The 144,179-nt window shown below is 39.3% G+C and overlaps 7 protein-coding genes across 8 annotated transcripts in view; 4 read left to right on the forward strand and 3 right to left on the reverse strand.

Annotated features, from left to right (window-relative positions):
• Positions 1–18,793: 18,793 nt before the first annotated feature.
• On the reverse strand, positions 18,794–19,664 carry LOC121737624. The gene has a single exon (XM_042129287.1). It carries the CDS (start codon positions 19,571–19,573, stop codon positions 18,863–18,865), a length of 711 nt encoding a protein of 236 aa, XP_041985221.1. The 5' UTR covers positions 19,574–19,664; the 3' UTR covers positions 18,794–18,862.
• A 4,635-nt stretch (positions 19,665–24,299) lies between these two features.
• LOC121737623 lies at positions 24,300–25,586 on the forward strand. Its single transcript, XM_042129286.1, has 3 exons — positions 24,300–24,519; positions 24,658–25,065; positions 25,452–25,586. Exons 1-3 carry the CDS (start codon positions 24,310–24,312, stop codon positions 25,584–25,586), a joined length of 753 nt encoding a protein of 250 aa, XP_041985220.1. The 5' UTR covers positions 24,300–24,309.
• Positions 25,587–34,789: 9,203 nt separating this feature from the next.
• Positions 34,790–36,490, forward strand: LOC121737694. The gene is made up of 3 exons (XM_042129367.1): positions 34,790–35,215; positions 35,409–35,597; positions 36,239–36,490. Exons 1-3 carry the CDS (start codon positions 34,828–34,830, stop codon positions 36,487–36,489), a joined length of 828 nt encoding a protein of 275 aa, XP_041985301.1. The 5' UTR covers positions 34,790–34,827; the 3' UTR covers position 36,490.
• A 6,291-nt stretch (positions 36,491–42,781) lies between these two features.
• On the forward strand, positions 42,782–59,044 carry LOC121737884. The gene is made up of 18 exons (XM_042129616.1): positions 42,782–42,836; positions 43,878–44,109; positions 44,742–44,916; positions 47,021–47,133; positions 47,483–47,659; positions 49,254–49,421; positions 49,893–50,155; positions 51,579–51,713; positions 52,054–52,198; positions 53,404–53,450; positions 53,899–54,130; positions 54,620–54,794; positions 55,127–55,242; positions 55,635–55,811; positions 55,958–56,125; positions 56,962–57,227; positions 58,201–58,332; positions 58,846–59,044. Exons 1-18 carry the CDS (start codon positions 42,802–42,804, stop codon positions 58,991–58,993), a joined length of 2,904 nt encoding a protein of 967 aa, XP_041985550.1. The 5' UTR covers positions 42,782–42,801; the 3' UTR covers positions 58,994–59,044.
• Positions 59,045–67,395: 8,351 nt separating this feature from the next.
• LOC121737913 (equilibrative nucleoside transporter 3) lies at positions 67,396–115,790 on the reverse strand. 2 transcript variants are annotated; one of them, XM_042129645.1, is made up of 10 exons: positions 115,595–115,790; positions 111,235–111,327; positions 83,343–83,453; positions 74,440–74,680; positions 72,539–72,684; positions 71,627–71,859; positions 70,675–70,864; positions 69,994–70,133; positions 68,518–68,720; positions 67,396–67,656 (listed from the first exon to the last, which is right to left on the reverse strand). In XM_042129645.1, the coding sequence occupies exons 2-10, from the start codon at positions 111,305–111,307 to the stop codon at positions 67,521–67,523; spliced, it is 1,473 nt and encodes a 490-aa protein (XP_041985579.1). In that variant the 5' UTR covers positions 111,308–111,327; positions 115,595–115,790; the 3' UTR covers positions 67,396–67,520. The 2 variants fall into 2 exon arrangements, with proteins under 2 accessions (XP_041985579.1, XP_041985580.1); XM_042129646.1 differs by lacking the exons at positions 111,235–111,327; positions 115,595–115,790 and adding an exon at positions 84,196–84,246.
• Positions 115,791–128,308: 12,518 nt separating this feature from the next.
• On the forward strand, positions 128,309–129,924 carry LOC121737912 (telomerase reverse transcriptase-like). The gene is made up of 2 exons (XM_042129644.1): positions 128,309–128,331; positions 128,565–129,924. Coding segments are annotated over exons 1-2 (1,314 nt in total). The 5' UTR covers positions 128,309–128,329; the 3' UTR covers positions 129,877–129,924.
• Positions 129,925–131,334: 1,410 nt separating this feature from the next.
• Positions 131,335–144,179, reverse strand: part of LOC121737910 (melanotransferrin) — a 14,993-nt gene continuing 2,148 nt past the window's right edge. Inside the window, exons 5-16 of the mRNA XM_042129643.1 lie at positions 143,482–143,615; positions 142,860–143,026; positions 142,011–142,155; positions 141,092–141,292; positions 140,433–140,532; positions 139,454–139,636; positions 136,558–136,728; positions 135,982–136,151; positions 135,540–135,683; positions 135,196–135,383; positions 134,716–134,875; positions 131,335–132,022 (exon numbers count right to left, since the gene is read on the reverse strand). Coding sequence (XP_041985577.1) covers positions 131,764–132,022; positions 134,716–134,875; positions 135,196–135,383; positions 135,540–135,683; positions 135,982–136,151; positions 136,558–136,728; positions 139,454–139,636; positions 140,433–140,532; positions 141,092–141,292; positions 142,011–142,155; positions 142,860–143,026; positions 143,482–143,615 — 2,022 coding nt within the window. The 3' untranslated portion in view covers positions 131,335–131,763. The remainder of the gene's footprint in view (positions 132,023–134,715; positions 134,876–135,195; positions 135,384–135,539; positions 135,684–135,981; positions 136,152–136,557; positions 136,729–139,453; positions 139,637–140,432; positions 140,533–141,091; positions 141,293–142,010; positions 142,156–142,859; positions 143,027–143,481; positions 143,616–144,179) is intronic.

The raw sequence follows: 144,179 nt of genomic DNA on the forward strand, positions 1-144,179 counted from the left end.
GATCGGATCTGTCCGCCAAAACTGCATCACGAGGAATCCACGTCATCGCCATATACGGACGTGGCTTAGACAGGAGCAGAGGGGTTGGAAAGTGGTAGACATGACATAATGATTTTTACATTCATGCTGATGATAGAAAAAGGGTTGGCAGATAAACTAGTATTATATGAAATAGTTGATCCACCACGCAGGTACTCACCGGGCACGGATGCTTCGGTGAGTACCTGTGTAAGGTCGCCAGGAGAGAGCCAACGCCAGCCTGCCATGAGTGCGGCGCTGCGGAGGACACGGCCCAGCATACCCTTGAGGTGTGCGATCGTTGGGCCGTGCAGTGCCACGATCTCGTGGCAGTGCTAGGCGGACCTCTCGCTCCCGAGTATGGTGCCGAGGTGCCGCTGCCTGCTCGAGAGCGATGAGGCCTGGCAGGTGGCGGTTTCTTTCTGCGAAATTGTTATGTCGCAGAAAGAGGCCGCGGAGCGGGACAGACAGGACGATCCCACCTCTCTGCCGCTCCGTCGGCGTAGTACGGGAGTGCGGAGGTAACGCTAAGCGAACCTCCTAACTCTCGTCTAACGGGGCTCCGGGAGAGGATGGGAACCTTGGCTTAGCCAGTCCCGGTGCCGAGGGTAACGCATCAGTTTGCCGAAGCGTTCTCTTACTTTGGTGGAAGTCCGGTCCCTTCTGAGGTAGACCGTCCTGTCGTGGAAGGAGTTCTGTGTTTGTTAGATCCAGGACATCCTCCATCCTAGGACATCCCTCCTTTATAGGGCTGAAGGCGAACGACGTCGACAATGTGAAACGGTGCGGTAACGTGGCACGTTACATTGTCGCGACGTGCAAATTTACGTTAACGTAACGTGAAAATGCACGTCACGACGACGCAAAGTTGCACGTCGCCGTGCCTTTTTTTAACGGGCTTTGGCCCACCACACATTCCCACGGCTGTATCTCCTGTGTCGCCAAAATCGACAGCGGGATCCAACCACGAAAACCCTTTGATATGACCTCAGGGAACCCGTCGAGAGACATGCAAAAGCTGTCTTGGGACCCGCATCGAATTTAATCAGAAGAAGATAAACCCTAAACCCTATGCCACTGAACGCTGCCAGCAACACTTTCAAAAGCGTACTTAAATGATAAAATTATGTAGCTTTGTTGTGCACCAAAAGAAAAAAATTATAAAAATATTAAATCGAAGATAAAGGGCGTGTGAAATAGCCGCGACCCGCTTCGAGAAAAATATACTACGGCCGTGCCTTTGCTAAAAAGCTTGGCTGGGGCACTGCCGTGCCCCCAGATAAATGCAATTATTAAATATTATTCAATATCCATAGCGTAAAGCACATTCTTTTTTGGAAGCTTGATTCCTCTTTTTGCATCATCATCAAATTTTGTCATGATTTTAAGATCTATTACCAACTGATATTAAATTATGTAACATTGTATTATGTTTTCAACTGGCAATTTTATGAACGACTTCTGTGTTTTCCTTACTCTATGGCCAGGACGGCCAGGACGAAGGGTTAACGCCTCAGGAGGACTCCCGACTAAATGTTTGGCAGATTTCATCATCATCAACAATTCTACTAGTTCGATGCAGCTTCGCTACTCGGCTCAATTCAGATCCTATTCTATCAGAAAGTGTGTCTGTCTGTCTATCTTTTATCTCTTACGCTAAGGCTGCTTATGAGATTTTAATAACATTCAGTATAAATATACTTTAAGTCCAGGACGAAGGTATAGGCTAGTTTTTGTCCCGCAAAATGAACAAATTCATGAATTTCCGAATACTTTTAAAAATGACGAGTATATTGTAAATAATTGGGCCAGAACGAATGAAAAAATCATACATAGCAATAAATACATTTAATTAAAATAAAAAGGGACATCTATCCCTAAATGGCATATTTTAATGTGTCAATAATGTCTACATAACCCTCGCTAAAAACTAATAAGTCCCGAGACCATAGACAATGCAAAATTTATTGGCGCCAAATATGCATTTGACAGATGTCAGTTTGACAGTTGTCAGGTGAAAGTTGCCGCCAAAATAGTTTAAAGACATCTGCAGAAGTGCATGATACTGGCCGTTAATATTGTTTTATTTTTAAGGTAATTAATGGGCGATAAATTACATTGTAAGCTGCCAGTATTATCGAAAAATCGGTCAAGTACCATTTATGGGACTGAAAAATGTGCGTACTTCTCATTAAAATGCTCCTGAAATAACAAATTTTATATATTAATAAAAAATTGACGTCAAATTTTCTACCCTAAAAGTACCGTAAATAAATCAGTACAATCTGAAAAATCTGAGGGCATGGAAGTACCTACGCCAAGATGAATTAAATATTAATATTTATTTGATTAAATGATGATATTATAATAATATTATATACAGGGAGTAACAAAAATAAGTGATAATACTTTAGGGTGTGTACGTGTTCCTTGTAGAGAGCGCTGAAAGACGAATATTTTTTTTTTAATTTTGTATGGGCAAGGGCCCGAGCATTACGACTTTCCCCATACAAAAGTGAAAAAAAAATTTGGTCTTTCAGCGCTGCTACTTTCACAGTGAACTCTCTACAAGGAACACGTACACACCCTAAAGTATTATCAATTATTTTTGTTACACCCTGTACAAATGAAATTGGTCATGGATGTTATTACCTATTTCTCTTCTTTATTAAGGCGAGCGAAGCGAGCCCTAGTATATCCCACAACCTGAGTATTTTGTGGTACACTTAACGGAAATACTGTCACGTCTATTGATTTGTGCTTTAACATAGTAATTTTTATTTATATGTAGATGTGTTATCATCAGTCAGTCAAGTTGTGACGACGCGAGACCTCACAAAGCTCGGCTTTTAGCTAGTAACATTATATTTCAATAATTTATTATTATTTTTATGATTATCTTTAATCAAAGAGACCGAAATTGCGATATTTTTTTTAAAACGAGACTCTCCGATCATAAAGTAGCAAACACGTAAATCTTTACGTCAATAAACTTGTAAAAGTCAATAAGTGCACAATTTACAGCATGTTTACAGCCAATAAAATCATTTACAACCATTACACACCGCTGAAAGGAACTTTCAACTTTATTACCACTGAATAAAGAATATAAGCTTATGGACTTAGTTCTCAAACTCTTTCACGACAATAACTTTCATAATTTATAAATTACTAATTTAGGTACAATACTTTGTACCTAAATTAGTAATTTATAATTATGTTGTAAGTTGGATAACATTAAAACCTTATTAGGTTTTAATGTTATCCAACTTTAGTAACACTTACTAATATTTTAAATTCGAAAGTGTGTCTGTCTGTCTGTCACCTCTTCACGCCTGAAACACTCAACCGACTTTAATGAAATATGGTATGATCTTGAAGACAATTAGTCCCGGAAAAGGACATAGAATACTTTTTATCCCGGAAAAAGGTACATAAATTAATAAATATGCACTGTTTTTAACCATATTGTATTAAATAAATTATTAATTAAGAACAGGATAATTATGGACTTCAAAACATCGTTTACAAGACGTGACACATCAGAAATTTCTAATTTACAAGTTTCCTGTGCATTTAGCAAGGTATCAATCAAAACTCTTTAACTTATAATAGCAAATTTTGACGGGCCCTTAACGGTAGAGAGTCGCTTTGTTTGAGAGTTTTTTACAAAATACCCCTTCTATTTGTGGACATCTGCCCAAAATCGATTTCGCATTTTTTCGTACAAAAAACCGCGGGTGCAAAAAGGTACGGTTTTTGTAATGCAATGTTTGATAAGTCTAACCCTTTTGTCAAATATGGTAGATCAGATTCGGCATGTGCTGTCTTTTTTTCTGGCAGAAATTCGATAGTTCTGCCATTGTGGCTGTATGTATTTGCTTTCGCCTATTCCGTCTTCCGTGAAAAAAAAATAGCACGCGCCTTTTGTATGGTCGAGTGTTTGATCGCATCTTGGCGCACCTTTGCATTTTTTATTGGAAGAAACCAAGTGTGAATTTAGACGTGTGCTTTATTAGTTGATTGAAACGAAAGTTTTTAACGTGGGAGAGCCATGCTTCGGCACGAATGGGCCGGCTCGACCGGAGAAATACCACGTTCTCACAGAAAACCGGCGTGAAACAACGCTTGCGCTGTGTTTCGCCGAGTGAGTGAGTTTACCGGTTGCCCAATCCCCTACCCTATTCCCTTCTCTACCCTTCCCCTCCCATCCCTACCCTCCCCTATTACCCTAATTCCTCTTAAAAGGCCGGCAACGCACCTGCAGCTCTTTTGATGCTGCGAGTGTCCATGGGCGATGGAAGTTGCTTTCCATCAGGTGGCCCGTTTGCTCGTTTGCCCCCTTATTTCATTAAAAAAAACTTCTATTAAGCCTACCTCTTATAAAAAGGAATTTATTCTAATGAAGATCGAAATTTGTTTTTTTTTATTAGGATGTGCAAACCTAAAGCACCGCAGACTTACAATTTCAAGTTGGCCAACTAAATCGCATAGTCTACCAATAGCTATAGCGACTTATGACTATTTTATTTTCTTATCGGTAATTGAAAGACACTTAAAAAGTAGAAACATCGTTGAAAGAATGACTCTGATAGCTTAAAAATTCACCAAGATATGACAATTCAAATATCTCATAAAAAAGACCTGCCCGAAACGCTCCATACAAAGTGCTACGAAAGTATGACGTCAGTCTTTCGTAGTTTGTACGCATCGGGAGACAACTTTGTTCGACAGGTATATTAAATATTGCGTTTATGAAAGTGGTTTCATAACAAAAGTTGCTTTTAATTGCATAAGTTATCGAATTGTATACAAATATTAAGAAATTTAATTGAAAAAAAAATCGACTTGAATATCGAACAATGAAGGCGCATAACAAAAAAAATACAAATGCTATCAAGCTGAAATTTTGGGAACACTTATTTTTTACCGTGATTTCTTTATTTTATTAACAAAATTCGCTAATCTTTGACCTTGTCATCATCCCTATTGGACACCAATCGTATAAGAACCGCGATTCCTTTCCGATTACCTACAAATTAAAAAGTTGTCCAATTAAATTGTGAAACTACGCAATTTAGTTGTACGATTATCGATATAAATTGTAAGTCTGCGGTCGCTCTGAAGATAATATTATGTATATCTCGCACTTGAAATGCACACAACACTGAAACCTAACGTAAAAGAACGAGCCCTGACTTCTGAATAATTCCTTATTAACAACTTATTTAACTTGAATTAACTTTGTTACAAAAAATGCAGAGAATAAAAAAAAGGCTTTTTCATCTGTAGACTGTAGATGACTCATACAGTATTTTATGTCCATATGGTCCGAGCATACAACGATCTAGTCTAGAGGAACTTGGGACTTGAGAGGGTCTTGGGCCAACCAAGTGCGAGTTTCCTCACAATATTTCCCTTACATCTTACTAATACCTATACAGTTGAAATCTAAAAAACGTCCATTGGAACTTATTTCTAAATATTTATAGCTATTGGTACCACCACCTAGGATTTAATCTGAACACTATCGAGTGTAAATAGCTTGCATCCTTAAAAAAAAAATTAGCACGCCTGCTGCAACTTGGCGGCAATTCGGAGACCGCTGGCCACTCTTTTGTAGTTTTTATGTAAAGTACGTGCCGTCCGTGTGCATTGATGTACAGGCTGGCCGTCAGGTGCCTACCCACCTGTACTATCTTGTTTTGACAGGTGGCTTTTGTCAAAGGATTACAGGGCTTTCAGCCTTATTTTACCTGTAACATAACACTTAAGTACACGCTGTTAGGGTCAAAATCAAACTGTAAGGTGGATCATGGGCTATACTGCCCAGTGCAAATTACACTCTTTGTTTTTCGGATCTATTTAAAGCTTTGCACTTGGCCGTGTGTCGTGTGCTCTTAGCCTATAATTACAATTCTTTTTTTTTTTTAATGCAAATTAAGATAGTTTATCATAGAGCATTGTAGCTATTAGAGAAGTAAGCGAGCATAGAATAATTCAATTAAATATGTAATTGCTTAGATTAATATGTGTTAGTGTGGAATTAGTAGATGAATAAATTAATTGTGATCATTATGGAATGAATAATCACATTTAATACACAAATATAATGTAGAGAAGATATTATTTTAGATTGATATCATAAACTTTAAAATACGTCATATTATTATTATGAAATTATCAGCATAATTATTATTGATTTAGTAAAGGGCATTGAGTAACTTAGTATGAACCTGTGGCGTCATTTTTTTTTCCAGCGGCCAGGGATTAAACCAATACTATTTTGTAGCACTACATTAGAGAAACATATTATATTAATACTAAAAATTGTTCTAAGTAATATCGGAGCTGAGCTACGATTATTTTAGTATATTACAATTCAGCTGTCGTATATATACCGACGCGCTCAGAAAACTTCGATAGGGCGATGCAGGAATGTTAGGCGAATTGTGGGTACCGCCACACCTATATTTTGGAAAAATATATAAACTTCATCATAGTTTTTTTCAATTCTTGTCTCTGGGACTCGGCTGATCTCAGACTGGCCGTTTAAGCATTGTCTAATAGTATCTAAAATTAAATAAAAAAAAAAACAATAATCAATTTTCAATTTGTCAACTTGTTGTCAACAGACTTCAACCATAAATAAAAAGAGTATAATTCGTATGTATAGGCTTGTCACTCAAAAATCTGTCATTTTTCCTAGTAGTAGTGTCGTAGTGTGTGTAACGTTTTATTTGTTAAAAATATATATTATGATAAAAGCATAATTTCAAAATAATATTAGCTCGATGCACTCCTTCACCATATAAACTATAATAACTGTGCGAAATTTCATGCACCTACGTTTCCCGATTTTTCGTAAAAAGGGTTACAAAGTTTTTTCTCTCACGTATTGATATATAGATATAAGAAGATTAGACAAGTTTACTGGTTGCAAGTTGCAAATTATAGGCTTTAGGGAATTTTGAAATAAGACTAACGTTTGAAATAAGAACATAAGATATTAGTTTTTAGCTTTCGTGTACACTCATCTCTCAAACATTCTAATTTTAAAATTGCATTCCAATTTTGAAAGGTTTTTTGTCCGCGGTCTCATTAACATTAACGGCGCAAGCGCTCGCATCCAGGGCTCGCGAAAAAAAAAATAGACGCGGGTATATATCACGACCTATGGACACAATGGATGTCGCTGGATTCCTTCAAAATCTGGACTCATCGATACCGACAAAAAGCCTGACAAAAACCATCCGCCGATTTTTATTTGATGGAATCCAAGCTCATAAGTATGAGAGTCCTCTCGCGAGAAACACTCAAACGCACCGCGTCGGCAAAAATGTGCATAATTGGCCGCCATCTTGAGAAAAAACCCCTCAAAAACTCGACCTCCAAATGTTTCGAAAAAGTGCACCGATACAGGATGCTCCGAAAAAGTTTACCGTAAAATTCCAAAAAAAAATCTAATAAAACAGTTACCCAGGTGGTGGAAAACTGTCGAATCCGATGTTTCAATAAAAACCGTTATCACCTGGTGAAATATTATCCAGGTTAGATGACCATCATGGTGTGCTGTTAAGGTTTTTGTCCCGTGCTTAGGTGACCAGGGTTTTTTAGGGAAACGATTGCTCATCTTACGGCATCGGGAAGCGGCACAAGTGAGAACCCGCTTACACGTTTTTGTTCCTCCATCTTAGGCTGCTGGACCCACTGAGGGTGACAGCAGCTGTAGCAAATATTGCATCCAAAGTTACTTACGGCTACTTGGAATTTTAATTTGACTCACCTGAAAAAAAGAATAAAAATCGCATTTTCTTCTTATCCATACTAAAATTATAAATGCGAAAGTGTGTCTGTCTGTCTGTCTGTTACCTCTTCACGCCCAAACTGCTGAACCGATTTAGCTGAAATTCGGTATGGAGATATGTCTTTGAGTCCCGAGGAAGGACATTGGATACTTTTTATTCCGAAAAAATGTACGGTTCCGGCGCGATCAACGAATTATGAGTTGTGGGCGTCATCTAGTTTATTATTTATTCACTGTGATAGTGAATTTAGCGTTTTTCTTAAATATTGCAGTGCTTACTAGTGGTGTTAAACTACAAAATATTAACAATATACTTAGATTATCTTCAAAAATCCTTATTAATATTCTAAATGTGAAAGCGTGGAAGTTTTTTTACGCTGTCACGCAAAAACTAATTGACGAACCATCATGGAACTTTGTACACATACTCTTGGAGGTATCAGAAGTAACATAGGATACTTTTTATTTAAAAAAAATATTTTTATCGAAAAATAATGTACACGTGGACGCGGACAAAGTCGAGGGTAACACCTAGTAAATTTAATAAAATCATTAAGAAATTCATGACAAAAATTGAGAGTATGATAAAACTTATCAACTTCAATAAGGTACAAATATAATATTTTCATTTTTTTATTATTCCTAAAACCATGAACACAAGTATTTTTAATCAAAAAAAAAATCCAAAAATATCTGTCAAAAAATATAACTCCTGTATATCGATGCATTTCTATAAAGGATTGATTTATTTAAATCGAATAGCTTTCGATCGTGCCCTTGGCCTCGGGCTGCGTTATTTGTTTTTGAATAGCAATTATACTTTATTTTATATTGCATGATCCCTACAAAATACCTAATGTTTCTGCGAAATACGTCTGGTCACCTACGGACCCTTTCCATAAAAATAGTCCAAAATACCTCAATAATGACGTGATTATAATATCCGATATTTTCTTAATTGATCGATCGAATTTCGAAAATGTTTTAATGCTTGTTAAACGAAGGAGTTTGCATAAATTTTTCTGGGACGAACTTTTAAGAGTATGCGTATTGCAACTTTTTTATTATCAGAAAAAATATATTATTATTGTAGAATTCTATATTTAAACTGTCTGAAGTGTTAAAAAAAACTCATTCGGTGTTCTTTTTATGAAATTATAAACATGCAATTGTCCATAATGAAATGGCAAATATTATCAGTTTTACTTGTTAATAATGGAGTATCCGTGCGACATGAAGACATAAAATTAATAGCAAAACTATAAAAAATTCTATATTTGCCGACATGCAAAACATCTGCTCTCAAAAAGCAGAATAAACATAGATATATGCCACTAAAAATCGCACTTCGGAAAAAATGTCATCTGCATACGACAGCTGCCTTATAAAAACTATTTGCTAAAAAGCCTATTGCTTAAATATTTTTTGTTTAATCGTAGCATGTGCCGGCGCTTTGGTAATTTTTTTTTAGTAAAACGCTTTAAATTTTTTTTCGAGATTACTTTTTGATAGCCTTATGTTGCGGTAAATAAAAAAGAAAGTTTGCAATTATAAAATGCTATGTATGTATGTATATTCAGTCATCTCGCTGTTTTGCTTTTATTGACAAAGTACTACATCTATTAATACTGCCAAGATATTCATGAATATCATCAATCGTGGCATAGAGCGTCAACCACGCCATATGACATAATATTTTGTTTGTACCATAAACCTATAATGCCATATATATTATGTCTATGGTTTGTACCCTAATGCTACGGCCCTTAGTTCTGAAAGTTTCGATTTCACTGCTTCTTACAGACGAACGGCACTTATAGTACGTCAAGAAAGTCATGACAGGCGAGAAAATTTTCTAAACGTAATCACGCTTAAAAGGTGTATTTTTTTCTTTGTATTTTCACAGAGAACGCTTATTTCATTTTTATCTCGAATTAATACAGTTCTCATTTTTATTTCATTTAAAAAATTTCCCGCCTGTCATGACTTTCTTGACAGACTATACCAACAGCAGACACAACTGCAGCCGCCTACATCATTCGAACTATTAAATTGTAAATACATCAATTTAATAGTTCGAACATTGTCAAAAATCACTCCAAAAACAACCCCGATTGGAGTTATAAACTGCTCTAGCAACCTCCTCTAACCCATATGCCAGTGAAATTTTCACCCTGTCTTTTTCCTTACATAAGCCTTTACATTAGTTGGGGAGGGGAAGAGGGGAGGGGAAGAGGGGAGAGGGGAGTTCAGGAGTAGCTCCAGCGTGTCAGATTAAGCTTGTATAGGATGGGTGGGTTAATTTTTATTTTACATTGAAATGTCATCAGATCTGTCAGATTAAGATACTGGATGTTTAGTGTACCCCAAAGAAGCTTCCATATAAAGCACTGACGATTCAAAGATTTGGGAAGCCTGTAGGTACATTTTAAAATCGAAAAAAAGTAAAGCTTCATATTTTCCTAACTAAGCTTCGCAGATATATTATTTTGCACTAAACTAAATGATTTAGTCCTTGCTGTCTAAAATATATTTATAATAACTGACTTAAATAACCAATTTTCTGAATATATTTTCTTCTTCAAAACTTTAAAATGGCTGCAGTTTCTGAACCTACCACTAAAATAAAAAACGCTCGTATTTATATTAATCAGTTTTATCTAATGTACAAAACCTACTAAGTCTCCATGACGCTCGAGTGACTACAAAAATAGCACCCTCCCCTCCTTTACTATGTTGTATGTATGTAATTGTAATCTATATTACGTAAGTCACTAATATTATTATTAATGGTTACATCATAATAAGACAATCAGTATCTGATAGTCATTTCTCAAACATACGGCGAGATAAAAAAACTCCATCTGCCAAAACTTTTTTGTCATTAGCCACATGCCAAAATAAAAAAGTTAAAAATGAGAGTTTGGAGGCACGAGCGGATTTTTTCTACACTTTCCTTCATCTCGACGATTATGAACCGAACAATTGTTGATCAAATTAAGAAAAAATCCCCTAAGCACGGCTAGAAATTGTGGATAAGACTTACATAATTGTATTACTATCTGTTCCACACGGCTCCGCCCGCGTAAATGAGTATTAGCAGGAACCGTACATTTTTTTAAGTTTTATATGGAATATTACGCAAAGATTGGAGCAGAGGGCGCTACTAGCACATACAGTAAATAATCCGACATGTTGCACACGTAACACGTCATATTATGTTGACAGAAAAGTAGTCAAACGTTAAACAAAACTTTTTGTTGACTGTCTATGCTGGTGCTGCCTTTCGCGTGAAAACATATACAATAATTATATTATAGTATGTCAAGAAAGTGAAGAAATTAAAAAGTGGCAACATCGTAGTGTCATCCCTTTCAAATCAATCTAAGAAAAAAGGGATAACACTACGATGTTGCCACTTTTTAATTTCTTCACTTTCTTGACGGACTATACATATCTCAAATTATACCAGAATAAACTCATACGGTAGCAACAGAATTAACAAAAATTCCGAACATTACAATCAAGGCGAGCGACATATTGGTTGTGATCTGCAATTAATACAACAAATGTAGTCCAAGGTGTGACATTTGATACAGTTTATCGAGATGATAATTACTTTTAATTCTTGTTGCTTCATTCATATATGGACTAAACATGAGTTCGTGACATACCACGGCTCCTGGTCTTGAAACCTACATCTTATTATACATAATCATATTATAATATTATAAATCCAAGATTGTGTCTGTCTATTTCTATCTATACTAATATTATAATTCGGAAGAGTTTGTTAGTTAATTTGTTTGTATGTTGGAACGCGCTAATCTCAGGAACTACTGGTCCGATTTGAAAAATTATTTTAGTGTTACATAGCCCATTTATGGAGAAAGGCTATAGGCTATATTTTATTACGCTAAGACTAATAGGAGAATATTACTTAAAATTGCTTATTATCACAATAAACTACTGGAGCAATTTTTATGTTATTTAGCACACATGAAGAATAGACCACGTGAAAGGACATAGGTATCTTTTTTTGCGGAAAAATGTACGGTTTCCGTGACATTCCTAAATTACGCGGGCGAAGCCGCGCGAAACATCTAGTTGATAATAATTTAACTGTAATTCTGATTTTGATATAATTTGGTATGTACGCTTGTACTATCAGAGAAGTTAATTCCTAGGCAGATAGGAATTGGCAGACCTAAGTAGTTTGGTCGGGTTACGTCAAATTTTAGTTTGTAAGATTTGTCCTCCCTCCTCATTTTAAAGTATAATGTTAAATTTTTTAAGGCTTGACGTTAGTTTCTCTTTAAAAAAATACAATACATCTCACACAAAACTCCTCTCCAAGTTAAAATCCAAAATTACACAATATTATGTTGTTCGCTATCATGATTAATTTATCGCAACTAAGGTATGTCCACACTGCGCTCGCCGCAAACCGCGGAAGTCCCACAAGCCGCTTCCTGCTGCGTTTTTTGCAAATAATTATTATTTGGCTCGTGTCAGATCAGCTGCGGACTTTTGCTTTTTAGCAATTAATTGTGCAAAAAATGATAGTCTTTGATAGCGTTTGGTGCATCTGGTTTGCATTTTGCTGGAACCGATTATGCTGGGTATGGAGATATTTTGTGACCCGCGACCGCGAAAGGACATAGGATACTTTTTATCCCGGTAAAATGTACGGTTCCCGAGCGATAAACGCATTTTGGTGCAACTTAGTTTCGGGCGTCACGCATCATCTAGTAATGAAATGTTTCTGTTTTGTTAGGGGAAACACAAGACTCGGAACAAATTTTGTTTTTATAAAATAAAACGAGCGAGCAAACGAGCAAACGGGTCACCTGATGGAAAGCAACTTCCGTCGCCCATTGACACTCGCAGCATCAGAAGAGCTGCAGGTGCGTTGCCGGCCTTTTAATAGGGAATAGGATAATAGGGGAGGGTAGGGATGGAAAAGGAAGGGACTAGGGGAGGGGATTGGGCCTCCGGTAAACTCACTCACTCGGTGAAACACAGCGCAAGTGCTGTTTCACGCCGGTTTTCTGTGAGAACGTGGTATTTCTCCGGTCGAGCCGGCCCATTCGTGCCGAAGCATGCCTCTCCTACGCATAAGGTTTGGGCGAGAAGAAGTAACAGACAGACACACTTTGGCATATGTTTAACCGACTTCCAAAAAACGAGGAGGTTATATATTCGGCTGTGGATATTTTTTTTTTATAATACTTATTTGTATGGATTAGTACGGAAAACCTCATTTTCTAGTCGATTAAACATCTAATTGGATCAAATAAATAACAAAATTGACTTAAATGACGTATACAATATACATGGTGTTTCATTTCACTATAAACTATTATGTTTTTTTTTTTAATTTATCGCGAGGGCATTATACGGGATAGCGTTCTGCCAAATGGCGCGGAATGAATAAAAAACTCCGATCTCGTGCTCAGATAATTAAGGATTTTGAGGAATCATTTTATTAGAAAAAAAAAAGTTTCGCTTTACCTGTGTGATATCAAAATTTGAAAAAGATAGGGAGTGTTCCTTTTTATTTATACTAATATTAAATGAGAGAGTTCGTCTGTCTTTATATCTGTGTGTCTGTTTATTATTCCTTCATGTTTACTCTACTAAACTAATTTTTATAAAATTTAACGGGCGTTTTATGCACATCCATACATCCATTATTCCATCTATATATATATAAAACTCAAAGGTGACTGACTGATTGACATCTATCAACGCACAGCCCAAACCACTGGACGGATCGGGCTGAAATTTGGCATGCGCGTAGATGTTATGACGTAGGCATCCGCTAAGAAAGGCTTTTGATAAATTCTAACCCCAAGGGGTTCAAATAGGGGATAAAAGTTTGTATATAATAATACTTCTTAACGCGAGCGAAGCCGCGGGCAAAAGCTCGTACATTATAAATGGGAAAGTGTGTCTGTCTGTCTGTTACCTCTTCACGCCTAAGCCGCTGAACCGCAACCGCAAACCGATTTGCTTGTAGTTCAAAGTTCAAAAAAATTTAATTGTAACAAGTATACTTACATAATTATGAAATTTGGTATGGAGTTAATTTGAGTCCTGAGAAAGGACATAGAATACTTTTTATCCCGAAAAAATGTACGGTTCCCGCGCGATAAACGAATTTTGACGCAACGGAGTTGCGGGCGTCATCTAGCATTTTATGCAAATTACTTTTTAGGTATAATATTATGTACTTTAAAGACCTTAAGAATAGATTGTGTCTTCGTTAACTTACAAGAAAATCATATGTTTGTGTGATATCTAGTGCCCAGATAAATTGTTGCGGTTTGTGGTACGACTAACTATGTATGTTAGGAGGATACACCAGGGGCTAGAGAAATGAAAAAAAAGTACGTGTAATATCTATAGCTGTCTCCCTTACCTCAAGCCTATACCGCAGAACGCGATAGAGACAACTGCAGAAAATCAACGATTCGTTGTCCCCTGATTCCTTCTCCAAAACTTAACCGATTTAAGTACTTTTTTCATTAAACATTAAAGAAAGGCTTGAGCTGTGTTCCTATGTTTTATTTTTTTTGTATAATCTAGCCAAATCTGTTTTCTGGATGTTTTAAGTACAACGGAAAATCTGGCCATTTTTTTGGGATTTTGAACGTTCATATCTTATTTAATAATTAAATTATGAAAAAAAAGAAAACATAGGGATATTGTATTAGTGGCCGTAGATATTCAGGAAAAAAAATATAACTCTACTAGCATTATCCAGGGAGGAAACAGGGGACAACGTTTGTATGGAAAAAAGGGCGGTGTGGACTCCTCTTAATGTAAATGACGTACTTATGTTCAAAAACTAGATTTTTTTTAAATTATTTTAAAAAAAATCTAGATTTTGAACACACAATATGGTCTACAGGAAGAAGTTTTTTCAGTATCCAAATAATCTGGACCATGTGTGAAGCATGATTGAGCGTAATTACACGCAAACAAAAAAAAAACGCAAGATTCAAAAATCTTTTTTTGGAGCACCATGTACATTTTTTTTTCATGCCGGTGCAATGTTACGTCCGTCTAAAAAACCATTCGATCTTCCACTTTTTACGAAACCAAAAGAAATTGGTGTAAAAAATTATTCGCAGATGCTGGCTGTGGAGAACACGCGTGAGTTTTTTGTTGAACCTGTGAGGTCTTGTTGGTTTGTTTAAAACTTTTGTCTACGAAAACTGTTAAAAAAATGTCTAATTAACAATAAATTGTAATGGCTGTCATGATTTTCGAAAATAAGAAAACTATGTTTAGCACCGTGTCGATATTAAGTTATTGGAGTATGTATTTTAATCCAATATTATTATTTATTACATCCAGATAGGAACCTGCCAATAGCGTAGCAGAATACTGACTTTTTAGGGTTTTTAATCAATAATAACAACAGCTGGGTACGGTACCTACTTGATTTTCATTTTCACAAAGTCCTTAATTACTATACAGTAGAGTCCGTTTATAATGACATCGAAAGGAATTGACAAACACGTCCGTCATACAAAGCGTTTTATGAAATGAAATCTTTTTTATGTAAATATGTATGTACTTAAGTATTTTAATACAGAAACATAGTAATTAAATATGTATACATACATATTAAATCAAAATCAAAATTGCACGTAATCAGCACATTATAACACATACAAGTGTATTTTGATTCTCCATTTTCTAATCTGCATATTATTGCACCTTTCTCCTCAATTGTAAATGCTTTACGTCGTTGAGACGACATTTTTTTCACAGTAACAAACGAAAAACAATGCGTGACCTTCAAGCGTCAATTACTTACTGAGATTCAAAACAAAAACGAGCCACTTGCCGAACGTCGTCGGGAATCAACGAACATTACCGGAGGTGTAAAGAATCATGTCGGTCATTATAACCGGACATAATTTATTAAAAATGGGTCATAATAAGCGACATGTCACTGTGAGGGAAGTCATTATATCCGACTTTTTTATAAAGAATTTTATATGAAAACCAAACTTCGTAGTGTAATTACGTCATAATAACCGGTTGGTCAATATAGGCGGAGTCATAATAAACGGATTCTACTGTATTTGTAAGATATTTGTACTTACTTTCATAATTATTAATAAAATTAAAATAAAATAAATATTTACTCCCTCCTCCGGCTCCCATACAAAAAGTGGTTATGGCGTTATGGCGTGGTTAAAGTTAAAGTTAAAGTAATGGTTATAGTTAAATATGGCGTCCTTTAGCTTTAACTTTAACCGTAACTTTTACCGGAGAAATTTACAGATGTCTGTTGCGTTTATTTTCTTTATTGAAGCTACAGGTAACGGGATTGAGGGTATAAAAAATTTAATTATCCGTAAAATCGACAGGAAAAATATAACACTGTAAAACATAGTAAATTTTCAGATATAACGTATGAGCGGAGGTTACTGGTTAGGACGCCATATTTGACTTTAACCAAATATTTAACATTTTGCACTGTAGTTATAGTTAAAGTTACAGTTATAGTTAAAGTTAGTTGGTGCAACCCAACCTTACACTTTTATGTAAGTAAATTAAAAGCACAATGACGTAGATAAAGTTTAATAATAATAAATTAACATACACTGTCAAAATAACTAAAAACTTTATAGTTTTCAACTAACTTATCGTGTTTAAAATTGAAAATATGTATTTATTTAAAAATGCTGCGCGTGCGCATAGCTAGAGCGCCATCTACTAATGCAAGCTTGAACTGATATCATAGATATCAGTTATTTACTTGCCGATCTTGTACTGGTTATCGATTGAATTAGTAATAGCAGAGACCAATAGATGGCGTTATGCGCTATACAGTACACGGTACAGTTTAAAAATTCTTTTAAAAAAATATATTAAAGGATGTTAATAAATCAGTTTACATTAAGGTATTTTTTGGATGGCAATGGTAGTTTTCGAGTTTACTCATTTCGCGTGTACACTTTATTTTGAAATTAGGAACCCCTGATTTAAGTGATGATTTACCGACCTTCTCAAAAATCTTTGAAAAAGCTATGTGCAATAGATTATATAAATTCTTAGAGAAAAATAACATATTGGATGACAGTCAAAATGGTTTCAGGAAAGCTAGATCCACGACTTTAGCTGTATATAAATATGTACAAATGGCACTCCAACATGTTAATGACCAAAAACATGTCATTGGTGTCCTATTGGACATGACAAAAGCTTACGATAAAGTCCAATATGATATATTCTCCTTAAAAAATTACAAGGCTCTGGAATAAGGGGACCGGCATACTCCTGGTTTAAATCATACCTCGAAAATAGAGTTCAAATAGTACAAATAGAGCATTACAACGATAAAACTAACGAAATCACAATAATAAGATCGCGAAAACAGAAAATAAAATGTTCCATCCCACAGGGCAGTGTGCTAGGATGCATATTATTTCTACTATATATAAATGACCTACCTAAAATTTTGAACAGAAAGATAGCTTTACCAATTTTATTTGCAGACGACATATCCATACTTATGACATACGAAAATAATAGTAAATTGAGAACTATACTTCAAGATACGCTAAAAAAATTAATGATTGGCTTCAGGATCACAACTTAGAAATAAACTATAGCAAAACTAAAACTATTCAATTTAGATCATACAAAAAACCCCCTCTCAATATAAATACTACCTTCCAAAATACAAACCTAGAAACAGTAGAAACATTTAATTTACTCGGAATAAACATTGATACACACATAAACTGGAAATCTCACATAGAAAAAACTAAAATAAAACTATCAAAATTTACCTACGCACTATATCATCTAAAACACAGTACGGATACAAAAACAGCTCTTTCAGCATATTATGCATACGCATATTCTTGGTTGAGATACGGAGTTATTTTGTGGGGCAATAGTGTGAATAACAACGAACTATTTATATTACAAAAAAAATGCATCCGAATAATAGCCCAAATAAAAAAACGAGACAGTTGCAGACCATATTTTATAAAATATAACCTTCTAACACTCCCTTCAATATACATCCAGGATATTTGTTTATTTGTTTTTAAAAATAAAGATCATTTCACAAAAATAGAAGAGACTCACAACATCAATACTAGACACAAAAACAAATTACACCTACCCTACTCTAGAATAAAAATGCTTAACGAAAGTCCCTATTATATGTCCGTCAAAATTTACAATAAATTACCAGATTTCCTAAAAAAAGAAAATAAATTACCCTCGTTTAAAAGAAAACTAAACACATATCTAATAAAACACTGCTTCTACTCATTAGAAGAATATTTTAGTATCGATTAGAGTATTTAAAGTTAAGTTCATAAAATATATTAAGTAGGTATTATTAATATTTTATGATAATATAATACCGCTGTAATAATACTAATGTACAAGATAATTTAGTTTAATAATTTAGAATAGCATAAAAATAAGAATATACTTACTTGAATAATAATTATTAAAATTATAATTTTGTAATTGTTTTGCAAACGCCCGAACAAGGCATAAGTTGTATATTTCGGCAATGTATGTTGATTTATATATGTACTTGGTTGCAAATAAAAATTTGAAATTTGAAATTTGAAATTACCGCCATCTATGAGGCATAGGTTGAAGCATGACGCACGTTACTATGGCAACACTGCAGAAGTACATCAGTATATCGCTAGATGGCACTTTAATTGATGACTCAAAAATGACGTCATTTTATGAGTCGAAAAATCTTTTCGAAGTTTAGCCTAATGCTATGAAAAGTTAATTGAAAATACTTGTTGGAATGAATTGTGTTAAACAAGTGCAAAACATTATTTTGCACTTGTTTAACTTCTTATCTGCGCTAAAACCTAAATGCAAGGAAAACTGAAAAGATAAGACGCTAATTATTCAAATTATTTGTTTAACACAGAAATAAAAGTAGTAAAACACGGTTAAAATCATAAAATTTATTAATTACACAGTGATAAGATCTTTGGTTAACAATATTTTAGTATTTCTTATTATTTAATTTTCTTCTTTATCTTTTTCAACCACAGGTAAAGAATCGTAAGTCATCGAATCTTTTAAACTAACTGCACCAGAGTCAGTATTGAAGTTTCTAAACATATCTAACTCACTTTTCAACTGCTGCACTGACTGGACCACCTCATTTTGATAATTCATATTCAGTTTATACAATTGTTCAGAATGCTCTCTTTCTCTCCTTAGTTCATTCTTCAGATGCGTGTCCTTGAATTTTTCGAATTCCGTCATTATTCTCACTTTTGATTCATAAGTGTGCTGCACCATTGAGACTAGCTTGAAGAGTTTTTCAATTACCTTTTCCTTTACCTCCTTAGAGATGTTGGGATCAGACTCCAAGTCAGATTTCGCGTCCAGAGCCAAATCGTTGGCTGACGACGGGAATCCCAAAAGGGACTTTCCGTTCCCATTATTTCTAGCACTTTCAGGTTTCGGCGACTTCTCTTTCTCGACTTTTTTACAAGTGAATGCACCATGTGACACCACTTCCGTAAAGACACCCGAACTTGGTTTATGAGCTTGGTATTCTGCTGTCTTCTTATTCACCTTCTGTTGGAGTTCACTGTTCTTCTCTCTTTTGTCTTCTGTCACGTCAGTCTTTAATACCTCTTCGTGGACAATGCTGGTTTCTTTCGCATCTTTATTGAAGGGGCTTCCCGTACGGTTGGCGAAGTTTGTGATTGCTGGTTTCATTTTATGGATTGTAGAAAGCTTACATAGTCCTCACCTGACAATGCCAGTAACGATACTAACTTAATGAGCGCAGTTATCGCTCCATACTTTTGGCTTCCCGCGTGCCTTTGAATAGTAATGCGTGGGCCATGCAGTTTGCATTGAAAATATTTGTACTAAGCTCATTTAGAAGTATTTTACCTCTGTTAGATTCTTATTCCGTTGATTATTAAGACTATTTATGCCACTTCAAGGTGAGGTTATAACTTATAAGTGAGTAGCGCGGTGGATTTTTGAGGAATGATGTAATACGGACAATCAGCTAATTTAAATAGCACTACGATAACTGTTTTCTGCGTTGTAATTGAAAAGAATGTAGAAAAATTTTTAGTTATTATAATTATGAATTTTATATTTGCTTAGTTGCATAATGCATTTTACTGTACCTTTATTTACGATTTATAAATTTATAATAAAAAAAAATTGAAAAAATTTTGAATTTAGAATTTTCAGTATGAGGATACCAGCGAAAACATGATATTAAGCGAAAAAAAAATGGAAAATAACATAAGTAATTAAGTAATTGTATTTTAATATAATACTGTAGAAAATGATAATTAATTATTTATCTTAAGATAGGTAATTTAGTTTTTTTCGTCTCGTGAAAAATTTAGGTTCCGTGACTTGTTCCACTTCTAAAATAACCGATTCATATTATCTATTTTATTTTTAGCTTGTTTTTGTTCAATTATTTTTGCGATTCTCAAATAACTTCTCAAATAAAACACTACAATAGCGTCTTTCAAACAAGGAAAATACGATTCAAATCGGTGCATTCGTTTAGGAGTTACGATCCCACGGACACACAGACACGTAAAACTTAAAACAATCTATGTTTTTACCAAGAGTTAAAAATATGATATTTATTATTAATAATACCTGCAAACCACCAAAAATCTCTTATTCTGTGTTAAAATACAGAAAACCATAGAAATAATTTACCATGAAGTTTTACGTTTGCTTATTAATTGTACATTTGCTAACAATATAATTTACAAAGCAAAATCTATCTATACAGTGTGTAACAAAAATAAGGTTGGGTTGCACCAACTAACTTTAACTATAACTTGAACCTTAACTACAATGCAAAATGTCAAATCTTTGGTTAAAGTTAAAAATGGACGCCATCAAGACGCCATATTTAACCATAACCATAGAGCTCGACAAGGTTTTGAATGCATGTGGCGAAAAGCGAACTAACGCTGTCATCGTACAAAAATGCCATTTTTGACAGTTCTCCTTTACCAGCAGCGCCGCCACCCACGTTCATTTATAGCCTTGTTGGACTGCTGCTTTGCTGTTGACAGCTGTCATCTGTCAATTTCTGCGGTCAAAGTTAAGGTTAAAGTTAAAGCTAAATTAAGCCTTATCTATAACCATAACTTTATCCATGCCTCTAGTGCAACCCACCCTAAGTGATAATACTTGTGTTCACTGTGAAAGTAGCAATGCTGAAAGACCAATTTTTTTTCACTTTTGTATGGGGAAACTCGTGAGCCGCGACTCGTGACGCTCGGGCTCGTAACTCCCTACCTCCAAAACTACTGAACCGATTTTAATGAAACTTGCACTTCTCCCTAAGTTGAACAATATCTAGTACAACAAAAAAAGAATTACTGAAATCGGAATGGCAGTTCCAGAGATATGCGAACACAAACATAAAAACATACTTACATACATATTAATACATACGTCATACATTCACTTTTGAAAGGCACATTTGTTCAGAAGCTGATATTGATTATAGACTAACATTTACGAAAATTGGGCAGTTCTAAAAATATTACATACATATACTGGTCGAATTGATAACCTCCTTTTTTGATGTTGATTAATAAAAACCGGCCAAGTGCGTGTCGGGCCACGCGCAATATAAAGTTCCGTAGTACCGCTAGTTTTAGATAATTTTTGTATGGTCAATCAATGTACATTGTACATTTATAACGTGTATTTCACTACTAACAACATCATCTCAGTTACTTTCAAAATCAAATGAATTTGCCGACTGTATGGGCGCCGCAGACTCAATCGCACAAAAAGTCTGTCGTCTGCGATCTCCCATAAACTTCGCCGAATACATTTTTTTAGTTGATCGACTATAACTCAAAAACTTATGAAGTTTACTTAGCCGTGATAGTTTTCCTTTTAAATTCAGCATATTTCCTACTCCCGTTAATTTTTTCATATTTCCAGAAGCAACCGTTTAGCTATTAGAAGGGGAGACTGGACACTAACGATTTTTTTAAACTTTAAAACTTAATATTTCACAAAGGGATCCCTAAATCAGAAAATGATTTATGAATACTTACAATATTTTTCAAAAACCTTCCAACGACACCCATGTTTTTTTTTATGAAATAAGGGGGCAAACGAGCAAACGGGTCACCTGATGGAAAGCAACTTCCGTCGCCCATGGACACTAACAGCATCAGAAGAGCTGTAGGTGCGTTGCCGGCCTTTTAAGAGGGAATAGGGTAATAGGGGAGGGTAGGGATGGGAAGGGAAGGGAATAGGGTAGGGGATGTTTCACGCCGGTTTTCTGTGAGAACGTGGTATTTCTCCGGTCGAGCCGGCCCATTCGTGCCGAAGCATGGCTCTCCCACGTGTCCCATGATGAGATGGATGCGAAAAAAATGTGGTAGGAAGTAGAAGAAGTTCATGTTTCGAATTTAGGTCAGAATCTTTGAATTTATAAATGTTATTTAATATATCCTTAAATGTTAACTCAGCTAAGAGAACTTAGCTGAGTTAAAATTTAACGTTAGTAATAAATATTTTTTACAATTTTTAGATTACAATAGGCTTGATGACTATTTTTTTCAGCATATTTCCTACTCCCGTTAATTTTTTCATATTTCCAGAAGCAACCGTTTAGCTATTAGAAGGGGAGACTGGACACTAACGATTTTTTTAAACTTTAAAACTTAATATTTCACAAAGGGATCCCTAAATCAGAAAATGATTTATGAATACTTACAATATTTTTCAAAAACCTTCCAACGACACCCATGTTTTTTTTTATGAAATAAGAGGGCAAGCGAGCAAACGGGTCACCTGATGGAAAGCAAGATTGGGCCTCCGGTAAACTAACTCACTCGGCGAAACACAGCGCAAGCTCTGTTTCACGCCGGTTTTCTGTGAGAACGTGGTATTTATCCGGTCGAGCCGGCCCATTCATGCCGAAGCATGGCTCTCCCACGTATAAAATAAGCCGCCTCCAAAACTTGCTAGCCAAAATTAAAACTAATGTGAGAGAATAGATATTATGCATTTACACACATTTTTCTCGGTCCCACATCTCCCCCCTGCAGCCCACAAGGCGGCGTTATCGCCCAAGTTAGGAAAGGCAGAATGAGAAATTCTCAACGTGGTAGAGCCATGCTTCGGCATGAATTGGTCGGCGCGACCGGATAAATACCACGGTCTCACAGAAAACCGCCGTGAAACAGCGCTTGCGCTGTGTTTCGCCGAGTGAGTGGGTTTACCGGAGGCCCAATCCTCTACCTATTCCCTTCCCTACCCTTCCCTATTCCCTTCCTTACCCTCCCCCTACTCCCTCTTAAAAGGCCGGCAACGGACCTGCAGCTCTTCTGATGCTGCGAGTGTCCATGGGCAACGGAAGTTGCTTTCCATCAGGTGACCCGTTTGCTCGTTTGCCCCCTTATTTCATAAAAAAATGCTGTTCTGTTACTCTCTATTCATTTTTGACATAGAAGCAAACAAAGAAAATTTGAAACATAATTCAGTTAAAGTTACTATTTCAGCGCTGCTACTTTCACAGTGAACTCACTGCAATATGATACTAATATCTCAAAACATAACCATCTTTTTAGAACAGTCGGGTAATAAAGGAACTAGAGTCAATTGCGATGTAGAATACTAAACGTCCTTCGACCTAATATTCGTTTTAATGGAGAAAGTGATTTATGTTCTAACTTCTTCGCGAGTTTGATATGTGAATATCTAAACGGCTCAAACTTATATATCAAATCAAAGTACGGTTCCTGTAGGACATAAATATATTTGGAGTTTCTTTGGTTGATCTTAAGAGATGACTGTTAGTTTTATGGGAAAAAACGAAACATATCACCCATTTTCACGCCAAACATCCATTTAAAGACTTTGACCTTGAAATAAATAACATTGTCTACATCCTAAGATGCATCAAAACAATCAAAAGGTGCAAAGTCAACGGCAACATTATCTCCCAATTGACAAGTTCAAGAACTGCATTAAGCATGCGAGCGACGCGTGCGAGGCGCCTGCTACCCATACCAAATAGATTAGTACGCCATAAAACACCTGTCTCTGCCACACACCAGGAAACGGCCATAAGAGGAACAAGGAAGAACGATCTGGATCACGTCTCCAACGAATTAGGGTATGGTGTCACAAACAACAGAAAAGGCGCTTAGTATGCTCAAGACCAAAACGATCCAAACTCTGCCAATACTGTTCAGACTTAGGACCTTTCGGTACCGATGCTTCTAGGAGGATACGTATCATCAGCTTTCCCTTACACTTAACTCCTCCGCGGCAGAAACGTCGTAACTGCACGATCGGCTCTTACATTCCAAGACAATGCGTACCGGAACCGAAGAGTACGCGCTGAATTTGAAATAGCTGTATATAAGCACAGGGACCTTGTCGAATCTATCACAATTTCGCCAACCGTTGTCCAGTGAGCATCAGAAGACATGGCCGCTTTAAGATTGGTGTTGGCCCTCGCGCTGTTTGGGGCGGCGCTGGCTCAGCCCACGAAAGATGCCTTCTGGAAGGGCACCCCCATGGATGGGATGGTGGAGGAGATGAGGTCAGGATGCGTGGAAGGATCAGACCCGACAGCTTGCATCAAATACAAGGTCATGTCGTTATTGGACAGCATCTTCAAGAAGGACACTTTCCAGGTAATTTTCTGACCAAAATCTTTAATAATATCATCTTTGTGGTTCAGTAGCTGGAGCGTGGCTCTTGGCTTGGAATTTGGGGTTCCGTTTTTATCAAGAAGCATCAATCATTCATTTATTTAACAATTTTTCTTTTAGATCTCAGAAACCGTAGAAGTTACCAAGAACGGCGCCAGCAGCGAAACCGGTCGCTCCTCTGGTGATTTCATGGATTCCATCGAGAATTACATCCAATCCCACGACGTGACGTTCCAGCTGCCTATTGCCGACACCAAGGTGACAGTCAGCCCCAGAAATCTGGAGAACGATGAGTTGAGCCTGAATATTAAGTTCAACAAGGAGGGTGCTCGCTCCGTCGGAGAGGCTCGCAAGGCCAAGCTCAAGAAGATCATTGTACCCATCCTGGTGTTCGTGCTCCTCAAGGCCATGACCCTCATTCCCTTGGCCATCGGTGTCCTTGGACTGAAGGCGTGGAACGCCCTGCAGCTGTCCTTCTTCTCTTTCATCGTGTCGGTCGCTCTGGCCATCTTCCAGCTTTGCAAGAAGGTAAGCTTTCATCCTCATTAGTCCCATATTTACGCAATCATGTCAGCAATGAAATTACTGATTGCTGACTGAATTACATAGCATGAAAAATTTACGTCGATCATAGGTGATATATCCGTCTATACGTTCCTTATCGTTATAGGAACCCATCACCCATTGGTCCATTTTAAGGCACGCTTGCAAAGGCACATGAATTCAGCTGAGCACAAATGCACAACCTTCTAAAACTTTTAGCACAATTTTTTATACAACCCTCTTAAACTAAATCACGTTCGGCACGATTTTTTTAGAAAATTGCACCCTTTTCAGCACCATATAACTTTCCGAAAGGTGATCCTTTCGTACTAACACTAGCTAAGCATCTATTAACGTTGTAGTTTACCCAGATCGCGGCAGATAACAGCCACCCACAAATTGCTGCTCATGGACCCTGGGACGCCGCTTACGCTGCCACCCGCCGCAGGAGAGACGCGGAACCCATGGATCAAGCACAGGAACTCGCTTACAACGCTTACCACTAGAACCTTTAGAACCACTTTAAGTAGATGCTTTAAAAAGGGATTGTCTGGAAATTCTTCTTTATGTTCTGTTAGTATAATATTTGTCTAGAATATTATATTGACTAGGATTTTGTCTTCGAAACTCTTTACTTATGTTGCGTCTCTCTTCAGTGCCCCATCTGATGAGAGATATCTTAGATATTCCTTATAGAGATATCTACTTGATTCCTTAGAACTGCTTTGCGGGTACCAAATAGCTCCTTAACCGGGTGTGTAAATAGTGTGACATTATTTATTGTGTGTGAATGTGAGGATGTTTGTTATTTATTTAATAAATCATTGATCGAAGCGTGCTGTTTGAATTTCAATACCTCATGCATTGTTATAAAAAACAAATTAAAATATTTATAATAATTTAAAGAAACTTTCATTTACCTCAATAATTAAGTCAAAAATGCTACTAAGTATTCATAGTATAACAATATAACTATATTTAAGAAATTAATAGCAAAAATATCTTCCTATTAATTGTTATCTACCTATTATTACATTTTAGATCGAATTTTTATTTAGTTTTGAATTAATGATAATCGAAATACTTCTTGTCATTTTGCTTATAAAAATATTACTGTCTAAGGAATATTTTCCGACATTTACCTCCTGTTACTAGTGGAAATATATCCTCTAGAGATTCAGGATATAGGATCTATGTATATTTATTCAGACAACGTAGTAATGAATACTAAAACGCACTTTTACTTGGCAATGAAAGTGTGTTGAATCGTTGTGGTGAAAATAAATACGTGTGAGTGTTTGAGTGAGATTTTTAGGATATACAAATAATGTCACGACAAATAGGTCGGACGTCATCTTATATATATAAAATTCTCGTGTCACAAATCACAATGTTAGGCCGCGTACTCCTCCGAAACGGCTCTACTGATTTTAACCAAATTTTATATGCATATTCAGTGGGTCTGAGAATCGTCTACTGGGTACTTTTTATGTTGATAAGTGCATTTGTTGAATAAATAATAGTAAATTATTACAACTCGAGACTGACGATGACCATTGTTTATGCGACGGGATAGCGATGAACGTTGCCATGGTGACATACTTATTTAGTCACTTCAATAAAATAATACGGGCGAAATACTTTATATGGCAAAGAAACGTTAGCCGGGACAGCTAGTTAAAATAATAATATCATCCTGTTATTGAAATCAATAGCAAATCCGTGTGCTAAAAATAGCTTTAATACTTATGTGCCTGCCTTTATGTAACGTGCATAATTATTTACCTCTTTAACACTGATGACGACCGAGAATACTTCGTTGCGCCAAAATTAGTTAATGGCGCGGGAACCAAAAAAAGTAGGTTTGGGCGTGAAGAGGTAACAGACAGACAAAAATACATTTTCGCATCATTGTACGGCATTTGTATGGATGCAGTAGGGCTGTCTAAATATATAATACTGTGTGTCTATTCATTTTTATTTAACTGTAAAAAAATGGACCAAAATATTGTGCCATTCCTTAAAAGCGTTGGAATCTTAATTGGTAGCATAACGTCCACACGCATCTATATTTTAATCAGATCAGAAAGAATTGAAACGAATTTCAGGCAAAATTGCCGCTGACCTGCCGCTAGTCTATTTAAATCTAGTATCGTTCTAATTTAGAAGGAGAAATTGTTTTTTTTACGTGTAAAAATTATGAATTAGGCTTCCTTACTCATTACTAAATTGTAGAAGAAAAACTTATTGACACGATTATTAACACTATACCACTGGTTTAAGCGTAAAGAGCTTTCAGACAGATATAACTTTCAAATTTCTAACATTACAATGGATGATATCAATAAAAAAAAAATATTATACAACTAGCGACTCGCCCCGGCGTCGCACGGGTATAAAATATATAGCCACTGAAAAAATGATGGTCTACTTCTTATGTGTGCCAAATAACATAAAAATTGCTCGAGTAGTTCGCGAGATAAGCCCTTTCAAATAATTTCCCCCGTTTTTTTCCACATTCTCCTATTAGTCTTAGTGTGATAAAATATAGCCTATAGCCTTCCTCAATAAATAGGCTATCTAACGCTGAAAGAATTTTTCAAATCGGACCAGCGCGTCCGTTCCTGAGATTAACGCGTTCAGGTTAGCCCTTTCAAATAATTTTCCCCACTTTTTCCACATTTTCCTCTATTTCTTCGCTCCTATTAGTCTTAGCGTGATAAAATTTAGCCTTCCTCGATAAATGGGCTATCTAACACTGAAAGAATTATCAAAATCCGTTGCGTAGTTTTAAAGATTAAAGGGAACAAAGGGGCATGAGGGAAAAAAGCGACTTTGTTTTATAATATTACTAGATGTCCCGCGCGGCTTCGCCCGCGTAAATTAGGAATTTTACAGAAACCGTACATTTTCCCATAAAAAAATATTTTCCCCGTTTTTCCCGCATTTTCCTGAGTTTCTTCGGTCGTATTAGTCTTAGCGTGATAATATATTATATAATATAGCCTATAGTCTTACTCGATAAATGATCAATCTAACACTGAGATAAGTTTTTAAATCGGACCTGTAGTTCCTGAGATTGACGCGTTCAAGCAAACATACTCTTCAATGTTGTTATATTAGTAAGTACCTGATGGACTTGTGTTACAGGTACCAGACAACGGAAATATATTTAATACTTTTATACTATACATATATTTAAGATTTTTATTATATGATACACATATTTAATACACATCCATGACCCAGGAACTTTGAAAACTTTTTGTTCCGTCGGCGGGATTTGAACCCGCAACCTCCGGCTTGAGCTACCAACGCGCTCACCACTGAGCCACAGAGGTCGTCAAACTATTTTTAGACATAAAATAAAGATTTTTTTTAATTATCGCTTGACAAACTCGAGTCTCGATCTAAAAGACTATGAAATGGTATAATATGGTAGTGATGATGATGATGATGATGATGATGATGATGAATGTAATTTGCATAGTAGCATATGGTTCCTGTTCTTAAAACAACGCCGAAACTCCCAAACTTGTATCTATAAAGAATCAAGAGTTCTCTCAGCACCTTCCGAACCACGGTATACCAGGTATATCTCGGTGCAAAATCTTACTTGTTGGTAGCATATGCTTAGAATACTTCTCACGTAACCGAAGTCACCACACGTTTCCCTATAAGTTTTGAGGAGTTCCCTCGATTACTTATGGATCCTTCATCAGATCACCACTTTTGTGAATATAAAAATCGGGTAACATACGGCGGAGTAATCGTTGAATATAAGAAAACGAACATAACACCTCCCCCATTTTGAAAGTCGGTTAAAATTGTAGCCTATGTGTTATTCTGATGTATAAGCCATATTATTGTAAAGTTTCATTAAAATCCGTTCAATAGTTTTTGCGTGAAAGAGTAACAAACATCCATACATCCACACATCCATACATCCAAACAAACTTTCGCCTTTATAATATTAGTAGGATGTAGCCTATAATATATTATCACGCTAAGACCAATAGAAGCGGAGCACCAATGAAGAATGTTTCAAAATCGGGTGATTTTTCCTATTGTGCTGCGTAAACGATAAAAGTTTCGCAAAAATTGGCAGAATTTTCTTTATTTACCCATGAATTAGTTACTCTCTCGGGTCTGTGGCTGTTTGGTTGTTCGTTTTGTTCGGTGTTGCTATGTGTCTGTGCGGATGATTTTCTTGCTCTCTGTATTCGATGCCTATCCCTATTCTGGCTGAGGCGAGCCTCACGCTCTACAGATGATTCTCTTTCTCTCTGTATCCGAATTCTATCATTTTTCCGACTGAGGCGAGCCTCACGCTCTACAGACGATTCTCTTTCTCTCTGTATCCGAATTCTATCATTTTTCCGACTGAGGCGAGCCTCACGCTCTACAGACGATTCTCTTTCTCTCTGTATCCGATTTCTATCACTATTCTGGCTGAGGCGAGTCTCACGTTCCGTTGACGATTCTTCATCTCTTGCTGAACGTGCTCTTTTGGCATTCACTGTACTACGACCTAAGCAACAAATAACCCAATCGCAAAGCAAAAACAAAAGTCCGTTTTTCTAACGCAAGTCAAATATATTTTTATCGACAATTCAGAAACCAAAGAACCAGAAACAATGAATATCTGAAAGAAAGCGCTGTGGTTGCTCCTCTGCGTTACCGTCTGCACAACCACACAATGACGAAATACACTATCTACTACAATAACATAAGCCCGAAGCTTATGAGAGCCCCCGGCCGGTTCTGCCGTAACCGCTATGTCCCTCGGCCGCCGCCGCGCGACATATTTTTTGATTCCGCGTAAGTTTATACGTTTGAAAACTTCTAAAGTATTGATCGAAATTGTATAGTGTAAAAGACAATTATAATCTACATTTAATGTCTTAGCTTCCAAACATGTTTATTTGGATAAGGGTTAATGTTGTAAATTGTTAAAATCGCTTCGTAAATAAGCCATTATTTTTCGTAAAAAGTAAAGAACAAAAATGGCTATTGTGAGTTATCCCTAAGAAATAGACATATACCATCGCGGACTTTTTTGTTTACCTAATTAAGGTGTACAATACTGTAGTACATTATTTTGATCTATCTCGTAGGGTTTAGCCAGCGTTTGCAATATAAACGCAAAAAAATGAATTTATTTACGACATAACATTAGAAACCTCTAAAATTATCAGTGTTTCTCTACCATATTATGCATATGTTATACATATAAACCTTCCTCTTGAAACACTCAATCTATTAAAAAAAACCGCATCAAAATCCGTTGAGTAGTTTTAAAGATCTAAGCATACATACACACATACAGACAGCGGAAAGCGACTTTGTTTTATACTATTTAGAGATGTATAGAGATGCTGCTACGCGCGTAGCAGTAGGCTACGCGGTGCGCTGTACGCGTAGCAACATTTGATTAATATTTAATATTTCAACTATATTATATATCAATCTCAGCAGGCTGTAAATATTATAAGCTAAGGCCGTCCCCCGAGCAAACGACCTTCACCATATATTTGCCGCGTTGCCGAGATCGCACATAAATCCTTTTTTTTTTTACTTATCTTAACGGAAGGTCTAGTTTGATTTGAAGGTGTTGTTCGATTGTTATATGCTAGACCTAAATACATCTATAGTGTTTAGGTCTAGCATATAACTTGTTGCTTATACTTATACTGACGCCCGCATGTCTGTTGCGCTAAGATTATCGCGCGAGAACCGTACATTTTTTCGGGAGTAATAACTCGATCGTGGGAATCGCAGCACAATAGATTCTCAATTGTTATGCGGCAGTCGGGTGCCGCTTGGGGATTGATGGGTTAAAATTATCCTATGTCCTTTCCCGGGTCTCAAAGTATCTTCATACCAATTTTTAGTAAAATCGGTTCAGCAGTTTGGCCGTAAAGAGGTAACAGATCTATGATCAGTTACATAAAAATCGGTTCAGTAGTTTCTGAGATCAGCGCTATTGAACAACCGAAGTAACAAACTATTAACTCTTTAGCTTTTTAATATAAGTATGTAAAGTATGTGATGATTTGCCGTCAAGTAAAGTGGACTCCTATTGTAATGCATCGGACGTTGACGCTTAGCCTGCTAACCCACTGTCGGCGCCCATCACATTCCATGCTACGAGCATGAGGTATGACCTTAATGTTATTGATATATTGATAGAGCTATTTGTAAACTGTTTTTAAGTCCTAAAAAGATTTCTGCCGTCCCATGTACGAAATCTGCCGCCCCCCTAGGACGCTGCCACCCCTAGGCGGCCTAGCGGTGGCAGCATCCATATAGGAGACCATCCATTTCAGCATCCATTTAGAAGTGGGAGAGCCATGCTTCGGCACGAATGGGCCGGGTCGACCGGAGAAATACCACATTCTCACAGAAAACCGGCGTGAAACAGCGCTTGCGCTGTGTTTCGCCGAGTGAATGAGTTTACCGGAGGCCCAATCCCCTACGGCCGACCCTATTTCCTTCCCTTCCTATCCCTACCCTCCCCTATTACCCTATTCCCTCTTAAAAGACCGGCAACGCACCTGCAGCTCTTCTAATGCTGCGAGTGTCCATGGGCGACGGAAGTTGCTTTCCATCAGGTGACCCGTTTGATCGTTTGCCCCCTTATTTCGTAAAAAAAAGGGGTAAGTATACCGCCTATTTATAAATACAGAGCTGCTGATACTTTTTAAAGATAATCTTAAGAAAAAGATTAAAGGATTAATATCAGAATGTGCAGACGTTATAGTTATTCTGGCCCTTGCCAATCAATCTTATTACTTTCATATAACAATAATTGATGAAATTGTCAAAAGCTGCGGTCTAAGCCATGAATCGAGTCACTAACATTCATTATATTATTTAGTCTCAATCTGCTCGGACAACTTTTTAACGCATGGCTTAGACCACCTAAATAAAATATTACTTTAATTTTTATGAAGTAGAAGATTTATTATTCTAATTGATTTTTATTAGCTCCAGAAAAATGCATAACAGTTACATCCAACATGGCGACCGGAAGTGAAACGAGCCGGACGCGGTGCAGATGGCGCGTGACGCGAATACAAAATGGCGGACAAGATGGCCGACCCTTATTGCATAACGCGAGCTTTTGCCAAACGGTTTTCACTTTCCTGGTAAAGTTACATCATGCAAAGCATTACGTGTACTTATGGTAAATTCGATGACTATTTACAATCTTATAGGCTAAATACAATACGAAACGTGGGAGAGCCATGCTTCGGCACGAATGGGCCGGCTCGACCGGAGAAATACCACGTTCTCACAGAAAACCGGCGTGAAACAGCGCTTGCGCTGTGTTTCGCCGAGTGAGTGAGTTTACCGAAGGCCCAATCCCCTACCCTATTCCCTTCCCTACCCTCCCCTATTCCTTTCCCTTCCCATCCCTACCCTCCCCTATTACCCTATTCCCTCTTAAAGGCCGGCAACGCACCTGCAGCTCTTCTGATGCTGCGAGTGTCCATGGGCGACGGAAGTTGCTTTCCATATTCAGGTGACCCGTTTGCTCGTTTGCCCCCTTATTTCATAAAGAAAAAGAAACTAGGGTTGTGCTACATTGCGCCTGCGCTTTGCGGTGAACAGAAAAACTCATTGCTGTTGCGGCAACGCATCCATAGTGATTCCATACTTATAAATGCGAGAGTGTGTCTGTATGTCTGTGTGCGACCTCTTCACGCCCAAACCGCAGAACCGATTTTGCTGGAATTAAGTATGGAAATACTTTGAGTCCCGGGGAAGGATATAGGATACTTTTTATCCCGGAAAAATGCACGGTTCCCGCGCGATAAACTAATTTTGGTGCAACAGAGGTGCAGGCGTCGTCTAGTTCATAAAATAATATTCATGTGCGTGTGTGTGTGTGCATGAATAAAGATTTCACTAATAAACTTAATTAATTAATTGTCTACAAAGAAATTAAAACAAAACTATAGGCATAACCTACTCAAAACTATAATTGCTTTATTAAAATAAGCACCTTTTATTATAAACTAACTATAAGACTATAATAATAGTATTTTATTCATTTAAAAAGATAAAACCGACTTAAAAATTGTACGTAGTTTAGAATTAAAATTCCCTATCTCAAAAACTACTGAACTGATTTTGATTAAACTTGCAGTATTCCGTAAGTTGAAGAGTACCTAGTACAACAAAAAAATTACTTAAATCGGACTTGTAGTTCTGAAGATATGCGAACACAAACATAAAAACTATTAAAAACATACATTCATACACTTTTGAAATACATACATACAAACAAATACAAAAACTGGGCAGTTCTTGAAATATTACATAGATACATATGGGTCAAATTGATCATGTTCTTTTTTGAAGGCGGTTAAAAATTATAAAAATATTTTCAGTGCTACGGCGTAGCTTTTTCGTAGCGCGACTGCTACGTACTCGTAGCGGAGGGCATATAATATTATTTTAACCTACTTTGATAGTATAAATGTTATTTATTGTATAACAAGTATGTTTAAATTCAATTTTAATCTTTGGATGAAGCGTATATTAGTACATTTATTATGGTTGTTTGTAACATGGTTGTTACGTAACATCTATATTTAATGCTGTTATCTGATAGTGAAATTATAGTTCGTTACAACAGTAAATAATAAATATAATAAAAAGAATTGTAATTGTGAAAAACGCGTTTATACCGTAAGCTAAGAAATAAGGCGTATAAAAATCTGATAATATAACTTGTAATGACTTTATCCAATCTGATAATTGCAAAGATAATTGTATAGGCCTACCAGAATCTGATGGCAAAAAGTGAGAAAAAAAAACATTTTGATCCTTTTTTTTCTTATGTGTATGCTGATTATGTGTGTTAAACATGCAAATATAAAAATGTATCCAATATCCTTGATTTTTTTTTAAATCTGCTGTCAAAAATTGCCATCAGATTCTGGTAGACCTATAATAATAACTTGTAATGACGTCCTTATCCATTGCACGGGCCCACGGGGCTATCGTTGACTTTACTCATACAAGCATTATTTCACTTCAGTTTTCTGCTCAGATCAAAACAGTCGAATTAAAGCTTTGGATTCATCAATCGTCGTAAACAACAGTATCAGTTACGTTTAGAATACGTCAAAATTTCGCAACAAAACAAAAATTATACAACACGTTATATAAAGCCCATGCAATGTGGATGTCCGGTGGTTTTTAACTGAATTCTGAATGATTTGTATGTGTGGTGTGTGGGAGAGAGCGTCAACGCGACGCATAACAACATATAGCGTCATACTATGACCGACTAAAGCGGTATAAATTACTACAATCGGTTTTTCATTCAAATTCCTTCGAACATATTGACAGATGGAATTGACAGATTAATTTGAATTCGGAATTACGTTTAACTCTTTTTTAATTAGTCAAAACAGGGTCTAGTTTCATAAGTTACTTGTAGGTATTTAAGACTTTACAAGAAAAATATAAATAGATCGATTTTAATGAAAAGTTCTGATTGTTTTTTAATTGTGGGATATAGAAATATGATATTAATACTCCACTCTCACCGACAGGACTTTCTTTTGACGCCATTTTGTATGCGATCCATGCGCGTGCGTCGCGTGCCTCGCCGTCCAAAGGATCACATATAAATACCAAGCCCATCGAAAAATTAAATCATTGTTGATCCATTAACCGACCGCGTCGAACGTTCAATTAAAAAAATTAATGATACAGTGAGGATCCAAAATGAAGTGTCTTCTTCTGCTTGCTTCTGCGGCCTTGGTGCACGGATATATCGTCAACAATGAGATCGAGACCTCCAGACTGAAGACCAGTGACGATTTGCTCAACAGTGTGATCAGTGATTGTTTCGAAGACGACTCTCCCATGTCCTGTCTTAAAGTGAAAGTCCTGTCTTTCCTGGACACCAAGCTCGGAGTATCCTCGGAGTCTGCGAGGGCTTTCGACGAGAAGAACATAGACAAAGTGATCTACGATCGCGTCGGGAGGATCTTAAACGAAAATGAGTTCAAATTCCAGCTCCCAGAGTTCATTTTCCAAAACGCGGAAGTCACCTATCGTGCCGACAGGGGCTTGGACATCACCGTGCCAGAAAACAATGAGGATGGAGAAGGTAATGTTAAAAAGTAGTCATTCCCCGTACAAAAAAGCAGTGTTGCCAGAACAATCCAGGAGAAATCTCCACCCAGATATGTTGCCAGATGCTAAAATTCCATACTTTTCAGACAGAAAAGACATGAATCTATTCTTTTTATCTAGAAAAACACTCACAAATGTAGCCAGTTAATAAATTCCATATTTTCCAGCTCGTGGTCTACTAAAGAAGAAGTTGCTACTGCCAGTGCTCCTACTCCTCAAGCTCAAGATGAAGGCACTTCTCCCGATCATGGTGTCCATCATCGGCATCAAGGCCATGAAGGCTCTGATTCTCAGCAAGCTAGCCATCACACTGGTTGTTGGATTCTTGGTATACAACCTGATCATGAAGAAAGGAGGTGTGTAAAAAAAATAGGTTTTGCTGATCTTGGTTAGCCCTAATCTCATTAAACGTTTATCTCCTTTTTAACCATAATGCAAAGACGCGAGAAAAATTTTACCAAGAGTTAATTTGAAAGTCTTCGCCACAGACGCTAAATTAAAGTTAGAACAGGAAAACAATATAATAAAAAATTGGAATGCTATAAACTAAGAGCTTTTGGTGGTTAAGCTTAAGTTGATGGGCTGTTAGTAGCTCAAACCGGGGGTCGCGGGTTCGAATCCCGCCGACGGAACAAAAAGTTTTCTAAGTTCCTGGGTCATGGATGTGTATTAAATATGTGTATCATATAATAAAAATCTTAAATATATGTATCGTATAAAAGTATTAAATATATTTCCGTTGTCTGGTAGCCGTAACACAAGTCCTTCAGGAACTTACCACGAGGCCAGACTGACGTGGTGTGAAGCGTCCAATAGATATTATTAGATATTTTTATTAATGTTGTTACGTAACTAATTAATTGGTTATATGCTAAAGCTTCAGGAACTCAGACATTATATTACTAGGTACAACACGTAAAAATTAAATCATATTACCACATAATGATACCAGAATCTACATTACATCCATCTCTCTATTCAAATTACTCTCTTCCAGCCATGCCAATGATGATGACGCCGACCGAGGCCCCGGTCCCACAATACGGCCCCCCGGCTTCTCAATACGGGCCCCCGTCCACCGCGGCCCCTCAAGACAGCTACGGAGCCCCGCAATGGGAGGCCAGCTCAGGCCCCTACGCTCGAGTCTGGGATCCCTCCCAGCTTGCTTATAGCTCCTACTACCCTGACTCCAACCAGTCCGCCAGCTACTCCAACGTCGCCTCATCATCGTCAACACCGACCCACTGAACCGCTGTACCTCCTGTAAATAGTGTAATTTATTAATATTTATACTTATTTATTATACGCAATAAATCGACTGAAGTTATTTTTTGTTTATTTTCCTTGTGCTAAAGGTATGCATATAATGTCGAGTCGCAGTAGAACGGGCTGCATTTCTATGCATTTTTGTAAAAGAAAATGCTACTCGATATAATGTGTTTGTTATATGACACAAATATCAATATTAGGGGCTGTTTTACTATATCCTGATAAATGCCGGATAGGCTATCCACAACTTATCTGACAGATATAGTATGGAGTATCTGTCAGATAATTTGTGGAAAGCCTATATCAGGCACTTATCAGGAAGTGGTGAAACAGTCCGATAAACAATATCCATGAAGTATTTTGGTCTCCTCGGAATCAAAATGTAGAATCATTGTGACCTTTCTAAGCGCTATTAAAATTAAGACGCTCTCAAGTTTCACGTCCTTATTATTCTACTAATCTGTTCCCGTCATTTATGGGCCTTTTAACTTTAATTACCATTAGAGAATAAGAACGTAAGTATGCCATAACTACAATCAAAATGAGACGCACGTCTTTCGCCTCTTTGGATGTTCCTGCTATAAAATTTCCCTCCATATAAGTAAAATCCCTATGTAATTCTCGGCCACATCTATTTAGTATACATGTAGTGCTAGCCAACATATTATAACTGTCATTTTAATTTTTCAGCCAGCCGCATAGCATCATACAAAATATGATATTTTCTTTCTATAGAGGAATAGAAATAGTTACAGATTGAGAACCATGACCACTGAACCGATTTTGCTAAAAAGTTTGGAGACATTTTGAGTGCCTGGAAAGGTTCTAGCAGGGCCCTTGCTACTATATGTGCAATGTGTGCAATGCACACGGGCGCCATCCTCAAGGGGCGCCAAATCGCCATCTTTAGGGGCGCCAAAACCAAGGACCAAAAAAATAGACTAAAGAGGCGTCAAAATCCTTTTTTTGCACACAGGCCCTGGGTTCTAGTATATTTTTATGTTGAAAAATGTACGGTTCCCGCATGATAAACGAATCCGTACGCAACGAGTTGCGGGCACCAACTAGTTTCATTATAATAGCCAATTATTTCTAATCATGTTTGTCGATATAATACAACTTGATATGTTTATCATACAACGAATAATCCGGTTTTACTGTTTATGTGTATTTCATGACTGCCGAGTTTACAGATGGGGTTACACTAAGCCCTAAGGGTTGTAACTACAAATAATATTACAATACGAAATACTTAGATACGTAATACAGCAGCAAGCAAGCAGGAATTCCTAAAATAGGTTCAGTCGACTTATATACCAGGGTTCCGTTGCGCCAAAATTCGTTTATCGTGCGAGAATCGTACCTTTTTCCGGGGTAAAAAGTATCCTATGTCCTTTCCCGGGACTCCGTGTATCTCCATAATAAATTTCAGCCAAATCGGTTCAGCGGTTTGGGCGTGAAGAGGTAACAAACAGACAGACACATTTTCGCATTAATAATATCAGCATGGATTATTATAGTTGGCTATAGTATTACTAAGTTAAATATCGCGTCTTAATCGCCCTATAAAGATATACGAATATTTGGTAAAGTTTAAACTTTCATTACATACAGATCCTTATGAATTGACATGGAGTATAGGGCATGTCCTTCACCCCTAAAAGTAGATGTTTTATGCGCCCTTTAACATAATTTTATTATATCAATATTCTACGAGTATTTGTCCTATATTTATATGGCGAAGTCGGTCACTGGTCAGTTTTCACTTTTGTACCAAATACATCGCTAGTCGTTAGATCCTTTATAACTGTTAGAATTATAGCTAAAGCTATTTGCCCTGGTTTCGTGCGGGTGTAATGTATATTTTTAACCGTCTTCAAAAAGAGGAGGTTATCAATTCGACGCGTATGTACGTAATATTCTCAGAACTGCCTAGTTTTCATATATTATGTTAGTATACAGTGTGTTACAAAAATAAGTGATAATACTTTAGGGTGTGTACGTGTTCCTTGTAAAGAGTTCACTGTGAAAGTAGCAGCGCTGAAAGACGAAATTTTTTTTTCACTTTTGTATGGGCAAGGGCCCGAGCATCACGAGTTTCCCCATACAAAAGTGAAAAAAAATTTTGGTCTTTCAGCGCTGCCACTTTCACAGTGAACTCTCTATAAGGAACACGTACACACCCTAAAGTATTATCACTTATTTTTGTTACACCCTGTATATTATCAGCGTCTAAACAAATGTGGAAATTTCAAAAGTATATATTGATCTACTAGTCCGATTTTACACCATCCATCGTGGGTATCGCAGACACAATAGATTTTCAATTGTTATGCGGCAGTCGGCTGCCGCTTGGGGATTGATGGGTTAATAATTATTTTTTGTTATAATGTTTTCGCTAAGCGAATACTGCAGCAAGTTTCATCAAAATCGGTTCAGCAGCTTAGAGTTAGAGAATCTTAATTCTTAAATCTCAATTACGTACACCTTTGAAGTCAGTTTTATCTATTTAAAATACTATTATTTATATTATTCATCTATTTTCCTTCTTATTTATCTATTTTCCATGACCTTATAATTAGTGTATGTATCAACATAATCATCAGTCATGGAAAAGGAAAGGTTTTTGGGCCCGAGTTTGTGGGTTCATTTATGTACGTTCCTTATGGTCGATTGACACGGGTGACTAACGGGTCGATTTTAGTCACCCGACAAATCACCAGTCGAATCGCCACCCCATTTACACGGGTGACTAACGGGTCGATTTTAGTCACCCGGCAAGTCACCAGTCGACAGTAGTATTCGCATTAAGCGATCGCTTGCGATTGAGCGTTTGCACGGTCGATTTTAGTCACCAGCCGCATGCGGCCGCACGACTTTGGGGCTTGCGACTTTAGCCGCATGCGGCGTAGTCGAATTGCCATTTAGACGGTGATTTTCGCCGTGCGGCGTAAATCGTGCAGCTTTAGTCACCCGTGTAAGTCGAGCATTAGAGCTTTTCTTAAAATGCAGAAACATTTCAGTAACAAGTTAATACATAAAAACCTTTAAATAGAAAACGTAGAAATTTATAAAACTTATTAGTTATTACATTTTTATGCCCGTCACCTATTTTCAACATATTTTGATTAAATTAATAAGGTCATTAATATATTTTAATTACATACTAATAGTTTTGATAAGATTAAGACCCAATTTCACCAACATCTGTTTGTTGAATCCTAAGGTCTGTCAAGTAATGCTACGTTTAACAGACCTTAAATATATATATATATATATATATATATATATATATATATATATATATATATATATATATATATATATATAAGTTAAAAACGATCAGAGTCCGAGGACTTTATATATATATATATATATATATATATATATATATATATAAAGTCCTCGGACTCTGATCGTTTTTAACTTTTACCGCTTAGACTATGATCACTAATAAATTTTATGTGAAAAAATAAAACGTAATTTATCGTGACTTTGTACGTTTATATTCTTTTCATGCTTAGTGACAGGCAAGCTTAGCGTCTTACGAACTAGATGGCGTTATTAACCTCAAAGCAGTTTTAGGGTGACTTTGATCGTTCTTTCCGCTCCGCGAGCACAGCTCTTCAATTAACATTGAATTGACATATTCGACCAAATAACGTTGGTCTGTCAATTGCACAGGAATCAACTTCCTCGATGGTACAAGTTACACGACATATTTGCTGCAATGTGTTATTTTCTTCCTTATTGGTTTAATACGTCAACTGGTAGATAATGCGAGCAAATTAAACTACATAGTTTAATTTGGTCGCATTATTTACCAGATCACTGATTTATACTACAATAGTTCTTTTCAATTTACCAGGTTAATATTTTTTATCTGTCAAAGCGGAAAACACGAATCTTGATACAAACTTTTATTTACTTATTTCGGTTTGGTAATTTTGATACAAGTCAGTTTGATCGTGAAAAATAAAAATAATATTACCTAAGATGTGGCGGAAACTCTCAAAAGTCAAAACAGATTATTTTATTGATATTGTCTTTGACAGTTGTTGTTTTGACTATAACCGTTAAATATTTAACTATACTTAGACCCAATTTCACCAACCTCTGTTTGTTAAATCCTAACAAGGCATTACTTAACGGACCTTGAAAAATTAAACAGACTGTTAAAATACTTATTACTGTTAAAATACTTACTTAACCGACTTCCAACAAACGAGGAGGTTGTATTTTTATTAAGTATCGCAATGACAGTTTGTTTGCTAATGTTGATTGTTGACGCGCGCGGCTGATATTTGGCCAGCCGTAGGGTCGACAAACAAAAACGTTTTTATTTGCGGACATTTCTTTTAAGTTTTTGTTTTATTTTTTTATGATAATAATAGGTAAAATGTGATATTATTATAGTAATTCATTGATAAAATATTACCACAAATCTTTTTATTGAAAATTTTGGATTCGCTCAAAAATAAAAAAATAATGTACTTAACTGAAAGAGTTGAAGCTGCCACGGGGTGTCACGGGGTTGACCAAACACAAGGTAATACCTAAAGGTTGGGTTGCACCAGAGGCGTGGTTAAAGTTAAAGTTATGGTTATAGTTAAGGTCAATTTAACTTTAACCTTAACTTTGATCGGAGAAATTGACAGGTGACAGCTGGTCCAACAAGGTTATAAATGAACGTGGGCGGGGGCGCTGCTGGTAAAGGAGAACTGTCAAAAATGGCGTTTTTTGTATGATGACAGCGTTAGCTCCTTTTTTCGTCACGCGCATTTAAAACCTTGTCGAGCTCTATGGTTATGGTTAAATATGGCGTCTTGATGGCGTCAATTTTTAACTTTAACCAAAGATTTGACATTTTGCATTGTAGTTAAAGTTACACTTAAAGTGAAAGTTAGTTGGTGCAACCCAGTCTTACGGCCGTTCCCAATATTTGATCTATCTCTGGTTTTGCACTACTAGAGATAGGAATAGCTCACAATTGACATAAAATATATGTCAGATAATGTCTAATGTGAGCTATTCCTATCTCTAACGGCCATTCCCAATATTTGATCTATCTCTGGTTTTGCCCTACTAGAGATAGGAATAGCTCACAATTGACATAAAATATATGTCTCTAATGTCTAATGTGAGCTATTCCTATCTCTAGTAGGGCAAAACCAGAGAAAGATCAAATATTGGGAACGGCCGTAATAGGGCAAAACCAGAGATAGATCAAATATTGGGAATGGCCGTTAATGTACAGAATTGGTCGATTACTTACCTATCAATTAATGCTATCAGAAAATTTTGCTAACGCTACTTTTTTAGCAAACAAAACTATCATTGCGATCCCATTCTGATCGAGCGTGGATTATCATCTTTCATGTACTTACCATCGAATAAATTGATTCATAGTCCATAGGCCGCCTTCCCCTCCCCCCCCTATTACCTCTTAAAAGGCCGGCAATGCACCTGTAGCTCTGCTGATGTTGCGAGTGTCCATGGGCGACGGAAGTTGCTTTCTATCACCGGTGGTAGGCATCTTGTAGACGTTCAGAGAATATTTGCAAAAATTTATTCTGAATCAAAAAGTTTGAGTTTATCAGGTGACTTGTTTACTCGTATGTCCCCTTATTTTACACTAAAAAATCGGTCAAAATACTAACCCTTACTTTATTAATTGCACTTATTTAATAATTAATAATATACATTTTTTTAAAGTTCTGAGTACGTCCCATAATATTCAAGAATTTTGACATCTAGTGTAGATAGCTGAACTACGTAGTAACATTAACATCGACCTAAGCTAGTTGTTTTGCTTTTAGCCTAAGGATGAAAGATTGAAAATTGGGCGGAGCTTGACACCCCCTCGCCCCGCAAATTGTCACGCGTCGTTTCTTAAGGAAATTCGATTACGACACCTCCTCTCTATATTAGCTTCATGGGTGGAACGCTCGATAACTCTAACAGGCCGTTAACTGATTTAACAAGCCATTATTTATTTAACATTGCTTGATGAAACTGGGTCTTAGCAAGAATTTTTAACACCGTGTTAGGTGATTTGACATGACATTAGAGCATGGCGGAACGCTCGATAGTTCTAACAGGTCGTTAACTGATTTAACAAGCCATTATTTATTTAACATTGCTTGATGGAACGGGACCTTAAGCTAATAATTGTTAATTATAATGAATAAACACTAATTATAATCGATTTGGACAATAATAATTAACTGTGGTATAAATATGTAAGCTGGAAATATTTTGGTACCAAACCTGGATCGAAAAGGAGTCAACATGAGGCTGAAAATAATATTTGTGTTGAGTCTACAGTAAGTAGTTTCGTTTTTCACTTTTTTTATAACTTAACACACCTTTTAAAAATCCACATCTAAAGTGAGAATATACATAATATAATGTACTTAGTGATACTTACATGTACGTGCGGTGGATCTCTGTTCACATGAACCAGAACAAGAAGTGATTTTATGACTGGACACCCCTTTACAGTGTCAACATTATTTTATTATAATTTTACATAATATTTAATATAATCTGTATGGGTACATTTATGCCTGAAATAAAGACATTTATCTTCATTTATCTGACGACCTCTGTGGCTCAGTGGTGAGCGCGTTGGTAGCTCAAGCCGGGGGTCGCGGGTTCGAATCCCGCCGACGGAACAAAAAGTTTTCAATGTTCCCGGGTCTGGATGTGTACCTATTAAATATGTGTATGATATAATAAAAATCTTAAATATATGTATGGTATAAAAGTATGAAATATATTTCCGTTGTCTGGTACCTGTAACACAAGTCCTTTAGGTACTTAGCACGGGGCCAGACTGACGTGGTGTGAAGCGTCCATAGATATTATTATTATATTATTATTATTATCTTATATCTTTAAACGAGCAATTCTTGTATATATATAATTGGAATCTCGGAATCGGCTCCAACGATTTTCATGAAATTTAGTATATAGGGGGTTTCGGGGGCGATAAATCTATCTAGCTAGGAATCATTTTTAGAAAATGTAATTTAATTCGTGTTTTATCAAATACCGAGCAAAGCGCGGTAAAATAGCTAGTTATTATTACATTACCATGAAAACTACTAGGCACTAGCGAATTTTTAACGCGATTTACTTAGTTTTTAATGCATGTTAAATCGCGCGTAAACCGCAATTTACCTTTCATTCCATTGACTTGAATATAAAAATAATGTTATATAAGGAAACAGTGTGGAACCCTTTGTGCAAAAGTCCGACTTGCATTTGCACCATTAGTTTCAAGAAGTAAATTTGATTGTAAAAGTTCTTCAAGTCTCTATTTTCTAAGTATAATCACTGCCGGAAAACCCGGTACTTTGCAGATGTCTTCTAAACGTAGCTCTATGCGGAACAATACCAAGATCAGACCCGTACCTTCGCTCGTTGGTAAAGCGTTACGGAACAACCGCGAATGCTGGCAACTATTCTGGTTGCGGCGAACCACTGCTGCTAACACCACTTATTGAGGCCAAGAAGCTGGGAGAAGCCAGAAACGCTGCTAAGGTCGACCCAGCACTCTTCATGGGAAGGGAGAGTTACTCTGGATATCTGACGGTAAAATGTTACATCTTGTGTTTATTTGTGAGGTTGCTTGGTGAAAATGAAGGTAATAGACGCTGAATAGAATAAAATAATATTTATTGCATGAAATGTGGTTATAAAGGTGTAACAAAAAAAAAAGTTATTGAATATTAACTTATAGGTATTAGGTACTAACAATTCATAATATAAATTAAATTCATTAAATTATACATCAATCAAAACATATACGTCCTATAATAACACATAAATAAATAATATCGCATCTTATATTAATTTTATACGTGGGAGAGCCATGCTTCGGCACGAATGGGCCGGCTCGACCGGAGAAATACCACGTTCTCACAGAAAACCGGCGTGAAGCAGCGCTTGCGCTGTGTTTCGCTGAGTGAGTGAGTTTACCGGAGGCCCAATCCCCTACCCTATTCCCTTCCCTACCCTCCCCTATTCCCTTCTCTTCCCATCCCCTATTTCCTTCCCTTCCCATCCCTACCCTTCCCTATTACCCTTTTCCCTCTTAAAAGGCCGGCAACGCACCTGCAGCTCCTGATGCTGCGAGTGTCCATGGGCGACGGAAGTTGCTCCAATGACGCCTAGAAAACTGTGCCTTCCTGTTACATGTCTCGTCTTTCTTATGTTTTGCTTAGGTTAACAAGCAATACAACAGCAACCTGTTCTTCTGGTACTTCCCGGCGCCGGGCAGGGCTGCGGGAGAGACGCCCCTCATCCTGTGGCTGCAGGGAGGGCCGGGGGCTTCCTCCCTGTACGGCCTTTTCAATGAAATCGGCCCTTTTAGAGTCAACGGGAGCGGGCAGTTAGAAGGTATCTAAAATGTTACTGCCCAAGCAGCAAAACAGTCGAATAAGGATTTTTTTACTCAGCCTTTAATCGTATAAGAGCCGGGTAACCGTTCATAAAACACCCATTTATCGTATAATAGCGGTTATCTCGACTATTTGGCAATATTTGCTAATGTGTGCTTTAAGGACGTCGAATAAACGTTTACAGCACTATGTTTTAGCCCTTTTACTCCACCTTTTAGCAGATGCTGAATTAATATAGCTAAAATACTCGTTATTCGATTGTTTGATCTATAACAGTCGTATAATAGCTGTAGAATTGATGATTCGCTGAATTGGGTGCTTTTATACAGCCGTTACTCTGCTATCTTTTATGTTTCTATAAAAGCTCTATAAACGCAATCGTATTGCTTATGGCAACATTGCTGCTGTTACTGCGCGCTTATAGACTAACTCTTATAGTAGAATTAAAAACGTTCGTATAGGTGTTGTAGTGTAATTAAGAGCTGTTATACGATATTTACGAAGCGAACCCTAAATCCTGTTATCATGGCGACACCTTGTGCTATAAATGTGGTGACCAGCACTCTTACTCGACTTTTAATGGAATAAGTTAGCTGTAACTGCAACTAGATTATCAATATGGACAATGGCAGTAAAAAAATATATTTTAAGTATATTTAATTATATAAATTAGTCTTCAAATTTAAGAAAATAGGCAGCGCATGAATGTATATGTAAAAATGCCTTTGGGTTTATCAATAAAGCTTGTTGCGCATGATGTTTTGGAGTAGCTACATGAACAGTAAAAATAATTACATATTGATTTCTCAAAAACTTGATAATATAAATAAGGATTGAGATGTAGTTTAATAACTTTAATTGTTTTACATTAAATTTATGTAGCATACAAGCTCGCACTCTTTACAGCACTAATTTGTCGAGTAAAAGCATTCTAGTCTGCTGTTATAGAACTAAAAAGGAGAATAAAAGCAATCTGTCTGCTATAATAGCACACTTTATCTGTCTAATAGCAAATCAATTGCGTTTATTGAACTAAATATCCTATATACGCATTTTGGTTGTTCTTAAAACACACTTAGTGTTTTCTACCACTTTTACTCAAATCTTACAGCATCTTTTTGTTGCTTACTCAGCGCTTATTCCACTTCAATAGGACTTTAGTCTGAATAAAATGCGCCTTTTTCGCGTTGAGTAAACGTTTACAGCACTTTTACTCGACTGTTTTAAGAACTTTTATAGAACTTAAAGCGAAAACAAGAACGTGCTCTCGACCATTATAGCACGTCCATTTGCTGCTTGGGTGTGGGGTGTGCCAAAATCTTTTCGTTTTCGCTTCGTTATAGAATCGCCGATGAAAATGTGTGGAATTGACATATGCGTTCGTTAATATGACGTTGACGTTCGACTCGTCTAATGTCAATTCCATACATTTTGATCGGCGATTCTATAACGAAGCGAAAACGAAAAAGTTTCGGCTAAATGGCCTGGTCGCATTGTACCCAATACTTTGCGACCGCAAGTTCATGAAAGATAAAGTTTCCTGAAAAACATTAATGCTATATAACTATGATTGTTTATTCTAATAGACCACTCCTACAGGGTTGCCTGGAAGTGATCTCTTATTTTATGGCCTATTGCTTAGGTTTGACATAAATGTGGCTAATGGCGAAAGTTTAGTTTTGATAAAATAATTGTACCCACTTAAAGAATCTGTCTTCATTAATTCTGTACATAATAGCGAAGTCATATCGTTCCAAAGCTTTTCCTTGCCACCACAACGGAGCTATATGATACACAGTGTTTCATATTAGGTATACCAAATGACGCCGGCAACTCCGTTGCGCAAGAATTCGTTAACCGTTATTTTTTTCCTTGATAAAAAGTATTCTATATCCTTTCCCGAGACACAAAGCGTCTCCATAGCAAATTTCAGCAAAATTGGTTCAGCGGTTTGTGCGTGAAGATGTTAAACAGACATACTTTCGCATTTATAATGTTAGTATGGATAGCTGCCATCCGGACCATAAAGTTAATATAACTAGCGGTATATTAACTTTATGATCCGGACCGAATGAATAGGGATGTAATAATATTTTTTACAGAGATGCCTCACTCGTGGGGGACGAACCACTCGCTGTTGTTCATCGACAACCCTGTTGGTGCCGGCTTCAGCTTCACCGACCATGACAGCGGATACGCCACCAACCAGACACAGGTATTTTATTTCATAGCACCTCATGCCTTGCCAGCCTGCTAAACCCAAGGCTGGAATTATATTTTTATCAGTATAGGCAGTGGCCTAACTCTCTGCCTAGGATACTTCCGCCTTCATGGTCATGGCCTATATTGCATATACATAAATCCAGAGCTGCCTAAACCCACTGTCCTTTAGAATAATGAAATACTAGGCTCTAAAAATCAATTTTCTTTCCCTTTTGTACTCTACAACATACACTTGAATATCCCTAGATTTTTTACCACTGTTCTGTCGAAAGACGTAGACAAAAATTGATTAGTCTTTAAAACCTTTTAACCCATTTTATTCTTGCAACATCAATTTCTAGATAGGTTCGAGCCTCTACTTTGCACTGCAACAATTCCTGACAGTATTTCCTGAACTGAGGCCAGCTCCCCTCTTCATAGCGGGCGAGTCCTACGCGGGCAAACACATTCCCTCCCTGGGTATCCAGATACACTGGCACCGGAAGACTGACCAGGCTGAGAGGCCTATCAACCTGCAGGTGAGAATTAAGGCAATATATCCGCCCAAGCAGCAAATGGACGTGCTATAATGGTCGAGAGCACGTTCTTGTTTTCGCTTTAAGTTCTATAAAAGTTCTTAAAACAGTCGAGTAAAAGTGCTGTAAACGTTTACTCGACGCGAAAAAGGCGCAAATTATTCAGACTAAAGTCCTATTAAAGTGGAATAAGCGCTGAGTAAGCAACAAAAAGATGCTGTAAGATTTGAGTAAAAGTGGTAGAAAACACTAAAAGAGTTTTAAGAGTAACCAAAATGCGTATATAGGATATTTAGTTCAATAAACGCAATTGATTTGCTATTATACAGATAAAGTGTGCTATAATAGCAGACGAATTGCTTTTATTCTCCTTTTTAGTTCTATAACAGCGAATAGAATGCTTTTACTCGACAAATTAGTGCTGTAAAGAGTGCGAGCTTGTGTGCTACATAAATTTAATGTAAAAAAATTATAGTTATTAAACTACATCTCAATCCTTATTTATATTATCAAGTTTTTGAGAAATCAATATGTGATTATTTTTACTGTTCGTGTAGCTACTCCAAAACATCATGCGCAACAAGCTTTATTGATAAACCCAAAGGCATTTTTACATAAACATTCATGCGCTGCCTATTTTCTTAAATTTGAAGACTAATTAATATAATTAAATTTACTTAAAATATATTTTTTTACTGCCATTGTCCACATTGATAATCTAGTTGCAGTTACAGCTAACTTATTCCATTAAAAGTCGAGTAAGAGTGCTGGTCACCACATTTATAGCACAAGGTGTCGCCATGATAACAGGATTTAGGGTTCGCTTCGTAAATATCGTATAACAGCTCTTAACTACACTACAGCTCCTATACGAACGTTTTTAATTCTACTATAAGAGTTAGTCTGTAAGCGTGCAGTAACAGCAGCAATGTTGCCATAAGCAATTCGATTGCGTTTATAGAGCTTTTATAGAAACATAAAAGATAGCTGAGTAACGGCTGTATAAAAGCACCCAATTCAGCGAATCATCTATTCTACAGCTATTATACGACTGTTAGAGATCAAACGATCGAATAATGAGTATTTTAGCCATATTAATTCAGCATCTGCTAAAAGGTGGAGTAAAAGGGCTAAAACATAGTGCTGTAAACGTTTATTCGACGTCCTTAAAGCACACATTAGCAAATATTGCCAAATAGTCGAGATAACCGCTATTATACGATTAATAGGTGTTTTATGAACGGTTACCCGGCTCTTATACGATTAAAGGCTGAGTAAAAAAATCCTTATTCGACTGTTTTGCTGCTTGGGCGGTACTCTCCGAGCAAAGTTACTAATTCGAGAACTATGTTACCAAGTGGTTATTTTGCGTACAGTTGCCAAAAAACATGCGGCATTTTAACAATACAGTATAGACTCTAGAGAAATAAACTGGTTAATACGTATCCGGATCCGCAATCATTTGTAATGCTCGTACATGTGAAGGGTACGAGCATCATAATTATGTACTCGAGATAAACAAAGGCTCGTTTATACACGCCTAAGATCCCAAAACATGATATTTGGAATTCCTCATTTAAAATGTTCCGTGTTTCAGGGCATGGCAATTGGCAATGGATTTGTTGACCCGGCAACTCTCATGAGGGTCAGTTTTCTGATGCGGGAGATGGGACTCATAGACGATCGCAGAGCGGACATGGTGAGGGGGATGGAGGAGGCGGCTGAAAAGTATTTGAAGGAGGGAGAGACGACTATGGCGTTCTATGTAAGCTGGATACATCATTTTGTTCCATCAGCGTTACTGATTCATCACTCAGATGGCGGAGCTACGTTGTTTGGTCGCGTTTTGTCAAAGTTGATAGATGGCGACACATTGGTACGTTGACATGATCCGACTAAATGAAGTAGGTCTGTCAACTGCCTAAGAATCAACGTTTCTGATGGTACTCTGTGCAACTAAAGTCTCCTTGGCTAACGACCACGGCTTTAATAATGTTAAATAATAAAAAAAATACGACCCCAATTCAAAAGTTTATATTATGTTGTCAGAAATCAGAATACAAAATATTGAACTGATCAAATCACTGGAAGTTCACATCCCAACTTTCCCAGCACTGATCAGGCTGATTAGGATGAACTATTGCTAAGATTAACTATCCCTCAGACAGACAAACATTTCAAACTTACAACACCTTTCTTTTTACGCCGGGGATGAAATACGAACCACTTTTTTCAGACATTCATGTCAGCATTAGGTGTTGCTTTCGGCTCGTCTGGTATATCAAACGAGTACAATGTTTTGAGCGACAAGGAGGGGATGGATCTTCGCTACGTAGAGCTCCTGCAGCAGCATCAAATACGAAAGGCTCTACATGTTGGGAACACGACCTTCGATAATATAAGCATGAAGGTATACAGCAAAGTATCGGAAGATATGATGAACAGCGCCAAACCCTGGATGGAGGAGCTGCTGAACCATTACAGGATCATGACATATAAGTAAGACAGTTCAAATAAAACACGCACTATCAGCAAAGCTGGTTGTTCTACAATATTTGCACTGAATATTTTTAACAGTAAAGCTATAGAAATTAAAAATATCATAAGAGACTCTAGCCAACACGTTTTCTTTATTGATTCGTTATAGAATCGCCGATCAAAATGTATGGAACTGAGTTCACTTTCAAACAACGGTTAAAGAAAACGTATTTGCTAGGGGCTAAGGTATCGCCAGCGCCATGTCACTCAGCAACTTAGCTAATAGCTCATAATTCATAAATAATAAAAATATTATTATTACCTGGCAATTTCGTCTAAGTTCAATCTCTGTAAATTCTGGTGCAACTTATTACTTAAAGCACAACACACACAAGCAACTTAGCTAATAGCTATAGCATAATTCATAAATAATAAAAATATTATTAAGACTACCTGGCAATTTCGTCTAAGTTCAATCTCTATAAAGTCTGGTGCAACTTATTACTTAAAGCACAACACACACAAGCAACTTAGCTAATAGCTATAGCATAATTCATAAATAATAAAAATATTATTAAGACTACCTGGCAATTTCGTCTAAGTTCAATCTCTATAAAGTCTGGTGCAACTTATTACTTAAAGCACAATACCGAAAAAATATATGTTGTAGAGTGGTTTTTAATCTTCAATTGCTGACGAGTACTTTTTTCCAAACTAAATAGGTTTTCAGAAAAAAATGTACCGTGGTCATCGATTTTTCTGCAAATATAGTATAAACTTCCTAACCTTTTTTTGTATTAAATATAAAATTTTTATATTTAATACATTATCAGTTACACTACAGCTGCTCAAGAGGAATTTTTATATCGAATAATCATGTCCATGTGAAAAGTATAATTTTCTCCAATTTCGCCCTATCAAGGACCGTCGTAACCGCCATTGTACTATCAGAGAAGTTGATTCCTATGCAAATCGGGGACCTAAGTAGTTTGGTCGCGTTACGTCAAACCCAGCTGACAGATCACAATTAACATTGAATTGACATATTCGACCAAATAACGTTGGTCTGTCAATTGCATAGGAATCAACTTCCTCGATGGTACAAGGCGCGCTGATATGAATGTTATTTTAATGTCCTTTACGTCGATATTCGAACTGACAGACATCGACCTGCTAATTTCAGGTCGGTATCAGCCTTAAAGAAACATAATCCTACAAATAAGCTACTAGCACATCTGGGTACATTTTTTTGATTATAATATTAAATGACATTATAATTCCGAAATCATGGACCGACGATTTGAAGAAGGTGGCTGGCAGCGGATGGATGAGGGCTGCCCAAGATCGGGATGGTTGGCGCTCATTGGGGGAGGCCTACGTTCAGCAGTGGACGGCAGTAGGCTGATGATGATGATGATAATGATAATTCGTAACGTGGTTTCAGTGGCCATTTGGACGCTATGGTGCCGTATCACGCATCGGTCCACACCTACAACTCGTTGGTATTCGAGGGGGCGGCGGAGTACGCCACCGCCCCGCGCCACGTGTGGCGGTACCCTAACGTAGGGGTCGTTGCTGGGTAAGTACAGGGAAATTACAAGTTGCTGTGCTTAAGGGGTGGAATACGTCATCGCCCCGCGGCTCGTGCGGTTGAGGTCAGTTAATATACTCAACCTGCAGCCGGGGCTTTTTTCTTTTTTTTTCTCAAGCCCACCGCCAAAAAGCGCAAAGTCGTGAAAATTTTTCCACTTCTAAAATCTTGAAAGATCATTATTTTTTAACTCTTAAAATTTTTAACGCCAAGACCCAGACGGTATACTATAGGTTGTGCCTGGTAGTAGTCTCCACCAAAACGACAACTTACTATATTTCCAAGTTCTACGTTGTGGAGATTTCATAGAACATTTTTTTTAATCCAGGTACTACAAGTCTGCCGGACGGTTTCTGGAGGTGATGGTGCGGGGCGCCGGTCACATGGTGCCGGAGGACAAGCCCGCTGAGGCCCTCGCCCTCATCTCGGCCTTCGCCCTTGACCAACCCCTGGACTCCCCGGGACCGAAGCCCTAAACTTTATTAAGCCTTTATCGCTATACTTGACGAAGATAATTTTTCAGTGATAAATTCAGTGTTCGTCATACTTCGGTACTGCGGGTTATTGTGTGTGATAAAATATAATAAAAAATAATGAAATGACCAAATTTTATTTTATCTTATAAACACTTTTCACAATAATATAAGTCAGGGGTCACCAATTAGTTTCGATCGGGGTCCGTTTTAAGAAATAAAATTAACTTCGCGGTCCACACATTAAAAATAAATTAACATATGTTATTACGGAAATTACAAAGGTATTTGTTAGTATTGACAATGAGAAAAGTAACAATTATTGTTGTTAATATAATATTATGTTCATCAGTATGTCGAGACATGGTCGAGACCGAAATCAATTTTTAACGAAGTTCATCTTCGAACATGCTTGGTCCGCACACAATAGGTCGGCGGTCCGAATGCGGTCCGCCATTTGGTGACCCCTAATATAAGTACTTTAATTGTATAAATTTAATACTTATATTATTATGTAATAAAAAGTAAAACACCCAACTAGTCACTACACTAAATTTGACCTTAGATTTAGGATGGTCCCCTGTGACCCCCCCCCCCCCCCCCTTCGGACCACGCCTGAATACTCGTAATATTCTTATTAAAAAACCTATCCAACGACACCCTACACGGTGGGGTGGACGCGAAAAAAAATTCATCCCCGCTTGATGTGTAGGGGAGGTACCTTAAAAAATGTTTTTTTTTTAAAGATCTTATATACTTACCATTTTGTCGGCATCATAAATGTGCATTAATGCCGAATTATAGCTTTGGTCCTATAGTATCTGGGAAAAACCGCGCACAGACAGACGGACGGACGGACAGACTGAAACTACGGAACTTGTTGACTACGGAAACCTAAAAATCGACTTTAAAAAATATTATATTGCGAATTTTCTTATTACAGTGATAAAAGTTGTAAAAACTATCCATAGATTTATTATGCAAAACACATATTTACTAAGGTAAGTACTTACTTAATTAAAATATTAATACCTAATCATTAAAAACATTTTTATGATGTTCTAATAGTTTTGATAAGATTAAAGTTAATAATCATTATACCAAGTAGTAAATCATTAATCATTAGCATTATTAATAATAGAATATAACTAATTGAGTGGGGTATAAAATGTAAATCAAAGATATTTAGATGCAAACCTATTTAGAAAGAAGTCAACATGCTGCTGAAAATATTATTTGTCTTGAGTTTACAGTAAGTTTTCCCATTTTCGCATTGCATTTTTGTTTTGGAAACTGGCATAAAACAATAATTAGTAGAAATATGCAATAACTTATTTTAAATGTTTTTATTAAAATAATTGTTTACTGCATGTTTACTGTTTGTCGTACTTGTAAAACTATATCGCCTATTTTGGAGAGTTCCTCAAACATGATTTACTTTTTTCAAAAATTGTTTTTACCAGAAATTACTGTATTGCTAAGTACTCACATACGGTTTTGCTTGATAGTTTTACTCCAAATCGAGCAATAACCACCGTGTGGACCGCCAAAACTGACAGCTCAAAAGCTCGCTTCGAGCCGGCTCGATGGAATTAATTATGTCATTTATTAAATTATTATGTCATTTCCTTCGATTCGGAAATCTATCGAGCAAAACCGTATGTGAGTACTTAGCATATCAGATACTCAATTTTTTTTAGATGTCTAATAGACAAGGCCCTCTGCGGTACTATACTGAGGTCGGACCCGTACCTCTACTCGTTGGTGAAGCGCTACGAAACAGCCGCGACCGCCGGCGACTGCGCTGGCTGTGGTGATCCACTGCTGCTGTCACCACTGATAGAAGCCAACAAGCTGGTGGAAGCCAGAAACGCTGCTAAGGTCGATTCAGCACTCTTCATGGGTCGGGAGAGCTACTCGGGCTATTTGACGGTAAACTATTACATTATTCTGAAAAGGCACGTCACAATTATTGTAGTTTTTAGCCATAGTTGCTTTTGGGATTTGCTTTTGGCTTTTGACACCACTAATAGAGGCTAATAAGCTTGGAGAAGCCAGAAACGCTGCTAAGATCGATCCAGCACTGTTCATGGGACGGGAGAACTACTTACTCGGGCTATCTGACGGTAAGCTATTACTGAGCAACCACGTTACAGTCATAGTTTTTATCAGGCTACAGCGTATCTGAAAGCAAGGGCCCGATTTATATTTTTTATGAATATTGGGTCACTTTCATTTTGCCGCCCCTATTTACGAACTCTGACGCCATCCTAGGAAACGTCCCCCTAGGATGCTATAGGCCGCTGCCGCCCATAGGCCATGACCTATTCTGTCTATACATAAAAATAAATCTGGAGCTGCTAAAAGTAAGTGCTAAGATTTTGCATAAACATTAGATTCTTAAGATGCTCCTTCGCTTAGGTCAACAAGCAATACAACAGCAACCTGTTCTTCTGGTACTTCCCGGCGCCGGGCAGGGCTGCGGGAGAGACGCCCCTCATCCTGTGGCTGCAGGGAGGGCCGGGGGCTTCGTCCCTGTATGGCCTGTTCGTCGAAATTGGCCCTTTCCACGTCAACGGGAGCGGGCATTTGGAAGGTATGTTTCTTGAACTTGCCTTTACTGTCCATGTCATGTTTTGATATCTCCAGTTTCTTCAGATAAAGAAAAAATCTCAAGAGGTGTCAAACGACATCCGGATGGAACAAAGTGGCTTTCTAAGAGAGAGAGAGAGAGAGACAGGCAGAGAAACACACGCACGCCGCACGGCTCACAACTATTATAGTAAAAAGTGTCGATACAACTTTTGGTCTAAATTTTTTTCGCAACGCGCGATAAGAAACTTCGTTCCAAAATGTATAGTTTTCTTAAATGGAAGACCAATATTGCCTGTATTTAGTTCAACTACTGTACTGACGAGAGTGTTACAGAGAGGGTGCACTCGTGGGGGACGAACCACTCGCTGTTGTTCATCGACAACCCTGTTGGTACCGGATTCAGCTTTGCCGACAACGACGACGACGGTTATGCCACCAACCAGACACAGGTATTCAGAAGATTATTGGTTAGAACCCCTGCAATTAACATAACCAATGTTGCGTTTTAGGCTCAACTTTTTGGATGGGATATTATTTATCATTCTATCATAAGACGAAATTCAGACGACGGCATAAACTCGAAGAGTCTTTAGCAGGGCCGGATTTATATTTTTTATTAATATAGACTATAAATTATTATAGGCCACTTTAATTTTGCCGCCCCCATGTACGACCTCTATCGCCATCCTAGGACGCTGCCGCCCACCTAGGACGCCATTAGACGCTGCCGATAATAGGCCATGGCCTTTACTGCCTGTACATAAATCCAGAGCGTCTTTAGAACTATTAAAATGATCCATTTCATTTTCTGTTTATAGTTATAATAATATACCTTTTATAGATCGGTTCGAGCCTCTACTTCGCCCTGCAACAGTTTCTAACAGTTTTCCCCGAGCTCAGGCCAGCTCCACTCTTCGTAGCGGGCGAGTCCTACGCGGGCAAACACATCCCCTCCCTGGGTATCCAGATACACTGGCACCGGAAGACTGACCAGGCAGAGAGGCCTATAAACCTGCAGGTTAGAAATTATTCTAACAATAAACGGTGGTAATGTAGTTAATTGGTCCGAACGAAAGATTTTTCATTCCCTAATATAACATTAAATTGAAATAAACTGAACGACAAAGTTTATCACTACCAGAATCCATTATAAGCTCTTTTCAGGGCATGTCTATTGGAAACGGCTTCATCGACCCGCCTAGGCTGATGAGGCACAGTTTTCTGCTGCGAGAGCTCGGACTAGTAGACGATGCCACAGCCGCCATCTTGAGGCAGATAGAGGAGACGGCTGGAAAGTATTTGCAGGAGGGAGACACAGAAATGGGACTATTTGTAAGTGAAAGTCAGCGGTCAGCATGTACACGAGATGTTTTTCTAAAAATTCTAGTATATCATCAATGTAAGTTCTGTCAAAATCAATAGTAAGCCATTCGCATAATCGAAGCCTTGAATTTAGAATATCCACTAATGACCAAATTAATATTTTTTCAACTGTCTACAAAATGCTTATTTTTATTTATTTATTAAGCATAAGATACACAAACATTATACCTAGAGACTTAAATTTTTCAGCAGGGGCGGATCTACTTAAAGGCTTTTTGGGCTGCAGCCCAGGGCCCCGCGAATACAGAGGGCCCCCAACCCAGGCGCGGTCCGAAGGGGGAGGGGGGGGGGGGTCACAGGGCACATGACCCCCCCCCCCCCCCCCCCCAAAAAATCTAAGGTCAAATTGAAAAATCTCAAATTCTTGCCAAATAATAAAAGGACATTTCTATCTATCCCCTAACCACCACTGCGTCCGACCTTAGACAGCTGGCAAAACAGAACCGTCCGAGGGCGCAGATAAAAAAAATAGTGTAGTGACTATTGAGTGACGCCCCCCAAAATTTCAGTCTGTGACCGCGCCTGCCCCAACCGAACTGAAACCAATAGACGATATTGTCAAAAATAAAAAATATCTAGAATTTAAAAAAATCCGATCATAAGGTTGGCAACATTGGTTGCGATCAATCAACCCGTGTGCGCATCTATCAAACGGAACGGGGAATGAGGCATTTTCTTATTTTTTTAATCTGATTATCAAAACGGCAATTAGTTGAGTAATTAGGTAGGGCCCCTAAGCAGTACCTATTAGCCCAAGGCCCCACAAATTCAAGGTCCTTTTTCAGACGTTCCTGTCTGGAATGGGCATGTCCCGGGAGGTTTCTGGAATAACAAACCAGTACAACTTCTTGAGCAACACTGAAGGGCTTGCTAACCTACGCTATGTAGAGTTTCTGCAGCAGCATCACATCCGGAAGGCCATACACGTGGGGAACACGACCTTTGACAATTTAAACAAGGTGGTATACATGAAACTCGGGCTCGATATGATGAACAGCGCCAAACCCTGGCTAGAGGAGTTGCTGAATCATTACAGGATCATGACTTACAGGTGAGATGATGTATGTATAGCAATAAAAATGCACCAGGCTCAGCATATGGTTGTACACACAAATAGCCACAATAAGTTTTGTGACTCAAACAATCCAACGAATGCCGCGTCCTGCTCTAACATCGTCATTTTACGTTTGTTAGAGTAGGACGCGGCATTCTCGTACAATTGTTTGAGTCTCAAAACGGTTTTGTGGTACGGCCCTTGCATCGCGCTCTCGAAGTTTCGGAGAACGAAGTTTCGGCAAGATTATAAAGCTTAGGCCAAACCTACGCGAACAGGCGTCTGCGAAGCGGAGCGTCAAGTTGTCAAAATATGTGTGTTTTGTATACAAAAACACATTTGACAACTTGACGCTCCGCTTCGCAGATGCATGTTCGCGTAGGTTTGGCCTAAGCTTTAACATTAGTGGGCTTCGGCCTGACCGAGCATGCTATCTCGCTCGGTCGGAAGATCCTTCTCGGTCTTAAGGTGACGCCGCGTTAAAGTAAAAAACCTTGTTGGATATGTTTTATATTGCTTGTTTTCTATGAGAGGCCGGGACAAGAAATGGAAAGGGCGTACCGCGTAAGCGACAGAATGGTTTTTGTCGCGTAATTTAAAAACCTGCACAAATTTTGGAAGCTTAAATCACTCTCCTCTGTTGGCAAAATTAGAATCCTAGACAGAGACAGACAGAGATTTTTTACAGAGGTCTTTTTGATTGATTATTCTGTGTTATAAAAGTTGACCAATCGTGTTATGCTATGGGTAATTCAAAGACAAAGACATGATAAATACTGACAATGAACTTTAATTTCTTAGCTTTAGTCATTGCTGTGAAAAATCGATATCGCTACAGCCAAATTATCAAGGCTTCGCCTTAACATAAGGACTTGCCACTCAGTGTGCTGTGCATCTTTTGATTATTTATTTCTTGTGAACAATGTTGATAAGTTTAAACTAAATTTTTCCATATTGCTTATTATTTTAGTGGTCACCTGGACGCAATGGTGCCGTACCACGCGTCTGTCTACAGCTACAAGTCACTGGTGTTCAAGGGGGCGGCGGAGTACGCCACCGCCCCGCGGCACGTGTGGCGATACCCTAACATGGAAGTGGCTGGGTAAGTCCTGGCATGCGTATAGCTGACACCCGTTGGTATTCGAGGGGGCAGTGGAATACGCTACCGCCCCGCGGTAAAAAGGCACCCCGATGTCATAGTAAAAGGAGGGGAAGTAAGTTATCTTCATACAAAGGCACCGCGCGCAGCTGCTGATACCGCCGAGATTTTGCTGTGTGCCGTACGTGGCGACGCATTGATACTATGGCGCACACATACAAGCCGCGCGCGGTGCCTTTGTATGAAGATAACTTACTTCCCCTCCTTTTACTATGGCATACCTACTTTGGTAGGAATGGTTACCTTTTATTATGCCGATGTAGAATAATTGGCTGGGGTAATCCTGACACATTTTTAATTCGCTTACTTCATGGTGGAATAAGCCACCGCCCCCTTCGGGACGCCAGTTTAGACCACAGAGTCGCAGACACATATTATATAACTTATTGCGACAGAGGGGGTGGTGTATTAGGCCATCGCCCCGCGGCACGTTGATGCAATTTTTCTTTCATCCAGGTACTACAAGTCTGCCGGTAGATTCCTGGAGGTGATGGTGCGGGGAGCCGGCCACATGGTGCCGGTGGACAAGCCCGCGGAGGCCCTCGCCCTCATCTCGGCCTTCACCCTCGACCAGCCCCTGGACTCCCCGGGACCGAAGCCCTAAACACAAAAACGTATGTTTACCTATGCTTAATTTTTTCTTTAAAAGTACCGATTGAAATAAATACTCGTATGTATGGCTATCGCCTATCGTAAAGATTTTATTTTGATTTATAGTATTTAAATATATTATGTAGTTTAATGTAGCATGTGTGCATAATACTTATACTCATACATTTTTGATTTTATACTACTACAATTAATGATACAAAGAGATAAATAATTGAGTTGTTTTGTTTTAATTTTCATATCTGCATTCTGCATGTATGCAATAAAAACAGCAAGAACGAAGCGACGCGACGGTTAGGGCATAGTTAAAGGAGGGGAAGTAGGTTAACTCCGGCCAATCCGCGATATAATTACTGTCTTAAGTGCCTGATAGACGACCTTAGCTCGCGAAGGGGGTGACAGACGTGCGAGTAATTACGCGGAATTATGGCTCGACGATTTTAATCGCCTGTGTGTCAGCAAAGGTATTAGTTCCGTGAGCAAAGAGCCGCGAGCCGCGAGCCTGGGGGCTTTTTTGTATCTAAATCCAAATCCTCCCACTACCTATTTTGAAAAAAAAACGAGCGATAGGAAACTCACTATTACACCAAATAATATAATCTTCTTTATGTGTTTTAAGGTTCATTTCACGTTGAAAAATAAAGATTATAATATTTATTTTGCAAAAGCCGAGCCGCTCATGGCGCGCCTTGCTTTGCTGTAATACTACAATTAATATAAGAAGAGCTTCGGATATTACACAAAAATGTTTGCAAACTGGAGTTCTTTTTACGTTGGTCAGTTAAGCGTGGGCCGTGGCTGCCGGCCAGCGCGGGCGCGCGCCGAGTGCACCTAAGGGAAAGACGCCCCTGCATGCTAAGTAAAAACTTGTGTTATGACAATCAGACAACTTATGCACGCCGAACAATTTTATCCTAATATAATATTATATTATTTACACATTCACACACACAATCACACTACACTAATATCACGTAAAGTCTCTTTCGGCGACGTGATGGGCGCTTCGTTCGGGAGCCTCCCCCGGAACCTCCGGTAAATACACCGGCGGGCCAGAATTTCTTCACCTCGAAGATGGATAAAACTTGAGTCGGCACTCTTACCACATTATAAAGCGGAAGAGTTAGTTTGTTTCTTTGTTTGTTTGAACGCGCTTATCTCAGGAACTACTGGTCCGATTTGAAAAATTCGTTCAGTGTTAGATAGCCCATTTATCGAGTTAAGACTAATAGAAGCGAAGAAATAGAAGATGTGGAAAAAACGGGGGAAATTATTTGAAATAGCTTATCTCACAAACTGCTGGAGCAATTTTTATGTTATTTGGCACTGTTAAGAAGTAGACCACGTGAAGGATCATAGGCTATTTTTGTGGACTAATTTGTCTGTGAAATATCTAATTTATGAGGGCGAAGCCGCGTGGAACGTCTAGTACTAAATATTACCGCTACCCACGGCGGTAGCCGGTAGCGGATACCGCTCCGGTTTCAATAGGCCCTTAAAGCCCTGTTCCGAAATCAGTTTGGCTTCTTAAAAAAATGTTTATCTAAGGAAAAATAAATTCAACATTGTTTATATATAATTTGTTTATTTCGTATTATCAGAAGAAGAGAAAGATTATTTTCGTATTACAAAACGGCTTTATAAATTGGAAAAGTGAAAAAATACGAATCGGTCGAACGGCTATCGTTAATCGTTATTGTCACTTTCGTTACACAATCCCTATAATTTTCATTCTTACTTGAAATATTTTATCTGTTTCTTTAATTCATGTAAAAACAAAAAGATTACTTAAATTAAATAAAAAATCAAAATATAAAGTAAGTACTTAGTTAATACTTAGTTATAATTCATAAAGAACACTAGAAAGCATACCCATAGTAAAAGGAGGGGAAGTAAGTTATCTTCATACAAAGGCACCGCGCGCGGCTTGTATGTGTGCGCCATAGTATCAATGCGTCGCCACGTACGGCACACAACAAAATCTCGGCGGTACCGGCCGTATAAAACCAGCCGAGATTTTGTTGTGTGCCGTACGTGGCGACGCATTGATACTATGGCGCACACATACAAGCCGCGCGCGGTGCCTTTGTATGAAGATAACTTACTTCCCCTCCTTTTACTATGGCATACCTACTTTGGTAGGAATGGTAGGTAAGTGGCCGTATAACACGCAGTTCCGTATCATTAAGACCCGTCGATGGCTTGATGAATTAAATTAAAAATTAAAAAAAGGCTCGGAACCGGTATTTTTCACCAGGTTAATGTCACTAGTACAGATTAATTACTGTATTACTTGGCAAAAAAATTAAAGCTTTAAAATACGATCTTATTAACCAAAAAAAGTAGATATCTACTTATTTATTTCAAGTAAGAAATTGATGGTTACTTGTTAAAAATGTATACCAATTTCAATGATTTCCTAATTTCTATTAAAATAACACTTATCTGGGTAATTACTAAATACAAAAGTTATTGAGGCGAACATGGAAAAGCCTATATATTTGATTTTCAGTTTTGAATACAGGTTTTTGTGACAGGGAATGGTGTAACATAGTTAATACAATTATACTGGGAGTTGATAACGTTTCATTTTCTTGACTGTATACTACAACCCTACAAGGATACTTTGCTCAATGACGCCATCTTGTAAATTATCATTGCCAATGTCATCCATAAAGTTAATATACCTAGCGGAATAGAGCAACAATCTCAAGATGAGATCATCCAAGTAGGATTTTACATAATATGTAGGTTTATCCCATAGAGTTAATATACCTAGCGGAATAGAGAAACAAAGGCCTGAGCTGTGAGATACATTACAGCAGCACTCTTTTTTTGACTTCCAGTCGGCACGTGCCGCACGTTGACAATTTAATCTCATAGAATTCATGTTCAATCATGCTTGTGTAAGTGTATACGTACACATATTTTTCACACAGACGAAAACCAATTTCGGTTTCGTTTGACAGCCCGAAATTGTTGCTCTATTCCGCTAGATATAACTTTATGGTTTATCCTTAATATTATTAGGTATTACCTATTGTGAGTTTCCTTGTCAAATAGTGCCAAATTGTGTTTTCTATCATTCGAATGTCAATATTCACAAGATCCTTGTATAGATATAAATATTATCAGATTATTTTCCTCATGTATTCTATGAATATTAAATATTTTTTTTTATTTATTCGTTTATTTTCATGAATCATATAGGACGTTTGAGATATACTCTCCATAAACCACGAAGGTCTCGTCGAACGTCTGGAACGTCTCGAACGTCTCCATAAACTTCGCGAGTCATAGACCGTTCAGATGAATCTTTCTTTTAAAGAGACGATGTATTGAAATGTAAACTGCGTTGAGACTTGAGCTATTGGACATTTTAAATTAGTTATATTGATTTTATGAATCGCACATTTACGTTCCGTCTTGTTTCAATGTGAATTACCCTTATACCAAACAATACACGGTCATAAAAACTCTTGGGTAAAATAACTTTACATAATATTATGTGGGTAAGTATATCATACTAATCATACTATACTGTATAATACAATATACATATAATACCAATTTTCGTTACTACTTTAGTTATAACTTATATGTAACATGTTAGAATGACTATAAGGCAAATATACAAGCCTAATAGCGTTTTCACATAACACGAGTCACGACATCGATATCTGATAGTTTAAACGTTCTTATGTCGTAAAAATAGGAGTCTTTTTGCAATATCAAAGGTACTAAGGCCCGTATAAATAGTCAGTACTCAAGATGCATCCCGGTCTCAAGACACGGTTCAAGCTCTGTGATTGGTTGGCTGTCAAAATTTTAACCAATCACAGAGCCAGACCGCGTCTTGAGACTGGGTCGTATCTTAAGTACTGACTATTTATACGAGCCTTAGACAACACACATTCAATAATAATAATTATCTTATCGCGTAAGATAGCGTTTAATGTGAAAACGCTCTAACTCTAAAAGGCCCAATTTTTACATTTGTACTCGAAGGTGTGAAAAGGATGTTTTGAAATAAGTAGGCGTAGAAATAACAAGGTTTCTAGTTTTTCATCTCGGAATATTATGGAAAAAATTGAAATTTAATCGAAATGTATAAACTCTAAATACATATTATGTATCTACTATATAATATAAAAGTCCGACCATGAATTAAAAAAATAAAATAAACTTATAAATGAACATGAATTTAAAGAGCAAATATGGATTCAAATTTCAATCGTACAGTAGTACCAAACATTACGGAGTTGCTCGCAAATAGACATTTTGTCATTGCCCATTGTCATCCAAGTATAATTTTTAACTTGGCCTATTCATTTCATAGAGCAAAGTTTTTCCAACCACTCTGACATTGGCAACTCACTGAGTCGGCCATTTGTAAAGAAGAAGAAGAACACGTTAGGCTGTTTACACACGGCGCCGCAGCGGCAGCGTTTTTCGCCGGATGTGTATGCAGCGGAGCCGCCGCGGTGGCGGTGCCGCTGCCGCTGCGGCGCGTGTCACGCTTACAGTGTCACTTTGGCAACTGTTTCACGTCCACGCGCCAAAATATCTGTTATCGTTTTCGGCATCTGAACTGCCCCGGGGCAGGGTGGGGCGACTGGATACGGATACAACCGAAATTTAAATTAAGAACATAAACTACGTATAACGTAAACGCAGACGCAAACGTTGTCTTACAGTTCGACAACGCTTTATTTGAACGAGGCGAGAAAAGGATCTTCATCATACAAAAACGTCATTGTTGACATGTGTTTGACAGTTCTCCTTTACGAGCAGCGCTAACGTCAATGTCACCTACGTTCAAATAAAGCCTTATCGAACTGTAACACCTTTTGATGTTGCCACATTAGTCGCATTTTTTTCTTGGTCAGACTTTACTTTGCTAAGGACTGAAAATGACTGAAATATGAACTCTTTATATGGGATTTTGAATAAAAGTTTTTGCATTATAATAATAATTATTGATGAGGTAATGTAAAGTGGTTCTCTAGTGAGGAGAGGTTAAAGCTAAGTTCACAGCCTTCGGCACTAAAGGAGTGCTTAATAGTGGTGATATTTACTCGACTTAAGTAAGATTGCTCTATTCCAAACCACGGGACAAACCACAAATAGTAATAGGGTGGGTTGCACCAACTTACTTTAACTATAACTTTAACTACAATGCAAAATGTCAAATATTTTGTTAAAGTCAAAAATGGACGCCATATTTAACCATAAGGGAGATCGCAAACTCGATCACACAAAAAGTGTGCCATCTGCGATCTCCTTATAGAGGCTAGAGCTCGACAAGGCTTTGAATGCACGTGGCAAAAAAAGGAACTAACGCTGTTATCATACAAAAACGCCATTTTTGACATGCGGCGACCCGACCCTGTACGTTTTTGTCACCATTAATTTCTAAGTCGTCCTATTCATAGCTTTCTTTACTCAAGTCGAATATGTTAAAATAACCGCCTTCTTTTTTAAGTCGGTTAAGTTACACCAATATGAAATAGTGATTACTGATTAAATATCAAAATGTTCAATAGTTGAAGAATTTCTATGTGTATTGTGTCTAAGGTAGATATTATAGTAATTAGTAATACAGAATATTCACTAAGTTTTTTTATATAGCTATAGTGTAGGTATGTACTAGTGTTCTTAGGTACTTAAGTATTTAGTGAATACTAGTTTCAGTAAAAACCGCAGGAAATAAAAGGAATATAAAAAAAATATATATTCAAAAAAATGTTTTACTATAAATTAAATAAAATGATAGGATAAGCACACAAATAAAGAAAAAATTTGGTTTGTTAATGAAGTCCTTATATCATTTTGCGCCTAATCAGTATTGGTTTTGTGAGCCTAAGACCAAATTTCACCAACGACTGTTAAAGTTAATGCTCGAATTAGTATCATGTTAACTCTTTCGTGTTTCATATGAATGAAAGAGAAGACAGGACATTTTAACAAGCTGTTAACACTATCAGACGTTGGTGAAATTGGAGGCTTATGCTTTAAAATAATTTTAAATTTACAACCTTATTTATTACAAAACAGATGCAACGGTGTTTTGGGAGACAATATTGTAAAGTTGCATTAAATCTGTCGAGCCCGTAAACTTAAGACTTAGATACAAAGAGAAATATTTTGTGCATGCATTAGTAAAATCGTCAAAATTCATACCCGAGTCACTTGAAAATCTTAATAATAAATTAATAACTGAGCGATTAGTCGATTCAGTCTGTCAAAATAAATAGAACTGTCAACTCCGGAACTCAATACTAAAATATATTACTATCTTAACTATAATATGCCTCATAATTCTTATATCAATATGCAAAATTTAGAATGTATAGTATATTTTGGCTTTAAATATTATTGCGATGAAAAACCGTAAAGGCCAGTTCGCATCGAGACGCGACGAAGCTACGAAATACTGCAATGCTTGATTTATGTGTCCGCCCGAACGCGCGGTTTGGCGGTAACATACTAACATCGCGAGATCACAAGCAAATGTACGTAAATGACAGCGCCGCGCCGCTATATAAATATATTAATACGCGAGCGAAAAACTTTAGATCCCTTTTGACGAAAAATGCGGAAACGTAGGTGAATGAAATTTTTCACAGTTATAGTTTATATTATGGTGAAGGAGTGCCTTTTATTTATGGTTGAAGTCTGTTGTCAAATAATGAAAAATGGATTGTTTTTTTTTTTTTAATAAATCAATACTTTAAACGAAGCCAAAAGAAGAAGATAATTAAATTCAAGGTCGAATTTCGACCACTGGGCTACCTCTAGTATGCATAAATCTTTACATACTATTGCTTGTAATCTCGAGGTGTTGCCGGCAAACCGCGCGTTCGGGCGGACGCATATAAATCCACGCTAGTGCACAAAATCTCTGCGTAGCCTCGCGTCTCAAGTCTGACCCTAACAATAAGTTATCACTTATCAAACTGTCAGTCCTATTAATACAGCGTACAGCGTACTTGGCTGAAAATAATGCAGATTGACTTTAAACAAAAATCTGTTTTAAGTCTCTATGCAGCATCTTTTCAGCCAGTACTATAATATTAGTCGACTTACAATTAGCAGCTTTGGATTAATATAAAAATCGTTATACCTAAGGACGTAAATAAGGTTGCGTTCACACTCACATCACAGAACAAAATTGTTGAAAGCTATCTTAGGCCGGTATCAATATTCAGTACTCAAAATGCAACTCTGTCTCAAAGACACAGTTCAGGCTCTGTGATTGGTTGGCTGTCAAAATTTGGACCAATCACAGAGCCGAATCGCGTCTTGAGACCGGGTCGCATCTTGAGTACTGACTATTTATACCGGCCTTAGGGTCCATTCCCTTATTACGTTATTTTTAAACGCTCCTGTGGGCTGTGTCACGCTTTTTTGGATACCTTTGACATTTGGTATTAAGCTGTTACGTAAAATGTAGATGACGACTCTTAAAGTTTTATGCACTGGCCATTAATATTTATTAAAAAAGCCTTTATGTGTTCTCTTTCATAGAACAGTAAATATTCAAAATAATTTGAAATGTTATATTTTATGCTTTTTATATATATTAACAGAGTTGACAAAATTTTATTAAATGTTGCCATATCGCCAAATTCTCCCCAAAAATAGGGAAAAATCTGACGTATTTGTTCCATGATGTAGATGTGTTTTTATTGTATCAATTCGTAAATGCACAAATAATTCAAATGTAACGATAACACAGTAACTACATAACATTTTGTACTAAACAATCTACGTTCAACAATATGTATACGACTGGAAATGCAAAACAATGTTTATAAATCTCATATTAAATTTGATATTATAAAATCACCAATTCTCAACACGAATATATTCAATGATTATAGAAACGTCTATGACTGCTTTTTTGTGGGAAGCCCAATACTTTGCCTTTTGCAGATACGTCCAAATAAAAAAAAAGATAATATTAAAAAAATAACATGCCAAAATTGCATTTCAAATGAATTAAGGTAAGAACTAAGACCGCACTAAGCGACATTATTCAGCAGCGGCGCGACGCGACACTTCACGTTCCATCTGACGTATTAGGGCCGATTTCACCAACGTCAGTTAAAGTTGATGCTCGAATTAGTATCACGTTATCTCTTTCGTTTTTCATACTAATGAAAGCGAAGACATGACATTTTAACGCGCCATTTAAATTGACGTTGGTGAAATTGGATCTTAAACTGATATTTTGTGTCGCTTAGCTGCCGCATAGTGCGGCTTGCCTTTTACAATTTCATACAAAGAATACTTTGCCGTGTCGCGTCGCTGCCTCTTTAGTGGGGTCTCTTTAAAATCGTTTCAGCCATAGAAATTCCTAGCAATACACATGTCATACTGTCACTTCTGTCACTTGTCAGTAATTGTCACTTCACTTCTTTGAGTAGAGAAATATACAGGTTACTATATCATAGCTTCACTTACAACCCAACGTGTTCTAGAACGTTCCATATCGTCGCAGCGTATGCCATTAGTCGCTACATGCCCCTCCACAGGTCCATGGAGACAATCTCGGCGCCGAATCGCGAGAACGTGATGCCGGTTACTATGCCGGTGACTAGCGTGGCCCCGCCTATCATGCCGGCCGTTGCCGCGTGTTCGGGCGCTACTGTCCTGAAAATATAAAATAGAAATGTCAGATAATAATAATAATACTCCCCACACCGATTTCGGTGACGGTGGCCAGTTTCATTGAAACCAAGCCAGGTACGCAGGAGTAATTTTATAGTGCCCAAGTGTGTGCACAGTACACAAGAGTACTCTCTATTCCTTTCATAACCCAGTGGGACGGAAGACCGACGCGACTGGCGAGAGATCAGGCACAGGGCCGACTTTTTACATGCCCATCCGACGCATGGATCATCTTACTTGTCAGACAATCAGGTGATCAACCTGAATTGTTCTAACCAAACTTGGAAAGAACCCGCGACCTCCGAGTCGAGAGCCGCGCTCTTAACCACTAGACCACGGAGGCGTTAAAAATATCAGATAAATGAGTAGCTGAAGGCAGTACCAGAGTAAATAGAACTAACGAGTAGGCCGACTCAGAAGAGATCTCGATACGTTTGACGTAGTATGTCATATCGGCCGGCGCGCGCCGTACGTTACTAACGGCCGTTCCCAATATTTGATCTATCTCTGGTTTTGCCCTACTAGAGATAGGAATAGCTCACATTAGACATTAGAGACATATATTTTATGTCAATTGTGAGCTATTCCTATCTCTAGTAGGGCAAAACCAGAGATAGATCAAATATTGGGAATGGCCGTAAATGATATTACGTTCATCGCTAAATGACATTTCGCTTTCGAAGACTAATATCAAATCCCATACATTTTAATAACGAATTTCGTCATCGTTTTTAACGAAAGGGACTTTGGCTACGACCCCAGTACGGGCAGTGTCCGCTCCATCCATTCCATCAGGTGATCCGTTTGCTCGTTTGTCCCCAAATAAAAGACATACACACTCACCCGCTAACATACATCATGCCCAACGAGCTCCCGTGTCCAGAGCTCCAGCCCATGACCACAGCAAGGGCCCAGTAAGCCCAATCGTTGGTGACCAGCACGGGCAGGGTTCGTTCCCGGCCAGCTGGCAGATAGTTGCTGAGCAGGAACAGCGGGATGAAGAGGATCCGGATGGTGGTGAATAGCCATAGCCATTTGGGGCTGGGCTGGAAAAAAATTAAATGGTTAGTGATAGAGCAAAGCATTGACCAAAGACCAAAGTAAACATGTTAGGATAAACCTTCGGCTGTCATTTTGGCTAATGGATCAAGAGCCATCAAGAGCCAGACCTTGAGCATTATTGAATTATATGAAAGCTAATTTTTTTCTGTACAGACTCTGTACATTCTGTATGTGTCTCTATAGTTCAGAGGTAAGAACGACCAGAGACTGTTTTTTTTTCTTTTATGAAATAAGGGGGCAAACGAGCAAACGGGTCACCTGATGGAAAGAAACTTCCGTCGCCCATGGACACTCGCAGCATCAGAAGAGCTGCAGGTGCGTTGCCGGCCTTTTAAGAGGGAATAGGGTAATAGGGGAGGGTAGGGATGGGAAGGGAATTGGGGAGGGTAGGGAAGGGAATAGGGTAGGGGATTGGGCCTCCGGTAAACTCACTCACTCGGCGAAACACAGCGCTAGCGCTGTTTCACGTCGGTTTTCTGTGAGAACGTGGTATTTCTCCGGTCGAGCCGACCCATTCGTGCCGTAGCATGGCTCTCCCACGTATGATGTGATGTATCGGTTGCTGTTATTTAAGAAGGTAATAAAGATGTATCAATTTCCGTTAATGTATGAAGCTCTATTTTTTATGGTATTTTCTTAGGGGTAACTCCGGTAACTCTAACAATTTCGTCTTCTTTTGTCGGACACATTTGCAGACTTTAACGGTCAAGACTCAAGACCGCAACGCGACGCGTAGTTCAAGCATTTCTAAATTTGTATGGATTTGACAGATTTGCAATTGAAATTTAGAAATGCATCGCCGCATCCCGTTGCAGTCTGAATTGACCCTAAGACGTGGGAGTGCCATGCTTCGGCACGAATGGGCCGGCTCGACCGAAGAAATACCACGTTCTCACAGAAAACCAGCGTGAAACAGCGCTTGCGCTGTGTTTCGCCGAGTGAGTCAGTTTACCGGAGTCCCATTCCCCTACCCTATTTCCTTCCCTACCCTCCCCTATTCCCTTCCCTTCCCTACCCTCCCCTATTACCCTACCCCTCTTAAAAAGCCGGCAACGCACCTGCAGCTTTTCTGATGCTGCGAATGTCCATGGGCGACGGAAGTTGCTTTCCATCAGGTGACCCGTTTGCTCGTTTGCCCCCTTATTTCATAAAAAAATTAATAAGAGTTAAGTACTATAAGAAAAAACTTTAGAATCACTTGTAAGTTGTAACAGACAGACAGACTTTCCCATTTGCAACATTATTCAATACACTCACGAACTGCACCGCACTGGCCGTGATGTTCCCTATCATGGCCATCATGTTGAAGGTGATGAAGCAGGTGAGCCGTACGAAGTTTGCGTGGAGGAAGCTGTCGAACGCGCCGCCGTCCGCCTTGAACGTCATGGGGTGGATGTCTGGAAATTATTACATGATGATGAGAAAAAATATATTAGAAATATTAAAAATGCAGTAAAGATTTTCATACATATATCTAAATAACTAGATAACCCGCAACTCTGTTACGCCAAAATACACACTCGCAACGTTAATGGAGCTGTAGGTGCGTTGCCGGCCTTTTAAGAGCCAGTCCACGCGGTGCGTTGCGTCAGCGTTGCGTCGACGCAGCGCACACGCGGTGCGTTGCGTCAGCGTTGCGTCGACGCAGCGCTGCCGTTTGACGCATAGCGGGCCCCACCAACGCTGCGTTATCGCAGCGTTATTACGAAGCAGTCTTAACCTCAACACCCCCTCCCGCTTCGTCTCGGCGATGTGTGCGTTGCGACGACGCAGCGCGCCGTGTGAACACCTTGTTTGTAAAATAACGCAACGGCAGCGTGGACTGGCTCTTAGGGTCTATCGTGTCAAACTGCTGTCATATGTCACGATATTGAGTTGATTATAAATTATCGTATTTTAACAGCGTTTTCAATAAAATAACGTTTTGGAGCTACTTACCGCTATGCACAGTGGGGAATATGGTCAGCGTGACGAAGAACACTATGAATATGTTGTACAGCTGAACCGCCGCCTGCTTCAGTATTAGCGCGTATGGCGTCCGTTTCGGCGCCGCAGGCTGGTTCGCCGCCAGCGCGGGGTTCACACGTAGAGTTCGCTCTTGTAGCGTTTCGTGGTAGCGGTAGAACCTCTGAAATGGTAAAATACATGCAATATACTAATAATAATAATAATAATAATAGCTCCCACACCGGTTTCGGTGACGGTGGCCGGTTTCATTGAAACCAGGCCAGCTACGCAGGAGTAATTTTATAGTGCCCAAGTGTGTGCGCAGTACACAAGAGCACTCTCTATTCCTTCACTCTCATAACCCAGCGGGACGGACGACCGACACGACTGGCGAGAGATCAGGCGCAGGACCGACTTTTTACATGCCCATCCGACGCTTGGATCATCTTACTTGTCAGACAATCAGGTGATCAGCCTGCATTGTCCAAACCAAACTTGGAAATAACATGTTTCCAACGCGGAAATCGAACCCACGACCTCCGAGTCAAGAGCCGCGCTCTATACACTAGACCACAGAGGCGTTGTTATACTAATATTACAAATGCAAAATTGTGTCTGTCTCATATATCCGTCTGTCAGTCTGTCTTTTTTTATAAAATAAGGCGGCAAGCGAGCAAACAAGTCACCTCATGGAAAGCAACCTACCGTCGCCCATGGACACTCGCAACATCAGAAGAGATGCAGGTGCGTTGCCAGCCTCAGGTGTCCTTCCGTCTGTCTGTCTGTCTGCCTGTCTGTCTGTTACCTCTTCACGTTTGGGGGTGAAGAGGTAACAGACATACAGAAACACCTTCGCATGTATAATATTATAGTATGGATCTCGTTTTTACACAAGCAGAGTATATTAATTACTAATTATAATAACAGCTTACAAAATACTCACATTCAATGGCAAAGCGAAGTACGTGTCGAAACATATCAGCAGCACAAACATGCCGACTATGAAGTAATATATAGCCGACGTCCGCTGACTGCCGGTGAAGGAGGCAGAGCCCCATTCGAGGAACGCCACCAGAGTGCCACATATGTTGGACCCGAGCACCACCGCTCCGGTGTACTGCGGAGGTAGCCGAGCTGCCACCCCATAGACAGTGTTTTGGAATATCGCGTTAAAACCTGGAAATGATGGGATTAGTTTTAATTGGTTTTGTAGCTGTAAAGCAACTGTTGTAATTATCGCTAGATGACAATAGTTTTGTTTTTGATACCATATAATAAAATGTGGAAAGATGTGTTTTAATTATTTCCTACCCACTATTTCATAGAAATTGTAGATAAGGGGTTGAAGTGTTTTCTCCATACTAACGAGGGTCACTTTTGCGCTTGTGTTTCGACAGGGGTTGATTTTTGAGAAAAGTTTATCTGAGCTTTTTGGTCCCCTTGGCGCCACCTATCGATATTCGATTGGTGTATTAAAAAGGGGTGGTCATAAGGGGTTAAGGCCGGTATAAATAGTCAGTACTCAAGATGCATCTCGGTCTCAAGGCACGGTTCAGGCTCTGTGATTGGTTGGCAGTCAAAATTTGGCCCAATCACAGAGCCGAACCGCGTCTTGAGACCGGGTCGCATCTTAAGTACTGACTATATATACGGGCATTAGATTAGTCCAAATTTTGACAGCCAACCAATCACAGAGCCTGAACCGTGTCTTGAGACCGAGATACATCTTGAGTACTGAATATTTATACCGGCCTAAATTTATTGTCATTTTTTTTTCCCATAGTGTCCAGTTTCCGCCAGTCCAACCCCTCTGTCTTACCGAAGGTACGAATACATATTGTAGCCAAACACTCACCATTCAAAAAGAACACCAGCACCATCGTCAACCAGAAGAATATCTCCGGCCATTGTGAGCTGTCGACCATCGCCAGGACGACCGTTACCACGAAGATCAGGACCTCCATGCATAGCGACCACACGATGCGAGTTGTCAGGTTACCGCTGGAAAAGGATGTTTGTTAGTTAATCTATATATATAAAACTCAAAGGTGACTGACTGACATGGTGATCTATCAACGCACAGCCTAAACCACTGGACCGATCGGGCTGAAATTTGGCATGCAGGTAGATCTTATGACGAAGCCATCCGCTAAGAAAGGATTTTGATCAATTCCAGCTGCATGGGGTTAAAATGGGGGGTGAAAGTCTGTATATAATAATACTTCTTAACGCGAGCGAAGCCGCGGGCAAAAGCTCGTGTTTTTATAAAATAAGGGGGCAAACGAGCAAACGGGTCACCTGATGAAAAGCAACTATACTGTCATCGCCCAGTAATTGTGAATAGTCTGAATGTGAAAATGGGACATCAATGTTTTTGTGGTCAAATCTAATGTTAACGTAAACGAATGAAAATATTTCTTATTTACGCTCCAGTCATAAATGCACTGGGCCTCTCACTTATAAAAATATCAACACCATAATATACAGAATACATTTATATTGATGATCCGTATCCTATCTGTGCCAGTAAAATTTGTCATCCCAAGGTCATACTTATCAATATATTGTGACCTAAAATCCATACTAATATTATAAATGCGAAAGTGAGTCTGTCTTTTACCTCTTCACGCCCAAACCGCTTAACCAATTTTGTTAAAAGGTATGGAGATACTTTGAGTCCCGGGAGAGGACATAGGATATTTTTATCCCGGAAAATGAACGGAACGGGTGTCATCTAGTAAACAATGAATTAAAGAGTAAAACTTTTGATCGACAAGAATGTAGCAATACTTAGGTGCTCCCACGTCTACGGAGACGCACGAGTGTTTTAGTACAGCGTCAGTCTGCCCACTGTGTGTATGTGCGCTAGCAGATTACTGTTAGCCACTGCGTTGGAAGTGGGTTTTTACAGAAATTATCTATATCCTTAATAAGACAACATTAGTAACAAGAAAGATCTTCTTGAAGATCTTTTTATTTTTTTAGAAATCCATAACAAATTTAAAATCTCTTAGAAAGACTGGAGATTTTAAGTGCATTTATACGTGTTAGTGTACTACAAAGGAAGTACCATCAAGGAAATCGATTCCTACGGGCTACGCAGTTGACGGACCTACGTCAATAGCTTTGTCCACACTGTGCCTTTTTCTGTTCGTCAAGGGCATGCGTTATAGCGCAGTCAACAGCGAACGTGAGGCATGCCCGCGACGCATGCCCTCTGACCGTATCTAAAACTTCAAAAATGACAATATTGGCGTTGCGTTCCTTGACGCATTCAATTATTGAACGCGCCAATATGAAAGTTGATGACGAAAATTGAAGATGAAAGTGCACAGTGTGGACATAGCTATTTGGTGATCTGTCGGCTGGGTTTGATGTAACACGACCAAACTAGGCAGGTCCCCCATCTGCCTAGGAATCAACTTCTCTGATAGTACTAAGTACTCCTCATCGCACCAAAAGGATCTAAACTGCACTGCACCTTCCCTTTAGCGTTTCTGCCCTAAAGGCATCAGCAGATACTATTATCAGTTGCTAATTACTATTATTAGAGCCTAAGTAGTAGCTCTAAGCTACTGCCTAGTCTAGCTTTTTACATCAATCTTCGCCCCACCGAAAATACCTACAATATTTCGCCTCAAATGTTTACTAAGCGATTTATCCATTATGCTACAGTTTTGGGTGGCCTATATTCTAATAGCATCTAAAAGTAGTCTCAACTGCCTAGTTATATCCTAGCTTATAAGTCAGACTCACCCAATCTTAACGAATATATTGAACCAGCTGAACGCCAGATTCGGGACCTGCGCCGCCCAGCCCAGGTAAGGCATGAAGTTGTTCGCGTACTGCGGCGCGTCCTTCAGCTTGTACGACACAAAGTAGTCCCGGGCAGTGATGAACATGTTCCATGCTGTGAGTGTCCCGAGGCCGTGGACTAGGAGGGTGATGTATATGAGCCGCCATCTGTCTTTCGGTGGCGCTAAGTCCATGGCGATACCTGGAAATAAACGTTTCACATTAGAGTGATAGATGTACAATATTAATTAATACAACCTGCAAACATTCAAGAAGAAAGCTTTTTCCCCCTTAAAAGGCAACGCACCTGCAAGCTCCTAAATATAATGTAGCGAGTGTTCATGGGCGACGGTAGTTGTTTTCTATCAGGTGACCCGTTTGCTCGTTTGCCCCCTTTAATTTTATTTAAAAAAAACGCACGTCTGAAGTCTGAACGCACTTTAACATAATCTATTTATTACCTTGTCTTTTTTTTGAAACTATTTCTATGGCGGCATGCAAGCCCTCAAATCATCACTGTTGGAACTTGAGCCCTAATTTTGCTATTTTTACTGTCCAGGTGAAATGTAAGAAACAGCTATATTTCTGTTTCCTCTTTATCAGCAAAATATTAAACCGATTGTAATTTGTAAGTGACCACACCAATTAAACCGTTCATTCTGAACAGTGAACAAAGTTATCAGATTAATCACTGCGAGTAAATTGCAATTTGAGTAAGAGAAAATATACCGATATACTACTACACTTTGAAGGCATTTTTCGCCGAATATGGGACAAAAAAATATCTATGACGATGGAATCGTGTCCCGGATAATCACCATGTACCGAATTTCATCTAAATCCGTTCAGCCGTTTAAGCGTGATCTCATAGCAGAGAGATACGGAAGAGGAATATTTGGTGTTTACAGAGTACAGACAGATATTAAGGTATTTACGAAACTCTTATTGTACTATCAGAGAAGTTGATTCCTAGGCAGATGGCGGACCTAAGTAATTTGGTCGCGTTAAGTCAAACCCTTCTGTGGTCAAACCCATCCGACCGATCACAGCTAATAATGAATTGACATAAGCCGACCACATGACGTAGGTACATCAACCCACTGGAATGGTGCTGGAAGGAGAGCATGGGCGGGTTTTAGTGGGTAAACCTCGAGAGGGAGTTCCACATACCCCCGCCCCTTCGAGGAAATTGATTCCTAGTGGGGGATACGTAACGTATTTCCCCTCCTCACAAAAAAAAAAGAAAAAGGTCCGTCAACTGCCTAGGAATCAATTTCCTCGATGGTATATCCATACTAATATTATAAATGCAAAAGTGTGTCTGTCTGTCTGTCTGTCTGTTACCTCTTCACGCCCAAACCACTGAACCGATTTTGCTGAAATTTGGCATGGAGATACTTTGAGTCCCGGGAAAGGACATAGGATACTTTTTGTCCCGGAAAAATGTACGGTTCCCGCGCGATAAACGAATTTTGGCGCAACGGTGTTGCGGGCGTCATCTAGTATTCTAAATATTTCTAGGCACATCTACATAATAGCCCATTTTTTCAGACGTAGACCCTTCTCTAGCTTCTTTACTTTAAAGTTTTCATGCTATACCAAGAGGAAATACCTGTGTTTGATGACACTTTTTTCATCCAACCTTACCATTAATTCACATTACACAGTTACAAATTATAATGTATCAATATTTAATAACACTATTCACACTACAATATTATGAGTATGTTTTTATTGAGAACATAATGTATCCACGTCTAATGCTATTGTAATGTTTGAATACAATCGCTACGATCAAAGTGGAAAATCAAACTGAAGTTTGTGGTTTGGACCAAAGAGAATATAATCACTACGTTGTTTGGACGTCGGTCGTCGTGAAAATACGTGAAAACGTCTTCTGAGACTTCTCTGTCAAAAGACAAGTTTTTTTTTTGCATAGACTCTATGTCATAGAGTAAAACCTAAAAGTTTATCGCTGAGGGAGTGTACCCTCTCCATAAAGTTAATATGTAACCTAGCAGAATAGAGAAACAAAGGCCTGGGCAAGAGAGATGTCACTATTAGTAACACTGCGTGGTAAAAGACGTGTGAACTGTGATACATGACAGCAGCACTCTTTTTTTGACGTCCAGTCGGCACGTGCCGCACGTTGACAATTTAATCTCATAGAAATCATGTTCAATCATGCTTACGTAAGTGTATTTTTACAGACAGATGAAACTAAATTCGGTTTCGTTTGACAGCTCGAGATTGTTGCTCTATTCCGCTAGGTATATTAACTTTATGGCCCTCTCATAATGCATATTAGTCATATTATGCACCATCGAAGAAGTTGATTCATAGACAGTTGACGGACCTACGTTATTTGGTCGAATTGTGTCAATTCAATGATAGCTGTGAAATATCGGATGGATTTGACATAACACGACCAAATTACGCAGGTCGCCATCTGCCTATGAATAATTTTTTCGATGGTACAGGAAATATACAACTTTTTGTCTGCAAAGATTGTACTTCAATTCTACTAAATCTTATATATAAAATTCTCGTGACGCAAGGTTAGGCCACGTACTCCTCCGAAACGGCTTTACTGATTTTAACCAAATTTTATATGCAAATTCAGTGGGTTTGAGAATCGGCTACTGGGTACTTTTTATATTGATAAGTGCATTTGTTGAATAAATAATAGTAAATTATTACAACTCGAGACTGACGGCGACCATTGTTTGTGCGACGGGATAGCGATGGACGTTGCCATGGTGACATACTTATTTAGTCACTTCAATAAAATAATACGGGCGAAAAACTTTATATGGCAAAGAAACGTTTGCCGGGATAGCTAGTTATTATACAACATTATTGCAGCTTCCTTGCTCGGATTTGTGCCCGGTGCCCGGTTCCTTCTCGACGGGAGCTATTCAACAGAGTTGTTTATTAGTCAATATTTTGATGTCGGCCAATCAGAGGTGCTAGTGGATAAATAAACATCAGTCAAGAGTCCTCAGAAACTGGGAATTAGTCCTTTTAAACTAAAACAATTTCATTGCCATAACAACCCTGCTGTAGGCTGGTCTAAACTCTAGGGGTGGGTTGCACCAGAGGTGTGGTTAAAGTTAAAGTTATGGTCAAAGTTATGGTTATAATTAAGGCTAACTTTAACCTTAACTTTGACCGGAGAAATTGACAGATGACAGCTGGTCCAACAAGGTTATAAATGAACGTAGGCGGGGACGCTGCTGGTAAAGAACTGTCAAAAATGGCGTTTTTGTATGATGACAGCGTTAGTTCCTTTTTTCGCCACGTGCATTTAAAGCCTTGTCGAGCTTTAGGCTTTTAAGTTATGGTTAAATATGGCATTCATTTTTGACTTTAACCAAAGATTTGACAGTTTGCATTGTAGTTTAAGTTATAGATAAAGTTACAGATATAGTTAAAGTTGGTGCGACCCACACAACACCCTAAGCTCTACAGAACGTGACATTTGGACAGCCATATTTCGTCGACAAGCGCTCCCCAGAGACCAATAACATTATTTTTAGGGCTTTCAACTATTTCAGCCGAAAACATAAAAGCTGACAGGATAATTCTCTCTTTACAGTCTTTTATTTCTTAAAAACTTAAATACACTGCGAAATGCGAATGTTACAAATGCAAAAGTGCATCTTTCCGTCTGTCTGTCTGTTTCCTCTTCACGTCTTAGCTTGTTCGCTGTTCTTTTTTTTCTTTTTTTTTTTATGAAATAAGGGGGCAAACGAGCATACGGGTCACCTGATGGAAAGCAACTTCCGTCGCCCATGGACACTCGCAGCATCAGAAGAGCTGCATGTGCGTTGTCGGCCTTTTAAGAGGGAATAGGGTAATAGGGGAGGGTAGAGAAGGGAAGGGAATAGGGGAGGGTAGGAAAGCGAATAGGGTAGGGGATTGGACCTCCGGTAAACTCACTCACTCGGCGAAACACAGCGCAAGCGCCATTTCACGCCGGTTTTCTGTGAGAACGTGTTATTTATCCGGTCGAGCCGGCCCATTCGTGCCGAAGCATGGCTCTCCCAAGTATAAAGTTCCGATTTTGATTTGGCACAGTTTACTAAATAGTTATGTTTTGGTAAGTAAATGTACGTCGGGCCGCGGGCGATAAATGAATTTAGGTTCAACGAAGATGAAGGCAAAATCTAATAGTAGAGGAGGGGAGGGTGCTATTTTTGTAGTCACTCGAGCGTCATGGAGACTTAGTAGGTTTTGTACATTAGATAAAACAGATTAAAAAATAATAAGAGCGTTTTTTATTTTAGTGGTGGGTTCAGAAACTGCAGCCATTTTAAAGTTTTCAAAAAGAAAATATATTCAGAAAATTGCTTATTTAAGTCAGTTATAAATATATTTTAGACAGCAAGGACTTAATCATTTAGTTTAGTGCAAAATAAAATATCTGCGAAGCTTAGTTAGGAAAATATGAAGCTTTACCTTTTTATATTTTAAAATGTACCTACAGGCTTACCAAACCTTTGAATCGTCAGTGCTTTATATGGAAGCTTCTTTGGGGTATACTAAACATCCCGTATCTTAATCTGACAGATCCGATGACAATTCAATGTAAAAAAAAATTAACCCACAACATGAGAAATCTGATTTCTATACCATGATAACTAGACACATGTCGGAAGCCTATACAAGCTTAATCTGATACGCTGGAGCTACTCTCGATATCCCCTCTTCCCCTCCCCTACTATAATAAACGTGTAGAGAAAATGCGATTTATACGTGGGAGAGCCATGCTTCGGCACGAATGGGCCGGCTCGACCGGAGAAATACCACTTTCTCACAGAAAACCGGCGTGAAACAGCGCTTGCGCTGTGTTTCGCTGAGTGAGTGAGTTTACCGGAGGCCCAAATCCCTTTCCTATTCCTTTTCCTTCCCATCCCTACCCTCCCCTATTACCCTATTCCCTCTTAAAAGGCCGGCAACGCACCTGCAGCTCTTCTGATGCTGCGAGTGTCCATGGGCGACGGAAGTTGCTTTCCATCAGGTGACCCGTTTGCTCGTTTGCCCCCTTCTTTCATAAAAAAAAAAAAGCTAAGTAAATAAAACTTTTTAAACTATTAATGTACTTATACATCAAGGGTTATTTAATTGACTCTTCTCTACTACTCTACTAAAGTACTTTAAAATGCTAATAAGTAATAAAAGTTAAAAAATAGAAAACCAGTGACCTAAACAGACCACAAAGTATATTCCGAAGTCCTAATCAATTAAAAAAAAAACAATAAAAAAAGGGCGTATTTCCCGCCGAAAAGATCGATTGTGGTTGAAAGGAGTTTAATTGACCGTTCACTCAAATGATGCGACCCCATTCCCGCTCCACACCGACCAGAGTACTGTCCTATTTTTTATCATCCATCTCGATCACATTCTTGATAATATTTATGTTCAATTCGCAGTATGTTTAACATAATATTATGGTTCCAGTCAAGTTCCCCAATCTAAAGGGGGGCCGAGCCGGGCATTTCCCTAAAGCGGCAAAAATGAGTGGCGGCAAAAATGAGTGGCGGCAAAATTGACTAATTCCTATCTTCCAACATAACCATTATCCACCACCCAAGTTAGAGAATTTTACCTTCCAACCTATTTCAGGTTGGATAAAGGAAATATTTACGTATTTTACTTAAATATTCCCCCTTACCATCTCCTAACAAAACTAGCCCATGACTTATACGGTTTCCTGTATGTAAATGGCAGCTAAAACGAGCTTTGCCCAGAGCGGCTGAATAGCTTGATCAGGCCCTGAGTCAACGCTGTCGCACACACAATTTTTGCAAGTCGATTGTGCTGTGTGTGCACGAATGAGGTAACTTGATTAATGATTTTATGCTGCGTTTCCACATGCTTGCCACGGCTTGACCAGCGTCCACAAGCACAAGCGTGTAAAGAGTATCTGGCTTGGCTTCCTTGAGCTTGTGGACGCTTGTAGGTGCAGTGTCGGTTTTTGGAGACAGATCAAAGGGCGCTTGCGGCAAGCGCTTTACTAAGCGCGCGCCAACGTGTGACGCATGTCGCATTCACACGTTGGCGCGCGCTTAGTAGCCGCTGTGAAAGGTTACCAAAATATGTAATAGCCGACACAAGTTCGGTGTCCGTCATGCTTGGATATACGTAATACACTGACGCATTCACATGCGTGTAAACGACTTCCAAATGCCAAGCGAGATTTGTGGACGCTTGTGCCTTGCGAATGCTTGCCAAGCGTTGGCAAGCATGGAAACGCACCATATAACATCATGCGCAGTCCTATATTTAGTTTCACAAGGGACATGTCACATAACCTCTAAAGTAGGTCATAACTACCTATCAATCACTATTATTCTTAATTCCCATCCCAATTCACTATTCAGGCTATAACCACGCCTGTTTGGCACTTGCACCTATGAACCAACTGAAGAAGTGTGTGAACCAAATGTAAATTCATAAAACGACCTCCTCCGAGAAAATTAGCCACGGCAAAATGCGGCGCTTACCAACTAAACTTTTTTTTACAATTTTACAACAGTATTTATTCTAATTTCTAAGCTAAGCAGATTACGTAATTTAATTTACCATACATGACATCACTAGACGTGATAATTATCCTAATGAAAAATTAACATCTTTAGAAGATAACCAGTAGCGTAAACCAATAATCCTATATCAATACGAGAGCTTGCCTAGAGCTAGCCCTGCCTGTTTAAAATGTAACGGCCACACTCACCGGTATAATATTTTAATATTTAATGGTTACTAAACTTTAATTTAATGAGGATATTGACTAAAAAGTATGGAGCTTATGTCAAAATCTTCATTTAATTTTATTCGATCGATCGTCTCTTAAGTTTTTTTTTTTTAATGAAATAAGGGGGCAAACGAGCAAACGGGTCACCTGATGGAAAGCAACTTCCGTCGCCCATGGACACTCGCAACATCAGAAGAGCTGCAGGTGCGTTGCCGGCCTTTTGAGAGGGAATAGGGTAATAGGGGAGGGTAGGGAAGGGAATAGGGGAGGGTTCGGAAAGAAATAGGGGAGGGTAGGGAAGGGAAAAGGGTAGAGGATTGGGCCTCCGGTATACTCATTCACTCGGCGATTCGAAACACAGCGCAAGCGCTGTTTTCTAGTGATCTAAGAGTATGTATATAACACAATATTGTTAAGAGCTAGCCTTTGCATTAAAATTTGTCTTTTGATCCAAAGGGGTTAAGACTACAAGGCCCTGTGTGCGCTAAGTATTGCTCTAGTTTTGAAAAGAGTTACTTTTTGTCAGGAGAATCTATAATTTTAATGTCTTCAGATGGTTGGTTAAGTAAGCGGCCAAAATTCACTCGCTTCTCTGGTTTTTCATATCCATAGGCTTGTTCATTTTCAATCTAAAACACAATTTTTCCACTGCGTACAATCTAAATCGTTGGGAGGCCCGTAATATAAATAGATGGCGGCTTGATTAGATCAGAGTGACTGATTGTGAGTGTCCATTCAATTTCCTATGGGTTCAATCGGCTAATGTCACGACACGGCATCCATATGCTCGCTATTACGCCTTACTTTGCGATATTATGACGCCTCTTGGTAATATTACCAAGGCTTTTGGGGGTTTCAGTAAGGTATCTTAGGGTGAGCACTATACGGCCATTCTTTTTCGACATTTTAACAGTCATATTCGTGGCAATTGCGCTGACGTACTAAACTAATAATAAGGTGTAGGCATAGTAAAAGGAGGGGAAGTAAGTTATCTTCATACAAAGGCACCGCGCGCGGCTTGTATGTGTGCGCCATAGTATCAATGCGTCGCCACGTACGGCACACTACAAAATCTCGGCGAGTTTTAGAGGCTGGTACCGCCGAGATTTTGTTGTGTGCCGTGTGGCGACTGGCGACAAGCTGCGCGCGGTGCCTTTCCCTTTGTATGAAGATAACTTACTTCCCTTCCTTTTACTATGGTGTAGGTCTTGGTTCCTCTGCAATAAATTGCCTTCCTTTACAAACAAGACAGAAGGAAGTATTTTTGGTCATAAAATCTCACGTCAGAATTTCCTGACTCATGTTCAAAAATATCCAGTAAGCTCTATCATTGAGAAACAAGTTTTTAGAATTAAGGGTTTGTAAAACCGTTCGGTATAATTTTTAACAACCGCTCAGGCAACAATTGCAAGAATGTCCCTAAAGGGCCATTAAGTTTTTTCCCACATTCCTCGTCCCTTTGAGGGTTGTCATTAGGGAAGCCCTTCCCGCAAGGTCAGTTATCGCGGTAAACGGCTGAACATTTTAACCTTTATAACTTCGAAATGAGCTTATTAGTTATTACATAAGTATAAGTAAGGGGAGTTTCAACATCATGAGCCTTGTAGACCATAGCTATTTAGTAGACGCACGGTGATTTTTGAAACCGAGCTAAGAGAAGAAAATTGAGAATTAGTCCAATCGAGAATTAATTCAATTCTTTCTTAGTGTCATTACGGTACACGGGATCGGATAGATCTGTAGTTGCATTACATAGCGCGTTACATTGTTAACCCTTACGTCCGGTTAAAATTACCAGAAAAAGTATTTAAAAATCCCAATTCGTTTCAATGTACGAGAGTTAACGTTTTATAGTATGGCATTCAGATATTTCTACCAATGGTGTCAGGAATTTCCCAGTTCTGAAGCCACGGACGTCATAATGTTACTATGGCTTCGGCAAGGTCGGCACTGTAGGAGTACCGTATGTTTAAGTGGGTAGATCTGCGTCTATTTACCATCTCTTCGCAGTGAGTTCTGCATATCCGCGGTGGGAGAGCCCAATCCCCCGCGGAATAGGGCATGGCGTTTCTCGTCATAAAAAAGGGGGGAATGTTCTCCTTACCTTTAAGGTTGAGGGTGTCATCGGGCAGGTTGGCGCCCTCCCACGCCGGGGTCAGCTTCACCGGCTCATTGCGGAGGAACGGCGCCCGTTCGCCATCCTTACTGTCCCACCCTGGAAGAGGAGAGTACTCGTTAGCACACATTATACAAATAGAAGTGAAAATAGTAATACATACCACATTTTATACGTGGGAGAGCCATGCTTCGGCACGAATGGGCCGGCTCAACCGGAGAAATACCACGTTCTCACAGAAAACCGGCGTGAAACAGCGCTTGCGCTGTGTTTCGCCGAGTGAGTGGGTTTACCGGAGGCCCAATCCCCTACCCTTTTCCCTTCCCTACCCTCCCCTATTCCCTTCCCTTCCCATCGCTACCCTCCCCTATTACCCTATTCCCTCTAATAAAAGGCCGGCAACGCACCTGCAGCTCTTCTGATGCTGCGAGTGTCCATGGGCGACGGAAGCTGCTTTCCATCAGGTGACCCGTTTGCTCATTTATTTCATTAAAAAAAAATATGGGTATTAGCACTTGCATGGGAACTTGAAAAGGGAGGAAGGAGAAGTTTTCTGTTTCCTGAAGTTTTCAAGTTTTAAGTATCGGGTTCATAAGTCATTTACTTTATACGAGTGTGCGTTTAAATTTAGGCGCGACAAAAGAGGATAGCATCAAATAGAGATCAGTTATTCTTATTTAAAATTCTCCTATAAAAATTTGTTCACCAACCAAAATAAAACGTAGACCCTGATGACTTCCTTGCACCGTCCCTATACACCTTTTTGTCGAAATACTTTAAATTTCAAGAATACTTTCAGCACAAAAACCTTGAAAAAATGTTATAGGTTAAAATATCTCACATTTTTTCACTGTCCACTTTTTAAATTCAGAAAGTCTTTGGAACCAAAATGGCGCCTATTTAGACCACAAACGCAGTAGCTTATGGTAACAATACCATGACCGTATGGAATCGTAACTTATCGCATATTAATTACATTTTAATTGGTACGCTCGAGTGGACAAGCCATTGGCCGTAGCCATAGATAAAATACTCTTTTTTATCTTTAACTTTGTGAAACATAGAGTACTAAATGGTTTTAAAAAAAGTTGTAACATCAACTGCACTAGACTCTACATTTTTTTAACGGGCGTTGGCCCACCACACATTCCCACCACTGTATCTCCTGTGTCACCAGGATCGACAACGGTATCCAACCACGAAAACCCTTTGATATGATCTCAGGGAGCCCGAGGAACATGCTGTCTCGGGAAGCGCACAGAAATTAATCAGAAGAAAATAGGAGGAGTAGGACTCTAGACTCTTTATACGTGGGAGAGCCATGCTTCGGCACGAATGGGCCGGCTCGAACGGATAAATACCACGTTCTCACAGAAAACCGGCGTGAAACAGCGCTTGCGCTGTGTTTCTCCGAGTGAGTGAGTTTACCGGAGGCCCAATCCCTTAACCCCTACCCTATTCCCTTCCCTACCCTCAACTATTCCCTTTCCTTCCCTACCCTCCCCTCCCGTATTACCCTATTCCCTCTTAAAAGGCCGGCAACGCACTTACGGCTCTTCTGATGCTGCGAGTGTCCATGGGCGACGGAAGTTGTTTTCCATCAGGTGACCCGTTTGCTCGTTTGCCCCCTTATTCATTAAAAAAAAAAAGACTACTGCCCAGTTGCGCAAAACTGGTTCTAATGTCATGTTATTTCTATGATTCTTCGTAGTTATAAAACAGATAGCTTGATGTCCTAGGTCCCACGTTTCAAACCACGAGACGAGCGATAGACATTGAACATAGATTTGTGGCTTGTTTCGTTAATTGAACCACATAGTAATTTGCAAGTTTTTAAACTATGGCAAAACTATGACATTTTCGAAAAACTTATAGCGGTGTTTATTAGATTCTAGAACTTCATGGAAGGTGAGGACCCAATAATTTCCAATTACATCGTCATTCATCACATAAAACCACAGTCATTGTTTTCAAACAACATCAACGTTTGAACTGTGACCTGTGAGTCACAAAGAATCATCTCTTACCAAACACTTATCAAGTCGATGATAAGATAGCTGCATTTGGGGCGATCCAACAATATGATGTAACTTAAAATCCCACCAAAACACCATAAAATGTGCTAGGAAGAGACCATCCGTACTAAGATTATAAATGCGACAGTGTGTCTGTCTCTTCACGCCCAAATCACTGAACCGATTTTGCTAAAATTTGGTATGGAGATTGGAGATACTTTAATATTCGGGTACGGAAAAATGTACGGTTCCCCGCTATAAACTAATTTTGGCGTAACTGACTTGCGAGTTCGCACCGTAAAGTTTTATGTAGAGTTTCCCACTCTACAAGTTTGTATGTAATTGACGTTCATATTACCATATTCTTCCTCTGTCGAATTAGACGTTTATGTTGGATTTTCATAATATTTCACATAGGTCATACTATAATAAAAGACCTAGGGCCTAAATTCGTGGACCTAACTAATAACTCATCTAACTAATACAGTAAGGTCAAAAGGTTAACAACTCGTATATTTTGGAAGGCCAATAAACTTTGGTAGCGATCCGTATGCGGGTAATATACTCGATATATACGCGTGCTTCACTGAATAAATTCTAGACTTATTAAAGGAGTGAATTTTGTTTTATGGGATTTGCTTAGGCGATTATGAGGGAGAAAACATTATGAACTATCAGAGAAGTTGATTCCTATGCAAATGGGGGACCTACGTAGTTTGGTCCCAATACGTCAAACCCAGCCGACAGATCACAATTAACATTGAATTGACATGATCGACCAAATGACGTTGGTCTCTCAAATGCATAGGAATCAATTTCCTCGATGGTACATGTTGGCCAATGATGGGCAAATACAAACGTTAACGAACGAGTAGGGTCTGCAGGGCTAAAATGGTCACATTTAGCAATTCCTCTCAATCAATTCAGCAAATGAATTGTCAAAACTGTCAAACTGACAAATGTCAAATCAGTACAAAAATACAGAAATCAATTGCAAGCAGAGTTGCATTTTGCGATTTTAGAAAAATGAATCATATTATGATTCAAGTCATGATTCTTCAAAGCGACCATTTTAGCCCCGCTGGTCATAGTTGTTATATTTCGGAATTTTGTTCGAAATTATTGTGTGTACTCTATGTGTCACCTCTTCACGCCCAAACCAGTCAATCTTTCGCTGAAATTTGGTACTTTGAGTCACGGGAAAGGACATAGTATACCTTTCATTCCGAGAAAATGAATGGTTCTCACGCGGTAAACGAATTTTGTCGCAACGGAGTTGCAAGCATCGTCTAGTAGTCTATACGTCTGGGACCAACCAGTTTCCTCACGATGTTTTCCTTCACCGTACCAGCGTCCGTATTATGTACTTGAGATCTAAAAGGTCTCATTGGTACACGCCTCCACCCAGGATTAAACCTGCAAACCTCGAGTGCCAACCAAAGGTCTACCCAATAGGCCACGGACGCTCTTAAATAATAAATACGCTGCGGAAATATTATAATTGTTAATATACTCTACCAGCAAGTAGGTATCTACGTTCCATATAATAATACTGAGTTCAGTCATAATATGTTACAGGATGTTGGGATTATGGCAAGTATGCGCGCTTTGATGGCCCTGTATAAATATTTGGGACGCCTTTGTGATAAGCCACGTGGTGTACAACATACTCGTAACATAGTCAAAACCCCGAAGTCAGGACTATCAAGTTATGTGCTACATCTGCCCCACGAGTCACGAATGGCTGGTTTACACGTATTAAGTAGACTAGCTATTTGACCGAGCTTTGCTCGGTATTGGATATAACACGAATTAAATGACATTTTCTAAAAATTAACCATAAAGAGTAGAATATATAATATTAATTAAAGCTGAACTTAAAATTGTTCTAACAAAATTGTCGCCATATAGTTTCACAAACTTTTATTTAAAAAAAAAGATAGCTACTAACGAAGAAACTAGCGCCCTCTTTTATATCAACGAAAAGAAAAAAACAACAAATAAACTCTTCTTTACTTTGGATTAAATATCAAAATGAATAGGAAAACTTGTATATCCCAGTGGAACCGGAATAAAATAGCCCGTATGAAACTGAAATATAGGTGTCGCAGTTGGCGAATAATTGGTATTTGGTATCGATGCGTCGGTTTTTATTGTGGCAATCAATTCATCCATATTCGACATTTAGTGGTCATTGCCTGTTTTCTACCCACGTGGTGACTGTCATCAGTTTATATTTAATCTTTCCTATTCAAATTCAAATGTCTTTATTGCTGGAATGTAAAAGGCTAGAGTATTGAATCTTGATATAGCCAAAATAATTAAAAGAGGTCATTAACCTCTCTAGTCTAGGAGCTATGTGAAAAATTCTCGCACTGCATTCTGTCAACTTGAAAAAAAATTGAACGATTATGAAGACACTGACTAGATTCATCGGAAAACCACTTAGTAAAATAATCTCCAACTATTTATTACTTCGAAGTGATATTATATACTTCATACTCAGTTCACATCGAGTATGCAAAATACGATATTATGGCCCTTAGACTAAAACATCTGTCACTTCATTTTCAATCGCGGTTTATATGTTGTGCTGTATCACTTAAACTCCTAATACCAGTTAATAATATGCAACTAAACACGTGAGTCGTGACCTATCTGGTGCTGGTATAAAAACATGGCGCATACACGGACGTAAAAAAAATACGGACGGATCGCCATTAAGAAATGAGTGAAGCACCCTTAATAAGCCCAGGCGATCATATGTACACATCTTGCACAAACACTCGCACTGTAATAAGCCGATCGTACCGCCATTACGCAATTAGACTGCATCGCGGTGACACATCTTTGTCATTCATAAATAAAAATAAATATGCCATTTTGTGTTGTAAAATGGTGCAAGAACAATACAACCTTACACAAAAAACATCAAGGAATATTATTTCATAGGTAAGATAACATATTTTTAAAGTATTTTGATAAAATAATGTAAATATTAATTCAACTTCAACAGGTCAGTAATGTCCATAACAAAGTGGGGAAATTTTCCACAAACCGGGGAAATTTTAAATTATTTTTAAATAATCAAATAATTAATTTTATTGTCTTTTATAAGTGTCATGTAAGTATTTAGCATACTATTGACCAGTAATTAGGCAGGAATACAATAATAGGGGTGTAGACAGTAAACGAAATCTAATACAAATTATTGTTTTTTTGAGAGTTTGTATTATAGAATTACCGAAAATGGACATATTTTACTTCATAACTTTATAATATTTTTTATATTTAATAAGTGATTTTTTTTATTGAAATAAGAGTGTATTTATTTTTTATACATATTTTTAGGTGTAACAAAATACTTATGTACTATCAGAGAAGTTGATTCCTATGCAAATCGGGGACATAAGTAGTTTGGTTGCGTTACGTCAAACCCAGCCGACAGATCACAATTAACATTGAATTGACATAAGTATTCGACCAAATAACGTTGGTCTGTCAGTTGCAACTTCCTTGATGGTACATCTGTAAAATAAATATATTTCCTAAAAATAGTCTACACCCCTATTAATTTCTTAATTTACAAAAGTGGATATAACTGTTGTTTGACGACCTCTGTGGCTCAGTGGGTGGGCTGTCGGTGGCTCAAGCCGGGAGTCGCGGGTTCGAATCCTGCCGACGGAACAAAAAGTTTTCAAAGTTCCTGGGTCATGAGTGTGTATTAAATATGTGTATCATATAATAAAAATCTTAAATATATGTATAGTATAACAGTATTAAATATATTTCCGTTGTCTGGTACCCGTAACACAAGTCCTTCAGGTACTTAGCACGGGGTCAGACTGACGTGGTGTGAAGCGTCCATAGATAAAATTGTTGTCTTAGATTTCCTTCAGTAGTAGGGGAGGGAAGGGGCTATTGGTGTAGTCACCCGAGCGTCATTGAGACCTAGTAGGAATGAAAATATTGAATGGACCTCTAGACCAGGAATAAATTTAACACCATGTTAGGTGATTTGATTTGACGTTAGCGCATGGTAGAACTCTCGATAGCTCTAACAGGCCGTTAACTGATTTAACAAGCCATTATTTATTTAACATTACTTGATTGTTTGATGAAACGGGTTACGGGACTTAAGTATCTTATATCTTTTCGTATACAGGTTTCTTATATAGGTTTCGGGGGCGATAAATCTGTCTAGCTAGGAATTATTTTTAGAAAATGTCATTTTATTCGTGTTTTATCGAATACCGAGCAAAGCTCGGTCAAATAGCTAGTAATAATTTTATTATTGTAAATGTTTGTACATAATCATTATTACTTATAATGTTATGTAAATAATATACTTCTCTGTACGTAATATGTGTTTTTTTTCTATCTATAGTGTCATAAAAATAATATTTTCATTATGACATCTTTAACAACCGCTTACATTTCTGAAGCGAAAAAAACATAAAAATATGATTAAGTATAAAAAATACATTTAACTTGTCTGAGTTTACAAAATTTAAAAGTAGGGAAATTTATGATTTATATGGCAACCCTCATATCACGCACACGTCCTACACGGGCGGCCATAACTAGGCTTCACTCGTGATTAGAGAAGGTTACGTCCGTACTTTTTTTACGTCTGTGGGCGCATAGAATATATTTTTTTAAGTTATCACAAAGTAAACAAATATAATGTAGAGAAAAAAAATAGAGCTGGCATATTTCTCGGAAAAGGTATTAAAATTAGTGAGATGTAGGATAAGAAAAAGACAATTCTACTGCCTAATGTGCTAAATGTCATGTTAATAAACGAAGAAATATGGTAGGTTCTGAAATATTTCCCAGTATCATCAGTCATGACGTCAAGAATCGACGCCGTACTGTAATTAATATGTTCCAAAATATTTCATCCAGTTCATTGATGTAAGTATATGACTTTATTACGATACTATTATTTCAAATATGTCATACGCTTCTAGTACGTGAGACTTGTCTTACCATACAATATGACGTCGAATACATGGTGTCGTGACTAGTGAGCACTGGCCAGTATACTGGGTTATATTTTAGAACATAAGCTACGATAGGTCTAGCTAATCAATATTGCTATCATTGTCCGCCATATAACTTTTCCGACGTGTTCGACAAAGATAGGGAATAGTTCTGTCTCAATCTTTGTAAGTATATTAATTAGCTTTAGCTTACGGTTTTAAACTTTAGAGTAGATTAGCTACATCTCTACAATGTGAGAATAATGAGGAAACTTGAAGCCTGCAGAGCTGCCAACATTCAATTATTGAGTTTAAGGATTGTTCTAGATCTACCCTCATTATTGAGTTAAATGGAAGAGGTCACGAAATTTCTGATAAACGCTATCGCTTTTTCTCAGAAAAGATAGATAAGGACATATTATTTCTATCTGCTTTACTGTGTCTAAATTCCAAGTTAAGTTGGCAGTGACTTTAGCAATGTCAAAAAAGGCATAAGAACCCGGTCAAAGGAGCTGGCCATTACGCTGTTTAAAAATTATGCGAATAGACTAGACGCAACACGCCGTAACCTGGCTGTAGCGGTCATTGGCCCCCTGCCGACTTTTCATATTCCAACATTTTTAATACAAAGATTTTTCTAGAATATGGATCATCCATTATCATATTTTGAATGTTCGATGAGAACTGAGTGATAGTATTATCATTTCGAACTTAGGTATTAAAAGTTAGAGATTATCATTCTAAGAGTTAAAAGTACTTTAGTCAAATACCAGAATTGGACCCCAGAAAGGTACCAAAGGCAGCCCTGTAAATGCCCTTTGCACATGTTCAGCTAAACCCTAAAAAGCCAAGCCACCGTTTTTCACCTGTAAAACTTATACACTTCATTTGAACTAGACATCCTAATATAGGGCTTCACTATCATATGTCTACAAGACGGATAGGTTTACTAAACGAAGAATGCTACGTATTACAACTTGAAAATGTTTTCCTATGAGGAATTACTTAGGATTACAGATTAAGTAAACGTACTTTGAAGTGAAAACTTTTCAGCTGTGCACTTTTTTGGGGATGGTTATGATTTATGAATGTTAAGGTCGTGTCAGGAACTCTGGATATGTGAACTGATCGAAAATTGATAAGACGAGCTGCACAGCGAAATTGTATACCTTTTTTGAATTTTTTTCATTTTGAAAAATAGCATATTTGGGTTTCAAAAGATAAAAATTTTACTTCTTGCATCTACTCAATATATTATTTTTTTTAAATAAGTTGACGTGTATTCCCAACATTATGAATTGCAGGCAATTTAAAAGCACTCGATTTTATAAATTATTCATCAGCACCGCATGTTCAAGCATCGATTAGTATTTTGTGACGTCACATCGTAAACAAACGTTAACCTGGGTTACCTAAATACATAAATTGTTGAAGTTCGGAACAAGCACCCTTTGACCGTAACTTTCTGAGGAACAATGTAAGCCTTACGCCTTGGAATTACTGATTTAGTAGTAAGAAAGGTTAAGTAAGACAGAGAAAAGAAATAAGGTGAAAAGAGAGGAAATGAAATGAAACCCTGAATAACAAGATGTTGGGTCCAACAACTTTTTATTCAGGACCTCAAAACTTCTTTAGGTCATCGACACTTTTGAGACTCGCCCTTCAAGCCCTGTGTCTAGTTAAAAATCACCACTCCCCGTGATACAACCGATAGAAGATGCAGAGTGAAGCTACATCTCGGCGTAATTCCAAGGAGTCCAAGCTGTTTGAAACACCATGGCAGTCAACGATTCGAGCGGCCCTTCGTTGGATACGATCCAGAGGGAGCAGTTGGTATTTTGCCGCCCCTGTCCAGAGATGAGAACAATATTCCATATGAGGTCGATCCTGCGCCTTGTAGAGTTGTAGGCGCCGGTACGGACTGAAGAATTGTCTCCCTCTGTTCAGAACACCAAGCTTCTTCGAGGCTAACTTGGCCTTACCCTTAGTATTTATTAAAATCTGTACAGCGGGGCTAAAGTGGTCACATTTAGCAATTCCTCTCAATCAATTCAGCAAATGAATTGTCAAAACTGTCAAACTGACAAATGTCAAATCAGTACAAAAATACAGAAATGAATTGCAAGCAGAGTTGCATTATGCGATTTTAGAAAAATGAATCATATTATGATTCATGTCATGATTCTTCAAAGCGACCATTTTAGCCCCGCTGTAGAGTATTTATCAAAATCTGTACAGTCTTTCAAGATAGACAAACTACAGACCAACATTTATTAGTATGAACCGTGGACGTATCACGTAGACAATACAGTTACTGGAAGTTGGAACTTGGTGCTAATTCTGTTTGCGAGTTGATGCAATTGCGGTGAGTTCGATCAACGTATATTGATTTAGTAGTGTTTTGAGTGAGAGCTGCGAATCGAGTTATTACGAACTTCTGCCCGCGACTCTGTCCGTTAAATTCACGGAAATATAACATTGTTTCGTGATGAGAAATGTCTACCATCACCGGAAATTTCATCAAAATTCGTGAATAAGTTTTGTGTGGAAAAGCAACAAACTTACATGCACGAACGCTCCCATCGACATAATATCGTACAGGTAGGAACTAGGAAGTATTACCCCTGCCGAGATAGCGAGATGCAATAAGAAAAGAACAAGGATTGCTCAGGGTTGATAGATATTGTGGGGTCTGTACTTTGAACCCTGTTTGTAAGTGTGTGAATGCTGACGCGTGCGAGTTGCAATTGTGTATGTAAGATGTGACGCATGAACGGAGCTTAGAATAAGTAAAATATTATTTCAATAAACAGTTGGTCCAACGCTCTCGAGTCTTTCACTTGTGCCCTCCTGCTACTGCTCCGTAGTCTATATCTCTGTGTGTCCCATATACCACCGTAGACATACAGCATAGACATAACAGATATCAACCCTGAGGAATCCTTGTTACCTATAAAAACATAAAAGTACTCGACTATTCGGCGAGTCAAAATATTTTAGCAAGTCGATAAGGACGCCGGGCGTTGCTAAAAAGCAGTTGAGTCAAAATAACGTGATTTTAGCCACATGCATAATGCTTCTTGGATGACATTGTCTAGGCTTTAGTGTCACTCAATCATCCTACTGGGTTATGACTTATGAGAGTACATGAAGAGAGTGCTCTTGTGTATTGCACACACTTGAGCACTACAAAATCACTTCTGCGACTACTGTCAATGGAAACCAGTCCAGTTCGGATATCATCTTGAGGGTAAGGCCAAATTAGCCTCGAAGAAGCTTGGTGTTCTTAACAGAGCGAGACAGTACTTCAGCCCGGACCAACGCCTACAACTCTACAAGGCGCAGGTTCGGCCTCATATGGAATATTGTTCTCATCTCTGGGCAGGGGCGCCAAAATACCAACTGCTCCCTCTGGATCGTATCCAACGAAGGGCTGCTCGAATTGTTGACTGCCATAGTGTTTCAAACAGCTTGGACCCCCTGGAATTACGCCGAGATGTAGCTTCACTCTGCATCCTCTATCGGTTGTATCACGGGGAGTGCTCTGAGGAATTGTTCGGAATCATACCACCTGCAACTTTTCGCTATCGTCCCACGCGAAAAACATACTATTCTCATCACCTTGATGAGTGGCAGTCTTCCACAGTGCGCTTTTCGCGTAACTTTCTGCCGCGCACTGTAAAACTCTGGAATGAACTGTCACCAGCAGTATTTCCGGACCGATACGACCTGCAAACCTTCAAGAAAAGAGCGTATTCCCTCTTAAAAGGCCGGCAACGCACCTGCAGCTCTTCTGATGTTGCGAGTGTCCATGGGCGACGGTAGTTGCTTACCATCAGGTGACCCGTTTGCTCGTTTGCCCCCTTATTTAATAAAAAAAAACGATATAGGAAGGATTTTAGGAACGCTTACGTCACTGAAAGGTAGAGTTTCTGTTTTTTTCAAAAAAAGTCAGTCGGCTCATATCAGAACTTGACAAGTGGCAACCCTAGCGAAGATGCTTCATTCCATTAAAGTCAATTAGATGCTACGATTTGATCCACTTGTATTTTAATCCAGTCCTCTTGAATCAAGATTCGACAAAGATGGATTTGCATTTTCAATGGACGTGGATGGATAAATGGTGCTCATTTCTGTATTTCAATTCTGTGGTATTTTAGGTGCAATTGATGCTTCATTCCTTGATAGATTTAGTCCGTTTCCTATCAAACAACAAATTGGTATTCACATGAAAGGTCAAATGTGTTGTTGTGAGTCGTGTGACGTTGGCATGAAATAGTACATTACGCACCTAGGGCACTAAATAAGAAATGTCTCAGATCACATGTAATTGTTGGCCGAGGCAAACATGTGATCTGAGGCTTTCTTATTTACTGCCCATGGTCACAGAATACATAATTAGCCATGGTGGGTATACTATTTTTCTCCTCGACGGAGGCGAAAAACGGCGCCAACATCGGTAAGCGCAGCGGGACGAAAGTTGACGTTTTCCGCCCGAAGGTGAGAAAATACTTTTCCTCCCTTGGTGCGTAATGTACTATTTCGGTGTTCGTTATTAAACGAACTGGATCAAACTAGGAGCGAAGCTTTGTTATTGCAATTTAATAGTAGAATTAGGGCCTTAAATCGAACTTCAATTATTGTTGATCGGTTTGAAGACATACAATTGTTACAAACGCATCGTTGCTACATTAGTATTTACTATTTAGTATCAAGTACTTATTTGTGTGCGTAGGTCGTAGAGCCATCACAACATGCATACAAAGTGACAACAATGGACATATTAACCTCTATCTGTATTATGACTTATGACTCGTGAATCATCTGCGGGCTCCACATTCGCGGCGCGAAAGCCCGCGAAGGCCGCGAGCCGCGAGTGTGGAGGGTTTTGCGGCTTTGTGTTCGCGCTTCGCGGCTTTCGCGGTTTTTTGGCCCGCGAGACGCGACATTCTGATAAGCACACTATGTCGAGCAGCAGCAACAATGACTTCAACGTCCATTTTACTCAAATGCGCGAATGTAAATGCAAAGATTGCGAGTGTAGGGGCCGTGTTTATCCGCGAAGTGTTCATGGCGCGTAGCGCCCGTGAATCGCAGCCGCAATTCACGCCGCGAGTGTGGAGCCCGCTATCAACGACGACATTGGTGAGGCATTCCGATGTAGTCGGGAATGAATGGAGTTACCACTTACCACAAAACAAAACCCTTAGTAAGTAAATCTTGAAAATGCAGTAAAGACTTTGGGGCCCTATAAAAATAAAATTAATTTTATAGGGCCCCAAAGTCTTTACTGCATTTTCAAGATTGTCGATGTCGATTACGTTTTCAAACAGAAATATAAGCTATACTAGTAATAATTAATATTATAAGTGCGAAAGTATGCCCTAACTGCTGAACCGGTTTTGCTTTGAGTCCCGGGGAAGGACATAGGATTCTTTTATCCCCAAAAATGTACGATCCCCGCGCGATAAACGGAGTTGCGGGAGTCCTCTAGTTATAATATCTGCCTGGGATGGGGTCACGTCCTTACTCAGGACAAGGCCTTTCTCCACTACATATTCTTACACAAAGAAATCCCAAACGCACTTCCTCACCCGATTGTACCATTATCAGCGCGACCAATAAATACATTTGTACCGTAAATAGAACAAAGCGATTGACCTGTATAATACAATCACTTACAAAAGTGGCAATTACGAGTAGCCAGAAATAAAGAATACCTCATCCGATGTCATCATCGTGGCAATCATGACGCTATTGGAAATATATTTAGATGTACGTTTTTGTAAGGTATGGTTAAAATCAATTGCGCATATTTTGGGCAGATAGACGATGGTCTACTGCTTGAGTTATAAGTAAATATAATTGTTGAAAAAACTTCTATAATAATATGTTATTTGAGCAACAAGCTTGCTGTTGACTTGATTGATGAGACTAGGAGAGTCAGACGTGACTTTTAGCTTTGAGAATGACAAAATATGACGATTATGTTTTTGCCTAAACGTACGTACGTAAGTATAGGTCTAATTACAGGAATGGCAAATATTGACGGCAGATTTTAAAAAATATATCCTTGGTCATTGGATTTTTATATTTGCATGTTTAACACACAGAATCAGCCGCTATAAGGAAAAAGAGGATAAAAATGTTTTATTCCAATTACCTCGGTATTGTTAAAGTCAATCTCTTTTCTCACTTTTTGCCATCAGATTGGTAGACCTATAGTACATGCTATTCGCAACATTTATGTAAAGTATATTTTACCACACCTTATATAGCAAAGCCTGGAAGTCCTTGGAAAACTTTTTAAAGAAACCGCATAAGTGAGACATGCCACTTGTGAAATATCTTTTACAACGCGCAACTGTTGACTTTGTTTTACTCGACAACTTTATGAAGTAGAATAATAATATATTAAATTATTTTGTATCCCGTTCTGCAAACACGAAGAAATTCAGCCATTGATCTTGCCTGTGTCTCTTATAAACACAGATCAAATCATGGGTCAATGGCTGAAGTTCTACGCGTTCGGCGATTCGGGTATAGATCGGGCTATATCATATTAAAATAAAGAGTCCTAGTTCAAAAAGGTCTATGGCTAAGTTGGCTAGTTCAAAAAGGTCTATGGCTAAGTTGGCTAGTTCAAAAAGGCATTCCAATTTCCACAACCTACCATTTCATAAACTAACGGATAAGTTTTTGGCTAAACAATTTCAGTGTTTTCTATCTGAAGCACGCAACACGCGATACAGCCTAGGATATCTTAGCCATATTATTTACTTACAGCGAAATAAAAATGCAGTTCGGACTATTAAAACTTAAAATGGCGATATTATTTTGGCGGGAACATATACGGTAAAGAGAGAGGCCACGTTTTTCGCTGCATTGCGTTGCATCGCAACAAACCGCACCGAAATTTAAAGACCTTTCTTCACATTGATTGGGGCATTATAAATAACTAAGATTGCCTCCATGAATCGGCGTTGCTAATGACCGAACAGACGAATAGCCTCTACATGTACAAATTCACTTATATTGGTTTGCCATGGATCAATGTGAATTTGACATAATTTATAGATGATAGACGCGACAAAAGTCTCTCTACAGTCTACACCTTCATAATCGTCTGTTTTGGTCCATCATGAATCGTGATTCAACGTTTTCTATGCCATATTTATGCGTTGCTTCGTCGGATGCGGTGTTTTGACGGACGTAAGGAAATGATGAAGTAGAGAGTGAATGACGCGCTGCGCTGTCAGTCCTAGCATTGTATCATCGCGCGTCGCCTCAACGCACAACGCGTTATTCCTCCGCACCGCAGTAGAGTGTGGCTTCTAAATAAGGTCATAAACAATATTTCCGGCGAAATTGCATTATTAAAAGTTAAAATGGCGGCTTTATTTGGCGGGAATATACGACTAAATATAAAGCCGTCACGCCGACAGCTGCAATGCGGCTCACTCCGCGAAATTTTAATCCGCCTCACAAAGGCCTCATTTAAAGGCTGTTGCTATCCCGTCCAGGCGATTGTAATATAATAGTTTAAATGAAAGAACAACGCATACGCCATTTTTAACTGACTTCCAAAAAGAGGTTTTTCAATTCGAGCAATGGCCTGGGGTCACAAGAAGTCCCCCAGTGTCAGCTTTCATATCCCTACTAACTCAGGGCTCAGGCCACGGCTTCCGCCTAAGACACCCCTCAAGCTTAAACTCTACATGTAATAATTTAAGCTCTCTAGACCAGGGGTCACCAATTAGTTTCGCTCGGGGTCCATTTTAGGAAATGAAATTACCTTCGTGGACGGCGAAGGTCATTTTGTAAAAAAATATTTTATTTGACATATCAATGAGAAAAGTGATAATTTTTGTTGCTTGTTTGGTGTGAAATTGGTGCAATCTATTGATATTAAATCCTGGAGATGTTTATGAGTAAGTCTAGAGCGAAATCGATTTTAACGAAGTTCATCTTCGAAGATGCTTGTCCGCACACAATGGGTCGGCGATCCGGATGCGGACCGCGGTCCGCCATTTGGTGACCCCTGCTCTAGACTAAGTCAGCGTGTCAAAGAAAAATACACACGGTGAAAGAACAATAGAACATAACCCAATTTCTGGATATTATTAAGATGTAAAGTAGACAACGATGCCGAAGAACATATTGTGCGATAATAGTATGTGTCCGTAAACGAGTATGTTATCAAGTTGGGAAAATGTATAAGGCCCCCCCCCCCCCCCGTTCGCGCGGATATATTTGAACGTATGGAGTCGCGGAACACATCCAGAATGTATCGCCATTTTGTATACGTGGGAGAGCCATGCTTCGGCACGAATGGGTCGGCTCGACCGGAGAAATACCACGTTCTCACAGAAAACCGGCGTGAAACAGCGCTAGCGCTGTGTTTCGCCGAGTGAGTGAGTTTACCGGAGGCCCAATCCCCTACCCTATTCCCTTCCCTACCCTCCCCAATTCCCTTCCCATCCCTACCCTCCCCTATTACCTCTTAAAAGGCCGGCAACGCACCTGCAGCTCTTCTGATGCTGCGAGTGTCCATGGGCGACGGAAGTTGCTTTCCATCAGGTGACCCGTTTGCTCGTTTGCCCCCTTATTTCATAAAAAAAAAATACATTACAGCTTCTTCCAATCCTCATTTACGTCAAACAAACGTCCACAGATTTCGGAAAGTTTTGACCAATAACAACGCTTTCGACTTCTGACATTGCCATTTATGAAACAGAGACTGCTGCATCAAAACATTATCGCATCGATGTTGGAGTAAACAGAATCGGGTGCTGTGTGAATGCTATACGTATAGTTAATTAGCAAGGCAGTAGTAATCGAGTGCGCCTTTGTTCGGTATTCAATGTAAAGGGCACTCCATACGTGAATGGACGTGGAGAGTCTCAATGTGGCGTACTGTACGTGTATATTATATTAACTATAGTTTTTTTTAAGTGAAGGTTTGCAAGGATTTTAAAGCGCGTGGCTCGTGCCGTACAATCGAATAAATGACCAAACCTAGGAGTTATTTGGGACTACATATTTTGACACATTTTACAATTTTCGGCACGAATGGGCCGGCTCGACCGGAGAAATACCACGTTCTCACAGAAAACCGGCGTGAAACAGCGCTAGCGCTGTGTTTCGCCGAGTGAGTGAGTTTACCGGAGGCCCAATCCCCTACTTTATTCCCTTCCCTACCCTACCCTAATTCCTTCTCATCCCTACCCTCCCCTATTACCCTATTCCCTCTTAAAAGGCCGGCAACGCACCTGCAGCTCTTCTGATGCTGCGAGTGTCCATGGGCGACGGAAGTTGCTTACCATCAGGTGACCCGTTTGCTCGTTTGCCCCCTAATTTCATTAAAAAAAAAAAGCAAGTTTCGTTTATAATATAAGTCAAAATTGCACTTAAAAGGACATTTTTATATTAACATTTTGAGTATAGTTCTAAAAGGAACATAATATGACTGTATAATCACTTTCAATAGTCTTGTTTCACGGCTCTGAATGTAGCGTCGCACTCAAGCCTCAACTCATCCCTCAAAGACGAACTTAATCCTTTGAGGGAAACTCCTCATCGTCACCTAAATAGCCTATGTGCCTCACTTAAATTGCCTAGATACTAAATCTATATTTAAATAAAAAAAATAAGAATCTCGCTAAAACTGGAGAACAACTATACCAATTTGGCTAATTTTAGCCTAAAAATATTCGTGAAAGTCCAGGGACTGTTTATAATTAGGAGGAAATGGATACGAAGATCACCGGGACAATTTAACACTAAATATAGGCGAGCCATGATTCGGCACAAATAGGTGGGCCCAACCGGATCAAATACCACGGCCTCAGTAAAAACCGGCGTGAAACAACGCATATTTTGTTTTTCACCGAATTTATAGCAGGGGTTCCCAAACTGTGCGAAGCGACGCCCTGGTGCGCCGTGGAAAGACAAAAGGGGCGCCGTGAGTCGATCCTCCATCATTATCCGAAACCACAAATATAATATAATAAAATAATAATATTATTTATTTAAAGCAGGTAGGTAGATGATTTAAATATTTGTTTATTATTTTTTACATGCTTAACCTAACTGTAGTCATTAAGAGGATTCCACACCGCCCTTTTTTCCATACAAACGTTGTCCCCTGTTTCCTCCCTGGATAATGTTAGTAGAGTTATAATTTTTTTCCTGAATATCTACGGCCACTAATACAATGTCCCTATGTTTTCTTTTTTTTCATAATTTAATTATTAAATAAGATATGAACGTTCAAAAACCCAAAAAAATGGCCAGATTTTCCACTGTGTTCAAACGTCCAGAAAACAGATTTGGCTAGATTATACAAAAAAAGCAAAACATAGGAACACAGCTCAAGCCTTTTTTTAATCTTTAATGAAAAAAGTACTTAAATCGGTTAAGTTTTGGAGAAGGAATCAGGGGACAACGAATCGTTGATTTTCTGGATTTTCTGCAGTTGTCTCTATCGCGTTCTGCGGTATAGGCTTGAGGTAAGGGAGACAGCTATAGATATTACACGTACTTTTTTTTCATTTCTCTAGCCGCTGTTGTATCCTCTTAAAGGTTTTCATTAAGACTATTGTATAGTGCCGCGAGCGTAGAAAATAGGTATTTGGAAAACCATTCTCTGTCGCCACAGCGCTCGGCCCCCGCGCAAACGTGCGAATTGCGATCTATAGAATCACAGCCGAACTGCAACTCTCTCTAGAGAGTTGCAGTTCGGCTGTGATTCTGGGTATTTTTAGACAAAAATCGCATTTCAGGGCATAACGTTTTGCATCCCCTACACTGTACTAAAACGAATATTTTTTGGTATCAATCTTTTCAGCAGAATCTAATCTACGCTTGTACGTTTTGCTTTGTTTGAAATTTTACGTTGTTTTTTCAAATACAAACCATTTAAAATGAGAAAGATTTGAGCCTAAAAACCTAGATTTCAGAAGCTCGTAACTTTCAAACTGACAAAAATTTTGATAAAAGGAAAACGTAGAAGCATAGTTTTCACTAGAGGCAATAACATAGTGAAAAATCGTTGAAATCAAGTTTTGGGGGTAGCAAAACGTTACGGCTTTTTGTATGGAGATGGACCCGGTAGTCGATCCTCTTAATGTAATATTTTTCTAATAGCTAGCTATAGTAGGGCGTCGTGACAAAATATTGCGATGTATGACTGCGCCGCAGGCTTAAAAAGATTCCGGCGGAGTCGTGGTGTAAGCTCACGCGATCCCGCGGCCCGCCCAAGGCGCATAGTGGAGTACCGCCGAGTTTTTAGTGGGTAGGGGCTGCGTCCACCACCATCTTCGGACGCAGCAGAGACCCACATACTTGCGGATAGGACCCCATCCCCCGCAAGATGCTTAAAAGCATTTTCTCGGCGCAAAAAAAAAAAAAAAAAAAAACGCTTAAAAAGATTGGGAACCCCTGTATTATAGTATTGCTAGATGACGCCCGCAACACCGTTTTTCGTTTATTGCACTGGACCACACATTTAAAAACTCCGAGAATTTTTCCGGGAAAGGATACGATACAAAAAGAATCCTACGTCCTTTCCCGGGAATCGAAGTATGTCTATTGTCTATACCATATTTCAGCAAAGTCGTTTCAGCGGTTTGGGCGTGAAGAGGTAACAGACAGACACACTTTCGCATTTATAATATTAGTAAGTAACTATGAATTTTTACACAAAAAAAGCCTAAGTACGTTTACCTAATACTAAAAGCGACCCAGATATACACGGATGACTAAATCTCTTTTGTTGTCAACCAAATAACTGAACGTTTGAGAAAACTGTTGTCGCAAATAGATAAGTTATCTCTACTTTCTATTTTTCGACACAAACTTTTTTTTGGGTTACACACAAAATTCTTTGGAGTTCCGTGCCAAATATAAGTCAAAATTATGTCAAACTTTTGGAGATTTAACTAATTAGTTATAATTAGTTAAATCTCCAAAAATATTACAACAACAGGTTAGCGTTGCGCGTTGGTTTAACATTTTATAGATAATATTTTATAAGAATACAGCATAAGAAGCCATATTCAAAACGGAAAACCATTACTTTATAGTGTTTATACAACATAATAACAGGATAAAAGCTTTTATTAACATAATTAAATGCATTTCAGCCAAGTCTGAACGTCGGAAAGTAGGACAGGGGGGAAATTGACAATTAAATTCTGAAAGCCCACTCCTCCAACAGTTCCAACTTAGAGTTAACTCAACAAAAGGTAGAATGGTCCCATAAGTACCGTAAAGAGATAGTTTGTTCAACAAGGAGGATTTATAAGAAAACTTTTTGGTGGGCGTAGCTGGTGTTATGGCTGGCAAGAAAAAATATGTTGCATCATAGTTTTATGGGAGCATGTATTTTGGATAAGAATTTTGAATCATAGTTCGTTTTAAGGTTTAAACTCGTAAAAAAAACCAGCGGGAACCATACATTTTCTAGGTAGAAAGTAAATACATTGTTATATTATGCGGTGCGCCTTTCCGTCGTGTATGGTTCTTCTTTTTTATTAAAATCGCAAGTCCAACATTTTTGAAGCCTATCCCATTTTATCGTAATAATTATTGTAGCAAATAAACGAACCTTTTCTTTACAATTCTACTGTTTTTCAAACTCAAATTTACAAAGAATAGGGGATATTACGCAAAGGTCCGGAGCAGGGGGCGCTACTAACACTGGTAAATAATCCGTCGAAAATCTGAAACGTCATATCAGAATATTGACAGAAACGTTGTCAAACGTCGCACAAAACATTTTTTTACTGTCTGTGCCGGTGCTGCCTCTAGCGTTGTAGTTTATATCCTATTAATAAGGGTTCCTTGTTGACTACGGAACCCTAAAAATGTAGCAATACTTAGGTGCTCCCACGTCTACGGAGACGCACGAGTGTTTTAGTACAGCGTCAGTCTGCCCACTGTGTGTATTGTGCGCTAGCAGATGTACTGTTAGCCACTGCGTTGGAAGTGGGACGGGCAGGATTCGAACCTACGACATCGAGCTTGACGCGAGTGCTCTACCATTGAGCCACCGAGTCGTCGAACAGGTGTAACGAAAAACTCTATAACTAATTAGTAATTACGCATTTTGCAAATTATACAACTCTATATTTAAGGCAAGCTAATATGTATAAAGACATAAGGCTGTTTTGGTGCGTGGTCGAAATCAAAATGCTAAAGTGCGACACGGCTTTAAATGAACATGGCGAAAAAAGGAACTAACGCCTCCGTCATACAAACACGCCATTTTTTGACAGTTCTCCTTTACCAGTAGGGCCCCCGCCCACGTTCATTTAAAGCGTTGTCGTACTTCCGTTGTCGCATTGTACTTGTGAGGCAAAGCTGTTGATGTCAACCAAATGTCATTTTGCACGTGGCTAAAATGAAACAATAAATGGATCGACGTGCAAACAATCATCATTTTAGGTCTGCAGCAGTGATAATTTTCAAATTTCATTGAAGCCAAGAATTGATAGCTCTTTCATGCAAATTGTACAACGAGATAAAATAAGCGTACAAGATAGGAGATAGATAGGCAGAACGCCAAAAGTCTGAATTGGTCTTTTCATTAAAAATATCTCTCGATTTAAACTATGATTTTCTTCAAAAACATATTTTTAGGATATATATAATTGATTGTACTGTCGGTTCTTGGTGGAAATTCATTTTAAACACAAATAAAACGGATATTTATCGTGCGGAAACGGTACATTTTGGACAACGAAATCAGTGTTTTTCAACCTTTGGGTCCCGAAGCTTCTGTAGGACAGTCGCTAAAGGTCAAGAAAACTATTTCATAAAAAAAAACAATAAAAATAAAAAGATTGATATGATGAAGAGGTAACAGACAGACAGTCACACTTTTGCATCTATATCTATACATAATATTATAAAACAAAGTCGCTTTTTTCCCTCATATCCCTTTGTTCCCTTTAATCTTTAAAACTACGCAACAGATTTTGATGATTATTTCAGTGTTAGATAGCCCATTAATCGAGGAAGGCTATAGGCTATATTTTATCACGCTAAGACTAATAGGAGCGAAGAAATAGAGAAAAATGTGGAAAAAAACCGGGAAAATTATTTGAAAGGGCTAACTTGAACGCGCTAATCTCAGGAACTACTGGTCCGATTTGAAAAATTATTTCAGTGTTAGACAGCCCATTTATCGAGGAAGGCAATAGCCTATATTTTATCACGTTAAGGAGCAAAGAAATATAGGAAAATGCGGAAAAAACGCGAGAAATTATTTGAAAGGGTTTTTTTTATCTCACGAAATACTGGAGCAATTTTTATGTTATATGGCACAGATAAGAAGTAGACCACGTGAAGGATCACAGGCTATTTTTTGTGGACTATATTGTCTGTGAAATATCTAATTAACGCCGTACGCGGGCGAAGCCGCGCGGATATTCTAGTTTATAATATAAGTAGGGGTATCCTAAGATATAAACACAACCAAGCTTTATATCTGCCAAATCTTCTTCTTATCCGTTAAAAATAAGTTTCTTCAATACAAATATTTGCATAAGAATATCTAAAAGCTTAGAAAATTCCAAACACAATTTCCAATGCAAAATATCCGACATGACCGACATCTAAATACAAATCTTATTTTAAACATGTTTATGCAAACATTTTGTTGGATATGTTGCATGTATAACATTGTAATGTAAAATGGATTTCTAGGAATATATTTTTAAATTCAAGTATAATATTTTGAAGAAAATTTTAAAGTTCGTTCACACAGTTTATTTTACCAAGAAGCTCATGTAACTAGTACGGCGGAACCTGATGAACTTCGTATCACTTCCCTCCTTCCTTCCTTGCCTGGTCTTCCACGAATATTTCAAGACTAAAATTGGCCAAATCCGGAGAAATACCACGTTCCCACAGAAAACCGGCGTGAAACAGCGCTTGCGCTGTGTTTCGCCGAGTGAGTGAGTTTACCGGAGGCCCAAACCCCCACCCTATTCCCTTCCCTACCCTCCCCTATTCCCTTTCCTTCTCATCCGTACCCTCCCCTATTACCCTATTCACTCTTAAAAGGCCGGCAACGCACCTGCAGCTCTCTGATGCTGCGAGTGTCCATGGGCGACGGAAGTTGCTTTCCATCAGGTGACCCCTTTGCTCGTTTGCCCCCTTATTTCATAAAAAAATGAAAATTTATTTATTATGTACAGATAATGACATTGGTTCAAAAATAGTCCTACAAAGACGTTTTGGCGCATTGATCACAATGTTATAGGAAACATAAAGTGGAGGCAAAACAACTTTCAATGGATTACATAATATTAAAGTTATTTAACTTTTTCGTAATATATATATATATATATATTACGAAAAAGTTAAATAACTTTAATATATATATATATATATATATATATATATATATATATATATATATATATATATATATATATATATATATATATATATATATATATATATATATATATATATATATATATATATATATATATATATATATATATATATCTGATATTATAAATGCGAAAGTGCGTCTGTCTGTCTGTTACCTCTTCACGCCCAAACCGCTGAACCGATTTTGATGACATTTGGTATGGATATACTTAGAGTCCCGGGAAAGGACTTAGGAGTTAGGATACTTTTTATCCCGAAAAAATGTACGGTTTCCGCGCGATAAACGTATTTTGGCGCAACAGGATTGCGACCGTCATCTAGTAAAAAATATAATTTGCATACAATGGAGGAACTCGTTCAGAGTGAAAGTACAGGAAAATGATACTTAGCACAATCTAGACTAAATAGTGTCTAATTACCTAGCCTAGACTTCAATTTTTTATGCATTATTAAAAAAAACTACCAAAGACAACAGAGAATAATCCTTCAAGCCCCATAAGAGCACCGCGGGGCTAAAATGGTCGCTTTGAAGAATCATGATATGAATCATAATATGATTCATTTTTATAAAATCGCAAAATGCAACTCTGTTTGCAATTCATTTCTATATTTTTGTAGATTTGACATTTGTCAGTTTGACAGTTTTGACAATTCATTTGCTGAATTGATTGAGAGGAATTGCTAAATGTTGACCATTTTAGCCCCGCTGGTAATCGCGACAACAATAGAATACAATAGCATTTCCAAGAATCCGCGATCGAAGGAAGATCTTTGAACGCTATAACAGAAGTTTAATAAGCTGTTACCTCAGTTTTATTTTTACTACTTTTCTTTCTCAGATAATTTATTGAGCTCGATGTCTAGCAAGTAGCAACGGAACAGCTTTCAAAATTGCTCGTTTTCCCTTTAACTTTATAATTTTCCAATGTGTATATTATACTCTACATAATATTATGCTCGTGTGAACGCAGCTTTAGGCACTATGCAGAACTCGCTCAGTGTGACAGTAACTTTACAAAAAAAAAAATTGGTATAGTCCGTGCAATCCACGAAGACGCGCCCCACTCCTCCTAATCGAGTATATGACGTGTGCAAGCTTTCGCCAATGGTCACAGTGCATTGTAGGTCGCGTACAATGTACAATTAAAAATATTATTAGTATAATGACGTCGCATTTTATACGACTGTATCAGGAGGAGGTTTTTAGCGTATGTGTGGCATGCTCTAGAACCTAGAGTTATGGTCAAATTTACGGTTATACGTAGTTAAGGCTTATTTAACTTTAACCTTAACTTTGAACACAGAACTTGACAGATGACGTTGCTGGTCCGACTAGGCTTTAAATGAACGTGGGCGGGGGCACTGCTGGTAAAGGAGAACAGTCAAAAAAGGCGTTTTTGTATGATGACAGCGTTAGTTCCTTTTTTCGCTACGTGCATTTAAAAGCCTTGTCGAGCTCTATGGTTATTTATGGCTTCCATTTTTTACATCAACTAAAGATTTGACATTTTGCATTATAGTTAAAGTTAATTGCTAAAGTGACAGTTAAAGTAAGTTTGTGCAACCCACCCTAAGGCCTAAACAGCTTAGCGGATTTGAGCTCGAGTGGTATCATTAGATTCGTCCTGATTGTAAGTGTTACTAGTTACATCTCAATTGAAATTTTTGGAAGATATCATTGGGTTAATAACTTTTCATTTAAAAAGAATAACTCGATCATTCTTCTCATGTACACTGCATTTTGCAGCCAAGGTCTTTACTCATGAGATTACTCTTTTATTCTTAGGAGTCCAATCATAATAACTCTGATCTTCGTTCGAGGACTGCCCTCCATCTGAGATTCGAAGCATGAAAATTGGGCCCTTGATCCTTTACGCAAAATACCACCGGAATACATATCGACGGTGGAAAGGCAAAAGTTACCAAGCGACATATAGCTATTTTTACAGGAGAGCCGTTTAAAGATTCATTTTTTCTTTAAAAAATCGTAGAAAATTAGCTATTATAAGTATTTTAATGCCTATACATTTTGGATAATGTAATATATGTTAGAAAAAATATAAATTTTAAAGTTAAAAGTGACATTCACTGTAGAAATACTAGAAATAAGCACAAGCTGGACATGCCAGTGATCAGACTTAGTAAAGTCAGTAAATCTTTTAAAGGTCAATGTATACGCCTTTACAATAAAATCCCAGAAAACGTTCAAAATCTTTCCATTAATAAATTTAAAAAAGTAGTCAAAGAGCGTTTGTGTGCCAAAGCTTATTATAAGGTCAATGATTTCATAGAAGATGGCACATCTTGGGAGTAGGATGGCTTCTTGCAAGGCTACTTCTACATCATTATATTATGACTTACAATTATGTATGTTGACATTGTATATAATATTAAGTTACAAAATTGTAAACTTTATTTTAAAAGAATAATTTTTCTCTCACTTTTTTGGTAAAAAGTGGAACCCGTGCGAGTTTCTTACGCCGGTTCTTCTCGCCGGGGTAGTTCCCGAACCGGTGGTAGGCATCAGGTAGACATTCTGAAAAAATTTGATTCAAATTTACTCAGAAATAAAACATTTTTTTTTTTATATTAATTGGTTTATTAAAAAAAAGGTATTTCTGTATACTTAGCGTAGAAGTGGCGTTTGGTTACAATTTACCTAAATTTAGAAGCAGGTAAAAGTTACCTACCGACAAAAACGTTTTATCTTTCAATCTAGTAAAGATATCTAAATATATATTTTTTTCCAAATGGTTCGAAGCAAAAAGGGATAAGTGGAGATTTTATTTTTTAATTGAACAAGCAAAGGGGTCTAAAGCAATCGGTATCCAAGTAACAAAATTTATAGATAAAAAGGCAGGTAAAAGGTTACCAAGCGCCACCTTCTTATATCATCTTAGTTTCGGCGAGTAAAATTTACAAGTATATCGAATTTTTAATATGATTACGGTTTGTTAAAAAATACTTAACGACAGAAAAAATATCTCAAGGGTTTGTAAAAGAGTCCGAAATACCATAAATAAATAAATGTATTTTAGGTAAAACGTCCCAAGTACCTTATTGATACCATCAGTGGAAAGGCACAAATTACTAACTGTAGTTTTAATTTCAAACGTGTAAAGCCAAAAATTACCAAGTAAAAAAAAGAAACATGTAGATATTACCAAATGCCTTTTTAAAAGGTGTCAAAAAGTTGTCGCTTGGTCGCCGAAAATAAGAAAAATACCCGTTTCCACGGAGTTCCTAAGCGACATCAAAAGTGCTCGTAGAGACATGGGACTAAGACCAATCGATAGAGAAAAATTCGCTGATTCCGATTAAATAAATAACTTATTTTGACCCCTAGTGTCGCTTGGTAACTTTTGCCTTTCCACCGTCGATATTATTTTTCAGTCAAGAGTCAAGACAGATCATTTTCGTCAAAGCGAGTTACGTATACGTATTTTTATTTTTAAGTCATCTATCAATATTTATTGGATTAATTACACAGGAATTCCAATACAATTTACGGTTTACCTGAAAACCCTAGAGCATCAGCATGCCAGACTAGTAATGAGGTCTGAATGCGGTCTAATTAGTGTCCTAGAGTGGACTGGATTTACTAGAGCTAGCTAGACTACACATAGTTTAGGTCGCGGTCGTAGGCGTGTATTATGAAAGTGATGTTGGGTCGAGATGAGTTCGAATCGAGGAAGTGAAAACTTCTTTAGCCGAATTGTACACTTATTTTGGGGTGGGTGAAAAATGTAAATCATTTTAGCAGTAACGGCAGGTGACCTAATCGAAAATTCGTAGACAGAGAAGATGATGACTCTTTCGCGATTGCCTTGCTGTTTCGTTTTTACTGCTCCTGGCACTCCTGCCTACCTAGCATACGCCAACGAGATATCTCACTCTACATGTTTTCTCGATGTTTGATGGTTTGTCTCTTCATCTCTATTATGACCCTAATTGACATGCATGACAAACATTTTTTCTCACGTAGATCTATGATCAAAATAACACATTTTATAGAGTTTTGTCGAGATAATGTCGAGATTTTGGCATTATGAGGCGAGTAGTTTTTAATTATCTCGAGAGTGAGATATCTCGTTGGCGTATGCTAGGCAGGCAGTACAACCCGCTATATTTTTTATTTCAAATCTGTATGTTTAGTAATCAACCCGTTATTTTTTAACCGTTTCAAATCTGTTTAGTACATAATCGAATAATCATTAATCACTATTCTCTGCATCTGTTGACGTCATAAAACCGTAGCTGAAAACGTGAATATAAAGTCACCAGCCCGTAAAAAGCTAAAAATAACTTTTAATTCACTTTATAAACAGCGCGCGTCCCTGCCGCGATGAGCAAAGAAAATGACAACGTTTCTGTCATATTTTGCTATGAGGTGTGCGACGTCGGATTTTGGTCGGATTATTTACTGTATTTGCTAGTGGCGCCCTCTGCTCCGACCATTCCCTGCATGACGCCCGCAACTCCGTTGCGCCAAAATTCGTTTATCGCGCGGGAACCGTACATTTTTCCGGGACAAAAAGTATCCTGTGTCCTTTCCCGGGACTCAAAGTATCTCCATACTAAATTTCAGCAAATCGGTTCAGCGATTTGGGCGTGAATACGTCACAGACAGAAAGACAGACACTTTCGCGCATAATATTAGTATGGATTCACTTTATACAATGCGCGTTCCTGCCGTGGGTAAATAAAATGATAACGGGTACCACTATTAGCATAATAAGCATATTGCGATGCAGTGTGTGATAGATAGCGTGGCCATATTAGTTCATCGATAGAGAACTCTAGATAACGGAATTCGTGAACGCATAAACGACGATGTATGGGGCAGCGGAAATAAAGTGGCCTACACTCATTAAAAATATAAATTTCGCCTTTCCTAACATGCCTCGCAACTTCTCCAGAATTTCGGGTTACTGCAGCTCACAAAAGTGTGAGTTTCTTATGAGTTATGACTCGAACGTCACTCACGCCCATAAAGTTAATATACATAGCGGAATAGAGAAACAAAGGCCTGAGCAAGTGAGATATTACGATGAGTAACACTGCGTGGTAAAAAGAGACGTGTGATACATGAGCCATGACAGCAGCACTCTTTTTTTGACGTCCAGTCGGCACGTGCCGCACGTTGACAATTTAATCCCATAGAATTCATGTTCAATCATGCTTGTGTAAGTGTATACGTACACATGTTTTTCACACAGATGAAAACCAATTTCGGTTTCGTTTGACAGCTCGAGATTGTTACTCTATTCCTCTAGGTATATTAACTTTATGCTCACGCCACACGCAAGTCTGACCATACAGACTACGATCAAAGGGGCTCCTATTCTTATGACTTGAATGTCACTCACGCGTCTGACAGACTGCGATCAAAGCGACGCGACTCGTTCTTCACCGTGCAATCAAAGTTCGTGTTACTAGAATCGGACTCACCACACGAGTGATAACACTTACGTCTCTGCGGCATCATGATCCCCCTCTGCTCGCCCCGGAGCAGGCTCTCCGCTTCAGCACCCTGAGGCTCCATATCATAAAACCATGTGGTGTCTGCGAACAAAAGAGAAATATTTACTACTAGTGGTACGCCCCTGCTTCGCCCGTGGTACATATACATAGCCTATTATAACATTTAGGGACATCTTAGCTATACACTGGTGAAAGAGTTTTTGTAATCTGTCCAGTTGTTCCAGAGATTATCGCGTGCTAACAAACAAACTCTTCAGCTTTATAATATTACTAGCTGTCCCGGTGAACTTCGTGTCACTTTAAAACCTTCCCTGGACTTCTATGAATATTTTAAGACTAAAATCAGCCCAATCCGTTCAGGCGTTTTCGAGTTTTAGCGCGACTAACACATTTGGAAATCCATTTTTATACATAAGAAGATAGTATAGAAGTATTATATAAGATTATTACAAACTTTCTCGCCGATGTAATACACGGGAACCGTGCATTTTCGCTTGTTAAAAAGTAGCCTATGAGCTGTCCCGACGTCTACTCTATATGCCGATAATTTTATTGCTAAAACCAAGCTAAATATTCATCCTCACTAGTATTATAAAAACCAAAAAAGTGTCTATTCTTTTATTAAGTATGTACCACAGACCACAGTACTAATATTATTCGATAAAGTAGTTCCCATTTAATTTGTGCTCAAGTTCCTGAAATTTCTAATTTGCATGTGCGAATTTCGAAGACGATCTTCTCTATATTATCTTATCAAGTACCTACGCACAGAGAAAGTTTGATTAGATACTATGTAGACTACATAGTACATTATTATTTATGGTAAAGGTTCGGAAACCTACCCCAAGATTGATGGGGAGCGGAGGTGAGGGGGGAGTGGGGAGGAGGGGTAAACACCCTCCAGTTTTCGAGCTACTCGCTTTCGAAATTTTCGGAATTCTGACCGCCGGCTGCAGCCGCAGCACAGTCACAGTTCTAACCTAACTAACTTTTGGACTTTCTGGATTGTGTTTATTTTTGTTCGGGCTGTGCCCCCCGAACCCCCCGCTTCGGTAGGTACGGAGGCACTCCCTAGTAAGTAAGTAACACGTAAACACCAGAAAACAGATGACCTTATCGAACAAGATTACGAAAATTTCAAAAGTAAATTTCTCCTAAATGGGGGGTGGGTAGGGTTTCCAGGGGTGGAAGTGGCACGAGGAGGTTTTTCTGACCCAAAACATCCTTCCTCAACCCATGTGAGCACCAAAAATTGGGGTAAGTTTCTGAACCTTAGACCTTAGCCTTATTTATTACAGATACCTATCTGTTTCTCTCAGTCAACAGTTGACTTAAGTCACAAAACCATTCACCACAACTGTAGCAATAATTCACAACATCAATAGTGATTAACAAATAATTGTATAACAAGAACTCTAAAGAAATTGTAATTAATTAATCTTATTATTGTGAAAAAATAATAAATTATACCTAGGTTGATTTATTGAATTTGTAAACAAGGACATGCCTTTGTTTGATCATTTTCTCACTTGTCACTTTCCAGTTTCTGAATTCTGAAAATTCCTGGCATTTTGTAATTATAACATTAGTAGTGATTACACAAAAAGTACAAGAGGTTGATTTCAGATAACCAAATAATAAGTAGTACTTAATGCAAATCATCAGCAAAATTGGTTCAGCGGTTTTTGGGCGTGAAGAGGTAACAGACAGACAGACACACTTTCGCATTTATAATATTAGTACGGATAGCTTGCAGTTAATAAAGATCTTGTGTCATCAATTCAATTTGAGTTAATGTAATGAAAACAGGCCATATTAGATTACAGTGTGTTCGTTTGTCAGTATGCAAATGCATTTATTTTAATGAGCATATAATATTATGCTAACAAGATTTCTTATAATAAGAAATACATAATTTGTCTTTATTAAAATTTTGAAGTGCATAATAAAAAATATTCCTACAAAAATATATTTTACAAGCAAGAAAGAAATGTTAACTACACTCTTTAAATATAATAAACTTTATCACCAAACACACAAAACGAGATCACAACTGTTACTAGAATGACACAGATAAGATTTATCAGTTTTTGTTCAGCATAAATAATTATATTATGACATCTTAATTGCCCAGTAGTAATCTTGGTCTAATATTTTAATGAGTAAACAACAATTTGTTGTTTATCACAATGCTATGAAGCTGTCTAATATTACGATTTGATGTTTTGTTAGTACACCATCATCATCATTTGACTCGTAAAATAATTTTAAAACTAACAGTTTCTACAGTTTTAGGAGGCGTTGACAGGAGTATATTTTTATTATTTTAAGTGTCATAGTACTCAGTGTTTATTATTAGCGAGTTCCAAAATCAGAAACCAAACATAAGACTTACATAATTTTTCAGACCAAATAAATCTATTTGGAACTCTAGTTAAATCTAGGCTAATCATACCCTTGCCTGCAAATGCCATTTAAACATTGTAGTTAATTGTGTTTTGGTGTATGCACTGTGGCATATGTGAATTAATCATAGAGGTACCTATATTATTATTGTTATTACAAAAACCTACAAAAGTTACTCGTACTTTCTTGTTGGTTCACTGTGATGAGCAAGACATGTTAACCTTGGCATTTCTTTGTTGCCACTTCGTTTCGTTGACAATAATGTTTTACAAATGATAAGATAATTTATTCAATATTTTTATTATTATATATATAAGATAGCAACAGAGCAATATTTGTGAATAACAATTTGATGCACCAATATGTTTTACTTATTTTGAACTTTTAATGCTTACATTGTTTTAGTGTCATAAGTCTTTTATACTAGTATGTGAATATTGTGATAAGTGTGTTGGTCTGTTAGTAACATTTTCAGAGTAAAACTGCTGCAACTATAAAAGGACATAATAGGACAAAAGGATAGCAAAAGTTAAGCAAAAATTATAGCAAAAAGTTGTGGCCAATATCTAGGAGTAAAATGAATTGAACAGGGACAGTTTTAGAACTACCAGTGCCCTGGGCGAGATTTATTCGGCGCCCAGGGTGCTGATAGTGCTAAAAAAGGCGGCGACCCTTTCGTTTGCGTTCAGCGCCTCTTTTCATCCCCCCCATAACACTGCTGCTAGAATTGAAAAGTATGTTGTTTTTATAAATAGCATAAAACAAAGTGATAAATGGACTATCACTGATAGCTTGCAGTTAATAAAGATCTTGTGTCATCAATTCAATTTGAGTTAATGTAATGAAAACAGGCCATATTAGATTACAGTGTGTTCTGTTTGTCAGTATGCTCCGAGTTCTTGATTGCATGTAGGGTTGCCATCTGTCCGGATTTCCCCGGATTTGTCCTAGTTTGAAGGGCGTCCGAGGTGCGTCCGGCCGGGTTTTTGAAAAGCGTCCGGGTGAAATCCAAACACTTTTGATGAGAGAAATTTAACTTTTAAGTCATGCAGCAATAAAAGAAAGATTAAAACTCGCTAAGCATACACACGGTTTCTTGCACGGACTTGAGTTAGTCAGATTTTTACTAATTCTTGTTGGAAAAGCAAAAACTGGTAAGACGTTATTGTAAATACTGTTCAAGAGATGTCCAGGGAAATAACCACATTTCGGCCAAATGTCCAGGAATTTTGTCGTGCCTGACCGGCAAAGGGAATTTGGGTAATGGCAACCCTAATTGCATGCAATATGATCATCAGTCGGCTATTCATTTTTTTAACTCTTTATTTATTAACCTTTGCAGCTTATTCTGGTGTATTGTTTTAATTAATATACCACTTTCTTTTCTAGATAGTTTATTTTAAATTTTAAGTGGTAGGTAGCAAACCAACTAAGCTTTGCTTAAATTTAGACAAAATTAAACTGAATAAAAGTATAGCTATGTAACAAATTATAAACTTAGAGCAAAGCCATCATAAGCATATAAACAGCTGTTCCTGGGTTAAATCACGATCTTAATCACGATCTTTTGAGATTGAAAGTTTTATTATAGAAACTTTAGTATTAAGAGATGATTTAATAAAGAAACTTTAGTAGTTAGTACTTTTATTTAAAAAATTGTAAATGCATATCTGAGCTTTCAAATGAATATTTCGAAACTTTAAACCCATGGTATGCGTACAGTTTTTAACACCCACAGTAACGGACTAACGGTAAAAACAACATGGTTAAAACTGGAAATATAAATAGCGGTCATTTTTTTTTTTGAAAATACCTTTTATTTTAGAACAAAATACAATAGGAGACGTTAATTTGTTTGCTATTTAATCTAAATAAGGTTCATAACGTGATGAGCGCGTGGTCGCCAAGTATTTGATTATCATTAATTTATGAATAAACTCACCTGTACACAATAAAGTTTATCACACAAAATACACTCAACAAATAATTTTAACTATAAGTCTTTGATTCCATATTCAATTTAACAAAAATGTCTCTCTTTTTAGAAACCGAGCGCGAGGTCACTGAATCCGCGTTCCTCGGATTTCGAAACGGAATTTCTTATTTCTTTCATTTTTTATCAAGTTTGAAGTATCCACTTCCCCGCCCGAGCTTATGTCAACCAAGTGTCAACTATGTGTTAACTGTCAAATGTCAAATTTAATTATATATTTTTTTTCATTTGGTAAAACAGGCACTTTGGCCAGCACCAGTGTCAAGGTAAAAAAATATATTTACGAATTTGGCGCCTGGAGGATAGTGGATACAGTCTACAGAATAAGTACAGAATTATAGATTCCAGCCCGGAAAAATAGGACCGCTTCCGAGTTCCGAGTTCACTCTGATCGGATGCGGATGTCCGAGTGCGCTCGGATTACCTGTTTAGTGTTTGACACAGTACGTATAGCGTCCGAGTAGTAATCCGAGCGCACTCTTTCCGAGAGTACAATATTTACTAAATATTGTGCCGGGTTTTCACTAAATATTATTTAGTGAAAACCCGGCACAATGAAAACATTTTTTGCAAAAATTCACATTTTTCTCATTCGATACTAAAACATTAGCAGCTGCTGTTCAAACCATATCTCGAATAAAAAAATATTATATCACTGTCAAAAAAGTCATTACTCATTGTCATTTGTGTCACTCAGTTCTCACTTGTCACTTTTATTTTCAGTTTTCCACACTTTTCCCTTTCCCGTTTTCCTTGCATTCTAAAGTCTATTTATAAATTATAATAGTTTTGTTAGTTCATTTATGCGATAGCCTATGAGTCGCAAAAAAATTGTGGAAGACTGAAACTGCACAAGAATCTTGGTCACTACTCACTAGAAATTGCGAAGGAAAATGGTAAATTCGAGCTTAGCGTACGAGATACTATTATACATAAATTCCTTTTACTTCGGCCTATTTGCGACATGTGAACTCGGTACACTAATCTTGAAGTCAGTATTGATCGGTGGGAAATATGATGACGGTGATAAAAACCGTGCAAGACTAGGACAGGATTACGGAGTATTGGTCGCTTTATTTGTGATAGAGGCGGCTAGGCTTATATTGGGTCGGAAAGGAAGCCTTAGTGAGAGAGGTAAGGTAATGATTTGATTCTCTCAATAATAAAGCTTAAACTCTTGTGGCTTTGTTAATAATCAAATAATAAGACAGCACCACAATAATCAATATTATGGGCCGACTGCAAAGTGCAACATGACTGTACCTATGTTGTAGTATGTGCCTATAAAATGGCTTTTCCAACAACATGAAACTTTAGCATGCATAGTTCACACTATACATTCAAAAGGTTCATGTGGTCATCCACATTATAGTTGCTTTTTACACAGAAGATTGGACATATATAATAGAAGTTTTATGAAAAAAAAACCTCTTAAACTTTATTAAATCTGTCTCTTCTCGTGTATATATAAAATACATTTCTTATGGTAGTTTTGTTGAGAATTAAATAAATTACTATTGATTGAAACATAGTGAATATACAAAGTGTGTAGATACTAGTAAGATAGTGTCCAATTGATTTCAGATGTTCCTGTAATGTTTTCGGTGCTGCTGACCGTTCCTTCTATTGTCGGGGTCCTGTACCTGTTGATATGGCAAGTCGTAGTTTTAAGAATCGAGTACATATGGTGTACACTGATGTTAGGGCTCCAACTATGTGAGTTTGTTTTCGCATCCATGTTCATTGTCACAATGTGTAGGGGACCATCATATGATTAGACATTGTCTCAACTTGCCAAGTTTTATTAATAGAAGTTTTTTTCAAAGCCGATCTTAGACTAAATGAGAAAAAGTTTATTATAAAAATGCTTCCTTTATACTAGTCAAAAGTCCTTGATAACATTGCCAAAGATCTGTTTACCAAAGAATAATTAATTTTTTTTGTACTTTCGAAAAATAATTTGTTTTTAGACATTCTAAAATGCTATAGCTCTTATTACAACTTAATATTTGCTTGTGTGCTTATTTATATAGTTATTGTATATTATTATTTATTACTCTTGTAGACTTAAGGTCAACAAAACAATAAGTGTGTGATTATTTAGCACAATATATTATGGAAAGTTTAAATTATTATATTATTATTTATTATACATTATTGACAAGTGTATAATCTAGCTATTTTATGCTCGTATAGTGATTAGTGTAGCATAGTGAATATGATGATTATGTTAAAAAGAATGAGGTTTTACTATAGTCTGATTAAAATTAATTTTGATCTTAATATGAAACAAAAATTTTCGGCCAAATCATTGTGCCAGTGCATACTTTTTTGAATTGTTATATTAATTATGTATGTGACTTAAAAAAATTGTAACACCTGGTCTGAACTTTAAATTAAGATCAAAATTAATTTATAGAGAAAAAGCATTGTAATTTGTAAACAAATACTTAATTTTAACAAAACATATGAGTAGCAAACTATGTATGTCCATGGTTACTAAAACCCTAACATGAAGTATTGATATAATATTTTATATGTTTAAAACAAATCACAAGTACTTAACTGATTTGACTTTGAAAAATCTCTTTTTAATACCATTTCAAGTACTTATTATCTAGCTTTGTGTGTGTACAAGTAATATGTTGTATTTTAGATTTATAGAATTAAAGTGTTCAAAATTCTATAACACATAGTTTGATCCAGATCAATTTTAATCCAGATCTAAATCAAAAACTAAACTTTGTTTTTAATGTATTAAAAATAGTCTCCAAGGTTTAATCTGGGTCAAACTGTAGGATTACTAAACTGTGCCTTTCAGCACTTTTGTTTATGACATATGAAAATCCCAAATTTTTGTAAGGCCTTTTCAAAAAATAGCTTAGTATGAAATATTCATGTCTCCTTAGCAGAATTTAAAGATATAATAATTTTAAACCTTCAGAGTTACAAGAATATTTTGTATTGGCAAATATTATTCTACTTTTTAAGCTGATTATTAAATAAAAGAACAAGATTAAAATGAAACCATGTCCTCTTAAATTAACCATTATAAAACCAGAATGTGGGACCAAAATTTAAAGAACAAAAAGTGTCAAAAATATTTAAATACTCTTTGACTTAGGAAATATTTTCAAAGATGGTTTCATTTCATCCGTAAGTATTACATAGATAAATCATATTTTGTACAGCTGATGAAAGTTGCATTTTTTTCTGTCATGTAAAGAATAATTGCTCTATAGATATACCGTTTTACATTGTTTACCAAGTCTAAAATCCTTAAAAATACATATTTTAGACTGTCCAATGCCAAAATTGTAGGTAAATATTTTCTGAGATGCCTTAAAATTGTCCAAATAGTAAAGAATACCATTATTTTAGCCTGTAAGATCACTAGGTTTAAAATCTTGGTCTTAAGTCCGCCATTGCCAACAAATACCTATACACAGATTCATAGAATCTTCTAGGCAGAATAAACATACAGCAATTAAGAGTTAACACTTAAGAACCAAGTGTTACTTAGTGATCTTATAAGACTAGCTCCCTTATTTAATCAAAGTGATATAAAAAGTGGCCTTCATATAATATTAGTAACTATCTTCCAAGTTTACTGTAGATCTGTAGACACCAAAGTTTTACCTTATATATTGCTAGTATTGATGTTTTGATGTTAGATTTTATATTACTAATATGTTATTGTATTCTAGTCATGTATATGTACTAATAAATGGTTAAAAATATTTTTTATAATTTTAATATATTTTCAAAATGTTTATCCTATTCTATTCTATTCCTATTTATCATATTCTGTTAAGACTTATTACTAGTAGTCAGATTTATTACTAGCATAGTTCTCTTTTACAAAATATTTTAGTTAAGAGGCATAATAATATGGTGCAGCATACAGCATACACCATACCTCATAAGTAATGTGCAGTAGGGGTAATTTTTGTTTTTCTACTCAACATTTAAATTAATAAAGACTTTACAGTTTTTATCTTCTGATGCTTTCCTTGCCAGTTGTTACAGTACTACATGGGCTATTACCACTTACAACAGTTCATTGGTAACACTGTGACCTAGGTCATTAGAAATCTGTTATAACCTAGGTCATAGAACATACGCAGGTGATAGCTATTTTAATATTATTAATAGGTAATTGAGTGACTTTAGAGTTAAGACTATTCAAATTAAGAATAAGAACATTTTTATTTTGTCTTTAATTTTAATTAACATCATAGAGACCTCAGACTATTCTACCTGACTAGCATGTAGTGAAGGAATTATCATCTTATCTATAGGAACACTTTCACCAGCTAGAAGTGAATCTTAGAGGCTGCAGTTCTCCTTGTGAGTAAATATAGTATTCGTTGCTACGCCCAACCAAGCCCAAGAGGCCTACATCCTTGTGAGTATAGTATTTTTAGAGGACCGGTTGGTCTCTCTAAGAGTTCACTAGAGGTCGGAGGAGTAAAGAGTAAAACTCGATTTACTGTGGTGAACTGAAGTGATTTATTGAACAATCTGTGCGGTTTATATACAAAACTTTTACATAATTATTATTATTACGAAACTGTACAGAACTGAAAAGATTAATTTTGATTGGCTAACAACATTAGAAAAGGACATACAGAAAGGGATACAAAATATTTACAGAAACATGAAAGAGAAAAAAATTGAATAAGAAATATTTACACGGTTTTACGATTGCCGCGCGGGAAACTGGACGCACCGCGGCTCGCGGCGCTGGCATCGCCCGAGTATAAATATGGGCTCTCGCGGGCCGCGAATTCAGGGGAACGTCCTGGCTCTCACCCGCGCAACCCGTGTTCTTCGTGCTCCATACGTCGAGGTCTCTCCGTATGTCGTAGCCGTCCCGCGAGTTGTGCGACCGTGCCGATCCCTTCCGAGCGTCTTCGCCTGTGGATGCAGTGTTTTACCACCTGTGGATGCAGTGCTGATACCTCGGAGTGCAGTGACAGGCTTTTATAAGCCCATATAGCAGCCGACATATCCTGCCGCTATTTCTCGCGAAATAGTGAACGGATTGTCGCCGTGCTAGGTGCTGACCTGTCCCTGACTTCCCGCCGGAATATATTTTCGGTGTCGGGGTCACGGGGAGACAGTTACCCTGAGTGTGTGTCTAGTGTTGTGGCGACGTGACGTACACTCAGTGCAGTGACCACCGGACCAGTACGTGAGTACACGCCTTACATACAATAGTACTAGCTATTAAGCTATTATGTGACAGTGACACTTAGTGTTGTGATTTTTTGTGATGGCCGATCGCGAACCGCGGCCTATGAGCCGCGACCCGCGAGGCCGCTCCCGCGACGCCTCGGGATCGTCGTCCCGGAGCACGACCTCATCGAGGTCCAGCTCCCGTTCGGCCCCCGAACGCGTGCATCGCCTCTCCACCGCCGAATCCAGCAGCGGCGGCGCGGATACCGCCCATGGCCGGCAACCGTCGACATTACCGCGGGGTAGTGATGTCACACCCCCGCCCCAATGCACGACGATGCCCCGCCATGAGTCCTGGGTCCCGCCCCGCCCTGCCGAGCAGGATTCGGCGCTTACCCAGCGCTCCCAGCGCCTGACCGCCGAGAGTGGTGGCCCTCGCCACCCCCCGGCCCACCCCGTGCGACGTGACGCCGCTACCGCGGGCCCGTCCCGCGCCCCCGATGGTGCATCCCGCCCCTCGCCGGCCTCTCCGCCGCGAGACCCACGCAGGAATGTTGCGCAGGCCCCGCCGCGTGACCCCCGCCCCGCGCAGGTTTCCCAACCGCGCGACCCCCGCTCAACGCAGGCTCAGCAGCCGCGTGAGCAACGCCCAGCGCAAGCTCCGCAAAGGCGTGAGCAGCGTGCCGCTCCAGCCTCACCGCCGAGGCACACCCGCCCCGCGCAGGCGTCGCCCCCGCGCGACCTTGGCCCCGTGCGCACCTCGCCTCCGCGCGATAGTTTCGCCGCGGAGCCGCGAGAGGCGCCACCATTGCAGTCGTGTGGCGACAGTCACATGGCTGCACCCCCCGCACCGCAGGCCCCCTCCCCCGCGCTGGCCCATAGCCCGCGCGTTTTGAGTGGGACCTACTTAGCCGGTGCAACCGGCTTTCTGCCGGCCTCGCCGCCGCCGGAGGTCCACATCGTGGCCCCCGCACCCCTCGGGCACTCTGCCCCTGCCCCCTCACCCCTGCCCACCGTAGAGCCGCGCCCTATGGTGCAAGGCACGAGCCGAGGCACTATGGGGCAAGACATGCGTCAGGGCACAACCCCGACGACATCACCGGCGGGGGATATGCCCCCCCCGCCCCCCTTCCCTGCACTTGCCGCCAAGCGGCCCCGCCCGGAAGCCGCGACGGGTGTCTCACCTCCCGCGAAACGATCCGACCGACAGGTATCGTACGCGGAGGTGAGCGCGAGGCCCGCCGCCCCCCGCACGACACCAATGGAGACAGACCCCGCTGCTCCTGCGCGTGCGTCACCGCCGCCGCCCCCGCCTCCCCGCTACCCCCCGCTAGTTGTGGAAAAGCTAGACGGCTGGGTAGGACATTTTAAGAAGCTCACCGAGCTCCTAGGACACGCGCCGAACGCGAAACCCTACGGAGCCGGTGTTCGCTTCTCCCCCCGCACTGAGGGGGAATACCGCATCATTGAGCGGTACCTGAACCAGCTGGAGGGGCTCAGCTGGTTCTCCTACTCGCTCCCAGCGGAGAGGGCGCTAAAGGTGGGCATCACTGGCCTGCCCACCAACACCACCCCCGAGGACGTGGTAGCCGGGCTTGGCGAGCTCGGCTACATTGCGGAGCACGTCACCAAGGTGTCGGCTAGGGCCGACAGACCGGGGTGCATATTCTTCGCGCTCATCACCAGGACGCCAGACCTCACTCCCGGCATATTTGAAGTGACGCAGTTGCTTTGCATGCCGGGAATAAAAATCACCGCCTGGCGGGGTAGGGGTAACCCCGCCCAATGCCATAGATGCCAGCAGTTCCGGCACTCGAGCAAGAACTGCCACCGCCCCCTAACCTGCGTGCGCTGTGCCGGAGAGCATCTCGCTAGAGACTGCCCCGTCCCCCGCACCGAGAGGCCGATGTGCGCCAATTGCAAAGGGCCGCATGCGGCCAACAGCAAAAAGTGCCCGGTGTACATCGCCGAGGCGCGCAATAGGCAGGCTGGCACGGTCTCCAGAACCGGTGCCGCCCGCCCTACCCGCCCTAGCCGCCCTGACACTGCTCCGTCTGTCCCGGAGCAGGAGATGCCCCCGCCCCCGCCCACCGCCACTTCACTCATGGCGGAGGCCAACGACCCCACCCCCCGCCGCACCCCTTCGACGGCCCAGGAGCAGAGGCCGAAGAAGAAGAGGGTGCGCATCAGGAAGAGGGTGAGGCCCACTACCTCTTCGGCTGCGCCGACCGACTCCGAGCTGGAGATGTCGGCGCCCCCCGCTTCCGACCGCGAGGACGCGGCCGTGGCTCACCCGCGGCCGCAACGCCCGCCGCGTACCCCGCGCACCCCGCGCGCCCCGCGCGCCGCCGCTACCAGGGCCGTCAGTGGCGCTGCCCCCGCAGCCCCCGCGACCGCCCCCGCAACCTCACACCGCCAGCCCTCACGCGGGCGTACCGCAAGGGCCTCCGACAGGGGCGATATTGTTCGCCCAGCGCGCACTCCCGGCGCCCCGGTGCCCGCCCAGGGGCGTACACCGACGGGCCCAGACAACCTTGCAGGGTTGTCAGTTTTCCAGCTGATCCAGCAGCTGCTCTCCCTGGCCATGGACACCTATTCTAGGATCCAAGCCGGGGAGGAGACCCTGACAACCCTTCTGCAGGCATTCCCTGCAGCAGCCGCCATCATCACCGCCCTAATTTCCCAATGGACCCCAACGCCCCAAAGAGCCTGAGAGTGGTCCATTGGAACGCCAGAGGCATCCGGGGGAAACGTCCCCTGCTCCTGCACCTCTTGAGGTCCCATGAGGTTGACGTCGCCCTCATCGGTGAGACTCACCTCTCCCCCCGTGATCGCCTGGCCTTCCCGGGCTATCACACATACAGGCAGGACTACGTAGACGGATCTGTTTCCTGTCGAGGCCTTGCTGTCCTCGTCAGCGTCTCCCGGATCCGGAGATTGCTTCCTTTCACGCGCTCGGCATCGAGCTTATGCTCGGCGCCACTGCCACGCACCTGTACGCGTGCTACAAGCCCCCGCATATGCGGTTGGACCCCTCCGAGATCCACCGGCTCCTATCAGAAGAGCCGACTGTGATCGCGGGGGATCTCAACTGCAAGCACCCGGGCTGGGGCTCGCGTACCACCAACCGCGACGGCACCTCCCTCTTCGCCGACGCTGAGCGCGTGGGGTACAACGTAGTGGGTACTTATGGGCCTACCCACTACCCTGACTGCCCCACCCACGCACCGGATGTTCTGGACGTCGCCTTAATCCACCGTCTCCCGGGGAACTTCGAGCAGGAGGTCCTCGAGGAGGCCTACGGCTCTGATCACCTCCCAGTGCTGGCGATCGTGAGCGCAGCGCCCGTGGCTATACCACCGCCGCCGCCGCGCCCCGCCCGTGACTGGGAGGTGTTTGCCCAGCACTTACACAACTCCACCCCCAATTTTCCGGTGGCCTCTGCGGAAGACGTGGAAAACCTGACGCAGCAGGTCACCGCCTCCATCTCTGCCGCCTTGGAAGTGGCCTCTCAGCCGGCCACCGGCCACAGCCAGAGGCGCTACGCGCTGCCTCGCCACATTGCCGCTCTTATCCAAGATAAGAAGCGGCTGCGCAGGCGATGGCAAGCAACCCGCTGCCCCCGGATGAAGACCGAACTCAATCGTCTCACCGAGCAGGTGAAGAGTGCGCTGCGGGAACATAATGCCGCCGATTGGTCCCGGCGCATTATGGACGCCGGTGATGACTGGCACTCCCTGCACCGCCTCTGTCGCGCCCTGACCCACACCACAGCCCCGACAAGACCTATGCTGCACCCGGACGGAAACCTGAGGTACCGAGCCGAGGACCGAGCCGAGATCCACGCGGCCCACCTGGAGAGGCAGTTTTCACCCCTGCCCACCACGGCGGTGGAGCACGTAGCCGAGATCTCTGAGGAGGTGAGATCCTTTCTGGAATCCCCCCCTTCTCCCACTGATATCCCCAGCTTTTCCTTCTCGCCAAGAGAGGTTAAGAAGGTCCTATCCAAACTTAAACCCCGCAAAGCTCCCGGTGCCGACGGAATACCAAATTCCGCTCTCCGGCACCTTCCCTTCCGCACCGTGGCCGCCCTCACCCGACTTTACAACGGGATTCTGAGGACCGGCCACTTTCCCTCCTCCTGGAAGATGGGGCTCATAATCACTATCCCGAAGCCGCACAAAAACCTGCGCCTTCCTAAGGGATACCGCCCCATCACTCTCCTTTCCACGCTCTCGAAAGTATTCGAGATCGTGCTCCTAAAGTACCTCAACCCCTACCTCCCTCCTCGGAGAGAACAGTTCGGCTTCCGCTCCCAGCTGAGTACCACCCTTCAGCTGGTCAGAGTGGTCCACCACCTCACCGCCGCCGCCAACAAAAGGAACTCCAGTGTGGCCGTTTTCCTGGACATGCAGAAGGCTTTCGACTCGGTCTGGCATGACGGCCTCATTTATAAGCTCAAGAAAGCAGGGCTCCCAGGTTTCCTCGTCCGGGTCGTGGCCTCCTTCCTGTCAGGAAGGACCTTCATGGTCAGGGTAGACGGGGCCCTCTCCACCGAGCACCCCATCACCGCTGGAGTACCACAGGGTGGAGTCCTATCCCCAGGGCTCTACAATTTCTACTCCAGCGATGTCCCAGCAGATCCGGGGACCGTCACCGCCTTGTATGCGGATGACACCGCGTACATCGCGACATCCCTATCGCTGTCACATGCCGCCATCAAACTCCAGAGGACGCTGGACCTCCTCCCTGACTGGCTGAGCAAATGGAGACTGTCAGTCAATGCTGGCAAGTCCCAGGCGCTCGCCGTGTCCAAGAGGAGGGTCACTATGGCTCCTCTGAAGATTGGCGACAGTGAAATCCCCTGGCGCAACACTGCGAAGTATCTTGGGGTGACCCTAGATCGCCACCTCAACATGGGAGAGCAGTGCAGGCTGGCCGTCGCCAGTGCCAGAGCCGCCGCCTCCCAGCTCCGTCCACTGTTTGCCGCCCCTACGGTGCCCCTGAACATGCGACTGGCGCTCTTCAAGACCTACGTCCGGTCCCGCCTTACGTACGCGGCCCCAGCGTGGTACCAGCTGCTGCCTGTGACGCAACGCAAGTTGCTCCAGCGGCAGCAAAACCGCGTGCTGCGCCGCGTCGTCGGTGCGCCGCGCTATGTGCGCAACGCCACCATCGCCCGTGACCTACGTGTGGAGAGCGTCGAGGAGCATGTCGCCAGGCTGTCCACCAACCTATTTTCCCGAGCGGACGCCTCGAGCCTGGTCGAGCTGGAGGACTTGGCTCCCTGGCACGCTCGGCCCCCGGACCGTCGGCTGCTGCCCCGGGATGGAGTCCTTCGATGAAGGTGGTAACCTGCGCCGCCTGCAGCCACGCCGCCACAGAAGAGGAGGAGCAGTACGGACGAGCGCCACAGCGCCCCGCACCACCTCAACATCTTCCTGATGGGGCAACCCATCCCCCCCCCCCCCCCCCCGCGCTGGACTATCAAACCCCGACGCGGCCCCCTTTTCAACGTGACACCGGGGGCCTGGCGAGTGGCAGCCCTATTGCCATTACCGCCGACCCCTCGGTGTCCTTTCCCCCCTCGGCATCCAATGCCAGGGCTCCGGGAAGTTTTCTTTCCCCTTTTTCACTTTCCCAGCTCGGTCTGGCCCACAGCGTAGTGGAAAGACGGCGCGCGTGGGAGTGGTCCCATACACGTTATCTCCGCTCCAGGGCGGGGACCCTCGTGCGCCGCCGGGACCCTACCTGTCCCGGCCGAGTTCGGCTTTCCGGCCATCAACACCTCCTGGTCGTTCCAGGCCCCTGGGTTTTCCCCGCGTTACCGCGGGGTTTTTCCCACAAAAAATTTAGTCTCTCTCCGCGCACCCCGGTAACATACCGGGTGCGCAACAAATAATAAATAAGGAACCTCACATGTAGAGGGGCTTAGCCCCTGGCCATGTTTCCCCACCCAGGCCCACATCCAGGGCCAGGTGTGAGACGACGTACGACCGAGACCGCGAATTCAGTCCGCCCGCGCGCATTCCATACAGACGACGTCTCGCTGCCGGTCGCCGCCGTGCCGGTAATAATAGTAGTGCCGCCATTTTGTGAAGATGTTATGAAGAATTCTTATTAGAAAAATGCCTTTTTCAAGGCCGGTTCATGTCACCGGTATTATTACACGGACAGTTTCTCTCGTCATTGCGAACGTACGTTCTTTGCAGAGCGATTTTCTTCTGTGTTTCATCTTCTATAACGAACGTATACAAAGACGGCGTGCGTTCTTTTCAGAGCGCGTTGTTTTCTTTGTTTCAATCGGCGCACGAACGTAGGTACTGCTACATATTCGTTGGGCCTACAGGCTACTTAGTCCTAGCCACAATACGTATGTTGTTGTATAATATAGCCAATATTCGGCATATTTCATTTATTGATAGCAATTAGCATTGTTAAGAATGTTGAACGTATAAATCAAGCTGAGTACAGTCTGTCAAGAAAGTGAAGAAATTAAAAAGTGGCAACATCGTAATTCGTAGTGTCATCCCTTTCAAATCAATGTAAGAAAAAAGGGATGACACTACGATGTTGCCGACAGTATATTACATATTAGACTTAATATATATGGTATATTATAAGTTTATGGATGTTGCTCTTTCTTGACAGACTGTAAAACGGAAGATTAACAGGAAATCTACTGCTTCCAGTACTCAGTAGTAAATTTAAAAAAAACTAGTGTCAATTTTGTAGTTTGGAAATCAGCTGATTTGTAATTTGTAAACACGAAGATAAAACAAACAAAAATTATTTTACAATTTTATTGCATGTGTTGTGACTTGTGAACTGTGATATTTTAGATTTGGGATCTGAAAAAAAATCGACGATCATCATCACAATATGATCACAATATGATGGATTAACTCGCTGAGGCCCTGTAAAACCTTAGTTTATAGAAAACTGAAATAATGGATGTTCCAATTTCATTTGCTCATTACTTTGTGAACAAACAAAATATCCGTTCATTTAGTAACATTATAAAACATAAGTTATTTAAGCCTGATAACGAGAAAGAGTTCTTAAATAACATATTTAGCGATGGAGAATTAATTCAAGAACTTACGCTAGAGTTCCGAAGCATTATTGTAGAGCTGAGAGATAACATCAAAAATATATCCAAACATGATTTTAAACATTACTTTCAACAGATTGATAGTAAAAATTTATCACCAATAGATAAAACTTACATTTATATCAATTCCTCTACTGTTTTAAGGAATATAATTCCCAAAAGTTTATTTGGGAGTAATCATAACAATAAAGTATTTGATAAAATGACTAAAAATATTATTTATAGTTTTAAAAAACAACATTTTAATTACAGTCTTATATGGGAACAGTGGGACTTTTCCAAAACACCATGGGCAAATCTACCAGATGGAATTTTAAAAAAAGTTTTGACTTGTGTGCTGTTTTGGTTGCACAGATATATTTTATGTTCAATTATATCATTAAACTTCTATGTGACTACATGTAAAATTGATTATGATGAAAATAAACTCCACTACTTCCATAAGACGGCCTGGCAAAGCTTCTATGATAGATCAGTAGCAAGAATGCTACTAAGTAATACAATAAGAAAAGTTTCCTGCAGCAGAAATAAAAATTACAAAAGTGTTAAATCTCCTAAGCGTGAATTTTCAAAAAGGGATACACCTAAATTGATTTTAATTCTGAAATCAAATAGTGATTTCAGGCCAATAGTGATCTACAAGAAAGATGTTCCTAATTTAAAGCAAAGAATAAAAGAAAAGCTTTATTTCCTTCGAGTTATATCGGGAATATCGCACAAGAGGATAGAATCTCAGTATCTGGCACTATACAGAAATTGGATAAGTCATAACAAGCCAAAATTGTACTTTATCAAAACTGACCTAACCAATGCATTTGGGTCCATAGATATAAAAGTCTTATTAAAAGTTCTTTGTGAGAGGCATCAAAAGTTCCAAAGCCAAGAAAAATCTTTGTCAATTAAGAAGAAATTTGCTTTACTGTATAGACAGTTTGTAAATGAAATTCGGAGTCCTCTACTCATACGCACTGGTTCTACATATTACGAATGGAATAGGGGACTGGTCCAAGGCTATAAATACTCACCAGCCCTATCGGAGTTGTATTATTCTTACATGGATGAAATATACTTTGCAGACTTCATACAGAAGAGAGAAAACAGAATAAACCTTTTTGTTAGAGTCGTAGATGATTACTTGTATATTACAGACTGTTTAGAAGATGCACAATTATTTTTAAATGCACTAAACAATTATAAAAATGTTAATTACAATAAAACCATTGTTAATTTCGCCCATGAAAATATCAGGCAGAGTTCTTTTATTACCTTCCTAGGGTACACTTATGATACTAAAAAGTTGAATGTTTGCAGGGCAAAAAATGTTTATGTAGGACAAATGTGTTACAAAATCGCATTCACTCAAGCTATTTCAAATGTGTCCAAGTTTATTGAAAACAGAATCGGTCAGTCTGGAATTTTTGTCAGTAGTCACATTTTCAATCTTCACTACAACGATGAAGCTTTAGTATGGAAACACATTTTCACCACATTATGTCACTGCGCAAACAAATTTTGCACAATCTTAGCAGTACTGTGCCAAGAGAGTGATATGCCTAAATATCTGGCACTCTATAAGAGGAAGGTTTCAAATAGTTTGTGCAGTTCCATTATAAATACTTTAAAGAAAAACAAACCAGATGATTTTCAATTTGTTTATTGTATAAATCACTTTAAATATCTCTCCTATAAAGCATTGTTGTTGTGTGTAAAAGAAACATCAAAATGTAGTAAGCTCATACCGTTTGTAGAAGCTAGTATGTCTAAAACAAACTGTATATTTGGCAAATGGAGCCAGCATTACAGTAGAATAACAGTAGACAGAAATATTTTAGCTGTAAGAGAGCAATGTAGAAGACAAGATTTAAGAGTAATCATGAAAGATTTTAACACTTTACCCAAAGGATTTGAATGTTTTAAAACTATAAAGAGTATTTGATGTTTAATATACAGTGTGTAACAAAAATAAGTGATACTTTAGGATGTGTATCTGTGTCTTCTTGTAATTTTTTTTTAACTTTTGTATGGGCCCGAGCGTCACGAGTTTCGCCATACAAAAGTGAAAAAAATTTTGGTCTTTCAGCGCTGCTACTTTCACAGTGAACTCTTTACAAGGAAGACGTACACACCCTAAAGTATTATCACTTATTTTTGTTACATCCTGTAGATAGGTTGCATGTTTTTATAAATCAACCTAACAAATAATAATTATTAAAAATCAAGGTTTTTATTACATAAAGTTTTAACAAAATATGTTATATAGTTTATAGCTTTGTAGCATAAAAATACCAGCCCCAGATCTGTGGTTTTTAGGTGGGACAAAAAGACGTGAAAAGAAGCTACCACCCAGTGTACATTTTTTTTATTCTGTGGGTAACATATTCTAATTGAAGAGTAGTCAACACTCAACTCGTCTTTAAAGTGTATACTCTGTCCTATTGGCTAGATAAGGGGCTGAAAAATGCAAATAATAATAAATAGATTTTAAAAATATGTAGTTATAATTTTATTGTACTTACTGTACGCTTAAAACGACAAACTATTAACACCTGATGACGAATTACTCATAAACGGTAAAATATTCATTATATACTTAAATTAAAATCTGCATAAAATAGAAAAGTGTAGGTATAATATACAAACTATTTTTAAACAAAATAAAACTTATAAGTTGTCATATTCTTGGACGGAATATTATTGTTATCAGTCTACACAGGTTTACAGTAAAAATATACAAAACTTAAAAATATGTGTCAATACAATACATCTTACATTACTAAAGGCACTGATTTTGGACGGATATAAAAATTAAACTTAGTATCTAGAGATACAGGAATTGTTTTATTTCGAATCGAGACACGATTCGACAATGCTTAAAACTGATCGCACATTATACGCGCCGTACGCGTAGAACGTACCGCATACGTACACAAAATGCGGCGCGTACGGTGCGTGCGTGCTTATTACTTAGAACTGTGCGATAAGATACTGTAATACAAAATGCGACGATGCTCGTAGTTATGTTTCTTTGAAGCATACCAGCATAATATTTAAGCATTGTTGTATCTAGGATCTTGTTCTAACAAATATTATTTCTGGTTATCTTATAATATTGGATTGTAAGATCATAATGGATCATGCTTTAGCTGCATCATTTACTGTTAACACCTACATTGTAACCAACTATATCGTCAAAAAATGTCTTATTTTTTTACATTATTCTGGTCTTTGAGATAACCACTATAATAATATTATGATAATAAAATGATATTCCCTAAACCTATAAAGACGCAGTGTATTACCATTCTAGGTCTGCTGTCCTTGTCCGTCGTGTGACTTTTTCAATATGTCAAATAAAGACGGGGCATACCTTTATTTATTTTTGTAATAAATGGAATGTTACGTCATTATATTTTAATGGTGTATGATGTATCCATGTATCCATATTGCCTAATTGGAAAATACTTTTAATTCACATCTTATCTAAGTAACTGCTGCACTCAGGGTCGAATATTGATTACTTAACTGTAATTCAATAAAGATTTTGACATAAGCTCCATACATTATCTGTCAAAATCTTAATTAAATTGAAGTTTTAGGTAAGCGTCCACTTATCGGCATCGGACGCATCGCACGCAACGATTTTAGTTTGCCTTGCATACGAACTCATACAACAGCGTCCACTAAACCACAACGCACGCAACGGATTTTAGTATGAGGCATACTCCGTTGCGTGCGTCCGATACCGATAATTTGTGGACCCTCACCTTTCATCATCATTAAATTTCTCTAAGTTCGGCCGTAAGACTTTCCTTACTCCCGAATTCTATACCAACAATACCAACACAATCGCTAGTAACACCCCAGCCAACGGTCTCTCCGCACCTGATAGGAAGTCCGGATCAGCGGCCACATAGCTCGCAGCTTGCGGCGCGTCACACGAGACAAGTCGCGTCGCGCGGATCAAAGCGTCGCCGGCGACTAGCGCGGCGGATCGCATCTTGTGTGGTAGAGGCTTTAGACGGACCGCCGCGTCGCTGAATATGAGATCGGCGTAGGGCGCTGGTGAGAAGAACATGCTGAAACTGTAGAGAGAATGTTTAAGTTGATATACCTTTTTTTTTATGAAATAAGGGGGCAAACGAGCAAACGGGTCACCTGATAGAAAGCAACTTCCGTCGCCTATGGACATCAGAAGAGCTGCAGGTTCGTTGCCGGCCTTTTAAGGTAGGGATGGGAAGGGAAGAGAATAGGGGAGGGAAGGGAATAGGGTAGGGGATTGGGCCTCGAAACACAGCGCAAGCGCTGTTTTACGCCGGTTTTCTATTGTTAGAACGTGGTATTTCTCCGGTCGAGCCGGCCCATTCGTGCCGAAGCATGGCTCTCCCACGTTAAAACCTATACCTGTACCTGTATAACCTATACCTGCTTTCTAATAAAAAAAGTTCATAAAAACAGAGTTAATAACCATGCAAGGTCTGCATGTCCTGCCATACCACAGAATATATATTAGCAGTACCAACAGAATTCCCACTCGTGCAACCCGTTTAAAAAATTAACAACTCATGCTACGATACTATAAAGTCCAAATTGCGACCGCGCAGTGCTAGGTGCCTACAATTATATTTGCCTATATGTCCGCTCTCTTTCTATCGCGTAAGAGGTACCCTTTCTGACGAAATCAAGATTGTCACCTTTTAGAAAATAAAATAATCTTCTTTTAATTACTATAGCTACTAATAGCAAACTTTTTCATAGTGTTCAAATTTTAGTAACCCAACGTATATTTTATAATAGTTTTATATTCGATTATAGTGTAGGAGCTGGTCAGGAATTTTTTACAACTTAAACATAGTAACTTGTGTTTATTTATGTGTTAAGTATGCGATTTGTTTGTAACAAATTAATTTATTTGCTGTTTGTGTATTTTTTTTTCTTTTTTTGTATTTTAAAGTCTTAAATTACTTTATTGAAATATTTCTTTAACTTTTTTCAATTGTTCATATTTATCAGATTAATAACGATTCTGCCACAGCGGTTAAATCAGTACGTAGATATATGCGACGAAAAAATCTTGCGCGCGCGTCACCGCTCGCTTGTGAATCCCTTGTGATCTGCCCCTTTAAAGGGGTACTTACAGTTCGATACCTAAACGCGCGAGTGGGACAGGCCTGGCCATACTAAGAGACGAATATTAATTACATAACTGTAATTATTAAATAAAAACTTTTACACATAATACAGGGTGTAAAAAACTTAGTGATAATACTTTAGGGTGTGTAATGTGTATAAGTTCCCTATGAAAGTAGCACCGCTGAAAGAGTAACTTTTTATTAACTCTGGTATGGGAAAACCCATGAGGCTCGGGTGGTTGCTAATACAAATCATAAAAATAATCTACTCTTTCAGCGATGCAACATTTACTCTACAAACGGGATATACCCTAAAGCAGGGGTCGGCAAGTAATTTTGCGTGGGGTCCGGATACTGTGGGAAAATAGACATGATGACTATTTTTTTTTTCTTATCGGTAATTGAAAGACACTTCAAAAATAGAAACATCGCTGAAAGAATGACCTTCCCACGGCGCGTATTATCGCAAGCCGCGCCGCTCGACCCACGCGCCGTGTGAAGGGGTGGCTCGGGCTGGCACGAGCAGGCGCGTTTAATATCACGCGTCAGCTCGAGCCACGCGCCCTAAGAAAGTGGTGGCGTGGTTGCGTTCTCACGGCGCGTGCTACCACGAGCCGCGCCGCGCCCGCTCGAGCCACGCGCCGTGTGAAGGGGTGGCTCGGGCTGGCTCGAGCAGGCGCGTTTAATATCACGCGCCAGCTCGAACCACGCGCCCTAAGAAAGTGGTGGCGTGGTTGCGTTCTCACGGCGCGTGCTACCACGAGCCGCGCCGCGCCCGCTCGAGCCACGCGCCGTGTGAAGGGGTGGCGCGGCGCGGCTCGTGCAGGCGCGTCCCGATCCGATTAAAGTCGGTAACTTCAAAGGCGCGGCTTGAGCAAACAGGCGAGCACGAGCCACCCCTTCTCACGGCGCGTGATATCACAAGCCGCGCCACTCTTACAAAAATTCCAGTAAAATGAAACACGATAATAGATATCATTTTGCTCTAAGTCACTTCGTTAAATAAGTAAATTTTAATGAAATGCAACTTTATTCACTAGGCATATAGGTTGCATTTCAATCTATGCCGCTAATTTTATTATATACTACGAAAGTATGACGTCAGTCTTTCGTAGTTTGTACGCATCGGGAGACAACTTTGTTCGACAGGTATATTAAATATTGCGTTTATGAAAGTGGTTTCTTAACAAAAGTTGCTTTTAATTGCATAAGTTATCGAATGGTATACAAATATTAAAAAAATTTAATTGAAAAAAAAATCGACTTGAATATCCAACTTTGAAGGCGCATAACAAAAAAAAATACAAATGCTATCAAGCTGAAATTTTGGGAACACTTATTTTTTACCCTGATTTCTTTATTTTATTAACAAAATTCGCAAATCTTTGACCTTGTCATCATCCCCATTGTAACGAGGTCCAGAAAAAAAAAACACACTTGTCCTATGTAGCTTAAAAATATTATTTTAATTAATTAAGGTATACGCGTATACCTAATCTATTTATTAATTGGTACTTGGTATAAAATACATTACAATATTTCGCGGTCCGAGATTCGACTTTCGCGGTCCTCCTGTTGCCTACCGCTGCCCTAAAATATTATCACTTAGTTTTGTTATACCTCGTATAATATGGAAGACCGCTTACCTGAACTCATCAGTAGCCGTGGCCCCGTACAGCTGCTGGGCATATATCATGAGGTTGGAGTATGTGTCCAGCTCGGTGTGGTTGGCCCGTCCCATCAGAACCGAACCCGGTACCCGGCCGAGGTTGCAGCGCGCGTACTCGTGCATTTTTGCCCGGGTGCCTGTGAACAAACTCTCAAAAATAGAATCATTGCTGAAAAAAATATTCTGATATCTTAAAAACTCTTCAAGATATAATAATTCGAAAATAACAAAATGAACCTTCCCAAAACGCTCCATACAAAATGTCAGCACGCTAGTAACGTCACCCGCTTCTAGTTTGTACGCATCGCGGGAAAACTTTGTTCGACAGCTATGTTAAATGTTGCGTTTAAGAAGTCGAAACATATGTTGTATTCACGTAGTAAAATCTCAAAACAAAGTCATGCTTCTATGACTGCACTCCACAATTCCACTCCCAATGGGCCCAAGTTTTCCTCACCATCGGGACACAGCAGCTGCAGGTCGTCCGGCAGAAGGTCGCGCGCCCACCACTCGCGCCGCCGCCCGCCCACCACGTCCGCGGGGGCGGAGTGACGCACGAACGCCACGTCCCCTCCCCCCTCCACCATGCAGCGCAACGCGCCCACGTCGCCGAAGTAGTCCTCGCTAGCGTCGCGACGGCACCGTCTGAAATAATAATTTTGGATCGAATTATTTTAGTTTTAAGCATTAAAAGGAAAGGAATCAGCGGCGTCAGTTTGAAGTCTACTTCGTATTCACACTTTAATAATGTTATCTTCATCACAAAACATTCTCGCCGGTCTATCAAAACTTGATGATAACCTGAATGAAGATCCATGACACAGATGACACAGGTTGTCGTGCGGCACGCTGTAGGCGTCGACGTATTCGCTGCTCAGTGCACCGGGCGCGCACGACTTCGTGAAGTATTGAGCGGCGGCGCGAGCACCATCACACCCGTATGGCCTGAAGAAATAAATATAAGGCGAATGTTTGTGTGTTTTTTTGTTGCTTTTTCACATACTACCTATTAGGTTTTAATTAAATTTGTCATTATAATTTAGGCTCTGAATTATTTAATATTTTTTTTTGAACTGGAGAAATATTAATTTATATACTTATAATAATAACAAATACTATATTAGTTATAAAATATCTCAACAGATTTTAAATCCCTGTTAGGTTTCTGCGGATTTCTCAGTGTAAAAAAATACTCCTACTTTTGATAACTTAATAAAGTTTTACTGTATGTAAGAAACCTTACCTGATCCATCCGTTACTTAGCAAGTAAGCTAGCGGATACACCCATCCGGCGGCCATGCCTATACCAGTGTGGCAAGTGTTCTTGCCCCGAAGGTATGTGATGTCCGTATCAGGATCTTGTTCCTTGGCCACGGCGACCGCGTAGTACCAGTTGTCGCCGCTCGAGTAGATCTGAAATGAAAACGTAGCGTAAGACGTCTTCAATATTATTCTATCAACGCAATTTTCATTGCATTGATTCTAAAAAACACCACTCCACTTCATGCACGAAGTCAGACACGCCCCCAGCTTTGGCTCCGCCCCCTGCCCATTGCGCACAATCCTACATCGCGCTATCGAAGTTTTTGAGATCGATAAGACATATACAGCGTCTGAAATGACGTCAGCGGGCTTCGGCCTGACCGAGTATGCTATCTCGCTCGGTCGGAAGATCTTTCTTTGAAGCATCCTACGTGCTTCCCTACCTTGCCTTGTCACGCCTACCGAATAGATTGGCGAGACAGTGTTATCTGCCAATCAACTTGGCCGAGAGCATTGCACGCTACTCTACTAGGTGTAATCAAGGGCTTAGACCCACCTCCTGCATGAACGGCGCGAGGCGGTGCCTGTAGGCCGCGTGCAGCATGTCCGCGGCGTCCAGCAGGACGAAGTCGGCCACGCCCTCTGCCACGGCGCGCGCGCAGTGCTCCGCCCCCTGGCCCTGCCAGCACACCAGCGCCGGGGACAAGAACGCCGCCTTCAGCGCCACCTGGGGTGTCAATAAACCGATTCTACTACTTATCCTATTATCAAATTAAAATGCTAGGATACTCTTGAATGAAGCGGACTAGAAACAACCAATAAAAAAGTTATCCAGAAAAGTGCGACACTTGAGTTACGAATAAAACACTGTCGCGTGATCGAACAACTTTTGTCGTTTCAACCAAACAACAATATGGTATAATATTTGAAATATGTAGGCCCTTAATGTTGACAAATTGGGTGTTGCTAGAGGAGGAATAAGTACAGGAAAGGACCCATTCTGGTGGAATAATGAGGTTAAATGTGCCCTCATAAATAAAAAGCAAGCCTTTAAAAAGTGGCAAACAACAGGATTGGATTCATATCATACTATCTACAGATCTGAAAAAGCGGCAGCGAAAAGAGCGGTAGCACGAGTAAGAGCCGAAGCAAGAGAATACCTTTACAATAAAATTGAAAATGCAGTTTCTGATGCAGAGATTTTTAAACTAGCTAAAAATAAATATAGATCATCTCAGGATATTAAAAGAAATAAATATATAAAAAGTAAAACACGAACTTCTAACAACTGATAATGGTATCAACATGCGATGGCACGAATACTACCAAGATTTAATGACTACGGAGTTCCCTAGTACAGATATGGAACCACTTCCACCTATCGCTGGCCCAGTGAATAAAATAGAGCATGAAGAAGTTAAGACAGCAATTAGCAAAATGAAGAATAAAAAAGCAGTAGGCCCTGATGAAATTCCGGCAGAGATCTGGAAAAGCATTGGCCAAATTGGCGTAACTTGGTTGACAAAACTTTTCAACATCATCCTTGAAACCAAACAAATGCCTGAATCGTGGCGCCTAAGTTATCTTATCCCATTTTACAAAAACAAAGGCGATGTCACGCAATGTGGTAATTATAGAGGAATAAAACTTACATCACATACATTTAAAATATGGGAACATGTCATAAAGATACGGATCAGTAAAAATGACATCAGTCTCCGAAAACCAATATTAGAGAGTATTAAAAGTCTTGAATAACTATACATTGAGCGGTATTTATTCTAACAGAGTTTCACCTTACACGTCTCAAAGTTATTTACAGAATGAATCAATCAATGCAATATGGCTGGCTTTTATACCATTTTACACAAAAGAAACGAACTGCCGTTGACAAATCAAATATAGTAAAATAATTAAAAATGGCTAAGAATAAGTTAAATACATAGTTCTAAATATTAATTAATGTACTTCCCATATTTAAGATAATTATTTACTTAAGGAGAAGAGGAAGTTATAACTGAAGTAAATAATCCTCCCGCCATTTATAACTAACTATTTGTCAAAATCAAGTACCTTACTTATTACTATTTAAAATATAATAATCACTTATTAAAATTATATATAGTGACTAACATAATATACCGATTTAAATAAATAAATATAATATCATATAGCTTGTCCTTTGACATCCGCTAACACCAATTTGGATTTACACCGTCCAGGTCTACAACAGACGCAATACAGACTATTAGAATACTCACTGAGAAACATCGCATTAATAAGGAGGATCTACATTTCGTGTTCATTGATCTGGAAAAAGCGTTTGACCGAGTACCAAGAAAAATACTATGGAGATCACTGAGGGCACACAATCTGCCTGAATGGTACGTGCATATTATACAAGATATGTACAATAATATCCGCACGCAAGTTAGGTCTCCTGCCGGTCTAAGTCCTGAATTCGAGGTCAGGGTAGGCGTACATCAGGGTTCTGCATTAAGCCCTCTACTCTTTAATCTTGTGATGGATATGATAACCAAGGACATTCAGAGGCCGTTACCTTGGAATATTCTATATGCTGATGACGTAGTTCTTAAAGCTAAGACCTCAGATGAACTGCAAAATTTACTGACTCTGTGGATTAATGCATTGGAAAATGCAGGGCTTAAGGTTAGCCGATCTAAAACGGAACATCTCGAATGCATTTTTAACCTGAGTCCCACCAGCACATCGACTATTTACTATCCAAATCGAACACCAGTCCCGAAAGTAACACAATTTAAATACTTAGGGTCAATTATCTCGAACAACGCAGAGATAGAGGCTGATGTATCACATAGAGTTAGTACTGCATGGCAGAAATGGAGATCGTTAACCGGTGTACCATGTGACTCAAATATGCCAATCCGTACAAAAGGGAAAGTATATAAAATTGCGGTAAGACCTGCAATGCTTTATGCTTCAGAATGTTGGACAGTCAAGGAAACACATATACAAAAGCTCCACACCACAGAAATGAAAATGTTACGATGGTCAGGAGGGGTAACTAAACTTGACAAAATTAGAAATGAATATATCCGGGGAAGCTTCAAGATAACTCCAGTGTCCGAAAAACTGACCGAGAGACGCTTAAGATGGTATGGCCACATTATGCGCAGAGACGACAACTACATTGTCAAAAAGGCATTAAGTCTCCCAGAAGCTAAGAGAGCTAGAGGCAGACCACCAGCCATATGGTGGACCAGTATGACCAAAGCACTAGCTGTAAATAAATTGCCTTAATCGACAACCCAAGATAGAATTTCTTGGCGCAAATGTACTAGGAGAGCCGACCCTATGTAAAGTGGGAATGAGCTAAGAAGAAGAAGAAGTAGACCCTTAATATGGCAACCACCACAACGCAACGATGTTTTTCGCCGTAAGTATGTATTTAGCATAAAATGTCCACTTACCCTCATTTTAACACATTTATCCATTTCAGGCACACTAGTGACACACAGCACTGCTCGCTTCACAGGACAGTCCTGTATCCCGCGGACAGCCTTCTCGGCTTGGTCACCAACAAACTGATTGTTCAATATGTATTTAGCCGCTTGGTGTTCCTCCTTTAGTGTTTGGAAACTGATTGTAGCATCCTGAAATAAAATTCTAGTAGTTCAGGTAATATCAATTCATATAATTAGGCACAGAATTACGTACTCGTGATTTTTGTGCCTCATTCGGGATTTGAAAGTTATTTAGTATTTACCTTTCTAAATAGTATTATTGTCAAGTTAAACATTATAAACGAAATCAGTTGATAAAACTGATTTTAGGGGCAATTTATAATAGCGCAGTGTCGAAGCGAAGCGAATTCCCAATAACTGCGTAACGCATACATTACTTCTGTGAGGCCAATCAGCGTTGGTCGGGCGCATCGACGCGAATTCGCGCGGATTTTTAAATTCTCAGAAGTAATAAAGTGCGTTAACGCTTTGGAGTTAAAGTTGAATTTGTTATGTTCAGTTTTCATAATTCGCTTCGATGCGCTAGTATAAATTGACCTTTAGTGTAATAAATAAAACGAATATGTGCTAACACATAATCTTAGAAACAATATCGTATGTGATTGTAAAATGACTCATAACCATTTTAAATTGCGTATCTCGGCATGTCTGCCTTCTACCATACTTCATATTTCTATAAGAAAGCTTTAAACTGCCGCGGTAAAGCTATTGCATAACATTTTTATCAATTTCTGCAACTGTAATTCGTATATGTCTAGTCGCACGATTCGCACGCACACAAACACCGTACCAAAGTCTGGCAACACCACACCGACCGGCGTTAGGTTTTTTCGTTACGGAATTTCTTGATTCAGATCCGCTCTCAAAGTCGGCGATAAAATCTATGCAATAGCTTAATAACTTATTATAATCATATTAAAGTTACCTGTAACAATAAATCTGTAGTGATGTTGGATCTGAACAGGTAAAATGGTGGGTCGATCTGCTGCCCGTTGGGACCTCTTCTTGGTTCGTATGTTACCATGCTAAAAAAACATAAGCAAAAAAATTGGTACGTACCCAACTCTAATGGCTAAACAACAGGTTTATTTGTATTTCTAGAAATTGTATTTCTTTACAAAATCTCGTGAGTACGAGTACACATGTCAGAAGTTTCTTGTTGATACTTTGGTTTGGCGAGATAATATTGTATTAGTTTTTTTATTTGAATAAATCTTTATACATAAAAATTACGTGTCATGTTGTTTGTTACTTTGTGTGCGCGTGGAGTTCAAAATTAACTGAACGATGACAAATTCGGAAAACGTGTGTATGCGGCCTTAGTCGGCCTACTGGTTTGTTCAGTGTTTTTTTTTTTATGAAATAAGGGGGCAAACGAGCAAACGGGTCACCTGATGAAAAGCAACTTCCGTCGCCCATGGACACTCGCAGCATCAGAAGAGCTGCCAGTGCGTTACCGGCCTTTTAAGAGGGAATAGGGTAATAGGGGAGGGTAGGGAAGGGAATAGGGTAGGGGATTGGGCCTCCGGTAAACTCACTCACTCGGCGAAACACAGCGCAAGCGCATATTGTGGTTATACTTACTTTTTCTCTTCTTTATCAGAATATTTGGGTTCCGGATAGGGTTCACGTCTGAAACCATCAAAGGAGAATCTTGGCCGGTCTGTAGTAGAAGTGAGCCGTTTGCCAAAAGCGTCCCGTTGATATTCAGTTGTGTTGGTCACCCTATTCGCTGGGTTTGCTTCTCCATACAGCTCGACTGTGCGATTCAGGTATCTTTGATATCTATAATAAATAAAATGTTGATATTAAATTTAACATTGTTCAGAAAATAATTAAGATAAAACATCCGATACAAAATCTAATAAGCGTAAGGAATCAAAAAGCAAGATATGAAACCGATTAAATCACTACATGGCTTATAACTTTTCATAAAATAGACAAACTCAAATTTCCCAGCCCTGAGAGGACGTAACACTTTCGATCTGACAAACAATCACAACGACAAAGCTGACAGCTTTCAAAGAAAAAAACTAGATCAAAATTGCACCCGTTTGGATGCTACAAGTCAGACACGTCATAATACAGCGTCGTATTTTTTTAATATAATAAGGGGTCAAACGAGCAAACGGGTCACCTGATGCAAAGCAAGCCCATAGACACTCGCAACATTGTTGGGAGTGTCTAGGGGCGGACATGGTAAAAACCTATCATTGGCTTCTTGTTTTACCTATAGTATAACTAATAAAGTAAAATTGTAAGCTGTTGGTTTTCCAATATTAAATAAATAAATAAACATAAGAAGAGCTGCAGGTGTGTTGCCTTAAGAGGGAATACGCTCTTGAAGATTTGCAGGTCGTATTGGTCTTTTTCCTCCAGTTCCTCCCAGGGAACCTAAAGTTTTGCGCGTACGTCGTCAGTCGGTCTCGACTGCAAGATGCGGTCCGTCTAAGGCCCGCCTTAATGGCCATGCTAGCCTATGGTCGAGACACAGTAACCGTACCTTTTCCTCTGCTCCACAGTAGCGGCGCTGCTGGTGACGACGGCATCAGCGGGCACGCGGCCCCAGTTGCACTCCTCGTACCGCGTCACCGGCATCCGGGACCCGTCGCGGCAGATCAACTCGAAGTGGTCTTCGCGGACGCCACCTGTAGATAAAGTGTTTTTAGAAATTTACAGTAATAATAATAATACATGACCATCCGAGGCATGAATCATCTTACTTGTCAGACAATCAGGTGATCAGATCATCAGCCTACATTGTCCTAATGTAGGCTGATCACCTGATTGTAGGACCAAACTTGGAAATAATAAACAATATGTTCCCAGCACGGAATTCCAACCCACGACCTCGGAGTCAAGAAGCTAAGCGACTCTAAGCTACTGGACCACGGAGGCGATCTACAATATTAATCTACATTCTAATTTCTACAGCAGCGGTTCTCAAACATTTTTTTGGTGGTGAAACCTTTTTAAAAAGTGTCATTTTTGAGGAATGAATTGCCTCCATGCTTCTGTTGTAATTGTATTTAACCACAATTTTAAATATTTGATTGGCTTTGGCTATTGTATAAGAAGGTCTTGTACACTTACCCAATGTTGTATCATAGTGTCTCTAACAAACAGACACTTTAGTGCTCCTTCGTACCCTGCATATATTATGTATATGCAGGGTACAAAAGATTATTTCAACAAAAAAAAAAAGTTGCTTCTACACTTACCCAATATTTTACCAGATGTTGTATTGTAGTGTCTCTAATACAGGCAACATCACCGATGTTAGCTAACACTTCAACGCTACCTCGTACCCCGTATGGATATTTCAACAAACAAAACATGTTGTGGGACTTACCCAAAATTTTACCGGACAGAAGCGCATGTTGTATCGTGGTGTCCCTCACAAAAGCGATATCTCCTGTGTTGTTAGCTATCAGACACTTGAGCGCTCCTTCGTACCCGGCGTACGGATCTGCTAAGGTACAACGTACGCCCGCACCGCCCGTACATAGTTTGCATAACCTGGAAAGACAGAAAGTTTTTAATGCATAGCTTTTGACCGAATCAAGAAATTCCGTAACGAAAATAAACCTAACATATCGTCCAACGTCGTTTCAGTTCGTCAGACTTCGACACGGTGTTTGTATGCGTGCGATTAGACGGTAGTCCTCGAGTGTCACACGTTATTTTTTAATTTATGTCAGCTTCAATTTACTCATTTGAAAATTTTCAATGTGGTTTTCAAAAATAATTCCATATTTTGAGTTATGATAACAAAAGTTCAGGAACTAACATGTCAATATAAATACTTGGCCAAGTGGGAGTTAGACCCATCCACAAAGGGTTCTATATAGTGGCCAAGTAGCAAAGTACAGCCATCACATCTTAATAGCAGGGTCCCGTATTTCCCTTTGGATATAGACCTCCTAAAATTATGGTAAGGTAATGTATCTGCACTAATTTTATGAGCTGCTTACTTGTCAGAATTATCACCAATCGGATTATAAATGTCCTTCAAGGAGTTGGGAGCACAGGATTCTCCGAAGAATTCCACAGCAGACTTCACATGGTTGTTGCAGTCTGTGATCTTTAAACCACCTTCTTGCATAAGCTGAAATAAAACATTTATTGATAACAATCATTATTATTAATAACTAGCTGTGCCCCGCGGTGTTACCCGCGGTTTAAGTGATATAATATCATAACATACTATGAAAAGTACCAATAATATGGTCAAAACGGGACGACATATGATTCTATAACGGTTTATGGTAGTGATCATGATTAAGATGAAGGTAATTTGCATAGTAGCATATGCTTTCCGCTCTTAAAACAAAGTTGTAACTCCCAAACTTGTATCTATAAAGAATCAGGAGTTCTCTCAGCACCTTCCGAACCATGGTTAGGTTAGGTCATATGCTTAGAATACTGCTCACGAAACCCAAGTCACCACATATTTCCATATAAATTTTGAGGAGTTCCCTCGATTACTTATGGATTTCTTCATCAGGTCACCACTTTTATGAATATGGTACCAAATTGGAATGATAACCTATACACCAAAAGAAAAATTTTGAAAATCGGTTCACAAACGGCGGAGTAATCGTTGAAGATAAAAAAACGAACATAACACCTCCCCCATTTCGAAAGTCGATTAAAATTGTAGCCTATGTGT

Source organism: Aricia agestis, chromosome 21 (assembly GCF_905147365.1).
Source record: "Aricia agestis chromosome 21, ilAriAges1.1, whole genome shotgun sequence".
Classification (NCBI taxonomy): Eukaryota; Metazoa; Arthropoda; class Insecta; order Lepidoptera; family Lycaenidae; genus Aricia; species Aricia agestis.

Bases quoted from the DNA above. Each gene is read 5' to 3' on its own strand.
- LOC121737624 (XM_042129287.1), bottom strand. From the start codon at position 19,573: ATGAAACCAGCAATCACAAACTTCGCCAACCGTACGGGAAGCCCCTTC.
- LOC121737623 (XM_042129286.1), top strand. From the start codon at position 24,310: ATGGCCGCTTTAAGATTGGTGTTGGCCCTCGCGCTGTTTGGGGCGGCG. The intron at 24,520-24,657 runs GTAATTTTCTGA...TTTTTCTTTTAG, and splicing joins TCAAGAAGGACACTTTCCAG to ATCTCAGAAACCGTAGAAGT. The intron at 25,066-25,451 runs GTAAGCTTTCAT...TAGTTTACCCAG, and splicing joins TCTTCCAGCTTTGCAAGAAG to ATCGCGGCAGATAACAGCCA.
- LOC121737694 (XM_042129367.1), top strand. From the start codon at position 34,828: ATGAAGTGTCTTCTTCTGCTTGCTTCTGCGGCCTTGGTGCACGGATAT. The intron at 35,216-35,408 runs GTAATGTTAAAA...CATATTTTCCAG, and splicing joins AAACAATGAGGATGGAGAAG to CTCGTGGTCTACTAAAGAAG. The intron at 35,598-36,238 runs GTGTGTAAAAAA...ACTCTCTTCCAG, and splicing joins CCTGATCATGAAGAAAGGAG to CCATGCCAATGATGATGACG.
- LOC121737884 (XM_042129616.1), top strand. From the start codon at position 42,802: ATGAGGCTGAAAATAATATTTGTGTTGAGTCTACA. The intron at 47,660-49,253 runs GTGAGAATTAAG...TCCGTGTTTCAG, and splicing joins AGAGGCCTATCAACCTGCAG to GGCATGGCAATTGGCAATGG. The intron at 50,156-51,578 runs GTAAGACAGTTC...ACGTGGTTTCAG, and splicing joins TACAGGATCATGACATATAA to TGGCCATTTGGACGCTATGG.
- LOC121737913 (XM_042129645.1), bottom strand. From the start codon at position 111,307: ATGGAGCCTCAGGGTGCTGAAGCGGAGAGCCTGCTCCGGGGCGAGCAG. The intron at 70,865-71,626 runs GTGAGTATTTTG...TTACCATTTCAG, and splicing joins ACTTCGCTTTGCCATTGAAT to AGGTTCTACCGCTACCACGA. The intron at 67,657-68,517 runs GTGAGTGTGTAT...TTATATTTTCAG, and splicing joins GGCATGATGTATGTTAGCGG to GACAGTAGCGCCCGAACACG.